This window comes from Macrosteles quadrilineatus, unplaced genomic scaffold, assembly GCF_028750875.1.
Source record: "Macrosteles quadrilineatus isolate MER2022 unplaced genomic scaffold, UCM_ALF_1.0 Scaffold_3__2_contigs__length_128488019, whole genome shotgun sequence".
In the NCBI taxonomy this organism is placed as follows: domain Eukaryota; kingdom Metazoa; phylum Arthropoda; class Insecta; order Hemiptera; family Cicadellidae; genus Macrosteles; species Macrosteles quadrilineatus.
Window position 1 is genome coordinate 86,802,104 of NW_026542596.1, and position 105,944 is coordinate 86,908,047.

Consider the following 105,944-nt stretch of genomic DNA (forward strand, 5'->3'; position numbering starts at 1 on the left):
TTTGACGTATCAAACAAATGTCTGAATTATTAATGTCTTTTATCTTTTTCAAGGAAGTCAAGTAAGGTCCGACAGAAAAATAAAATACGCCGTTCATGTATCAGTATCTGACCGATTTTGTTTTTACGCAATGCCCAGCTTGCTCATTCTAATTTCGATGATAGAATCAATGAGTGATTAGGTACACAATAGTAAAATCTACCACAAAACCTAAAAATAATAAAAGAACGCAATGATACCGAGAAGTTATTGTTAATATCAACTAAACTCTGACGCTAACCAATGAAAAACAACATTGACTAGTACACACTATAATAACGCTTGTTACAATGGTGTTACATATTTCGTCACCTGAATGGCGATTCAATGAGTGACTCGGGAAACAATTATTCTGTTCATTAATCAATTCTAATAAATGGGACGAAAGAGCACACTTTTACGCTTGTGCGTGTGTTTCTCTCGCAACACGCACGATGGTTCACGGTCAATTGTTGAAGGCGCCGTAGTTTTTTTAGTTTTTCTCGACAATGTCATATGGACGGTGTCTAGACTCTAATGGTTACAGAAGTCATTTAATATTTTGAGAGAAGCCCGATCATTTGGGTCCTGAGAAATATTAGTCCTTTAATACGCCTTAGTCAGTAAAAAAGCTATTCAGTGCATGACAATTGCATGTTACTTTATTCTACACTCATCCTTCACACTGGATTAAATACGCACCTAGTGGCGTCCCCATCTGAATTTATAATCGTAATTTTGTTATAGTAAACCGGCCAGCTACACTTATAAGGCGTTTAATCATTGACCATGGCCAATGAAACAACTGATCTTAAGACTGGAATGCCTTATTCAAAACTCTTAAAAGTTGTGTCACTGTCTTGATAACATGATTAGTGATCAATTACTGATAATGTTCAATGGATGATTCGCATCCTTATGTAGCTAAAGAAAGGCATAGACTTCAATCCTCGGTGGAGAATAACAATTGACTACCGATACACAACTGTGAAGAATATCTCCACTTCTACAATATCCATAATCAACGGTCTCCGAAAACTGTATAATCTGAGATAATCCGAAAAATTCTCGATTTCGAATAAATAGCAACTGGCTTTCCAGTGGAATTTGTTTGTTTGCAATTCCACGTTTCAGACTGGACGGACGGTGTAGTATGAGTCATCGGGTGGTGCCTCTCTGTCGACCGACGTTTGTAAGGATCGATACTGCATCTCTCTCACTCTTTCCCCTTTTAAACCCCCGTAGTCACTCTCTTTCTCTTGTCACTTACTACCTGATACCTGACACCAGGAATGGCAACAGATGGCCAATAAGCAAACATCTCCTTTCACTACAGTTTCTATATTCAACGTCTGGTTGACAGACGATTAGCCACTTGTAGTAGATTGCAAAGCAAAAGTGCATTCTAATGATCTGATCTTTGCGTCGTTTACGTTAGATGGAAGGTAATACAATAACCAATGGAATCATAAGGAACCTCTAATGATAAATGAGGAAAATACAGAAATGAGCAAGCAATGAGTTAATAGTTCCCATATTACGACAACAAAGTTTAAAGTTTGTATGCATGACTTTTTAATCCCTAATAATCAACATTCAAACTACAACCATCTTGAAATGTTAACATGACACAAATACAGCAACTGACCTATAGAGTTAGAAAAATAAGTAATAATTTAACATTTACACTATTATGTAGTGCCTCTGCCCACTGTCATATATAGATTAGCAGGCGGTATGCTGCGATGGGTTACAGAGAAAGTATAATAATCTATATATATAAAAGGCAAAGCCCTCACTGACTGACTGACTGACTGACTGACTGACTGACTCACTCACTCACTCATCACTAATTCTCCCACTTCCCACTTACCTAAGAGGCTGAAATTTGGTACACTGATTCTTTAGGCATTAAATAGGAAAACTAAGTGGTTTTTATTCTGATCGGACTCTCGGGCTCCGCCCCAGTGGCTCTGGAGTTTCCCATGGTAACCTAATGAGTACTCATATTTAAATGGAATTAATGAATCATAACAGCTGTTTCAATTAAACAAGTTGGTTGTGTTCTATTATGTTCAATAGCATTAAAGTTACAAGGATTACCAACAGAGTGCAGCACTATTATTTTTTTAATATTTGACAACAGCTAATTTGAAACCAAAAGGTGAGTGAGCGTAGCGAACGAACTAACCTGAAAGCAATTGAGCGCAGCGAACGAGCTCCAACCGTAAAGGTGAGTGAGCGTAGCGAACGAACTGCAACAAGACGTGTGAGCGCAGCGAACGAGCTTCAACCTAAAGGTGAGTGAGCGTAGCGAACGAACTTCAACCAGGACGTGATTGAGCCATGCGAACGAGCTCACATATGAAGTTAAACGGGGCAAAGCCCGCGGGTACAGCTAGTAGAAAATAAAGTAAGCCTAGTCTCCTCCCAAATCGGCATATCTATATTTGCCAAGCCAACCTTGGTTCTCTTCTCTGTTGATAGATTGCCTGAATAAAGCTGAGCTACCCCTGCGGTTACTATCACTACTAAACTGGATAACGTGCAGTAAGGCAGTTGCGACTTGCAAGGCACCTCTACGCAGGGCTCGGGAGAGACGGTCTTGATATTGCTTCTCCAGGACGCGGACCAAAACATGGCAGTTATGTCGTCGGCATAGCTTAAGAGGAGGCTCTCCAGTATGTCGGCTGTCATGGGACACATTCAAGATATTGGAGAATCAAACCCTGTGCAGTCCTAGAAGTGATGGGAACTTGCTACTGACGTTCAGTTGTATAGTGCAATATAATATAAAGTAGTTTGTTAGATATGCCTCGATCATTGACAGGGGGAGAGGGGGTAGACAGGCATGTGGGGCATATCTCTATGCGCCCACAGCATATCGCTCCACTTGGTGGAGTTGAAGTCAAGTAAAACAAACAGGACCCCGTTGCTAGGCCAGTGGTTGTAATCTTTTGCCTTCCCACTACCTCGACCTCTCCTAAATGGCTTCCATTTAGTATAATGACCTGATTGCTTGTAGTGCAGCGGGGATAGGTCACATGCAGAGACAATTGCCTCGATCAGTCTTGTGCGTAGGAGTTTCTCCAGAATGTTGCCCAATGTATTGAGCATGAATTACGTATGATGAAATAAGGAGCACCCAGTGTGCATTTTGCCTTCACGATCAAGATGAGACAAGCCACCATCCAAGCAGAGAAAAACATGCCTACTGCTTGACATGCATGCAACATCTCTAATGAAAGCTTTGTATTAGTCCCTGCCCTGTGGGTACCTTTAACACCTTCCACGGTGTGCTATCAGGTCTAGGTGCCCTTCTACTTTTTAGAAATTGAATGTCCCGTTTCCTGAAACCCCATGATGGGAGCCAATGGCTCCAAGTTACTTGACTGGCCACACATGGTGGGTCGGGAATCGGGGTCGAAGTAACATCTCTAAAAAGTCTGCAATAAATTGCAATTTTGCAGATTAATTACTTTCTAAATCATGTACATATTTCTTCATAAAAATTATTAAAAAAATAATCTAGTTGCTGTAAACCACTATTAATTTAAGAAAATATGGACACTGCTCATATGGGCAACGTGCCCTTCTGCACTTGTATTATTTTGTATTGTATTACACAATCAAAATCTTTTTCAATAATTGAAAACACGTATGAAAACATGTAAAGTTTCCAGATTCTCCATGTTAATCTCATGGGAGAAAACCCAACTTTGATGGAAGATCCTGCCCAAACTAATAAAGATAAAAAAAAATGAAAAACTCTTTAATTGCAAAACCCTATTTTGATGATCAGGCCCATTTTTTTTACACTTTAATCATCAAAATCGGTCCAAAAATGAGGGAGGAGTTCTATTCACAAAAATCGGCTTAGCGTATTATACTAGCGGAATACCCGTGCTTCGCTACGGAAACTTTCGAATTGGTGGAAATGTTTAATAAATTAGTGTTTAAGTGCCTAATTTGGTGATTGTCATAAAAATACCAAAATCACATTAAACAAATAATAAATTATTTAAGTTTTAATTTTTTATTTACAATAAAGGTTCAAATCACAGTTAAAAGTTTGTTTATTTTTGATTATTTACAGAATTTCTTTGTATAAAACATTTTTTGTTTTCCCATTAAGTGCTAGCTATTACCAGCATCACCAGACTTGTGGCTGAGCTGACCCGTGAACATCTATATATCTAACAAAAAACCACTAAGTGGTAACACTTTCCCCGCCAAGTCAGCAATCCAAAAAAGATAATAAATCATTACTTTTTCCGCCAAGAAAAACAATGTAATGTATGTAAGTTTGGCAGCTTGGCGGCAGACTTTTGCTTGGTTTTTTTCATTGAAGTTACGTTCGTGGATAATTTCACAAATCAACTTCTCTAATTAATTAGTCCAACTAAGTATAATAATTTCGAGGTAATCAGTAAATATAAAACCATCACTATTACGAGTTTATGAAATGTGGCACAAATAAGGTCAAATTTTGTAAAATAAGCTCTCACCTAGCAATGTACTAATGGGAGAGATACTTGCTCAATGAAACTAGTTTTATGGTATTTTTTAAAGTGATCGAGCAAAAGTCTGCCTCCAAGTTGCCAAACTTTTACATACATTACATTGTTTTTCTTGGCGGAAAAAGTAATGATTTATTATCTTTTTTGGATTGCTGACTTGGCGGGGAAAGTGTTACCACTTAGTGGTTTTTTGTTAGATTTTAGCGAATTTCCCTATAGGGAAGTAGCTATTACCGTAGGTCTCATGGTAAGACTTAGGCCCGGGACCGATTTACTTTTTCATTTTGATATCCCCAGAGGCCAAAAACACCATTCGTTCAAATTTTTATATATGTATATATATATATATATAGATATATATATATATAGATTTATAATAAGTATGATTGTGATTAGGGCTACTACTATATAAATAATTGAAAACATTATAAAAACATTAGTACCCTTTTTAAATTCATTTTTAATTAATAAACGACATGTTTTGACACTTAGGTCATAGTCATGAACATAAATAAAACAAATCCGATATTTGAAAAAATCCTACAATTTTGCAATAAAACTGAAACATTATATAATATACACAAAATTAAACAAAGATTAAATCAAGATCCTCTAAATTCTAAGTTAACTTAACATATGACTATTTATTCCTTTCATTATTTTTGTTATTGTATTTGTAAATGTAAACATGACTATGACCTAAGTGTCGAAACATGTCGTTTATTAATTAAAAATGAATTTAAAAAGGGTACTAATGTTTTTATAATGTTTTCAATTATTTATATAGATTTATATATATATGTGTCCGTGAACACGATAACTTGAGTAATTTTTATCCGATTTTGATGAAATTTGGTTTGAAGGTGTAAGGCGGGATAAACTTGAATGAGTTCGCGATCCAGCATGATCGGACCATGGGAACAGGGTTTTATGGGGTAAAAATTGGTTTTTCTCACTTTTGACCCTCAAAACACAAAATTTCCCAATTTTTCTCTAAACCTTCTTAAAGAGCTTAAAAAAAACAAACAATTCAGTAAATCAAAGTGTTTTTGTACGGTTATTGGTTACGGAGAAAACTAAAAAAATTGTAAATTTAAAATTCCCATGTTATTCTTATGGAGAATATTGTAAAATGTTGTAGTTTGCTTGTTTATGGATATCTTTTGATCAAAATTGGCAAATATATTCATTTTCTACTAAGCAATAATTATTTTACTTTAAACACACACTTTATTAGTTTCCTTGTAGCAGCAAACCTAGGTACTCGCTAAACCTAATGTTATTTAAATAGATCGATTGAAAATCAATTCAGCCAAATGGAAATTCGCTTAGACGGCAGGTTTGCTGCGGCGGGGGTATTATTTATTTTTGTAGAAAATTAACAGTTAAAATAAAAATCCTCCTTTCTCTGATATATAGACCACGGCACAACTCATCTAACATCTCATTTAATTTCAATAATATTGTTTGTGTAGAACCAAATTCTACATTTTTGGTCTTATCTGCTTTAAACCGATTAAAAACTTTTTGACACACGTACCAAAATTACTATTTAACAAGCCCCCTGGGCTTAAACTCAGTTTCAAATTTCATCAATGGTCATCTTTAACAACATGAAATGCGTTGGTGTTACATAAGTGTTCTGATAATTAAACCCGTACATCTAAAGACTAGTGTAAATTGAGCCCTTGTTAGAGAAGTAAAAATGTAATCAAACAGATTAAGTTTGTTAGAAATAGCATAAATAAAACAAATATTGAAAAACTCATCTATCCTAAATTTACATATCACTTTTTAATTGCTTGTTTAACATACGTAGAGTGATTTTCCCGATTGTTTTATTTGTTTTGGTGTATCAAAACATAAAACAAACCTTAGTACTAGTACTAAGTTTCAAGTTCCTAGGTTTCATATGTTTAAATAAGTAGTATTAAACTGTTAAAAATTACGAGCTGCTGTACCAGTGTACCATCGGTACACTGCATTTTTCAATGGAAAGTATCGGGGAATATCACTGCTCTAAGTAATTTTATATAGTAAGTATTTCAAATCATTCGGTATACCTGAAAAAAATCTATATATATAAAATCCAATGTATGTTTGTATGTTTGTATATTTGTATGTTTGTATATTTGTATGTTTGTCCTTTATGGACTCCAAAACCGCTCGACAGATTGTAATGAAACTTTCAGGCATTATTAAGCATTATTCAAGGATGGTTTGTGTGAAGTTTGGTGCAGATCCGTCAATAGGGCTCCGCCCCAGTGGCTCTGGAGTTTCCCATGTTAACCTTATGAGTACTCATATTTAAATGGAATTAAAGAATCTTAACAGCTGGTGCAACTAAACAATTTGACTCTGTGATGTTCAATAACATTAAACAAGTTAATAGGTTTACCAACAGGGTGCAGCACTATATTTATTTTTAATTTATGAGAACAGCTAATTTGCAACCAAAAGGTGAGTGAGCGTAGCGAACGAACTTCAACCTGGAGGCGAGTTAGCGTAGCGAACGAGCTAACCTGAAGGCAAGTGAGCGCAGCGAACGAGCTCCGACCTAAAGGTGAGTGAGCGTAGCGAACGAACTTCAACCAGGACGTGATTGAGCCATGCGAACGAGCTCATCTTGAAAATAAACGAGCATGTGACATAAAACCACAATAGGACAGGACGACGTCTGTCGGGCCAGCTAGTACTTTATAAAAGTTTTAAAATAATTTTCAGCTGTTCCTATGAATTTCTCTAACATTTAAATTAAATGAGATTTAATCGCAGCTGGTCCTTCTTTTGTTTTTATTTTAATCCCATGTTATTTAAATTGGCCAAAATCGTACTTTGTGGGCTTGCCAAGGGTTTATGGGTCAACGCACCGACTTGAGACCCTCAAAAGGCACATCTACACGTTAAGGGCTTTCAAACAACATAAAAAACATAAAAATTGAGCCAGTGGTTTGGGCTGTAGGTCCGTCAACATTCAAGGAGAAGAAGGAGAACACGGAAAATTTGTGAATTTTCAAACTAGTTTTTCTGGCTCAAACACAACTGTTTTTTAAATTCCTTTTTTACATTTTGTTGAGAATGAGTGCCCCTATCCAGTAGATGAATAACTATTTTAATAGCTTTTGTTTCTTCAGAGCTATAGACGAGTAAAAAAGCCACTTTGTCACGTCATGTATATATACACTGCAGCAGCTTTGTACCGCTGGGGGACTTGGCGGGGCGGAACGCTGCCGCGTTCCTTAATATAAAATCCAATGTATGTTTGTTTGTTTGTTTGTCCTTTATGGACTCCGAAACCACTTAACAGATTGTAATGAAACTTTCAGGCATTATTAAGCATTATTCAAGGATGGTTTGTGTGAAGTTTGGTGCAGATCCGTCAAAAGGGCTTTGCCCCAGTGGCTCTGGAGTTTCCCATGTTAACCTTATGAGAACTCATATTTAAATGGAATTGAAGAATGGAAAATGGAATTGAAACAGCTGGTTCAACTAAACAATTAGATTCTGTGACGTTCAATAGCATTAAAAAGTCAACAGGTTTACCAACAGGGTGCAGCACTATTGTTTTTTTTAAATTTATGATAACAGCTAATTTGCAACCTAAAGGTGAGTGAGCGTAGCGAACAAACTTCAACCTGGAGGCGAGTTAAGTTAGCGTAGCGAACGAACTTCAATCATGACGTGATTGAGCCTGCGAACGAGTTCATCTTAAAAATGAACGAGCATTTGACATAAAACCACATTAGGACAGGACGACGTCTGTCGGGGGAGCTAGTACAACATAAAATTGTCCATGAAAAAACAATCTTCTCTTAGGCCTAAGTTTAGTCCTGCGATCTTATGTGACTGTCCCTGTGCTTTTTTTATTGTGAGGGTGAAGCACACTTTCAAAGGGAATTGCAACCTTTTAAAACCAAACGGGGATAGTGCGTAGGAATCAGGGGAAGGGGTATGGGAAGTGCCTTCAAGAAAGGGATTGTGCAAATCTGAGTCTTTTCACGTGATTACGTTCATCACCAAACTTGACATATAATTCACCATTCCGATAAACTCGAAAACAAATGTGAATAATTGTGAAGCCGCGACCAGCTCAACAACCCACCAAAGGTAAACGGCTTAGGCATTTCATAGACGTATTCCCTGGAAGTAAGGTAATTATTCCCGTCACTGTCGTGGGATAAGATTGAGAAGTAATCCTAGTTCCTCACAACATGTTCAACTATTGCTTCGCGCACTGTTAGTGTGTGTATGTGTGTAAGGTTAATTATGAATGAGAGTTAAGTAAAAATACCCCCGCCGCAGCAAACCTGCCGTCTAAGCGAATTTCCATTTGGCCGAATTGATTTTCAATTGATCTATTTTAAATAACATTAGGTTTAACGAGTACCTAGGTTTGCTGCTACAAGGAAACTAATAAAGTAGTGTGTTTTTAGTAAAATATTGATAGCTTACTATAAAATAAATAAATTTGCCAAGTTTGATCAAAATATATCCATAAACAAGCAAACTACAACATTTTACAATATTCTCCATAAGAATAACATGGGAATTTTAAATTTACCATTTTTTTAGTTTTCTCCGTAACCAATAACCGCACAAAAACACTTTGATATACTGAATTGTTTGTTTTTTTAAGCTCTTTAAGAAGGTTTAGTGAAAAATTGGGAAATTTTGTGTATTGAGGGTAAAAAGTGAGAAAAACCAATTTTTACCCCATAAAACCCCCCCTAAAACCCTGTTCCCATGGTCCGATCATGCTGGATCGCGAACTCATTCAAGTTTATCCCGCCTTACACCTTCAAACCAAATTTCATCAAAATCGGATAAAAATTACTCAAGTTATCGTGTTCACGGACACATATATATATATATAAATCTATATATATATATATATATATACATATATAAAAATTTGAACGAATGGTGTTTTTGGCCTCTGGGGACATTAAAATGAAAAAGTAAATCGGTCCCGGGCCTAAGTCTTACCATGAGACCTACGGTAATAGCTACTTCCCTATAGGGAAATTCGCTAAAACACACACATCCACTCTGATGTGAATGATATTGTGTGGAACGAACTGGCCATTAACATTTAAAACCCTAGTGTCCATACTATGAAACGGTTTAAACAACTACAAAAATATTAACAGAACTACCTATATCATAAGTTCTTAAAAATTAAAATGCAATAAAAAACTAAGTTCAATTCTACTTTCTTCAACACTAATCTAAAATATAAGAAGTTGATAAAACTAAAATGCCACAAAATAAATTAGGTTAATTTCACTGACACATGAATTTGATGTTTATATGGTTCAAAACAACTTTAGTAAAATTAATTTTTATTCTGACAGCTGATGATCAAATAAATTGCGGAAAATTTTAAACAAAAACCCAACAAATTATTCTTCCTATACAAACACCATGTAAACTTTGATCTTCTGTGGGGCGGGGCCCATTGGGAATTTTGTAATATATTTTGCTCTATTCGAGTCCCACCTCAGATATGGCATTGCGACTTGGGGTGGAACATCAAAAGGCAACCTGGAAAGAGTACTCATAAAGCAAAAAAGAGCAATTAGATGCCTTGCCGACCTGAACTACAGAGACAGTTGCCGAGAAGCCTTCAAGAACCTTAAAATTCTCACATCAATTTCACTCTACATAAGAGAAGTCATTATCCACACCACTAAAACAGCCCAGCCAAGACACAGAGACATACACCAGCACAACACACGACATGCCGTCAATTTTTCCCTCCCACAACACCATCTGAGTCTGTACGAGAAGAAACCATCCTACAAAGGTGCTCTGTACTTTAACAACCTACCAGAGCACCTCAAGAGAGAACAACCCAATCTGCTCAAGAAGCACCTGACAACATGGCTTATGGACCGGCCGTTCTACTCTGAGGATGAATTCTTAAACAATAAGCTACCATGAAAAAAAGAAGAAAAAGAAGAAAAAAATTCTAATTGTAATTGCAAATTACTGTAATAGTTTACGTACATACTGTACATTTTATGTACCTGACGCATGAATGTTCTCTAGGAATATTTCAATAAAGATTTTGTCTATTGTCTATTGTCTATTGTAAGACATAAGACATAAGACATATTTTAAACACAAAACGTTCTTTATAAAGTACATTTCATACATAAGAACAGGTGTTTTGTCATAGTGATGTATTTTATAATAAAATTAATAGTTAAAATAATTAAAATAAACTCATGTAGGATATCAGAGAATTTTTATCTACATTATAGGGTTCTCCAAAAATTGGTCAAGTGAATAGTAGGCTTTCTCAATTATTTTATCTTTTATTTTATCTTTGAATTGAGTAGCATTTAAATTTTTAAGATACAGGGGTAATTCATTGTACAATCTAAGTCCCATATATTGAGGGCTGTTCCTAAAAGTCGTCAAAAAATGATTTTAATGGCCAATGTAAAATCACTTCTTATTGTCTGTCTATGCTATGAGAGGAATATCCGAATATGTATACAAAATATCATGCTTCTAGGTGCTATGGTTTGGCCTGCGTGTTGATCGGAATTTCGAATTTATATATAGAGATAGATAACGGCCTATAGCAAACAAAATCAACAACATTGGTGACACACGGAACTATTGTCGGGACCACGTAAGTTTGCAGTTGGTAGCAGCCAATCACAAGACGAGGATAGGGCGACGTTGCCACATCGCCCATTGACAACACTAATTAATATATACAAAGCAATATTTTCAAATCAGCTGGTATTATTAGATTTGGCAACACCGCTCCGTTCTCATTGGTTCATTCAAAACCATATGGTAAATAAGCTCCTCCCTCAACTGCAAACTTATGTGGTCCCGACTCTAGGCCTACACTCTGGGAATCCACCGCGTTAGCTAGAGTGATGGGCTCCGTGCCACGTGCCACGCGACTCTTCAGGGTTCAACTGATAAATAGGGGTTGTGCGGGGGAGATATAGCAACAAAATAATATTTGATCGGTTCCTAGAAAGAAGATTGTTACTGTTAAAACTGCCGGCTGGCAATAACACATGTTTTTCCATAGAAACAAATGCGCCTGTGGACGGGGAAGAAAACCCTATGGTGTCAGCTATAAGGATCAAAAATCACCATTTTTCACCTTCTCTCATTGAAAGGGTATTCCATAGACCTCAAACTACTAGGTCAGGACCCGCGTGGACAGATGGAGCCTATGGCTCTGTATTTTCAAAATACGGTCCTGGTTGTACTCAAATATGCTAAGTAGGTGGTTGTAAGTGGAAATTTAATATGTTAGATATGCATGTGATATATGGAATTATAAAGGTCAAAGGGTAAAGTAAATCATGGAAGCATTCTTTTTAAAGGGTAGCCAAAACCAGGCCTAACATTGGCCAAATGAAAGTGAGGCTTTTATGTTGGAGCGACCTGACAAGGATTATGATCTATAACGGTATGTTTAGTCTTCTAATTCTTTTAACTAGGTATAAGGCACTTTCAACGAGTATTTCACTAGAAACATGAATAAACAACTTGCGGTACTTTGGTATTATCCAGAGGCCACCCTTATACAGCGCGCTGCGGCGGTTATGTTAGGTTGGGTTATCATAAATATGCCTGTAGGACTTTCCTCGTTTTGTTATGAATGGAACGATAACAGATGATTCATACTTTCACACACCAAATCCCCTCCAAGTAGGCCAAGGTCAGTTCGTTGACCGGAGCGCGCGCATCACCTGTCACCGCCAATATCTGGGGTATCTGGTGGTCGAAAGTATGACTCATCTAGTATCGTTCGATTCATAACAAAACGAGGAAAATCCTAAACGTATTTAGGTCTATGATAACCCAACCTAACATAACCGCCGCAGCGCGCTGTATACCTACTTGGCGGAGTATAGCGGCGGCGACGCATTCAACTAAATCCTCGATGACATCGCTGCCTTCTGGGTGGCAGAACTCAAATGCCGCTAAACGTAATCATGCCAAATTTGAACAGTAAGTCAATTAAAGTATGTTCTTTCCAATTATTTAGTTATTTTTGGTCTCCAGTAAAAAATCCCTTTAAAACAAGCGGCCTCCGTATAATACCAAAGTACCCAGCTTGCATACAAATGCTGCATAAAATGAGCTAGGAATCAATTTCATAACTTAAGCTATGACACTTAGAAACTGAAATGGGATGTTTAAGGTATGATAGTAATTGACAAAAATCAAGGCAAGGGGTTTTAATATTACTGGAAATACTACCAAATACGGAATTTGAAAAATTACTGCTTTTAAATGGGCTAAATTAACTTATAAGTACATCCACAATCTGTGGAGCAAATTTAACTTACACAAGGAAACTCATATCAATGCTTAGGCCTACTTACCAAAGGACTTTTTGTGGGTTACGGTACGGTATTGACGAGTCTAAACAGTATTTCCAAACGATAAATATTGCATTTTCAATCAATTGCACAGTAAAGTTAACACATCAGTTGCAGATCAACAAATTCACGACATTGTCATCATTGATTTTCTTGCTTGCTTTGCTTTTTGACACGGCAGACGTCTATTTTGTTTATAGTAAACAAAGTCAGCTGTTTGTTTCTGGAAATAAATACGCAGGTACAGTAAAAAGTGAATAGAAAAATGATCATTGGCAAGTTCAAGGGAATTGATATGATGTATTTAAAATTTCGTTTAGAAATCATTTGATATTAAAGCGTTAAAAATATAGCACCCCATTTATAATGATTTATAATTTATTTAGTTCCGTTGTATTTACGACTAACATCGGTGTCCTTTCTCAACCAGTGGATTTTGATTACAATAGTTGCAATAAATTAGCAGTTTAGTAAGTTATATATGTTACTATTTTGTAATTAATTAAGCTAATAGCTGAGCCTAGAGAAAAGCAAATACTGCACGTAAAAATTGTATTACTATAAACTAATGGTATTTATTTTTCGCGAATATGAGTGAAGGTTGGTCACCCTGATAATTTCTATTTGTTATGATGATTTTTTTATTTGTTATCAAAATCATATGAAAGAGATCACTGTTCATTCTCATTGTTTTTGTTCGCATTAAAAATATAAATTCGGGAAATTCTGTTTCTTCTGATAAAAAATTGCAATGTAATATCTAATTCAACACAAATATTTTAGGGGTACCACATTAACTTTAGTGGTACTACAGGTACCCCCAAAACAACCAGCTTTTAAAAAATTGGTGAGTGTTTATAACCTATATTGGCATCTAGTTTTAACCATCAAAGCTATGGCCTACTAATTTTTATATTCTAAAATTGAACTTACAGAATTTGCAATGACATTGATAAAAACATTGTATGACTAGCAATCATATCATCTTAAGTTATTTTATTTGAACTCTTTCACTTTACCCGGTACATAGGTACCTAATTCATATTTCTTGGTTGTAGCATTGACTATATTGGAACTGAGTGCAGTAGAACAGCTTGTTCCTCATTTATTGTATAGTACAAGTTATGTAGGTCCAATGAGCCTTCCTCACAGAACAGGGGTGAGCATCGATAAGTTAGGCTAGGTCAACCATTGAAGTTCACCATCGATGCTAACCATCAATGAAAACATCGCCGCAAAAACATCAATGTTTTTTCCCCATTATTTTCTGCTTTCTGTACTGCCTCAGCTAACAAACCTATTACCATAGGTACTCAAATAGCATTGATTAAACACTCCCTTGCGTTGGTTAGTCTATACTAAGAGCTAACTTATACGTTCTAGATTGGCAGTTTCTCTTTAACATTAGCAAGATGAAATAAATATTGTTATTAATTTATTATGCTAGAGAGCAGGAGTGCTGCTAACAAGCACCTCACAAAAGTAACTTAGATAGTTATCTCACTCGCTCTACACTTGTATACTTCTAGTCTAGTTTGCGATATTTGTGATTCATATTCTGTGCTTGTTCAACAACCCCTGCCATTCTGTGCATATGTTTTTATTTTAATTTTAAAGAATTTCAATAATTTGTACTAACTTAGCTATTGTCTTGACTTGGCCTACTGCCTTAAGTAAGTTATTGTGTTTAATGGTTGAATTATTTGACTTCACCTTTTTGATTTGACCTTTCTATTGAACAAATAACTTAGGCTACACATATGCCTACTAAAATTAAATTTCTTGTTAAGACCAACATTTACATTTTCATCAAAACTACCTAATACAATTCTGTTACGGGAAACATCAATATTTCAATGACCAAATATATACTTGGCCAAAAACATTGATGTTCGACAAAAACATCGATTTAACAAAAACATCAGTAAACCTACCATCGATGTAATACATTGAACACCGATAGAAAAAAATTGATGTTACGAAAACATTGACTATCGATGCTCATCCCTATTAAGGAATCAAAAATAAAAACCATCCCTACTGCAGGAAAATCCTTAGGCATAACTGTCTAAAAGGTAGGTAAAAAGTTTAGGCTACCAATGTAATATCCATGTGCATAAGTTAATTACAGCAATCAATATATCGATTTGGACAAGACTTACCAACCAATGAATTATATTCTTTATCTTTATAGTAGATAGTTTGACATCCTAGTTAATAAAACTTTTAAGTTATCGCTACCAGAAATTTTCAAGTCAAAAACTCAAATGTTTCTGGACTTTAAATCCTTAGGTAGGCACTTAGTGTTTTTTGTTTTTTTTTATGGGGGGGACTTACAATCTTATGATTTATTGCATTAACTATTTCTCTATGAAACGTTTTATTCCTACATCTTTTTGCTATTTTTACAGATGAACTTGTAGAAGAACATTTGCAAAAATGTCTAACACACTAACTCAAGCTTTTGTTCGGGACTTGAAGTCCCGCAATGCTGAAGTTCGTAGCAAAGCAGCCCAAGACCTATATCGATATGTAAGTAAAATTTCTTTACAATCAAGCTATTCTTGTAAGTTTTCAAATTATCCTTTTATTTTTTTTACTGTTAGGCTTGCTTGCTGGTTGCACTTTGTACATAACATTTTCCAAGTGAAAAAGAATGACCTAAATCAGGTTGCAGACACACTTGGTCAAGCTCTGATCAAGTGCGACAAATGTTATCAGGCTGGTGTCCAAAGAGTAGAAAAGGTTTTTAACTTAGTGGGTAGACTTTGGGTACTAAACTCAGGGGAGTCCCACACTACAGGCTTTCCACCTGGGTGAACATATTCACGCCTCTTCCTAAACAAAAGGCCTGCTGGTAAATTTTTATCTTATGTAGACATAGGCTTATATTTTATTTTTAGATCTGATAGACAATGTTTCTTTTGGGGTTTCCTTTCACTCTCATAGGCTACCTAGAGCTGTTGTTCATGAACGCAGAAGAGGGTAGGGGCCTACTAGTCACAGATGCAGCCTCATGACAAAAGTCACAACAAACATATGAAGGAAATCTTCAGAATAATTTTAAAACATGTTACCTGACAGTTTGCAAAACAAAACAAAAAATAGTGTCCACTCTATAAACATTAAATTGATCCTAGTCGTGGAGAGAATGATTTGTAGTTTCAGTATTTTATCTGCATATGTGTAAACAATTGATGTTTATCTTGATAAAGCAGTTCTGATTTTTTTGTTCCGCAAAACATTAAGTTTTACATTTCAGAAACTTTTTGTTTGAGTAACTGTTAGTTTAGTCTCATGAGTGCAATGTGGGAAATTTTTCTTTGTGAACAGCTGAGACAAATGCAGGGTATGAAGTGAGTGAAGTTCAAAGATCAGAGTTAAGCCAGTTATATGCCTAGATTGTTGATTTAATTTATTAACAAAAAATTATTTCTCGATATGAAACCATTTTTAACTCTTACTTAAATAACATATTTTGAGAAATGTGACATAGCAGAGTAACTCTTTATTTGAGACAAATGAACTCTCATAATTTAATGCGAATCAGGTAACTTGATTGGATTTTTTTCCAGGTTAAAACCGAACTTCGGGAAGTTTCTGCTGAGGATTTGACATCTTTTATGGACGATTTCAATCATCACATTTTTGAAATGGTGTCTGGATCAGATGTCAATGAGAAAAAAGGCGGTATCCTTGCCATTGGTAAGCAGATACAAAATGTATGAATAAACATTTAAATTGAGTTGTTTGTTACTTGGAAAAATAATCCTGATACGGCTCAATCTTGGTGGGTTACTTTGAACAATAATCAAATGTGGCAATTATTTGTTTGTTTTTTTTTTTAGTCGTAGGTTATAATAAAAATTGTTTTGAACTGCAACAATTAACATAAAAAATGAATGGGCATAAGTCTTTACTACAAACAATATTTGCTTTAACTAAACTCTACTTTTTTCATTGTAGGCTATTACAACCATATCAGGTAATAGACTTTTAACAATAGGCCCTATATACAACAATAGTTTTTGATCAATAGTGGGTTTTAGCAACATGTTATCAGCATAAGCTATACACCCTTTACACATACAAACTGTAAACATATTTTTTGTTTTTAGTGTGTCTGATCGATGCAGATGTGGGAAATATAAACAATAGAATATCAAGATTTGCCAACTACTTACGTAACCTTCTTCCATCCAATGACATCGGAGTGATGGAGTTGGCTGCTAAAACTGTGGGAAAGTTGGCTTTGGTGTCAGGCACATATTCAGCGCAGTACGTAGAGTTTGAGGTGAAACGAGCCTTTGAGTGGCTCGGAGGAGACAGGCATGAAGGCAAACGTCACGCCGCGGTAAGTTTGATTTGCACTAGATGAGTTAAACATTCCCTTACACCCAGATACCACTTCAGTTTAAGTCAATGTGATTCGGAATTTTAAACCAGATATCTTCATATTCATTTTGTTTAATTTTTTATGTAGACCATAGGCCTATGTTAAATCTGAAATAAATTCTAAACTAATATTTGATAACCAACAGGTGCTAGTACTGAGGGAGCTAGCGGTAGGTGTACCAACCTACTTTTTCCAGCAAGTTCAGGTGTTTTTCGACCTCATCTTCAATGCCATCCGAGATCCAAAAGCTATTATCAGGGAGGCTGCAGTCGAAGCTTTGAGAGCCGCGTTAGTAGTGACAGCTCAGAGAGAAACAGCTCGTCAGACTCAGAAACCTCAGTGGTAGGCCTTTTTGTGATTTTATTTACTAATAAGTTTGTACTTTTAATGTTTTTCATCACCATCATGTCACATTACCATTGATGTCAATATTTTTTTTGTTCTTGCTTACCAGAATGGTAGAGTTGTTTTGGACCAAGAAACAAAAAACTTAACACTGCACACAAAAATGGTAATATTTCTTTTTTACCGAAAGCATTAAACTTCCTGACCACTATTCAACCCAAAGCCACCTCTCTCTCAAACCCAAACAATTCTTGTTTGAAAATACTATCAGTGATAGTAAAGTACTATACAAATGATGAGTATAGTGTAAACATTTGTATTTTATGTGCCAGAGTGAACTCTTTCCCATTCCAGTAAGCCTGCTATACACAACAAAATCCTTAAAACCAAAGGCCTTCGTGCCCTATGTTACATCCATTACCAGAAAATTGTTGGCTGGATGAAAGTAGTATAGTGTCAAAGAAAATGTAATAAGTAACCAAGAACTTGATTTTGGTTGCAATGTGTTTAGTTTATTGAGATACTTTTTCTGTACAAACATACTGTCAACAGGTACAAACAGTGCTATGACGAGGCCAAGAACGGTTTCGACGACACTCTGATCAGAGAGAAGGGTGTGAACAGAGATGATCGAGTGCACGGCTCGCTGCTCGTCCTCAATGAGCTGATGAGATGCAGTAATGCCCAATGGGAACGCTCGTACGAGGATCTGATGCAGCGGTTGCAGTATCCAATCACCCCACCACCTTCTGTAAGTGATGGTCTCTTTTTGGAACTGAAGTTGACCCTACATAAAAAATCGCCATGTTTCTTGGATTGACATAAGACGAGAGACTTAGTTTTTAAAGCCATATACATTAAAATAACCTAGTTCTAGTATTTTTGTTTTGCGTGATTTCAGGAACAATGAAAATCTGGAAGTACTACTAACTGCATACTATGGTGTCATTTATCCCCATTTAGCATACGCTCTTCTTTTTGGGGATGTGAGTACAGACAACAACTTCCCCGTCTTGTAGAGCAATGTACTATTTCCTTATATATTTTTTTTCTTATTTACTGCCTACATCTTTATTTAGCACCTTTTAGTGTTCTAGGGAATCCTTATTTTGTAAGAGTTAATCAAACATCTGTTACCTTGCAGGACTCTGTGAGTCTACTGCCGAGACTGAAGGCTCCGCTCATCTCAGGGAAGACGCGGCAGAACAGCGCGTCACACACCAACATCAGCTCCATCATGTTGGCCAACAACAAGAGCAACCCGGAGCACATGTTGTTTGAGAGTTCAGTCTGCCGCAGTCTGATGATTGAACACTTTGACGATATCTGCAAGGAGACGTTGGCGCAGCGAATATCTCGTACGTCCCACATCCTACAGACCCTGCTGGCCATACTGCCTCGCCTCGCTGCCTTCAACAAGGAGAAGTTTGTTAAAACGTGAGTTTGTTTGTATTTGAACTTGTTTTATTGAGTTAATTGTTGCAGGATTGATATAATGATTATTATATCTAGATAAAGTTGCATGTCCCATTCGTAGTTGTTTCACTATTCATCAACAAAATGACTTGTCTGAGAGTATTTTGTTTGGCTGGCTAGGTGAATCTTGTTGACTAATTGTAATTTATTGTTTTATGTTCCTCTAAGCACTGTTTTGTTTATTTGAAATATTTGTTAAAATGTATTGTGTTTTTTTGGCTATCAGATTAGAAGTGAAAATGGGGTAACAATTCTCCAAACCTCCGACTTTATTGTGATCTAAGATTATGTCTTTATCTGTTGGATTGTTGGATTCCATTAGAAAACAGATTTACAAAGATAAATTGGGCTCTACTAACAACTTGTGTTTTATTTTTGTTATTGTAAAACATTAATTATTTATGAATTTTTCAAATTAATAATTTTTTGCTGCATGACACCTCTACATCCATATATTACAACGCCGACATAGCACGCTGTGTAGTTTGTAATTTTTAATTGTTTTTTGTTGTAATTTTGATGACTAATTGTAGATGGACAAAATGAAGAAGGAATTAACTTATGAAGTTATGTAAACCATTACTTAAAACAGAGTGAATTAATTTATTTTCATAGTTATTAATACATTTTGTATCTGTACAATTTATTCAGGATACGATATGTTATGTTTTACTATAAATCTTTGTACCGCTATAATCAAATATTTCTTGACAGACATCTAAACCCGACCATGGTGTACCTGTTGGCGACACTGCGAGGACGGGATCGTGACAGAGCGACGGCTTTTACGACCATCGGATTGATCGCTGTTGCGGTTGAGAAGAACATCAAACCTTACCTGCCCAAGATAATGGAGATTATCAGGGCTTCTCTTCCTACCAAGGTTAATGGAATACTAATTTACGGTCTGGGTTACAGCTGGATTTGATTATTGTAGGAGTGTCATTAATTAAAGCTGAGAAAACAGTGTTACTGATGAGAGGGTAGTTGCGACTATCCAAATTTTCAAAGGATATGATGATTTTTGGCAAAGATGGCTTTAGGACAGGGTTTTTAAGGATTTTGTAGTGGATAGGCTTAACAGCAGGCTTACCTTACTGACAAAAATATATGAAACTAGCTGTGTACCCGTTCTACGCACGGGGATCTTATAGTAATCAGTTGAAACCTTCTTATATAAAGAACAGCAGTTGGTTTGCATATTTTCAGATATGCTGGCCAAACTATTTATTATACATAACTTCATTTTATGTCGTTTGTTGTTGTTCCGGATCGGTATGACAATCAATAAAAGGCTAAATTATCTGTGTCCACTGGTCGATCCTAATGTATCCTATTACAGGAGATGCATTTCGGCGAAATTAAATCGCCATCATCAGTCCTAAAGGTCTTGAGCTTCCCCATTAGGTGCGTCTTGGAGTTTTTGAAACACATACACGAACTGTACACTTATACACATGACGAATAAAACATAAATACACAGTAGGCCTACTTTTATTTTTACTATAGACAAGTAGACGCACGTCGGTCGTGTGCCGAGTCTCGACTGAAAACGCTCATTTAAAAAATGTAAGTTTCCCAGCAATATACAACACTGATTCAAGGTCTATTTCCCGGTTATCAAAACTCAAGAACAATTTTATACACAAAGAATCTCTATTTTCATTTACTGTTACCCTACATATTATTGCACTTGCGATTAATTAAATCCGTTATGTAAGGAAAAACGTTTTTAATCCTAATTGGTTTGGATTTGCTTTCAAAACGTGATCGGAAATGGTTGCGGTATTTGTAAACAACATTCAATGTAAACATATCAGTGACAGCTAGAAGAAATAATCTTGATTTGAACAGCTGTTCGTTATTTCATAGAAGAATATGTGCTAAACACTGGGAGAAAACTTTACAAAAAATCGCACAAAATTGGGTTTTTAAACGTCCGTTATTTAATTTACAAAGTGGTGACGCCATATTTTAATGGCTAAAGACAATTTCGCCAATCCAGTGAATACATTAAAATGATTTGGAACTTGATAGGTACTCTCGTTTTTCAGGAGTAGGCCGCGTAAAATGGCTCTTGGGTCGTAACAGACATGAAGACAGACAGAAATTTAGATGAGACTTGTTTCGGTTTCTCTAATGTATAAAACGTAAAAATAACCTAAAAGTTTATGGTTCTGAGCAATGTACAGACAAAACTCTAATTTTATTTATATAGATGCAGAAATAAACACATACACATTGAATTTTACTAGCTCCTTCAACAATTGTCGGGGGTTTCTTTATTCTTGTAGGTTGAGGTCAGGATGAAGAAAATATGCTCTCTTTCCATCATTAAATCACTACTGAACTTTACTAATAAAAATTAATCAATATTTACAAAAGCCTGCTGTTTTGGGATAGGATTTTATTTGAGGTTTAGGTTGGCGGGTTCTCTGGATTTGGTTATCCACTGGTGGGAAAGTTCCCATCTTATCAATTCTGAGGAGTTGCAAGTTGCTCATTCTAAGTGCACGCAACACCTGTATTTATTATAAAGTATACTTGCTCTTAACTGACCCTAACAGGACCTAACCTAGGTTGGACAACTCAAAAGTTCAGTTAAAACAGCAATCCTTAAAAATAAAAAAATATAACGGGAATTTCTATTTATTTGGAATCATAATATATTATCATCATTATTATGACGTCGTGACAGCATTATTTAGCCTATATAAACTACACTTATCTCCTTTTTTTTATAAGTGTTGACAGTAGAAAAGTCACAAATAAACCCAAAACACGGTAAAGTCAAATACTCTCAGTCATAAAAAATTCATAGTCATAGGCAAGAGTCAATCAAAATTCTTATTTAATACCTTTAGTAATAGGTATTGAAGCTTTTCAAATCTATCGTAATACAGCACAACACTGCCGTACAGATGACAAATCAGATGTACTCATGTTACGAATGATGATGACAAACTGGTAGTATGCAATATTTTGTAGGATAAATATAAAAAACTTATTCTTAGTAACATCCTGTAGAGTTAAGCGTAATGTTCCCATCACCTGAAATTCAATCTTTATCTAAAAAGCTAATCAATGGTTCACACAGGACACGCCCAGCAAGAAGCGCATGTCAGGCCTGGAGCCGTCAGTGTTTGTGTGTATCACTCTGCTGGGCCACGCCGTCAAGACCCTGATCAAGTCCGATGTGAGAGACTTGTTGGAGCCGATGTTGGCGACGGGACTGTCTCCCGCACTGACCACGTCTCTACGAGAACTGGCCACCAGCATACCACAGCTCAAACCAGACATCAGCGAGGGTGAGTTGTCAGCATGACTGATAGAATCTTTGTTGACGTTTTATCTATTTACAAGGGGGGTAGATTAAGGTCTCATTCAAGCTCTTGTCACAGATTAGTTCACATCAGCACTGTCGTATTCCTTACTTCATCCACTATTATTCTCATAAATTCACAGAGTTAATAAATTAATAGAGAATAAATTTGACTATTTTAATTCGCTTAGTCTGTAGTTTTGCTGCGTTATTTTTATCAATCCATTAAGGACCATTAAGTACCTAGAGTTGTGTATTCTTTAGAGATTGTGCCAAAGTTAGCAAAACAATTAATCATTTACTTAATAATCTTGTTATTATTAAGCTTTTGGTGTATCTATTAAAGTACTTGTCTTGATGTACCGGTTTTAAGGATTCTAATGTTGGTTAAGTTTTGTGATGTTATTTATTGCTGCATATCATGAATCCTAATGTAGATTATGTTATATGTAATTTACCTTGTAAAAAGTTTTTAAGCCTAATCCAACTGCAAAACTGGTTTTATTTTGGTTGTCACTTTGCACACTGTTGATGTTTTCGTTTGTATTTTTGCTTGTTTTACTGTGTTTTTAGGTTAGAAGGTGGAACTAATTTCTAATTTGCAACCGATTTTCCATTGTGAATGTGAGCTTGAGGTTGGTAAATATATTGAATTGCATGCCATCTTATCCTGCTACCCTGCTTATTTTCCCTTAATTTTAAACATTTTGGAATTACATTTTTTGTTGTGGTGTTTCTGGACCAATTGATTGACAATAAATAAAAGGGTCAAAATACTCAAACAAAATACCTGATTGTCACCTTGTGGTTCAAGGTTTGTCCTACTGGATGGTGCAAACACCATCGTGCTATAACTAATCTTCCATGAAGAGGTGCGTTGAAAGTTCACAACACAAAAACAATGGTCGATCGTTATTTATCATGGTTTTTTGTTTTTGTGACGCGTGCTCGGGCAGGATATGGAGGCGTATATGATGATGGCGTTCGCGCCGAAATGCGCATAAGACAGTAGGACAAACTTTGGACCACAAGGCAACAATCAGGTATTTTATCCTTTTTATTTATTTTGGAATTGGGTTGTTTGAAACCATAATAGACTACTGTGTAAGAACTAAAATAAAAAGAAGACATTCCTTTTACATTGAGTTAGCTTTGTTTATATTGTGAACTTTGAGCTTTCCTTTTTTATTTTTGAACTTCTCATTAATTGCACCTTTGTAAAAATGAATTGAATTTGCTTTTGGTCTTTGATACTGTAAAACAAAATGTATTAAACAAAGTCTTAGGTTATTTCCTATTCCTTAGAGGTTTTCTTATTTTCCTTGCTTTGCTTGATTTTTATTTTGCTGCATCCCTTCAAGGCGGGCGTTTTTTAAAGCCCACGGAACCCTGCTACGGTAGTTTTTGCCGTGATCGCGCCCATTATTTACAATACTTCACCAAAACTTAGTTTTCTCTGGTAGGATACATCATATCAATCTATTTTATTTATAAAATTGTATGTGAATAAGTAATCTACAAAATAATACCAAAAAATATAACATTAACATTAAAATTTTATTTAACATACCTTCAGAAGTTGAGTTTTGTGTGGTAGTCCTTGAAGCAATTGACAAGACACAGCGCTGCCTTACAATCTGGGCACCAGAAGGCTGTTTCTTTTCTTAACCCAGCTTTGTAGCAGACCACACACCTCCTTGTAGGTTTTTCCTTCTTCTCTGTTGGTGGAATGTGATCGATGAAATGTCTTTCAACGAGTCTAGCGGGCTTCGGTTCAATGCTTGGCCTGCCATGCACTGGTCTGGCTACCTCTGCCTGATAAGTATGGATTAGCTCCTTTATCAACTGTAGTCTGAATTGTAAATGGTCACATTTTGGGTTTGTAAACTTCCAAATAATATATGAGTTCAGAACTGAAATATTCATCAGCCGCTTGAATAGTTTTATATACCATTTTACTCCACGCTTTCTTTCTAGGAGGAAATTATGGAGCATTTGATCCCTAAGGTCTACTCCCCCCATCTGTTGATTATAATCATAAACAAGAACAGGCTTCATGTGTTCTTTACCTGACTTGTTCCTTCTTTGCTCTATTTCATGATTATGAAATGTAGAAATAAGTGTGACAAGGCGTTTGTCTTTCCACTTCATTACCATAACGTTTTCGCTATGAAGAGCACATATTTCCCCCTTTCCTAGCTTGGCATTCTTTATTTCATCAGGAACATTTTTTCTGGAGAGTTTCAGCGTTCCACAAGTATCAGTCTTTTTGGATTTCAAAAAGCTTGATAGGTCTGGGGAGTTATACCATCCATACGGTGTGTCCTTTATTCAATAACGGTTCTAACAGCTTTATGACGATTGTTGTGGACTTGTTGCTCTCAGGCGGGACTATGGGACATTCAATTGGTGAGTTCTTCCCAGTATACACAAGTAAGGTCCAAGTAAACCCTGAGGAGGATTCACACACTTCAAAAGATTTTATTCCGAATTGTGCTGATTTCAGAGGCAAGTACTGTCGAAACGAAAGCCGACCTTTCCACAGAGTTAGTGATTCATCAATTGAAATGTTTTGGGACAACTCATAAGACTCCATAAACTTCTCGTTCAAATGTTCAATAATAGGATATATTTTGAAAAGTTTTTTTGGACCTTGGAATTGCGATAGTCGCATTGAAGCGCTGAAATGTAAATATTTGCTAATCATCTGGAAACGCTCGAAAGGCATGGTACTAGAAAAGATTGGGGTTTCGAGCAGAGGATTTTTACAGTAATATGTTCGAAGGCTTGGTTTTTGATCAATACCCATAAGCATGACAATACTAAAATAGATATAAAGCTCATTTTTTGTAACAGGCTGCCAAGCCCAGTCTCTGGATCGTCGTGCAAAAACCATTCCTTTCTTAGCCCTTTGCTGTTCCGCATAAAGATTTGTACTTGTTACAATGAGATTCATAATATCATCATCAAAATAAAATTGAAAAATACTTAGGGGACTATTAGCGGGTATTTTAGGCCCAGATTCCCTGTTAGGCCTAAAGGGTTCTCTGCTAGGTTCGTAGCCTTCCATAGTTTCCCAAACCATTTGGGGCTTGGCTTGAGGTCTTGGTAATGGGCAGTCACCAGCCCCTAGTACAACACCTTCAATTATATTTTCAATGTTCCTATTTCCCTGTACAACCGGATCATCAATTTCCATTTCATCATCAACATCAAAATTGTTTCCAATGTCAATTTCAATCTCATCGCCATCATCAAAATCAACGTTACCCTCTAGGCCTACCTCCTGTTGAGCGAAGTCTATTTCCTCCTCCTCACTTTCATCTGACGACAATAGGTGTTCATCTTCATCTATCCAACGGTCTATTTCACTAGATCTTGCCATTTCACTTTTGTAAAAATAACATTAAAATTAAAACTTATATATTTTTGTCAGAATAACCTAGCACAAACCTAACCTTGCACAACAACACGCACGCAACTTTCCCAAACACACGTCATAAATTACATTTTCAAACAAAAACTAAGAATCAACAATCACCTAGTTAACTTTTTTATAACTTGAAATATAATTTAACACCACTTTATGCTATATAATTACGATTATACCGTAAAAAACGATTGAGAACGTCAGTACGTATCAACAGTTGACGCCGAGACGAACAAACATAACCACACTCAAGTTTGCAAACAATACATCTGTCTCTGTCGCACTTACTGCGATCGATAACAGCTGAAAAATGTCGAACAACTAATGGACAACATGCTCCATAGAGTCCGGGTTCCAAATAGTTCACTAAATCGTCGTCAGAGACCACCACTTATCGGGTCATGTCATGACGAGCGGCACTCGTCAAACCGTAGCAGTGTCTTTTTACGCGTGACGAGTAAGGCTCGTCAAACCGTCTTGAAGGGTTAACACTGTTTTATGCATGTTTACTTCGCTTATTGTTTGGTCTGTGCCTTGCTTTAAACTAAAGGTTATGCTTTACTTCACAATTTAATAAATCCACAGTTTATTATATTGCATGTCCTATCTTACATAGATACATATTTCTATTTTCTATCTTACTTCAGTTTGATATTGACGAGATTCTACCGTTTCTAATGTTTAAAATCCTGTAAAAGATATCTGTGAGTAATTAAAATATGCATGGTGATAATTTTCAGTAGAACATTCGAGGACTCTTAAAAAACCTGGATTAAATTATTGATTGATCTTTACTATATGATTTAATTTATAATGTTCTTCATTACTCTTTATGTGCAGATAAACCTTGTATATCACCTTATGAAGCATGAAGCATGTGCATGTACCTTGTTGTTGTCCAATTAACATAAATTGATTGATTGATAAAAGTTTGTCATATGCCTATCTGCTTTTTCAATACACTTAAATTATGCAATTTGTACATTACATATATTTTTGTTGTCTGTTGCGGACATTTCCATCACAAAGGAAAGTATTCACTATAGTCTTTTAGATAAAGGAAACTCGTTATAAAAAAAATGGACTTCAAACAAAGGATTTGTGTTAAGTATAGTCATTGACTTTTGGATGCTGCTGAAGTAGACGTCACATATGTTCACACCAGTTGTAGCCAATCTTTCACTCAAGTAGAATGTAGTTGAATAGACTACTCTCAGATGCTGTTACCATCAAAATTCAAATTTCTCCCTTAGTTTTTGATACTATTGTAATTGATGTAATGTCAAATATGATGTAGTTTACAAAATGTTGTCCTTTAAGTATGGCTTGGTTTAAAAGTTGTATTCAACAATCAGTAATTTAAATCAGCGCAATCTGTCGATGGCTCAGTTCAACTATATTCTGAAACACCTTTAAAGCTGGGATTTCCGAGGTGCAGAAGCGGAGGCTGGAGAAGTGATTTCAGTGGCAGTCTGCTTGTAGCAAAACAGGGTACTTTGGTATCATACCGACCACACCAATAAATCAACTTCCAAATAAGATTTTAACCCTAACCTAAAACATAGTACACCTTGAGGTTAGGTTATAATTATTAGGTGTGGTAGGTATAATACCAACGTACCCAAAACAGTACCATTAAATTAAATTAAACTTTTCTTCCGCGCCAAGAAAACCCAGCTTAACATGGAAATGGAATGTGTAGTTCTCGCAATAGTCGAAGGTATGGTTGTGAGAAAATTCAGGGAAGATTGTATATTAAAAATTATTCTACCTGTTAGGCTTGCTGAGGATGCTGTCGCAGGTGCTGATGAACAAGCACACAAGATCGTCCCACACTGTCACTGTGTCCAGCAGTCTGAGCGCAGAGCCGCAGGAGATTGCATCTATTGTGCTGGCCCTGCGTACTCTGGGCAGCTTCAACTTTGATGGTAACCTCTAAAGTTGTGTCTAATTTTGCAACCAATTGTCTAGAGTTTTAATTAAGAGGGTAGGTTAGCATTACAGTACACTTTGGATAATATGTTGTTGCAATAAATTAATATTTTGTTAAAGTAAATTTAAGTCGATCCATGTGTTTTAGCAGTGGCGGTCCCAAGAGGGAGTGCTAAAGCATCCCATTGGACCCTGGGAAAATAAATTTAAACACACATTGTCTTAAAAACTGTAAAGAAAAATAAAAAGACTCTTCTATTCCTTTATATTCAAAATACACTCTTTACTTAGTTGATCATTCCATCAAATAAAATCACCTCTCACCTTTATGTAATACAATTTAGGTATTCCATACAGGTGTGAGTACAACAAAAAGTTGCCCCCTGGTGGGGTTTGAAAATGAAATTTAATTTAATTTAATTGAACTACTGAGGACATACAATCACAGAGCAGTGCACAGTGGAATTAAAGATGTTAAGTGGGCCCTGGTAATTGTGTATCCCAGAAGTCCGATTTATGGACCGTGAGAGGTCTGATATGTCCTCCTGAAAGTACCTTCAATGATCTTAAATATAACACTTCTTAAGATGTAATAAAAAGCATACCAAACACTCTGAATGCAAAATATACTCTTTGTTGAGATTCTGTTAAAATATGAAATGATTCTGTATTATTGAAATGATAGTGCCAAACACTGATTGAACCAATATGTAATAAATTATATATTGATTGACAATTTACTGATATTGTATTTTATTGCAATTGTTCGGTTAAGCCGATTACCTTGACAAGATTAACACAGGAGAGTTAATAACATTGTTGAAAGAATAAGCTTTGTGTATTGTCACTTTAAATATTTACAAATGTTACAAATAATCAACAATAATTTCAAGTTCCTGTTCTACTAACACTTCAATTGAATAGGGGAGAGTATTGATTGTGGTTTTTTGACTTTCTTTCCTGAGATACTGACAGCAGAGCCTCGGGAACCTAGGTTTGATTTATTTAATCTATTTTTTTAGGCTATTAGGCTTCCCAAATTAGTGTATTTATTAACAACTGGCCAGTTGATCTTATTATGCAAAGGGGCTATTCGTAGTTCTGTGTACAGCACACTTTGTTGCTCAGTGGCAAACTGTGCCAAATCGACTACTGAGTCGATTGTTTAATTTAGGTTAATAAAATGACTTTTTATGGCGTTAATGGAAGCCTATCCTTATAGCCTGTATTGAAACCTACCCTTCAACCGGGACAATGCTCTAATTCAAAACTGAATTTGTACACAATCAAATACTCTCAGAGATCTCTTTATGTAGTTTAGAAGTGTTTTAAAACCAAATATTAAGTAAGAACAATTGTAACAGTATTGCGTGACAGACAGATGATAATGATATAATTGAAGTTAAATACAAAATTTACAATATGAAATTTAATTAATATAAAAATTTACCCAAATTATTAATCTAATAACACCTACAAATGTATCACAGTATATATTTAAAATAAGTAAATGGCACTAACTTTAAAGCAATGTGACTGAATTACATACTAGGACATAAAACCTGCAAGAAACATGATCTAACAAATATGAATGTGGACAGATTGGCTCATTCTAATGATATAAATACAAATTACACAAAACATTTACTTACGTACACAGAAGACAATTTTGACGACACATAAACATATAATTACGACACTGTACTTGGGGTTGACTCCACGAAAATGGTCAAAATTTGACAAATTTTGCCTGTCGACGTCGAACTTAAAGACTCGATTTCTTAAATCAATTCGTAATTTAGCAAACGCTGTTTCACGGTTCAAATACCAATGCACTCCGGAAATCGAACAATTGATTTCGTTGACGAAATACACGTTACGACTACCAAAAGTGAGTTTTGCGAATTGAAAAGGAGAATTAAAAAATTTCCGAACATCACGGCTCAGAGCCTGGTCCCCAAGTGACCGTTAGAAAGACGTCCACACAAGTCAACAAGTTGATATCACTCCGCGCTCACGTGATTGGCCGTTGTTGGGTCCTTGCCTTCGCGCGTTTTCTGTTTGATTTGAATTTTAATCGGTACAAAACGTAACGGAGGTTATGGGCACAGTTCTTAACATACTAAATCACTTTGAAAAGTCACCTAACTGCTTTAAATATAAAAATTGCAGGTTAAGTGTAAGAAAGGGCCATGTAGCCCTAACTTTTCCTGTTCAAATACAAAAATTTCATTTAATTGAAAAATATCAAATTTTTTAGGGGAACCCTTAAACCCCTCCTTTTTCTTGGGAGGGTGAGGGAACACCCCCAGCTGCCCCCCTCCCCTTGACAAGATTCTAGAACCGCCACTGTGTTTGAGTTTGCAGTCCTATCAGACTGTTTTAAAATATAAATTGTTTTTATGCTCCTGTGATGTGTCTGTATCTCATGGAAAATAGTCAAAATGTGCTTTATTAATACTACATAAACAATGTTAAAATTACAACAATTAGAAAATAGGTTATCTTGTTCAAAATATGATGTTGGAAAATTTAGATTAAACTAGTCTGTCACTATTATTTCAAAGGGAAAACAATAAATATCCGTGAAAATAAATCATTGTGACAACAGATTGCTTTACAGCCCTAAAGTAAAATCTACTCATATTAAAGAATAAATAAAAAATATAAGATAATTTTTTCACTTGCTCCCCAAATTTTTATTCCTTAACTAGGGGTGCCCTGTGTAAGGATAGCTATTTTTAAATTTTTTAGAGGCTTAACTGTGTGATCATTGGGTCAAAATATACATGTAACATCGATTAGACATCATCGAGGTGTTACGATGGGATGAGAAATGTACTTTCGCAGGATAAAATGTAAATGTAATTTCAATTTCCTAGTTTATCTTGTTGTCTTTAGGTCACTCGCTGCTACAGTTTGTCAGACGCTGTGCTGAACACTTCCTCAACTGTGAACAGCAGGAGGTGAGACTAGAGGCAGTGAGGACGTGTAGTCGTCTGCTGAGACTGGCTGTGGAGAGTTCTAGCAGTAGACACAGTCAGACTGTCACATCTACTGTCAGTGACGTGCTGGCTAAACTGTTGGTCGTGGGAATCACTGATACTGGTAAATGTCTACATTTATTTATTTTCATTTTTATGGTCAAAATTTGTTTGTGTCTTCTGTTTAGAAAAAAATAAGCTTTTTAGAATTTATATTATGATAGTAGGCTTACCAAAATGGGATAGAGTACCCTCTGGTACAAGAAACCCAATAACCTTTACACTACAGTAAAAGCCCGCTAATCCTGTATTTAATGGTCCAGCACTTATGATAATCCGGCATTGGGGAGTTATCACATTGGGAGCGATCGCAGACGATGGTAGTGATTTGCAGACATCGCAACTGACTAGCAGACATCAGGAGCAATTGGTAGCCGTTAGAAATGATCGGCAAGACATTAGTGGCATTCAATTAAATTCAGGGGCGATTTATTTTTTTTTTCAACATTTTAAATATTTTATTTTTGTAATACAATAAAATAAAACATAGACTAGTTGAGCGCTGAGCAATAATTTCCTTAGTCTCCCAAAAACATCTGATTTTAGAAGACGTTCAGTAATCCATGTTTCATTAATCATTACTTAAAGTTAGCGGTGGGGCACACCCAGGTGTGTATTTTAAGCTAAAAATGAATGCAATGTGAATTTAGAATGGAGTTAGATGACCTGTTTAGCTCAAGGACATCTGTGCCCAGTTTCAAACAATCAAAAAGCTATGGTACCGACTTTCCTCAGAATCGAACCGGAAACCTTTTGATCATCAGTAATTTGAAATTGAAAAAATCCTTCTAGATTAGTGAGTATCTCCTCCATACACAAAAATGTTATAAGCTTTCTCTGTCACTAACAGAATTTTTACCAAGTAAGGAAGATTTGAGTTTGAAATAGAGATGTCTTCAGGTTCAATGGTGGCCAGGAAGTTGTTAATCTTTTTAAATAATCTTTCAGCCCTTCTGCTCTTTGTTACCTCGTTTTCCAAACCTCTTCTTATGTTGCAGATCTAGAGGTTCGCTACTGGGTGATGGCGTCTCTAGATGACAGTTTTGACAACCACCTGGCTCAGGCAGAGAATCTCAGTGCACTGTTTGTAGCCATGAACGACGAGGTGTTTGAGATCAGAGAGCTTGCGCTGTGCACGATCGGCAGACTGAGCTCTTTGAATCCTGCCTACGTCATGCCTTCTCTGCGAAAAACACTGATACAGGTTTGTTTTAGGTTCTAAACATACGTGTTCAGAGTTTGATGGTTTTTAAAATTGTATTTTCTTAATGTAGATGGTTAATATGTATGTATGATGTTCACTTTATCTCAGATGTTGTTATTTTATTGAAAAGATATATCATTTGTTGGGAACTTCATATCCTTTGTAGTAGCCTTTAATTAATTCTCTTATTGCAAAATGGGCTACCATTTTCTGTTATGGCTCTAAACTTGAAAGTTGATACTGAAAACCTTAACTTTGTTTGAAATATATTAATTGTGTACACTATTCTGAGTTATAACATGTTTCCTGAACCTCCTTCCTGTTTTGGTAATATTATCTGAAAAAGTTAAACATTCTGTCCATTAGAAACATATGAATTGCTTTGAATTGTTTTGTTTAGAAAACGGTTGGGTTAAATAAAAATGTCTAGGGAGCAAATGATTCTAAATAATAAGTATGCACCATCTATTTTACTTTTGAAAATATCGCGCACACATTTAAAACTTCATTGTTTGGGTTTTAAAATTTTGAAGTTGACAAGTAGGCTATGCTTGAAAAATGGTGACCAAGTTTCAAAAACAGATTTGATGTTTCCAATGTTGACTAGTAGACGAGTTTATCTACTTAAAATGTATACTTTTTGTTTTTATTTTTATTTTAAGTGATTTTGGTCCAGATGAAATGTCCTTCAAATTTATATCTGATTTCTTCTCACATAATTTAATAATACTCATCCCTTGAACGATAACGCTCTCCTTTAAGCCAATATGAACTCATAAAGCTTACACATTACAAATTTCTTTCTCTTTGTAAAAAATCTGCTAACTTAACCTTAAACGGAACCACTAAGTTCACTTTGATTCACAGACAATTAGGAAAATCTAAACTAATATTGTAATCGACATTGTCCGCAGTTCCTGACGGAGTTGGAACACAGTGGGATGGGCCGCAACAAGGAGCAGAGCGCTCGTATGCTTGACCACCTGGTAGTCAACGCTCCACGGCTCATCAGGAACTACATGGAGCCCATACTGAAGGTGTTGGTGCCCAAACTGAAGGAGGCTGAGCCCAACCCTGGTGTGGTCATTAGTGTGCTCACTGCCATCGGAGATTTGGCCGAGGTGACTGTAAAATAAGCTCACTATATAATGTAGCATGGGTAGTAGGCATTGTGAATGTTTTTTTTCACATTTGAGTTATCATGTGAATGGAGAGACAAGAACGCTATTTCTCTAGATTTCGGTTCAGTCTATTCGCTTAAGAAATTTAAAAAAAAAGTTATTCAAACTGCCTCAGAAAAAAAAAAAAAAAAAAAATGTGGAGTACCTCAAGGGTCTATTATAGGGCCATTGCTATTTTTGTGATATTTAAAGAACATAAGCAGTGCTTTAGTATGTAAACCTAGAAGTGAATTGTGCCTATATGCTGATGATGCTAGTTTAATCATTTCCTCTCCTACACTGGAACAAGCAGAAATATTTGCTTTCCTATAAATTGGAAATTTGGGCAGTTATCTGGTGAGCCAGAATCTAATATTAAATTACAAAAAAACAAATGTTATCACATTTACAACACCACAAAATAAAAATTCTAATCACCCAATAATAATGTATAACTCACAACTTATCGAGCAAAAGACCAGTACAAACCTTTTGGGTCTAAATATAGATCAGAATTTGAAAGTACTGGAGTGAGCATATAAATAAAATGGTTTCATAAATCAACTCTGGAATTTTTGCCCTTTCAATAATGTATCTGTACTGTGATGTAAAATCTTTGAAAAACATTTACTTTACATAAAATATTCATTCACGTATTTACTTAGGTAGACAATAGACAATACTCTTTAAATTTATTGACATGTTCGTTGATATGAGAAGTTGAGAATTTGAGAGTTGAGATTGAGGAGTTGAGATGAGAAGGATGAGAAGTTTACTTGCACTGTTTACTCTTTTAACCAGTACAATAGTACAATACAGGAAGTATTTATGTTGTAGGTGAACGGTGTGAAGATCCAGCCGTGGATGGGAGAGCTGCTAGCCATCCTGCTGGAGATGCTGGGAGACGCCAGTTCCCCTGAGAAGCGTGGTGTAGCGTTGTGGGCTCTTGGACAGCTGGTGGGGGCTACAGGGTTCGTGGTGAGACCCTACAACCAGTACCCTGCGCTGCTGGACACTCTTATTAACTTCCTCAAGACTGAGCAGCAGCCAATCATCAGGTGGATTACTTTTACTTTGATTTGTGTTGACTCAAAATAGGTAGAACAACAGCTCCTTGCATAACGCTCCCTTTAGAAACTTTTGAAAACTTTAGAAAAATTGGATAAAGTCAAAATAGATTTCTTTGTAAAATGAAACGTCACTGCCTGTCGCTATGCTGGACTGTTCTGAACATCTAAAAACAATGAAGTAACAGTAACATTGTGGTACTAGTCATATGGGATAGCGAGTGACTGCGATGAATACTCATGAATCACCAAGGTCAGTATTGCGGTAACTTTGACTTCATAGTTACTTTTTGACTGTCATTAACTATCCCTAAGATTAGTTTTACTCTTTGCTAGGTTCTTTTTGTGTAATTATTTGACAATCAAATGTCTTTGTTCATTTTCTTACACACTGTTTCTGCATGACTAATTGACCATCAATCAATAATTATCTAACGCTAGAAGTTAAAACTTTCTAACTTTAACAATAGCCTACAATTCAGGTCTAAAGTCATCACCATGACTTTAGTCTTTAAAAGTATTAAAGCCTTTCCTAACTTCTCAGTCAAGAGGGTAAGATATTGATTAAGTAAAACTATGAATAGAATGAATAGGGTTTAAAATTAAATAAAATTAACTGTTGTAAGGAAAATTTTAATTTTAATTTCTTGTAAAACTCAGTAGTTTTATCGATGTAGTACTCAGAGCTCTTTAATCAAAGATAACCATTGTTACGTGGGGCACTCCAATATGATTGTTTGATTTGTACCCTACAGCTTGGTAATCTCCTTTGTTTGTCTAGACGTGAGACCATAAGAGTGCTGGGCTTACTGGGGGCGCTGGACCCGTACAAACATAAGATGAACCTTGGACAGATAGACACCCAGGTGGACTCTACGGCTCTGCTGTCCATGACGGACCTCAAGTCTGAGGCAGAGGCTAGTCACGGTGAGAATAAAACTTTACTGGTCAATAGTTAACAAAAGGATTGCTTTGTATTAGAGACTGGCATCCTCTTTTTGATTGGTGGAGGGTTTGGGTATAGGTTCCCCCTAGTTGTACCGACATTTTTGCCTTTTTAGCACCCCTCAATTCAGTCTATCAGCCTTAGCGTCTCGGTGAATCCTAAAATTTGTAAAACTTGCATTCCCCTTGGCCTTTTAGTTGACTTCCTAGCAATTTCCTTTTCGGTGCTAAAGTTGGACAGTTAAAATAAGAGTGTTTTAACGAGTACTATTCGCTTATACACTTAGGTACCGATGGTGCTGGTACCGGTACTGAGAATTGAGAATTGATTTTGGCCAAGATCTGGTACCAGCAACAACTTAGAAAAAGTGGTATTGTCACATCACTGGTTGATATCAATTAATATATTCCTTGTGTTTGCCACTTATCTCAGAATTGACGACGAGTGAAATGTTGGTCAACATGAGTTCGTCTACGCTGGAGGAGTATTACCCGGCTATAGCCATCGCCATGCTGATGCGGATCATACGAGACCCAACTCTATCTCAGCATCACACCATGGTGGTCCAGGTAGGTCCTACTTTAGATTTGATTAGCTAGTCTAATACCGAATTGTGCAAACTTTAGATAAGATGAGTTGAAGGTAAAGTAGATTGAAGGAAGTAGACTTGTCAAACTTGCTGGTCTAGTTGTAAACAAGTTACATGTGTTTCAAGAAAATGAAATGTGTTATAAAAAGAGATTGTTTCTTTAGCATCCTCTTAAGCTGATATTAGACCTACTGCATTTTACAGTAAATGCAAATAACGATTTCATGTAATTTTCTATGTAAAATAATGATAATTTTTTATGAGTTACAATTTTTTTTTAAAACAACAGGCAGTCAACTGTAGCGAATGTAACCAAAATCTCTGCAAATTCCAATACTCAAAACTTTTATGCTTTGTTTTATTCCAGGCTATAACTTTCATATTCAAATCGCTGGGTATCAAGTGTGTTCCGTACATCTCCCAAGTGATGCCGAGTTTCCTCAATGTTATCCGGACAGCTGATGTCAACTTCAGGGAATTTCTGTTCCAACAGCTGGCGTTCCTCATTGCCATCGTCAAGCAGCACATCAGGAACTATCTGGATGACATATTTGTACTTATTAAGGTAAGGAAATTGTAATGTTTGTTGAGGCTAGTGGCTTTATTTGACATTTTGAAAGAGCGATCAAATCCGTTAGTCCTTGGAGCCTAGACGCTATAACTCATAAAACAATAAAAAACTACAATCACAACTTCTAATATCATAGTGCCTTACTTACTTACTACTTACTGGAGTGGCCACTGGTACCCTAAGAGGTACTTGGCCTCGCCCACACACTGCCTCCATATGTCTCTGTCTTTGCTGTCATTTTCACTCCTTCCCAGTCTTCTTACATCTTTTTGTACTTGATCCTTCCATCTAAGTTTGGGCGGCCTCGTGGTCTCCTGCCTTCGGGGTTTCTATCAAGTACATTTCTCGTAGTGGAGTCTTCCTCTCTTCTTGAAATATGACCAAACCATCTCAATCTTCTGCTCTTGACTTCCGCTATGATGTCAGGGTCTTTATAGCGCTCTCTAATCTCGATGTTGTGTCTCATTCTCCATATTCCATCTTCGAGCGTCGGGCCATATATTTTCCTTAGAACCTTGTTTTCAAATGTTATAATTTTCTTTTCTATTTTTTTGCTCATTGCCCATGTTTCTGAGCCATACAGTAAAACCGGTCTTATTATTGTTTTATAAGTACGTAATTTGGTGTTGTGGGATAATAATTTTGAGCTTAACAATCTATTGCATGCATGGAGGGACCTGTTAGCCGAATTTAACCTGTTTAAATCATAGTGCCTTAGATATTTAAATTACAATAACTTTGGTATTAAAAAAAATCTTTTGAGATGGTAAATAACTCTTCAGCGGCTGTTTGAAATTAACATTGTTTTTATGGCGGGCAAATCAAAGGTGGCCGTTAGCATAGACAAATAGAATAAATATATAGACTGTCAAAGGAAGGTTCCGCGATGTGCCCCTAGGAGTGCCGTGTAGCTCTGCTGTCGGTCTATATTTATTCTATTTGTCTATGCCGTTAGCCTTCATTGACTCCCTTGGAAAACAATAATTACTAAACTACAAAGGAAATTTCTAATCTCACAGTGTCCTAGATATGAAATTATAATCACTTTGGTATTTGAACAAATATTTTGGTCTGCATGGTTCTCCAAGGCCTATGCTTGGAACGTATCGAGGAATGCAAGGGGTGAGCCGATACAGTACAAGAATGATCTGTAATGAACAATTTTAGTGGCAACATGAAGATGTGGTGCCTTTTTTTGAGCCACCGTCAAATATTTTGTTAAAAATAAAAGTTTGTTTTCTTGGAAATTTGACTTACAATGCTGCTAGCTCTTCTATATAGTATGTAAGTTAGCCATTTGAAACACTTAATTTTTAACACAAACGTTTTAAATCTTTCAGTAATTAATAATTTGGACATTACTCCTGAACTGTATTATAAACTTGTGTGCATTTGGCGAGTTGGCATTCCGACTCAGTCTCAATCAGGGTTGCCACCTTTGGTTAGGGAAAAATCGGGACATGGCCCCCCCTCCCCCTCGGATTTACATAGGCTTAAATGCATAAGGAACCAAAATAGGGACTGTCCCCACAAACTTGGGATAGGTAACAACCCTGGTCCCAACTTGTGCAGATTAATTCAAGCAACAGATGTAACAGTTAGGAACATTATGTAACTTTTGAATGTTCTTGTAGGAGTTCTGGACTACCAACAGCACTATCCAGAGCACTCTGATTCTGCTGGTAGAACACATCGCGGTGGCGCTTGGCGCTGAGTTCAAGATATATCTGCCTCAGTTGATGCCCCAGATTCTGCGGGTGCTCATCCATGACACTAGCAAAGAACGCACGGTTACTGTCAAGGTAAAGCTAACATTTCAACACTTGACTTAGTTCCTTTATTCCTGAGGAAGGCTGCCTTTTACTGTAACTTACCAGATTCTGGGCTATCCCTTTTACTTTGCCCTTGCTCTTGCCTTTTTCCTTAGTATGTCTTTGTAATTTGTATGAACATCCTCAAAGTCATCTTTGATATTCCCCTCTTTATTACTAACTATGGTGCTACATTGTTTTAGTAGTTAATCTTCTACATCATTCATTAAGTTTCCCACTCAAAACAAATTATAGTTCGCCAGTATCTCACAATTTGTTATGCCTGTAAAAAAAGAGTAAGTGTGATTATTAAGTGATAATATTTTAAGACACACAGAAGAAAAAGCAAGACATATATGATTTGTAGATTTCATAACTGAAAAGAATGGTAAAAGAGAGAATTTCTAGGAAAATGGAATTGATAGGGGTCTAGCGAAGGAAACGGAAAAAGAGCTAGGAGAAGGTATGTTATAGGAGGTGAAGATATGAAGAAGAGAGAAGTTAGATGACAGATAATAAATGAAGTGGCACTGTGGAGGTAAGATGAAGAGGTTTAGTAAACGCTCTAAAATAACGGAAATCAACTTAAATTAGTTCCACTTTTACAACCCTATCTTAATTTTTTTTAGCTAACCAACTTCATTGTTTCAGCTGCTGATGGCGCTACAGAAGTTTGGCAGCAACCTAGACGAGTACCTCCACCTTGTGCTGCCTCCAGTGGTCAAACTGTTTGACGCCACGGACTGTCCGCTAGCTGTGTGTCGAGTTGCTATGGAGACTATAGACCAACTCTCCGATACACTTGACTTTACTGACTTTGCTTCTCGGATCATCCATCCTCTGGTATGTGATAGTTTTTAATAACCGCCAAAACATATATAGCAAGTTTACAATAAGCTTACATGTGAAAAATTCAGTGGTGGTTAGTGATTTAGAGTAGTGGGAGGACCCATAAAAGGTCTTTGGTTTAGGCCACTTTTTTTTATATAAACCGTTTTATTTATACTGAAATTGTCTTCATTGCCTCTTTGTTCATAATAAATTGCCCTTACCACTCGCATACTTTGCAGAAATATTTTTAACATAATTCATAATTTATCAGCATCACTGAACAACACTTCTAGAGAAACAATTGTATATTAATTAATCAACACCTCAAATACTGGCAGCACGATGATCATAACCTCTACGAATTACTAAATACTGCATTCACCTATTTGACAGACAATATTGTGTTGACAGTTATGAGTTTGGACTCATATCTACTGAGTCCCCTTGTACTACCTGTTGCAAAAGCATATTGCGTCCATAATCACCCATCCTAAAAACATTGACCCTGTTAACATTTATGTACATTCAAATGCAGGAATAAAAATCATATCATTGTTAATTATTATTATTTTTACTATTGCTTTGGAAATGGGAGTACTCCATCCCAGAGTCCTTATGGGCCAGTCGCCACTGCAAAAATTATTTGCTGAGGTATGTTCTAGCCATTCTTGTTTGTTAACCTAATACATTACGGAAGAAGTAATAGATAGATCTACAGAACTAACTTACTCAAAAGTATGAAGAAGCCCCCTTTTAGGGGTGAAATATCAAATTAATTGTGCCATGATTTTTTTATGTACTGTCAACTGCTTGAAATTATTTTCTGGGGTAAGTTAGCTGTGTACCCATTACTTCTTCAATAATGTATATCTAAGCCAAATGCATTTCTTTCAAAACTGACCTTGTTAACATAATGGTAACACTTAAATATCAAAAGTGTATAGAAATCTCAAGAATGCAAAAGACCTGTAGTAAAAGCTATGTTTGGTATATCACACATTGCAGGTTCGTAGCCTAGACCAATGTCCGGAGTTGAGAAGCACAGCTATGGAGACACTGTGTGCGTTGGTTCTTCAGCTGGGCCGCAAGTATAAGATATTCGTACCTCTAGTCAGCAAAGTCATCACTAAACACCGCATCGTCTGCGCCAGATACGAACAGCTCACCACTAAAATTTTAACTGTGAGTGACTATTGTTGTTCTTACTTTTCTCAACGTTTGAGGAAAAATTAATTGTATACTTTGTGGTTTGATGCTCTGGGAGTTTCTATCTTTTATATAAGTTCAAATTAGAATATTTTTATATCTGGTTATATTTGTAAAAACTTGATTTTAAGTGTATTTCCTCAAATTTGACTGACGTAAATCCTAAACAAAATATTGACACTGACACTCTCTGTAGGTTAGTAATAGCTAAACCATGCAAGGAAGGCAACAAACCCCTTGTCAGATTAATGAAAGCAAATTTACAAATTGAGTACTAGTTTCTTTGAATTATTTTTCTAAGGTGCCTTTACAATAAAACAAACTTAAAAAAAGAAAATTATCCTAAAAGTAAGTGAAGTTTTATTATTTCAATGATCACCTTTATACCCCTACCATGTAGCCAATTAGGTAGTATACTTCAATTTAGGATGAATCTAATTCAAGCTGGTAGTAGAAGTGAGATAAATTAAAAGACAAGGTAGGCCAAATACATATATATTTTACGGTTCTCAAATTACACCAAATACACTTTCCAAATAAAATCCATTATGGTCTTATTACTCCCAAATCTTGTACTAAATAATAAAATAGTGGAAAGATCTTACTTTAATCAGAGACACTGGTTTAATGGTCAGAACTGGCACTAGCAGATACCATGCAAAGCAACTAGAAGTGGTGCAAAAGCTACTGGACCAATCATAAGAAGGTGAACAAGAAGTCAATCTCAATATCAATGTGGTTGATTTCTGTCTGAAAACATCACACAAACCCAATAAAAACTATTCTCTACAAATTCTAATAATTAAAAGTGGATTTAAGATCCTTACAACTCCTTGTGAAAATGTGCTTCTCCTAGAACAAAACTCGACAGGTCTGTATAAACTTTACTTGTTATCTTTTCTTGTAAAATGCATTACAAATTGATTTGAAAACTTTTCTTTACTTTACATCTTTTCCCAAAAATGATTTCTACAAATGCAGTATACAATAAATCTCCTAAAATCTTATTACTAAACAATATTAAAACTACTTACAATTTCTACAGCAACCACATATTTGTAGACCATATTTCCAGTGAACTTAACTGACAAAACTTGAAATGGGTTATCAATCACCACTACCAACCCTACAAACTAAATCTTTTAAACTGCTGGACACTCTTTCTTAATCTTAGTCTAGCCAATGGTTAAATAATATGATTTTGTTTTTTGTTAATTTCAATTTAAACTAACTACCAACGGTACACCTTGCTGTTGGTAATATAATGTAATTTTTTAAAATTGACGGCAAAATCCATTTATTAGCAAGGTTTTGTTCATGCTTGGGTTTCCACATAGACCTAATACATAACTTCTGAAAAATACTGCATGCTAAGATTATGAGTAAATTTAATTTAATTTAGGGATGGACGAGATTGGATTTTTAGTTCGAGACGAGACGAGACGAGATTTTTTATTTCTCATAAAATTTCGAGACGAGATCGAGACGGGATTTCCCTTCTCATACACAACGGGAAATGCACGTTCAAAATTTTTACCTGATTTTGTAACATTGTTAGATGACTGTTTAAATACAAAAATAATGATAATAGGCAAGAATATTTACAATCTTTTATTAAAAAACATCAGCATAAGATTTTTTTATTAATCACGCCTAACTTATTAAAAATGCCTACGATTAGAAAACATAGTGATATCAGTTAGGATAGAGTTCAACTTATCCTAAAATAAAATAAATCATAAAATAAAAGCAATATTAATTTTTATAAAATAGTTACTTGTTTTGACTTTTTATAGTAATAAAACATTCCTCACACTGCTTACACTTAACAAAACTTCTCAAATGTTATTAAAGTAATATTATTTAAATAATTAAAGTAATATTTACATTTAAAGAATTAATTAAATAAGAACGCCTTCGCAAAGGAAACGCAACTACAACACGCTCCTGTATTGCGGGTATTGCATTGACTTTCTGCAGGCGTTTTTAATTTTTTTTTTTTTATTTATTTTTTATTTTTTTTTATTCTCGTCTCGATAAAAATCTCGGCCAAAAAGAAATCTTGTCTCGTGTAACGAGATTTAAAATTTCCCGAAAATTTCCCGAAATTTCGAGACTTGACCATCCCTAATTTAATTTATCAACCAAATTTTGACGTTTTATTCCACAGGACTCAACAATAGTAGCAGAAGAAGATTTTCTACTGACAAGACATAGAATTGCAAGAAACAAGATAAGAGATGCTGCTATGAACACATCAGACACAACGACTATAAAGCGAGTGAGTTGTTTAAACTGAATTGAACAATTACAACACAATTTAGATGCTTAAGGTAGGCCTAAAACATGATGGTTAGTTAGGTAATTAACATGCTGTTGTTTCTATAACAAGGTATTACCCGTGACTTCAAAATTAATTTCTTTCACTTAGTCTAGGTTTATGAATACAACTTGAGTAAACAATATAGGCCTACTGTACTGTAAAAAAAATAAATAAATAAAAATTTTCAACAGAAGAAATTGTCTGTGACATGAATAATATTTAAGTTAGTTAAGAACTTCCTAAACCAATACACCAATCCAACACCAATTTAATGTAACATGCAACATTCCTAACTGAAGCAACAAACCAAACCCACAAAACTGACCTCATACAATACTTATGTGAATGAGACCTTGCCAAAACAACCGTGGATCTAGTAATGGTCAAAACCAGAATTTTTTATCACAAAACCAAAACTTAATAAATTGAACTCTGGATCTCAGAATTTGGATCTCAAGTTGGTTTTTAATTTTGACACATCACTGGTGGATGCAATTTTATATCAAGCCCTACTGAGTTTTAATTTAATACCGAGTATAATTGCCATAATATGTTTGGCTTCAGATGCACACGTCAGCTCAGAACCTGCAGAAAGCTTGGACAGCCACCAGAAGGGTGTCTAAGGACGACTGGCTGGAGTGGCTGCGGAGATTAAGCATCGACTTCCTGAAGGAATCTCCGTCTCCAGCCCTCAGGCAAGTGGATCGCTGGGGAGATTAGTGTGATTTCACTGAGGCACTAGAGAAAAAATATGTCTTGAAAACTCTGATGTCAAGGAGATGATCCTAATTTGGTTATTTTAAAGGACCTATTATTGGCCTATATTTTGTCCAGGTCCATAATCTACCTTTGCTTTAAATTTCAATTACAGCCCAGAAGAATTAGAAATTTTTGCCTTCACAAACAGACAGATATAACCTAGGTTTAACCAACCCAACCCAAACTAACCTAGATTAGGTGTTTTAGAACCTACCTATAAATCAACCTTACAGTCAAACCTCTAAAAGACTCTATAATTTCAAGTGGTAGGCGACGAATTCGTATTCTTAATAAAGATGTTTCTTTTATCGAGGTTTAGTACTGCCGTTATTCGTCTTATAGACTTTAACTACTGGACACTGCTCAGGCACGTGCCAAATAATGACTGGGGAAGGAAGAGGGATGGGTGGGGGTTTCATGTTGAGACAAGCTTCTGTTTGTTTTGAAAACTACGTACTATGGTGGTTAAAATCATGAGACATTCGTCTTAAAGAAGTTGCATTCGTTTTGTAGAGGTTTTGTGCTAAGAATATTCATTGTATAGAGGTTAATCAGTCCTAGCATATTATATTAATATATAACAGACATATTCGTCTCATGGAGGTTTTTAACCTAATGACTAGGTTGTATGAGGTGCTTTTAGCATTGACCTTTATGAAAGTTTGAATTGGATTTCGTTTTACTGAGGTTCGTACTAACGAGGTTCGACTGTACTTAATTTTATTATGGATAATCACTGACACCTCATTCTTTATGTAACAATGTTCCACTCAGGTCTTGCTGGGCTCTCGCGCAGACCTACTCACAGCTGCCGAGAGACTTGTTCAACGCAGCGTTTGTGTCGTGCTGGACGGAGCTGACGGAAGCTCTGCAGCAAGAACTGATCAGAACACTGGAGCAAGCCCTCATGGTGCCCGACCTTCCGGAGATCACTCAGACAATCCTCAACTTGGCGGAGTTCATGGATCATTGCGACAAGGTGATGAGAGGATATATTATGTTCCTCTTTTGCTTCCTAGAAGAAAGAGAGAATCTGGCTCAGGCCTTGCCTGAAGGGGACAGCGACTACGTGTCACCTTGACAACCAGTCACCCCGACCAACCGTCACCTTTTAAGACAGGTTTTGAGGTGACACGTTGTCGCGCATCGTTCCCGACTACCCGTCACCGTTTGAATGAGGTGACAGGTAGTCGGAGTGACAACTAGGCGCAAGCGTGCGAGGTGACAGGTTGTCACCTACGAAGGCGTCTAGTCGTCACCTCCAAAGAGAGGAGGTGACACCTTGTCTGGGTGACACCTAGACGCGAGCGTGAGAGGTGGCGGTTTAGCGTCGATGCAGCCGACAACTTGACACCGCCTCAAACCGTCACTCCGATAGTATCATCACTTTTAACTAAAATTACATATATGAACAAACTAGCAGAGTACCCGTCCTTCGTACGGGGCTGGCGTATACGAATACAATGCTTATTGCAGTTATACTCATGCTTTGCGTTTATTATAACAAATCTAAAATAGACATAATGTTCTACCTAAATAATAGAAGAAAGTAAATTTTCAAACATTCGCACAATACCGCAAATTATTAATTAAAAGAAAAATGCATACGTAAATGTAAACAATACTACTTTGCAATTTTCATTGTGTATCACAGCTTTTTGTTGCTGCTTAATTCAAATTAACTGTTGTCATAAAATAAAAAAAAATAAATAATAATAGTGCTGCACTCTGTTGGTAAATCTTTTAATTTTTAATGGTATTGAATATCATAGAACCAACCAGTTTAGTTGAAACAGCTAACTAAATTCTGTAATTCCTTTTAAATATGAATACTATTCTTTTCTTTAATCATACTAAATATTATAAATGTGAAAGTTTGTGTGTTTGTTTGTTCGTTTGAAGCTCAATCACGCACTAACTACTTGTCGGATCAGGCTGAAATTTGGCAGGATGATAGCTCACATCCTCGATTAACGTATAGACATATTCTTACCTCAAAAATCTTTTCGGGTTCCGCTCCAGCTAACCCGAAATATGTTTTTCATATAAAATATGTTTTATATGTTTTTCAACTTTACATCACTCGTGATGAAGTTGTATACATCACGCTTGGGATAGGGAAGTTTAACATGGCGGGTTAGGTAAAAAATATACCTCGACGTTCAACGCTAGAAATCAGCTGTGTGCTTGAATTTTATTGTGTTGATTTCAGAATTTTCCTAACCTAGCTTTTGTTTGTAAAAGAACCTTACTGTTAGAAGATGAGTGAAATGGATAATACAAAATATTGAACGTAACCCCCTGTATATTTTCGGGTCAGGTAAAATCTTGTACGTTACACGTTACGCAAGAGCGTGTTTACATCACTTAGGTGAATTATGCAACTCGCATTCGCTCGTTGCACAACATTCACCTGCGTGATGTAAAAACGCTCTTACTACACTTGTAATGTAAATAGCTATAAATGGGTTTCATTACATCACCGAGTGAGTTTTTTTCAACTTTACATCACTCGAGAAGTAACGAAGTTATATACATCACGCTTGGGATAGGGAAGTTTAACATGGCGGGTTAGGTAAAATATATTTCAAGCTTCTATATCAGATTAAGACAGAGACATTCACCTGCATGATGTAAAAACGCTCTTACTACACTTGTAATGTAAATAGCTATTGTAATATTCAGTAGATTAAGACGAAGTTAAAAGGTTAGTAAAAGGTTAGTCAGTTTTGTTGGAAGAACAGAAATGCCTCAAGTTCAAATAAGAAATATTTATAACGGTAGGAGGAGACAATTAATAATAAAATATCTTATCTGTATGAGGAGAGTACAATAGGCCTGCTCTAACAGATACTCATCCAGATACACATTTACTTGGTAAGATATATGCCAGTTCTGCTATGCAACTTACTTTAGAAGTGAAAAACATACGAAGCACATAGTGTTGTCTTGGTGGTAAAGTTAACTTGCTTAATGTCAGATCAAATTAATGCATACAAGAAATGTTTTACTTCTGACACTAACAGATCGAGATATTTCAAACATTTACGAAACCATAATAATGCCTTGACTGTGATAAATTCAAGTTAGATTATACCAAATCTTGGCGGACCTTATGTCTTTATTGTAAACTTTAGAACTACTCACTCTACCTCAATTGAAAAAAAAAAAAAAAAAAAAAAAAAAAAAAAAACGCAAATGGGTCGTTTAAGCAACTTTCAATGGTGTTGTTACTTTAGCCTATTCAAAACAGATTATGGCTGTCCAGTTGGTAACCCAGAGTTTGTGGGTAAAAAATGGAGCACATGAAAGGGTTAATATCACCATCACCCCACTTTTCAGGATTCTCTACGGAGAAAATTCGTTTGATCAAGGGGATGCCTCAATTCAAAGAAATAAAATGGCCCAACTTAAATTACTTAACACAGGTTATCAGTGAGGCAACAGTTTTTTTAAAATTTTTATTCTCAATGCTGTGATAACTTTGTTGCGACATGTTAACTCGAACTGAAGCAGATCGTTTAGCATTTATTAGAAGTTATCAGTTAAAACTGAGAGCAGAAATAATGTAGGCGAACCTTGACGACGCAAATACAGATATTTATAATTAGTTTCTAACAAGTGTAACTCTAAGATGTAACTAGAATTACTCTAATATGAGCTTAACGCTTTGTTCGGCGCTATGTTCCATACTATGCGGCTCATTGAGCCGCGCGGGTTCTCTAGTATTAAATAAACTAGGTAGCATTCGCAGAGGCATCCACAACATTGAGCGGAGTCATCAGGGTTTATTTTATACTAGGTGAAACCCGTCGAAATCGACGGTTAGGGGCCTCCTCGTTTATATGGTCGTGTAGCTTCATTGGCAACAAATAATGTAAATGAAATAGCAATGTGGCATATCCTAAGCGAAAAACATACTGTAAATTGGCTGTTACGTAAATATTGACATTTACATGCATTGTTAATCAACGTATCTTATAAAGGATTTAAAAGGAATATGACCTTTCTGTCATGACAGTAGCTGCTTAAATAGTATTTACTCTTACAGCCAAAATATCGTGTTACTTTCAATAATGTTACCAACCCAGTGAGCCACGGTCCGTAATATAGACCAAACTGCAAATAATTTGTCAAAATAGGTACCATTTTAGGCAAGGTTTGTGTGTTTGGATGTTATTAGACACGTTAAGAGCACACTGAACTTCTTCTGCAGATGAATAACTGTTGGAGAAATATAAGCCGAATCATAAATGTCACAATGTGAGTTTGAGTTTTAGGCTGCTGCTCAGTGCACTTTAAGAATATATTTTTTTGAGATAAATTAAATTGTTTTTGTTGCTGAGTAGCGCCAGTAAACATGCACAACACTTTTTTCGTTAAGCTAGTAACATTCAAAGGACCTCGAAGAGTTCAAGAAAATAACATTGCAAAAAATACTTCCTTTGGACAATTCAGTAACTCTCAATAAGTGTTTGTTGTTTAAAATACAATTTAAAAATTAACAGTTGTTTCATAAAAAACAAAAATTATTATCCACATGGCCAAAATGTAAACAAATCTGTGGAGGGATCTTTAAAGGCTTCTGGGGCAGAGCCCTAAGGGAATTTACTTCGTTTTTCTTTTGATAACTCATCTACAGACCAAGACCGTTCTTTGGACACCTCTACCAAGTTTCTACGCCCAGTCGTTCTCTTAAATTAGCGGAGGAAAAGTTTCTAATTAAATATTTAGATTCCCCCATGTTAATATTATGGGAGAAAACCCAACTTTGATGGAAAATCCAGTCCAAACTAATAAAGATTTCAAACAAATAAAAACACTTTGCAAAACTACAGATCAGGGCCATTCTTTTGACACTTTAATCATCAAAATCGGTCCAAAAATGAGGGAGGAGTTCTGTTTACAAAAATCGGCTTAGCGTATTATATATATGGATGGATGGATTGTGTTGACCTGGTCCATCGAGCTTTATAATTATTCAACCTACCATTTTAAGTAAAGACTTAATTTTCGTAGAGATAAATATGTAGAGGCAGTTGTATATAATAAGTGGGATTAAAAAGGTGTTGTAATCTAAGAAATATTCAGGTAGACTTGGTCAGACTTAATCCGCTGTTGTCAAAACATAGGTATTGTTGTAAGACGAGAGGGTGCGCTACCCTTTCCCGGCGGTCATTGCCACTGTTTCTGAGAATTAAAGGGAGGCAGTAGCAATGACCGCTGAGACGCAACCCCTCGGCTTCCCAGAGAAGAACAACAGCTACTGTATGCTTTGGCAACAGCGGATTAGGCCTGTCCGGTATCTGCGCGATGATGGACGCAAACATTGTGTGACGTAGCTAGAATTGGAACACCCTAAAGAAAAAATAAAACATGAACACAATTTTTAAAGATGTTTTGTTAACAAGCACAAAAAAAACTTCTCAAAATTGTTTTCAATTCACAAAACTTAAATGACATACAGTACCAGTAAAATCAGTTCAGATTATATTTTGGCACTTTATTTTGTCATTTTTCGATCTCTGAAGATATTGAGGACTTATATACTATTATGAAATTTATAATTTATTACGAAATAAAAGTTTAATTCATTGTTCAGGACTTAAAAGACTCCATTTAAAACAGATGATTTACACAATTGGCAGTACATGTGTGTGATTGCGCCAGTGAATAACCGTGCGTATGATATAAAAAAATCATATCAGGCTTCCGGTCTTCCTATTCTATGACAAACAATTTTAAAAGTAACTTTCGGTCCTTACATGGTATATACTTTGTGGCTGATTAAAATACCCCCTCCGCACATTTATTCCTTGGTTTTTTATATTTTTTTGTTAATAGTTTAATATGAATTAAAACCATATTCCAAATATATTATATGTACTTATTTTTTCTCCAACCTTCAATAATTATATAATCCTATAGATATATTTTGGTCTAAGACGAACCTTCAGTGCAATATCGGTTTTCATTTAAGCTATTAGTCATTCCAATCGGACGAGTTTCAAGCAAAGGCAAGGTGAACAACCTACATAAAAATTATTTTCTATAAAGTTTGTCTATGATTTAAAATCAATTGCTCCAGTATTGTTTATGTTTTTGACTCAAAATAACCGTTGAATTACAGTTTTTAATTTGATTGTTGAACTATTGATTGTTAGAATCAGCTAAGTTCAAAACTCTACTATATCAAGAAACAATATTAATAAATCAAAAATCATAAATTTGATCATTTCTAGGATATGATAATTATTTCGACACTGCCGAGCAGAATGGGTCTTTTAGTAAATTCATATTTTATTTCCCGTGCATCGCAGAGAAAATCTACACAAACCTTTTAGAAATATATTTTCCTGTATATGTGCGGAATCCCTATATAAATAAAACAGGCTCAAAAATAAGTACAAAAAATCTGTAAAAAAAAATAATACCTCCGCTGCAGCAAGCCTGCAGTCTATTAATAAGCAAATTCCCATTTACTTGAACTGATTTTCAATTAGGCCTAAAAATGCATTTTTAGCATTCAGTTTAGCGAGTAACTAAGTTTGCTGCTACAGGGAAACTAATAAAGTGTGTATTTTTAGAAAAATAATAATATCTCAGTATATAATAAATAAATTTGCCAAGTGTGATCAAAATATTTCCATAAACAAGCAACTACAACATTTTACAATATTCTTCATAAGAATAACATAGGAAATTTCAGATAATATTTTTATAAATTTTCTCTGTACAATAACTAATAATTGTACAAAAATACTTAGATATACTGAATTTTTTGTGTTTTAAGCTCTCTAAAGAGGTCTATAGGCAATTTGGGAAATTTTGTGTCTTGAGGGACAAAAATTAGAAAACCCAGATTTTTAGCGGAGCGGAGCTCTTATACGTCGACTCTTATAACAGTTAATAGTAAACAGTGATTAACAGTTAAATAACAGTCAACAGTTAACAGTTATATTAATTTTTTTAATCAACCCGTTTTATTAGCAATATGGATTGGTTTGTTAGTTCGGGGTTTAAAAGAACAGAACGACGTGTTTTAATGCGAACAAATTTGAAGTGTTTACATGGTAAGACATACAGCTTTTTAAATAATAGTATCTTAGTCGGTATTGTGTTTTTTATGCGATAGGCTTACTTGAAAAATATTGAATTTATAATATTAGAGTTCATTAAATAACTAAGTACTATGTACCTGTTGCTCCAAATCTAGCAATTGTCAAGTACCGTTGTTATAAAGGCGTTATTTAAAACTGCAGTAACTACAGTAAAAATTTTCGATTTTGATAAGTTAAAAAAACTCAAAGTTTGTATATTTGTATTAACAAGAATACCTTTTACTTAACTCAGGTAAATGCATCCTTTAACATTTAAAAGTCTATTCTTGAACTTCCCAAGAGTTATGTGTTCAATATGTAAGATAGTTTTTTTCAGTGCTGTTTGAAAGCTTATATTTTGGAATATCAGGTTTAATTTTTAATTGAATAATAGTTTTAATCTGTTGAATTACATGGATTATAAAAATTAAATATATATTTGAATTTAATGATTGTAGTAAGCTAAAGTAAAGGAACTTAATTTTAATTTAGCATGAAACATATTTTTTTCTGACATATCTTGTAGTTTTTTTTTTTATATTTAACTAGTTCATTTTTGTGTTTGAATGCAAGAAACAAATTTCTCTCGTGGCCATAGAAGGCCTAGTGGATAATAATTATTAATTCATCCAAATACACTATGAGCTATTTCAATGTATGTTCAATTAATTGGTCAAATGTCTAACGGCGTCTTAAAAATTTAGTCTCAAATGTAACATCTGTTATGATCTGGAACTAAGTTTATATTTGGCACTAACATGAAAAATTGTAATCGCAAAAGGTCGTTTTTATTTCCTCAGGCACAATGACTGACTTCTATTTAAGCTGAGAGCATGCAATGTTGGCTTAAACTAAAATTTATGTAACAGTGTCACTGAACTTTTTATAAAATCTCCTACATTGGAAAATGTCCTAACTGCATTTAGATTGCAAATATTTTTTTTCTTCTACCTGTTGCAGTATACAGAACCAACCTAATGTTATTTGGTTCAAACTACCTATATTTTAGTATTATTTTATTAATTTGTTAGATTTTTTAGTTTTATTACCCGGGTGGAGCCTGCGTGTATCATCTAGTTAGTGAAGATTAAACATGCATAATTTATAATGTATTTTATTATTTGCTTATTATTTATTGTAACATATACAATTATTTGTTTTCAAGCATGGTAGCGCCGATAAACCAAGTGGAGAAATCCTATTATGCGTTATAAGAAAACGTAAACAGATGGAGCGGGGTGGCAGGTAGTCGGGGTGACACGTTGTCGCGAGTGTACGAGGTGACTGTTTGTCGTAAACGGCAACGACAGATCGTCACCTGGGCCTAGAGTAGGTGACGGGTAGTCGGGGTGACACGTTGACGCAAGCGTGCGAGGTGACAGGCAGTCGTCTCTACACACGACAAACAATCACCTCCAGAGAAGAGGTGACAACTAGACGAGGTGACACCTAGACGGCATCGTTATATTTTTACGAGGTGACACGTTGTCGTCTGTGCCCAAAATACCGAGGTGATGGGTTGTCGGGGTGACACATAGACGGCGACCCGCCTGAAGTAATGAGTAAAACTGTTTTGGGCTAGAGCCTAACATCACAGGATATAAGAACATGTTTGTCAGGTTGTTGCTAAGGTTTGCTTTGCCGTAGGGCCCGCTACCTCTGGACCCCCAGCTGCTGGGAGAGAGAGCCATGCATTGTAGAGCCTACGCCAAGGCTCTGCACTACAAAGAGGAGGAGTTCCACAAGGCTCGCACCTCTCAGGTCCTGGAGGCTCTTATATCCATCAACAACAAGCTGCAACAGAAGGAGGCTGCTGAAGGTAGCTAATGCTAAGTTTAAACCCAATTTGTTCTGGATGAAGCCTCTCCTCACTACAAATCTCTTATCTCTAATCCATCAAATCTCAAGTAAATATTTAAATATAAAATTCAATATTCTAGATTCCAATTGAATCTTGAATCGTATACTTGTATTTCACTGTTGTCCTTTCTAAAATTATCTCCATAGTTTGTTTAAGGCAGTTGGTAGAAATGTCCAAGTCCTTTTAAAGATTGCAGAAAATAATCTTTAATGTGGCCGTGATTGAAAGAATTGAGATACAGTAAAATCTCACTAACTCGACAGTCAAAAGCTGATAGGGCGCATGTCTAGCTGGCTTTTGCGTTTCACTTTTCAAGTTTTAATTGTTGAATATTCTTCATTTCTTTGAAGATTTTACTCGATACCAAAAAGTACTCATGTAAGTAAAAAATTTATTTGTAAAAATTAATTTGTTATATTTATTAAAGCCCATTAAAAATTTCCTCTGGATAACTCGACAACCTCTGGGACCACAAATTGTCAAGTAAGTGAGGTTCTACTGTATTAATCAAGTTGATAATATGGCTTAATCTTATATCAAATCACAGACTTGAAATATGTATTTTAAGCATTGCATTTTCTTAAAAGGCAGAGAAAACACACTGTCCTTCCTTCATGCTTAGTTCCAGACAGAAACAAAAGTACGCATCCTAAATTACTATTAAAATCTTTCCCAGAAAAAGTCCTCCTTAGTCAAGATGGCAAATTTTATTTTCCTGCCAGGTCTGGTCGAGTATGTGATGTCCCACCAAGACGAGCACCTGAAGGTCCAGGAGAGGTGGTATGAGAAGCTGCACAACTGGGAGAAGGCTCTGCATGCGTATGAGGAGCGACTCACTGACAACCCCAATGACATAGAGCTGGTGCTGGGCCAGATGCGGTGTATGGAGGCTCTGGGAGATTGGTGAGGAAACGACATTATGTGTATGTTTGTTTGAATGACAATGACAAATCTTTAATCGTATGGAGCACTCTTGGACAGTATATCGTGTGCCTGGATAGGCGAAACATGTTGCGAGTCTAACTACCATGTTTACTTGTTGATGTGAAGGTATGTATTTTGAATATTAAAAAAATATCAACTAGTTTATCATTAGCAGTATTTTATGTCAGAGTCAAAAAGTCCCCAATATTTTAGTAATTCACAGATGTCCTCGAAATTTTTATAATCTCTGGTAAATAATTGAATTTTCACCGAGTAAATTATTGGACGCTAGGAAGACGAAGGAACGTAACTACATATGATAAGCCTATGTACTTATGCCCATTCGTCTTGCATGCCACAAATTGTCTAAACCACAAGATATTTAAAATATATTTTGCAGATTTTTTAAAGGGTACACATTTTTTTAGAATTGAACATAAATTCTTGTGCTGCTACTGATTTTATTTGACTCTTTGTTTTTGTGCAAAGTCTAAGAAATCACACCTTTTATCAGCTGATGATAGGGGTCTGCGGTGCACTGAAAAAGTCGGTACGGTACGGTTCTGGCTTAATTTCCGTCATCGTTTTGGAACAGCATTTTACGGGGTACAAATTCGGTTCGGTACAGCTTATTATAATAATAAATTACTTTCAATTTACCATAACTTTTATTCCTTTATGACTTTCCCCAATTCTATATCATCATTAAAATAATAGTTTTATGATAACTGTTAAAGTTTATTTAAATAAAAAAAAAAAAAATTTTTAATAATAAATAATAAATTTGTAATTTTTAAATTTATAATGAAAAAACCTTAATTTGTAAAACACCTACTGCCCACTCTGAAAGTTTGATTTGTGTTGAATGCATATACAAAATAAATTAATATCATTTCGGTCTTATTATGGAGCCATTCTAACATTATCTCTTAAAACCGAGAAACTGCCAAAGAATCCTTTTGTAAAGAGATTGAACGGTCGGTTTAGAAAGAGGCATCTCATGCAAGGCCAATGACCTTTGTTGTAGGGGTCAACTCCACAGTGTAGCCAGTGGTCACTGGACAGAGCTGACTGACACAGGTAGAGAGCGCATGTCTCGCATGGCCGCTGCAGCCAGCTGGGGTCTGTCCCAGTGGGACTCCATGGACCAGTACGTATCGTGTATCCCACGGGACACCACAGACGGAGCCTTCTACCGTGCAGTGCTGGCTGTACATCGGGAGCAGTACGCTACAGCTCAGCAGGTGCAATAATACATTTGTCAAATTTTTGATGGTTGATTATTCATTAGGTTTCCTTTTGTGTATCAACAGGCAATATTGTTACTTGCCATAAACATTTAAATCGATACAGCACAGCAGGGTAAACCGGCAAAAATAGTCAATCCAAACGATTTCCGAACAATGCAAGTATGTTGGAAATTGTGTCGATACCTAGTTAAGTAGTTTGTGTTTTTAGGTTTACTATATCCCAAAATGTACATGAGTTTAAAGGTCGATTAACACATATCAGTTCAGTCACAGTTCTGTTACAGTCCAGTCACAGTTTCGTCTCAGTTGCATCCACAATTCTTCAGTCAACTTTCCGTCAGTCTTCCGTCTCTAATATTTAAAGTGATGTTACAGTAAAAATTTTTAAATTAAAATCCTAAATTATATCATATTTTCATCGTCCATCTTGTTGATTGTTACAAACAGTACTCAAAATATAAACACAATCATTTAAATAACAAAAACACTATTTTCTAACCTCAAACACGTCCCTCAGGCGTCCGAACAATCCAAAAATATCTGTGGAAAGAAATCTGAAATTGACTGACAGATGCCGACAGAGCGACTGACCAACCTGCGACGGATGAGTGTAGATAACGCAATAGAAAATCCATTAAAGAATGTTTTGGTTGAGTGTGACGTGACACATGACTGATATGTTTGAACCAACCTTAAGGGATAAACTATGTTCAAGGCAAAACGAGAATCTATACTAAGGTTAGAAATGTTCTTTATCCCAATACAGGTAAGTACTGTCGTAGACTAACAGTCCTATCTTAGACGCATCCTCGCATGAGTTACAAGGTAAGAGACCAATATGACAGTGTAAAATTTATCACAATCTCACTATAAAATTTACTTGAAAAAGTTAGTTCTTTTTTATATGTGGTTCATAAAAAAAAAAAAAAAAAAAAAACTGCACTGGCACAAATCTATTTTATTATTGTGAATCCAAAGGAAAGTGTCAAAATTCATTGAAAAATTTGGTTAAACCAATCAATTATAAAATTTATGAAAGATGTGCTAACTTTTAGTTTTGCCTAAGCAAATGCATTAAAGTCAGTAAAAGAGGTAATAATATTGTTGCAGCTGATAGACTCAGCCAGGGACTTGTTGGACACAGAGCTGACAGCCATGGCCGGGGAGAGCTACCAGAGAGCGTACGGTGCCATGGTGTCAGTGCAGATGTTGGCAGAACTGGAGGAGGTGGTGCAGTACAAGCTGGTTCCAGAGAGACAACCAACTATCCGCAAGATGTGGTGGGACAGGCTTCAGGTATGTCAAACTTAGAAAAATGTTTGTGTAGCAGTATTTTTTTATCTAAATCTTTTTAGTAATCATGACATATGAAAAAAACAACTTTCTGAAATGAATCTTTCTGGTTCGTGGGCTTACCTGAACGGTAACAAGTCCACTCCGGCTCAAGAAACACTCTCAAGAAGATTTTTCACCGTACACAAAATTAGAATATTTCACTGTCATGGACATCAATTTCAACAAGGAAGGTTTGAGTTGGGGATAGTAATCTGAAGACTGTCAGAGCCACTCTGAAGACTTCATTTCAATTCAAACCTTCTTGGGTTGAAAATTATGTCAGTGGCAGTGAAATAGTCCAAATTTGTGAACGATACTACGTTTTTTTGTGCTCTTGTGCAAGAGTGGACTCTTTTCCTTCCAGGCAAGCCTGTTACCTTTAAATATCCCTAAAATATTTATACCATTGTACTTATGTCCTTATCCTGTTCAAACAATAGCTAAGATGACGTATTATATAGTCATACAAGTTTTAAGCCCTTTTGTTTTATTGCTTGGATTTTTAACACTCACTGTGAAAACAGATTTTCATTGAAGACAGTTCAGACAAGATTAGGTACTTTGATTCATTTAGTTTGTCTGTTTGCTTTTAATACATGTCCCCAATGATTTTATTTATGTCTATGTAAAATTATCAAAATTGTTGTACATTTTATTACAGGATGAAAAGTAATCAGCCTTAGACAAAGTATGGCTGTGAAGAATTTGATCCAGTGTATAATTTTCCAGTGTTATTACCTTTTTGTTTAGTTTGAGTGAATTCCTCATTGTTTGTTTGCTGCAGGGATGCCAAAGAGTGGTGGAAGATTGGCAGAGAATCATCCAAGTTCACACTCTTGTAGTCAGTCCTGAAGAAGACATGTTCACATGGCTCAAGTATGCGTCCTTGTGTCGCAAGGCGTCTCGGCTGGTATGTGATAGATAAGGAAGAAACTAATAGATTGCTCTACGAGTTTACACACATTTATTGGAGTGATAAGATCTTAGCTCTGTAAATTGTTACTGACTGTCAATCGAGATAATGTAAAGTTGTCAAATTTAATACATAATTCAGTATTTAATTTTTTTTACATCAAGAAACAATTATGTTGCATGAAAATGAATCTGGTAACCATGTAAAATTTCTAGAAAAAAAAAACATAAGGCATAGGACCTATAATAAATACATTAGGAGGTCATGTTTGGAAAACCTATTACTTCTGCATCTTGTGCACTTCCTAGCACTCATGCAACATTCGCTAATTTAAAAGAAAACTGTTGCTTTTTGTTTTAGTGCTAAAATTTTAAAAGGCTATTTGACTTTAGACAGGAAAAGGTGGTGGTGGAAACAAACTTATTGTGTAACTGTTGTTGGGTTCGTAAAAATCCGCCAACTACAAATTTACAAATTTATTTATTTAGTCAACATCAAATTTTACCAGTATGAACTTCAGACACTTAAAGATTCTTTTAAAAAGATTTAGTGCTGTTACATTTTCAAGCCAAAGTTCACACCGTAGGCAGTATAAATACTATTGCCCTAGTGTATGAAAATGTATTAAATAATTCATAAAAGGTAAGAAACGTAATATATGTTAAAATTGAATCAACTATTCTTTAATAACACTCACACAATAATAACTTTTATTTACTTTTTTATCATAACAAAACTAGATATATAACATATGATTTTATAAAACAGGTAATAAGTAAATTGGATGATGTTGTAACTCCAACACACCCTCTCAACATCATGCCTAGTAAAGTCCTAGGTAAAAGAGTGATCTTTTAAACACTTGCCCTAGAAGTGGCTTTGTTAAAAGGTCCGCTTGATTATTTTCACTTGGACAGTATTCCAGAAATACTTCGTTCTTACTTATCATTTCTCGGACGTAATGTTTTCGAATATCTAAATGTTTTATTCTAGCACTCATCTTTTCATTTTCAATAAACTTGATACAGCTCTGATTGTCTTCAAATATTACTGTAGGATTTTCATGGGGGAAGCCCATATCTTTCAACAATAGTCTTAACCATACTACTTCTTGAGTGGCTAAGCTTGCGGCCATGAATTCAGCTTCTGTTGAAGAAAGAGTGACATTGGTCTGTTTTTTGCTAATCCAGTTTATAGTGCTGTTTCCTAACTTGTACATCATTCCGCTGATTGATTTTCTATCTGCTAAATCACCCCCCCAATCAGCATCTACATAGCATGACAATTTCAATTCTTTTTCCACCCCTAATTTTAATTTCTTGTCAATGGTACTTTTCAGATATCTTATTATTCTCTTTACAGCATTCCAATCACTTTGGGTGGGTTTTTCAACTCTTCTAGCTAGAATTCCAACAGCTGACAAAATATCCGGTCTTGATGTCACTGCAAGATAAAGAAGTGATCCTATTGCCTTCCTGTACATTTTGTTATCTGGCAGATCTGGTGACATAGCTGTTGAGTTGATAAATCCAACTTCCATTGGTGTTCTTGCTGGTTTACTGTTTTCTAGTCCATGTTCAATTATGACTTTATTTATTTTTCTTCTTTGGTGAATGTAAAAGTCTCCATCCATCTTATCAATTTCAACTCCTAAGTAGTTGTGAACAATTCCTAAGTCTTTCATTTCAAAGCATTGTGTCAGTTTTTGAAATGTTTTCTTGACATTTTCAATTGATCCAACACACAAAATGTCATCAACATGAACCACTACATATGTATAATTTCCATCAGTATTACTCGTATATAAACAAGGGTCAGAATTGCTTTTTTCAAATCCCATGCTCATCATTATTGTATTCAGTGTTTCATTCCAGGCCCGAGCTGCTTGTTTTAGCCTATAAATTGATTTCTTCAATTTATAAACTTTATCTTCATTATCAGATTTCACAAAACCTTCGGCCTGTTGCATATATATTTCTTCTTCTAACTTTCCATTTAAAAAGGCTGTTTTTACATCAAAATGATGCACAGTCAGATCTTTTGTCGCTGCTATGGTTAGTAAAATTCTTACTGTTGTTGAATTAACAACAGGAGCAAATATTTCATCATAGTCTTCTCCATATTTCTGTGAGTAACCTTTGGCTACTAAACGTGCCTTATAGCGCTCAACCATACCGTCATCTCCATACTTTGCTTTAAATATCCATTTACATCCAACTGCTGTTTTCTGTGGAGGTAAATCTACAAGTTCCCATGTATCATTTTTTAATAAGGCTTCCATTTCTTCTTGAGCTGCTACAACCCATTGTTTTTTCTCAGGTTCAGACAATTTCTCCAATTGTTTCCAAGATTTTGGTTCAATCACATTTCCTTGAGCTATTAATGATAGTCTGTTAGGAGGAACACCTTTTGTTTTTCTTTCAGATTTTCTTACTTTCAAGTTAATATCATTGTTCTGATGATCATCTCCATTATTATCCTCATTAATCATATATGGCTCGTCATGTTCAATCTCTTCCATTTCATTTGACATATGTTCTTTAGTTTCATTTGTTGATGTTTGCCTATCATTAAGTACATTTTTCTCATCAGTACCTTTTGGTTGATCAACTTGAACACTTCTTTGATTTTCTTCGACCTTTTCATGTCTTTGGAGTAAACTGTCTACAGGCAATACCCTAAAGCTCGAATTAGTATGATTTGCATCGACATGTGGAAAGGAAGATGTGTCAAAAACTACATCTCGAGTTGTAATGATTTTCCTATCTTCGGGTAACCACATCCTCCAGCCCTTTGATACATCTGAGTAACCAACAAATATCCCTTCTTTTGCTCTTGATTGAAACTTGTCATTTGTCTTGTCTAGGATAAAACCTTTACAACCAAACTTTTTTAGATATGAAACATTTGGAATTTTCCTATACCATCTATGATATGGTAATACACCATCAATTGCATCTGATGGGCATCTATTCCTAACATGAGCTGCTGTTGCAACTGCTTCTGCCCAAAACGTTTGAGGAAGATTTGCTTCAATGAGCAAACATCTTGCCATGTCGTTTAATGTACGATTCATCCGTTCAGCCACTCCGTTTTGTTGAGGCGTTCCGCTACATGTTAATCTTCTCTGAATACCATTACAATTCAAAAATCCATCGAACTCTCTGTTAACATACTCTCCTCCATTGTCTGTTTGAAGATATTTAATTTTTCTTCCAGTAAAATTTTCTACTTTGTTCTTGTACTTTTTGAAAGAATCTAATGCATCACTTTTCTTCTTCAAAAAGTAAACTTCAACCCATCTTGAGCTATCATCAATAAAAGTAATGAAATATTGAGATTTTCCATGTGACTCAGTTTTCATTGGTCCACAGATGTCAGAGTGAATAATGTCCAACACTTCAGATGTTCTTTCACTTTTAGGAAAGGGTCTTTTTGTAAATTTTCCTTGAATACACACCTCACATTGTGGAATAAGCTCTTTTGTGTTCACTTTAATACCTTTAACCATATTTAAATTGATTATTCTTTTCAAGTCTCCAAAGTTCAAGTGTCCAAAATGTTGGTGCCAAGACAATAGACTTGATTTTTCACAGCTTATATTCATTTCTTCATTACTCTCTTGTACGTAATAAAGTCCATTTAACCTATTCGCATGGATCTTTGTCTGTCCATTCTGATCTATTATCAAAGCAGCATCTTTTTTAAACAAAACTTGATACCCATGGTCAGTAATTTTAGCTACAGACATTAGGTTTGTTCGAAGTTCTGGTACATACAAAGTGTCATACAAATTAACGCTTAGATTTGTACTCCCATTTAAAATGTTCATATTAACTGTTCCAACCCCTCTTGCATCAGTTGATGAATTGTTGGCAAGAGATATACTTCTTCCATTTGCAGGCTTGTACTTGGTAAATTTACTGTTCACATGAGTCATATGTGAAGTGCATCCACTGTCCAAACACCACTGTATATCTTTCATTGACAAGTTTCCAAAATAACTGTCATCTTGTACAGAAGAATTAAGTCCGACTTCTTCTAGTTTAGCAATCGCTACGTTTTGTTGATCTTTATTTGCTTTGGGACAAAATTTTGCTTTATGCCCGATCGCTTTACAAATAAAGCATCGAAACGGAAAATCAACTGATTCCGTTCTATTTCTATAAGAGTCTTTTGAAAATCTTCCTGGTTGAAATCTAACTTTGTTCTGAAATTTTCCTAGCAGAGCTTCACTACTCTCTTTCTTACCATGTTCTTTTCTCGCTTCCCACTCTTCTACAATTTTTATTTTTAAAGTTTCAGGAGAAGGTAGTGCATCTCTAGTTTCAATAGCAATTCTAAAGTTTTCAAATTCATCTGACAGGGAATACAAAAGAATAATTGTCAAAAGATCCTCATTAATATCGATTTCCATTCCTTTTAATTTGTCCACTACATCAAAAAACATATTCATGTAATCTCTGACATCATAATCAGGTGTCAGTTTTGCCAAAATTAGCTTCTTTAACAAAAAGGCTTTCCTTGCTGGTCCACTGGAATCATAAATGCCTTTTAATTTTTCCCATATCTCTGCTGAAGTGTTACATCCTTTCACTTGCTTTAATTCGCTTGGGCTGATAGAGAGGATTATATCTGCCTTTGCCTTTGCATCAGTGATTAGCCAAGCAGTCATTCTTTCACCTTCTTCTAGAGGCATTTTAATGGTTCCTAACACATACCCAAGTAAATCATTTTTAACTAAAATTGCTTCCATCTGCATTTTCCATGTGTCATAATTATTTCTGTTCAAAAGTTCAATGTGATTACTCATATTTCTTTCCATATTCCTCCCTTAATTAAGTCTCATAATCTGTTAAAATTGAATCAACTATTCTTTAATAACACTCACACAATAATAACTTTTATTTACTTTTTTATCATAACAAAACTAGATATATAACATATGATTTTATAAAACAGGTAATAAGTAAATTGGATGATGTTGTAACTCCAACAATATATTCTAGATGCTGTCGCACAAAACGCTTGTGATGCTGCTGGGTGTGGATCCCTCTCTAAACCCAGACGAGCCTCTGCCAGTACATCATCCTCAGGTCACCTTCGCCTACACCAAGCACATGTGGATGGCCGGCCAGAAGGAGAAGGCCTACAAGTATGTTGATCTTTGAAATCATTTGACAGTTCGCTGGCTGAATAAGAGACAGCCAAAAATAGTGAAATTGCTAACAATAATATATTATGTTACTAGTCTGGAAAGTAGGATTGCCAGACGATACCTTTAACATATTTGGACAAAAATTACATTTATTTGCTATTCTACCCCTAATTCCAACAATAAAAAACCTCCTAAATAATTACACACCGACTTAAGGATTTAACTACCACTATGCACAACTTCTCTAAGATGTTATGTTTTTGTTTATTACTACTCAATGCCAATATAATCAGACCCCTATGGTAATCCCACACTCAACTTCATTTAACGACCACACTTGTCCGATGAACACCTATTTTCTGGACTAGGAAGGTAATATACTATTACCAGACACCAGCTGATTATAGATTAAGCAGACGACAAACTGCTGCTTTTTGGAAGTAAATACATGCGTGGAAAGTTAATTAAAACAGTGTAGTGTGGCAAAAGGATATTATAGAAGAGTAGTTGGATGACAGCATTGGTTTCAATCTATATAAATAAAATTAGAGTTTTGTCTGAACATTGCTCAGAATTATGTATTTTTAGGTTATTTTTACGTCTTATACATTAAATAAGCGGAAACGAGTCTTATCTCAATTTCTGTCTGTCTGTCTTTCCCTTTGTCTGTAACACTCAAGATGGCATTTTACGCTATCTTCTCCTGGAAAACGAGAGTACCTATCAAGATCCAAGTAATTTTAATGTATTCACTGGATTGGCGAGATTGTCTTTAGCCATTAAAATATGGCCTCACTACTTTGTAAATAATATTACGAACGTTCAAAAATGTAGTTTTGTGAGATTTATGTCAAGTTTTCGTCCAATTTTTATTGCATAATCATCTATGAAATAACGAACAGCTGTTCGGATTAAGATTATTTTTCCTAGCTGTCACTGATATGTTTACAAATGTTGTTTACAAATACCGCAACCTTTTTCAATCACGTTTTGAATGCAAATCCCAACCAAGTGGGATTAAAAACGTTTTTCTTACATAACGGATTTAATTAATCGAAAGTGCAATAATATAGTTTAATAGTGTAACCGTAAATGAAATTAAATAACTAGGCATCATCCAGTTCAGGAACCAGAGATTCTTTGTGTATAAATTATTGTTCTTGAGTTTTGATAACCAGAAAGACGACATTGAATCAGTGTTGTATACGGCTGGGAAACTTAAATGTAATAATGATTGTCGCCAATAGCTTAGAAACATGATTTCCACTCATTGACGGCACTTCAATGGCGGTTGTGTAAAGTGTAAAGTAAAAATTCACAACTGCAGTGGGTGATTGTAACAGAGGTTTACGGATGATGCTAAACTCGCTTTTCTAATGTGTTATTTTCTGTTCCTACCATTGACTATATATATATATAGTGAATAGTACCTACTCACCGTGTGATGCAATCGCTGGACCATACAGCCAATAGGCCCATAGCCCATCTCTTGGGTACGTACGCCTACTTAATTATTCATAACAACCTTTTCGACGACGATCCTTGATACCGGTACTTTTCCCTAGAATACACGGCCTACCTACTTAAGAAATAAAATTACAAACGTCCAAAAACCCAACGTTGTGTGATTTTTGTCACATTTCCTTCTAATGTTAATAGATAGCCTATACCAATAATTGTTTAGAGAATACGTAATCTATTAAATAACAATTTTTTTTTTCAAACTGACACCGATAAGTTTACATTAAGAGTTGTTTACAAATAAAGCAATTAATGGGAAATAACTTTGATTGCTGTTTTAAAACGTTTTACGAGAAAATCCAAAACCAAGAGATCAATAAACTCGGGACTTGATTAACTCATATAATTGGTCAGCTGTGCTATAGTTCTCAACTATGAACGTTGGTTTTTGGTACCGGTTCTATTCCTTAGAACCGTTGGTACTGTTGGTAGCAGCAAGAATCATTTTTAAGTACCAACACATCACTGTACTTTACAAATTAGTTATCGTTGGTGTTGCACCTTATTTATTATTACAGGCGTATTCAATTTAATTGATGTCTTAACTGTACAGTTTTTGCTTTTTCTTTCTTGATTCCAAAATGTTTGTTTATGCTAAGAAAACGATAACGCATTTTAGTAAAACATTTATTCAGCAAACCATCATTAATTGTTTAAACGCTTTACGTTGTTTATGTATCAATAGTTCGTGGCCTATTTTGGTATTTTTTTTTATAAATTACCAATCTAAATCGTCTATAGTATTCATTTCATATAGTAAGCCGTCATTTCGGGTCATCATCGGTCCAAGCAAATATAAATTGTTAAGATGAAATTTGATGACATTAACAAAGATTTCAGATACTAATTTTATAAGTACTTTGTTATGCTTAAAGCGTAGCAAATTCCCTAATTAAGTTCTGTATTTTTGTGTGTATGTCGGTAACGCATTAATGTCCTTATTTCTCAGTGTTTCACGGAAAGGACAAAAGCACCTTTATAATGAAAATGTCAACCCGAATAAAGTGTTAAATTGTGAGGTTGAGGTAGTACCTTAAATACTTTTAACCATTGTGGAAGGTAACTTTCAATTATAGGCCTACATTAGGGCTATGTCTCATAGATCTATAAAGCATTTTTTAGTTTAATCATTGGATTTAACATATGGACCAACACGACCCAGGTTACATTTAATTTCGAAGCATTTGTTATGGCTTGAAACTGTCAGATACTGTATTTGCGAAGGTTTATATATAATAGTTTTACCAGCATATCTGAAAATATGCAAACCAACTTCTGTTCTTAATAAGAAGGTTTCAACTGACTACAATAAGATCCCCGTGCGTAGAACGGGCACACAGCTAGTAAAGTTATATAAGCCTACCAGTTCACTACAGCATGGTTGACAAAATATGAAACGGTGTTTCAGTTGATCTAAGATATTTTGTGGTTATTGCAGCCAGTTGCATGAGTTTGTCCAAAAGTACTTGGAACTTCCAGTCAAGACGACGTCAGGATCAGCCGATGACGGAAAGCAACTGGAAATGCGACGGAGATTACTTGCCAGGTATGGTATTCAAACTTTTCACTGTATAGTGTATGATCTCTTGTTTTGTCTCAGGATGGAATCATTTAAAAAAGTTATGAAGGTAAAAATTGTAGTTCCAATTCAAATACTTTTTAGATTTCCCCTTGAGTTTGTACCCTCAGGAGTCATGTTGGTTGCTGGGATAAAAAATTCTGCTAATTCTACTTCCATTCCATTTATATTAATTAATACTCTTGTTTAATCCAAGAATAGGGGATGAAGTTTGATGTGGTATTTAAAGCATATCTAAAAAAAATTGTCAACTTGATTGGTTGTAGCTTGCCTGGATATTGTGTTATCGTTCCTCACACTTCCTCTGTGTGCCTATGAGTATGTTTACTTGCCGTAGATGCTACCTCAAGCTAGGCCAATGGCAGGAGAGTCTGCAGGGTCTCAATGAGAAGTCTGTCCGCGCCGTGCTGCAGTATTACGAGGCGGCCACGGAGCACGACCCCGACTGGTACAAGGCTTGGCACTCGTGGGCGTACATGAACTTTGAGACGGTTCTCTTCTACAAGTGTCCACCCACTAATCAAGCCCAAGGTGGGGACGCCAGGACAAACGCGGTAAGATTGCCATTATGGTGCCTAATGGTCAATAAAATAACTTTTCTTATATCTGTATGAAATATAATGTCAAAAATAGCACAGTAAAAGCCCGCTAATCTGGCGTCTGATGGTTTGGCAATTTTAATAATCCAGTATTGAGCTATGGGTCTAGAAGAACTTTTTGAATACTGTTTTATGCTATATTGGCGTGTTCGGTGAATTCAGGAGCGGAGTTGTCGTTAAAATAATGTAGCACTCAATACTGTAAAATTGTAGAGCGTTTTATTTTAATATATTTTATTTTTCACATTTTATAGTACGGTCGTACTGCTAAATTAAGAGACATTACAATAAAACAGAGTTAATGAACCTCCGACTCTAAAATTAGAGGTATTTACGCTAGTCTCGCTTTACTGGCTGTCCAGAATGGATTAGCGAAAGGCTACTGTAAAATCTCAGTTTTCCTGTGCTAAACAGCTTGTTTAGCCTCTAAACAACAGTCTTTGTAAAATAATATGCCTAATCAAAAGACCAATTTAAAGCCTATCATATACAATTCAAAATTAAACAGGTGAAATTGTTTTCCCTACAGGTCAACACCCAGTACATCACCCAGTTCACAGTTCCGGCTGTGGAAGGTTTTTTCCGCTCTATCTCTCTGTCTCACGGCAGTTCTCTACAAGACACCTTGCGACTGTTAACCCTCTGGTTTGACTACGGACAGTGGCTGGAGGTGTACGAAGCCATAGTTGAGGGCCTTCGCACTATTGAGATAGACACTTGGCTTCAGGTATGAATAAACAGTCTGTTGGAATTTAGAAGCATTTGCGTATGAGTCAATTCAATTTATTTATTTACGGCAAAAATCATTATACAACAAATACTTCAAGGTAAATAAACATGTCTCAAGCAGCACATTAAAATGGTTTAATCACAATGCTTTCAAGACATTAACAGGTACACTAAAACAGGGTGGTAAAACATGTTTTTGTCTCAATAAAGTACAGACAAATAAAACAATAAAACATATATAGGTAAATAAAACATATGTTTACTGTTTAGTAACACTTAAAAAATATATTTACTCCTATACTGTTAACTCACAAGACGGTATATATATAAACAAGCTGTTATACCCGTGCTTCGCCACAGTGGGATTACGTGAAAGATAATAGTACTGTTCTTTAGATCTGCTGTATGAAATAGTTACATGTCAATTATTTACTTTTGAAGCAAAACACTTATTTTATATCCTAAAAAAGTGAATTTATTTGTAAGAAAGTGCAGTAACATTCATTCCTTTAGACTCTTTTACTGCTCGGCTTTAGCTTATTATATCAATTACAAAGAGAACTATGAGAAAAATTCTACCAAACTTGTACAACCTTTCTTTAATCAAACATAACTCTCTAACCAAATAACTCACACATTTCCACAATGAAAATAAAGGACCACCAAAACCCCATTGAAGTAAAATTTACCCTTTACAAAATGTATGGACAGCACCAGGACACAAACTTAGGACATCACTGCCCAAGATTCCTAGTCTGTCTCGCTACTGACTGGGCAACCATGATTGGAGGTTTTCTGATATAAAGTTAATATGCAACTTGTGTGACTGTACAGGTTATTCCCCAGCTGATAGCCAGGATAGATACTCCGCGTACATTAGTGAGTCGGCTGATCCACCACCTGCTGATGGACATTGGTAAGCACCACCCTCAGGCGCTGGTCTATCCCCTGACTGTGGCGAGCAAGTCAGCTAGCCTGGCCAGGCGCAACGCTGCCAACAAGATACTCAAGAGTATGTGCGAACATAGCCAAGCCCTGGTACAACAGGCTGTTATGGTGAGTACAGTAAAAAGTGAACGCTCAGAATAGTTTTTAAAAATTGTACGGTGACTCAGACGAGGGCGTAGAAGACAATTAGACCAGTTAAGCTTTGGATGTTGCTAAAGCTCTTCCTACCTCAAGTTCCTAGAACTTTAAACACTTAATTTCCTTCCCTGCAATGACTAGATAAAATTGTTTGCATCAATGTTGGCTATGTTTGTTAACACATGGCTTTTTAGGTTAGCTAAGAAAGCAAATAGACCAGTAAAGGTAGCTATTTGTGGTTTAGCTGTGGCTAAGGCTTGTCTTATCCCGAATTTCTAGACTTAATGACACTTTATCACTTAATTATCTTCCCTGCATTGACTTAATAAAAATATCAGCACTGATGGTAAGGTATGGTAATTTGATGTGTGATTTATCTTGATAATAACATTTCCTTTAGTTGGTGGCCAAGATTTTTTTCTTTAAAGTTGTAGCTACATTGATATAACTTCTTACAAAAAAAGTGTGAGTTCCATACTGCTGAAATTGAAAGTCATTATAATATTGAAGACCTGCATTAACTTGTGTTGTGTTTTTTATTAACATATGTACAATTGTTACTAATTTATTGGTTATACCATGTAACAATTGAACGAGCTCAGTGCTATCGTTGTGATAAGCTGATCAGAGTAGCCATCTTATGGATAGAGCTATGGCATGAAGGTCTAGAGGGATGTCAAGGGAATGTTTGACAAACTGTACATTGTGTTGTAGGTTAGTGAGGAGCTGACCGAAGTGGCTATCACGTGGCCCAAGCCATGGCATGTAGTGGCAGAGGAAGTATTCCTGATCCCTTTCCTGTCTACCGTGGAATCCATCAAGGTTCTGTTCTGGGTCCTCTCCTTTTCCTCATCCTCATAAACTACTTTACCTTCTTCCACTTCATGTCTACTGCTGATGACCTATCATTATTTTCGCTGATGACACTATCTGGTTGTTAGTGGTGGGAATCTCAACAATGCTAAAAAAAGGATAGAGTTGGGATTTTATGAGGCAGCCAAGTGGTCTTCCACGCAAGTGGGTTATCACTGAATGTTAATAACATCCAAGAAATGTTTTTTTTTCTTGATTAAATATAGATTTAAGTAATGACAGTAGCACTAAGGTAGATTTGCTGGGCTTAACCCTTGACCCTATGTTGCCTTGGGATGATCTTGTCAATAAGGTTTTTAAGAAATTAGCCAGGACCTTCCGTCTACTTAGAAAATTAAAACTAAATTCTGACTGTATGTTAAAGGCGTTTTATTTTGTCATTTTTCAACAGCCACATTGCTAATGGGATATACTGTGGGGCCATTCACATTATGTTAAGAGAGTCCTAATTCAATATTAAAAGCTCTCAGGATTCTAGCTGGCGTAGGTCCCTTGGAGCACTGTAAGTTTTTGTTCAATGAATTCCAGATCCTCACAGTTACAATTTGTATATTCTGAAATGCCTCTGTAGTATTAAGGCAAATATAAGTGGTGAACAAACTGTATGCCCAAGGAATCAATCCATTTTCATGATACTAGAAATATTTCAAATCTAGATGTCCCTAGAAGAAGGGTATCAAAGTCTCTAAACTGCTGCCCAGTAACTGGTTTAAATATGTTTAACAGCCTACCAGCAGCCTGAGAACGCTTTCAGAAAAACCTTTCCAGCAGGGAATCAAGTATTGCTTGTTGAACAACCCTGCTATTCTGTGCAGAAGTTTTAAAACATTGTAAAAGCTTTCATTAACTTGTACTATTGTCTTGGACTAATGTCTGGTTGTGTTTAACTGCCATATAAATGATTTTGATTTCTGTTTTAAAGGTCTAGAGGAAGCCAGCAGACTGTACTTTGGTGAGAGGAACGTTAAGGGAATGTTTGACAAACTGTACATTGTGTTGTGGGTTAGTGAGAAGCTGATCAGAGTGGCCATCTTGTGGCACGAGCTGTGGCATTTAGGTCTAGAGGAGGCCAGCAGACTGTACTTTGGTGAGAGGAACGTTAAGGGAATGTTTGACAAACTGTACATTGTGTTGTAGGTTAGTGACAAGCTGATCAGAGTGGCCATCTTGTGGCACGAGCTGTGGCATTTAGGTCTAGAGGAGGCCAGCAGACTGTACTTTGGTGAGAGGAACGTTAAGGGAATGTTTGACAAACTGTACATTGTGTTGTGGGTTAGTGACAAGCTGATCAGAGTGGCCATCTTGTGGCACGAGCTGTGGCATTTAGGTCTAGAGGAGGCCAGCAGACTGTACTTTGGTGAGAGGAACGTTAAGGGAATGTTTGACAAACTGTACATTGTGTTGTAGGTTAGTGACGAGCTGATCAGAGTGGCCATCTTGTGGCACGAGCTGTGGCATTTAGGTCTAGAGGAGGCCAGCAGACTGTACTTTGGTGAGAGGAACGTTAAGGGAATGTTTGACAAACTGTACATTGTGTTGTAGGTTAGTGACGAGCTGATCAGAGTGGCCATCTTGTGGCACGAGCTGTGGCATGAAGGTCTAGAGGAGGCCAGCAGACTGTACTTTGGTGAGAGGAACGTTAAGGGAATGTTTGACAAACTGTACATTGTGTTGTAGGTTAGTGACGAGCTGATCAGAGTGGCCATCTTGTGGCACGAGCTGTGGCATGAAGGTCTAGAGGAGGCCAGCAGACTGTACTTTGGTGAGAGGAACGTTAAGGGAATGTTTGACAAACTGTACATTGTGTTGTGGGTTAGTGACAAGCTGATCAGAGTGGCCATCTTGTGGCACGAGCTGTGGCGTTTAGGTCTAGAGGAGGCCAGCAGACTGTACTTTGGTTAGAGGAATGTCAAGGGAATGTTTGACAAACTGTACATTGTGTTGTAGGTTAGTGACAAGCTAATCAGAGTGGCCATCTTGTGGCACGAGCTGTGGCGTTTAGGTCTAGAGGAGGCCAGCAGACTGTACTTTGGTTAGAGGAATGTCAAGGGAATGTTTGACAAACTGTACATTGTGTTGTAGGTTAGTGACGAGCTGATCAGAGTGGCCATCTTGTGGCATGAGCTGTGGCATGAAGGTCTAGAGGAGGCCAGCAGACTGTACTTTGGTTAGAGGAATGTCAAGGGAATGTTTGACAAACTGTACATTGTGTTGTAGGTTAGTGACGAGCTGATCAGAGTGGCCATCTTGTGGCACGAACTGTGGCATGAAGATCTAGAGGAGGCCAGCAGACTGTACTTTGGTGAGAGGAATGTCAAGGGAATGTTTGACAAACTGTACATTGTGTTGTAGGTTAGTGACGAGCTGATCAGAGTGGCCATCTTGTGGCATGAGCTGTGGCATGAAGGTCTAGAGGAGGCTAGCAGACTGTACTTTGGTGAGAGGAATGTCAAGGGAATGTTTGACAAACTGTACATTGTGTTGTAGGTTAGTGACGAGCTGATCAGAGTGGCCATCTTGTGGCACGAGCTGTGTCGTTTAGGTCTAGAGGAGGCCAGCAGACTGTACTTTGGTTAGAGGAACGTTAAGGGAATGTTTGACAAACTGTACATTGTGTTGTAGGTTAGTGACGAGCTGATCAGAGTGGCCATCTTGTGGCATGAGCTGTGGCATGAAGGTCTAGAGGAGGCCAGCAGACTGTACTTTGGTTAGAGGAATGTCAAGGGAATGTTTGACAAACTGTACATTGTGTTGTAGGTTAGTGACGAGCTGATCAGAGTGGCCATATTGTGGCACGAACTGTGGCATGAAGATCTAGAGGAGGCAAGCAGACTGTACTTTGGTGAGAGGAATGTCAAGGGAATGTTTGACAAACTGTACATTGTGTTGTAGGTTAGTGACGAGCTGATCAGAGTGGCCATCTTGTGGCACGAACTGTGGCATGAAGGTCTAGAGGAGGCTAGCAGACTGTACTTTGGTGAGAGGAATGTCAAGGGAATGTTTGACAAACTGTACATTGTGTTGTAGGTTAGTGACGAGCTGATCAGAGTGGCCATCTTGTGGCACGAGCTGTGGCATGAAGGTCTAGAGGAGGCCAGCAGAATGTACTTTGGTTAGAGGAATGTCAAGGGAATGTTTGACAAACTGTACATTGTGTTGTAGGTTAGTGACAAGCTAATCAGAGTGGCCATCTTGTGGCACGAGCTGTGGCATGAAGGTCTAGAGGAGGCCAGCAGACTGTACTTTGGTTAGAGGAATGTCAAGGGAATGTTTGGCAAACTGTACATTGTGTTGTAGGTTAGTGACAAGCTAATCAGAGTGGCCATCTTGTGGCACGAGCTGTGGCGTTTAGGTCTAGAGGAGGCCAGCAGACTGTACTTTGGTGAGAGGAATGTCAAGACAATGTTTGACAAACTGTACATTGTGTTGTAGGTTAGTGACGAGCTGATCAGAGTGGCCATCTTGTGGCATGAGCTGTGGCGTTTAGGTCTAGAGGAGGCCAGCAGACTGTACTTTGGTGAGAGGAATGTCAAGGGAATGTTTGACAAACTGTACATTGTGTTGTAGGTTAGTGACAAGCTAATCAGAGTGGCCATCTTGTGGCACGAGCTGTGGTGTTTAGGTCTAGAGGAGGCCAGCAGACTGTACTTTGGTGAGAGGAATGTCAAGACAATGTTTGACAAACTGTACATTGTGTTGGTTAGTGACGAGCTGATCAGAGTGGCCATCTTGTGGCACGAGCTGTGGCATGAAGGTCTAGAGGAGGCCAGCAGACTGTACTTTGGTGAGAGGAATATCAAGGGAATGTTTGACAAACTGTACATTGTGTTGTAGGTTAGTGACGAGCTGATCAGAGTGGCCATCTTGTGGCACGAGCTGTGGCATGAAGGTCTAGAGGAGGCCAGCAGACTGTACTTTGGTGAGAGGAATGTCAAGGGAATGTTTGACACTCTGGAGCCACTTCATGTCATGCTGGATCGTGGACCACAGACTCTGAAAGAAACGTCTTTCAATCAGGTTTGTAATTTGTGTTGGTGTACTGTATTTTATAAAGTTACTAGCTGTACCTGCGGGCTTTGCCCCGTTTAACTTAATAAGTATTTGCATGGCTCAATCACGTCCTGGTTGAAGTTTGTTCGCTACGCTCGCTTGCCTTCAGGCTCAGAAAACATATTACTATAACCCAGAATGCCAACTGCATGGTAAAAAGCATTAAGTGTTTTGAGAAAGCTTTGCCTGTCAATTCGTAGGCAGCGCCACCAGCGTTGCCATGCTGAGTGCTACGCTAACTCGCCTCCAGGTTGAAGTTCGTTCGCTACGCTCACTCACCTTTTGGTTGCAAATTAGCTGTTGTCATAAATTTAAAAAATAACAGTGCTGCACCCTGTTGGTAATCCTTGTAACTTTAATGCTATTGAACATCATAGAATAGAACCAACTTGTTTAATTGAAACAGCTGTTAAGATTCATTAATTCCTTTTAAATATGAAAAATCATAAGGTTAACATTGGAAACTCCAGAGCCACTGGGGCGGAGCCCGAGAGTCCGATCAGAATAAAAACTACTTAGTTTTCCTATTTAATGCCTAAAGAATCAGTGTACCAAATTTCAGCCTCCTAGGTAAATGGGAAGTGGGAGAATTAGTGATGAGTGAGTGAGTGAGTGAGTGAGTGAGTGAGTCAGTCAGTGAGGGCTTTGCCTTATATATATATTTCTAGCTGTACCCGCGGGCTTTGCCCCGTTTAACTTCATAAGTGAGCTCGTTCGCATGGCTCAATCACGTCCTGGTTGAAGTTCGTTCGCTACGCTCACTCACCTTTAGGTTGGAGCTCGTTCGCTGCGCACACTTGCCTTCGGGTTAGCTCGTTCGCTACGCTAACTCGCCTCCAGGTTGAAGTTCGTTCGCTACGCTCACTCACCTTTTGGTTGCAGATTAGGTGTTGTCATAAATTTAAAAAAAATAGTGCTGCACCCTGTTGGTAATCCTTGTAACTTAAATGCTATTGAACATCATAGAACAGAACCAACTTGTTTAATTGAAACAGCTGTTAAGATTCATTAATTCCATTTAAATATGAGTACTCATTAGGTTAACATGGGAAACTCCAGAGCCACTGGGGCGGAGCCCGAGAGTCCGATCAGAATAAAAACAACTTATTTTTCCTATTTAATGCCTAACGAATCAGTGTACCAAATTTCAGCCTCCTAGGTAAATGGGAAGTGGGAGAATTAGTGATGAGTGAGTGAGTGAGTGTGTCAGTGAGGGCTTTGCCTTTTATATATATAGATAGATTCTTTTGATTGCGAAGATTGATTTAATTCTTGTTTCTGTGATTATAGTAGTTATGATTCTAAAGTAGTGATCACATAATGTTACCTAACATGTAATCGTGGGGTGTAAGAAGGGGTTACAATTAAGTTGAAATCCCAAAACTTAATTTAATCTTTTCCAAAGTTTTGGTGGTTTTGAAATTTGGTTTAGACACATCACTAACACAAAGCAGTGAATGTATCAGTAAATTAATTGAGAATAGATACTGATTTTGTTAAACAATTCTTCATAACTTACACTTCAGGTACCTTTTTTTCACATACCAATATTTAGGTATTATAACACTGTACAGGCGTACGGCCGAGACCTGATGGAGGCAATGGACTGGTGCAAGCGTTACAAGGTGTCTGGCAATGTGAGAGATCTGAACCAGGCGTGGGACTTGTACTACCACGTGTTCCGCCGCATCTCCCGCCAACTGCCACAACTGACCAGTCTAGAGCTACAGTACGTCAGCCCCAAGCTGTTGTTGTGCCGGGACCTGGAGCTGGCAGTGCCGGGCAGCTACATACCCAACCAGCCCATCGTCAGGATAGCTCACATACAGAGCTCACTGCAGGTCATCACCAGCAAGCAGAGGCCTAGGAAACTGTGTATTAGAGGTGGGCATTAGTAGCATCAGTAGCTAACAAAAACTTAAGAGGTACAGTAGAGAGTCAACCATGCAAAACAATCAGGAATTGGAGGTAATCGGTTAATTGATTTTTTTTTTTTTTTTGATAATCAGACAAACTTGAAAAATTAGATACATAACTCAACTGTGATTGACAATTTTAAATTTATTTTTACTTGGATTTTTCTGGTTTTCACCATTTTTATGTAAAAAAAATTAAACTCTCATCTTCACTGTCAAGCACACACACTCATTTTGTGTTAGATTTATGGGTTTTTTATGGCTTGAAACTTGATCTTGATCCTTAACGGAGTACGGCCATCCCAATTTGGTTAACTGAAAAGATGAAAGTAACCAAATTCATTTGCCAAACACAAGTCGAGTGAGCAAACACTGTCCTGCTATTGCCTGCCATGCCACTTCTACTCATTTCCTTGAGGGTGTTCGTCAATAACAGTTTGTTCACTATTCTATCAAGTTGTCTGGTTCTTTCCGACAATGTTGTCCAAAACGTAAACGTAAATGACACTTGTAGCAGTTATAAAGGGTGAAGATCAAGTTTAACTCCAATTATCCAAACTCCAACTATCCAAATCGCAGATGATCCAAATGTTGACTCCATCATCATCTCCCGCGGTCACGGAAAATCATAATTGTACTCCCCAATCACGGCAAAAGCATACATTTTCCTGTCACAAAATTGTCGCAAATGTGTTCTGCAATTGTAAAAGCTTGACATGACTCTGCCTCTTTTCCTTAAAAAACACTGAATTTTTGGTAAAATCCAATTCTCCGAATTTTTGTTTATCCGAATGGGGTACGATCCCAATAGGATGATTTGAGTTCTACTGTACTTCAAAACCTTCACCCTACCCATGTTTTTACCTACTTCCTGGCCTGTAAATTCTGAAGAAGACCACTAGGACAAAACAGTAGTGTAGAATGGTTGGTCATAGTTGTCAAAGATAAGCCAACAAAACAATATCACTTTAAATAACCTCTAATTACCCATATTTTATCCAATTATTTCCTTTTTTCCTAATAAAAAAAAAAAAATGAAATTGCCCAATATTTTGAAAACAAGTGTTACTTTTCTTGATTTTCAGTGTCTTGTATAAACTGTTCCTGCCAATGTATCTTTGCTTTTTTTACTTTTGATTAAAACGTCTAAATGTTGCAGGGAGCAATGGCAACGACTACATGTTCCTGCTGAAAGGACATGAAGACCTTCGCCAGGACGAGAGAGTAATGCAACTGTTTGGACTAGTCAACACTTTGCTGCTAAACGATCCCGACACCTTCAGAAGGAATCTTACCATACAGGTACTTTCCTATATCCTAAAACTTCCAAAAGAAACCTAACTCTATGAGTAATAGGTTTCTTACATATTGATACCCTACATCCCGCAATATCCTTATTTTACTAACAGGTCAATACAAAAATCCTTAAGGGAAACATTTTTATATTTTAAAATAGCAATAGTACATTTTATCTGTCTCAACTTTTCTTTGTTATCACTTATTCATGTGCGATGCAGAATTTTGTAAATTTTAACAATTGTTTGTGTTTATAAATTAGATACTTGTTGTTTGATGCAGAGGTATGCAGTCATCCCGTTGTCTACAAACTCAGGTCTGATCGGCTGGGTACCACACTGTGACACACTACACACTCTCATCCGAGACTACAGAGAGAAGAAGAAAATACTTCTCAACATTGAACATCGTATCATGCTTAGGGTAAGTTGATTCTGGTAACATGAGGTGCATTAAGAGGTATCAAGCCTCTACATTTACCCTCTAGTATATAGAGCAGGCTGGTCTAGCAAAGGGGCTTTGGTCACCAAGATCCTGGGTTCAAATCCCGTCAATCACCAATGACTTAACAATGGGACCATAAAATGCAGCAAGAGCTAGGCTCACACTAAAGAACGCATAAGGGCGACTCCAGCCAGAACCGTCCGCCAGGGGCACTAGTGGCAGGAGCCGAAATCAGATGCAACTGAAATTAAGTACATGGTACCGGCACAACAAGCTGACATAGTTCAGTTGATCTCCGATAAACGCAGAGCTCACAGTAAACAATCTTTATAAATCTGTACTGTGACTTCCATTGGCTTCGCACCCTGTATGGCATGACTCCAATGGGAGTCGTCAGCAACGAATGCGTTAAATAATTTTAACTTTGCTTGTTGACAAGTTATAATGATGATTGCTTGTTGTCCAACAGATGGCCCCGGATTACGACCACCTGACACTGATGCAGAAGGTGGAGGTGTTTGAGCACGCCCTGGAGCACACGCAGGGTGACGACCTTGCTCGACTGTTGTGGCTCAAGTCGCCCAGCTCCGAGGTGTGGTTCGACCGCAGGACCAACTACACTCGCTCCCTGGCCGTCATGTCCATGGTGGGCTACATACTTGGACTCGGCGACAGGTAATGTCATCACTTGGACGAAGACAGAAAGTAGAGTTTTAAAATATAGAGATGGGCCGATACCAAAAATTGTCGATACCGATACCGATACCAATACCACCAAAGTACTCTCGATACCTATCGATACCGATACTTCTGATACCTATCTTTTTTGCACAGTTTCTTCCACTAATAATATTATAAACTGTTATACCATAAAAAAACACAATCATCAAACTTATATTTTGGTGTTAAAGGTTTATTATTAATTGCAAAAATATGGAACTAAGTGTTTATTTTAAAATAGGCCTACTGTAAATGTTTGAATTTGACTAAAGCATGAGATCTAATAAAGTTTTCTCTAATTTATAAATAGGCTTATATAAGTATTTATTTAAGTCATTTGTCAGTTTTTGTATTTATTTGAAATTGCATCAATTGTCTTAGTTAACTCATTAAGCTATAAATAAAAATAAAAAATTACGTACATCTTGGCCTAAAAATACTCTTTGTAAAGGTAAGTTTTTTCCCCTAAGAGAGTAAAAACGAACTTCCTATATAATGACATTTTCTCACTAGTTGTATGAAAAACAGTTATATATCTTCAAAATTTGTTTAACTATGAAAAAGTCACCAAGTCTAGCTGAAAACACATTCATAAATGAGGATATTTTTGAAATACAGAATAACTAATCAAACAACATTTTTATTTTTAACACTTTTATTTCTTAACTTTTTTTCCTTGAAAATGTCAACAGTTTTTCACTTATTTTTAATAAAGATTATCACTTATAATTTCTCGAAAGAAATCTCCGTGTGAGCTATAAAGAGCAGACAAGAGACATACATCACTGCCACAAAAACTATTCTCTACTGTGAATGAATGAACTGAGTGTTTATTTAGTGTGAAGCTCCGCCCACCGTCTAACGGGACATGGGGTATGAAAAGAGAAAGTTTGCTCTAAAGCCTGGTTCACATGCCCTCCCTTACTCTCGGCGTCAGTCGCTTGCAGATTTGCATTACACAAACGTTTCTGAGTGTTAATTATTTTAAAACACTGTAAATGTTTGAATTTGACTATGATGAGATCTAATAAAGTTTCCTCTAATTTATAAATAGGCTTAGGCCTTAAAGTACCGGTATTAATCTAAGTCATTTGACAGTTTTTGTATTTATTTTTAAAAGCAATTGCAGTTATTCTTTTAAAAAAACTACATACATCTTGACCTATAAATACTTTTTGTAAGGAGAGTCTTTTCTCTATAGTGAGTAAAAACGATCGTGGTCAAGGAATGACTGTGTTAAAACAGCACACTGTCAATTTTTACAAAAGTATTTTGACTGAAACCTGGTATTTTTTAAAGAGATTGTAGAATAAGTCGACGTCTGTGGAGAAAAGTATGGCAATAGATAAGTTTTACTTTTAGCCTACAATAAAGAGTATGTTTTGGGACTAGAATCTCCAAAACAGTGCTTTTATAAAACACTAGCTGTACCCGCGGGCTTTGCCCCGTTTAACTTCATATGTGAGCTCGTTCGCATGGCTCAATCACGTCCTGGTTGAAGTTCGTTCGCTACGCTCACTCACCTTTGGGTTGGAGCTCGTTCGCTGCGCTCACTTGCCTTCAGGTTAGCTCGTTCGCTACGCTAACTCGCCTCCGGGTTGAAGTTCGTTCGCTACGCTCACTCACTTTTGGTTTAAAATTAGCTGTTGTAAAATATTTAAAAAAATAATAGTGCTGCACTCTGTTGGTAATCCTTGTAACTTTAATGCTATTTAACATCATAGAACAGATCCAACTTGTTTAATTGAAACAGCTGTTAAGATTCATTAATTCCATTTAAATATGAGTACTCATTAGGTTAACATGGGAAACTCCAGAGCCACTGGGGCGGAGCCCGAGAGTCCGATCAGAATAAAAACCACTTAGTTTTCCTACTTAATGCCTAAAGAATCATTGTACCAAATTTCAGCCTTCTAGGTAAGTGGGAAGTGGGAGAATTAGTGATGAGTCAGTCAGTCAGTCAGTGAGGGCTTTGCCTTTTATATATATATATATATAGATGCCATAGTTTTATTTAGTAACAAAAGTGTTTGACTATGTTCCCGATGATACCAAGAGTATAGGGTCGGCAGAGTGGATTCACTGTGAACCGGCCTGCCTGGCCCTTATGCACGACGTCACTATAACTTCCGTGTAGGGGTGTCAAAAATGGATCGGAACAATCGATGATTTGAACCTGTCTGTAACTAACCTAGTTTTTTTATACTTTAATACTCATTATGCATAAACGAACACGTATTACATATCGGACCTCGAATTACGATAAATTATCGATACCCTTCAACCCTTCCCAACCACAATAAGTAGTAAGCACATAAAACGATGTCTAAGCAATCGTCATTTGCTCTATTGCTTCATTGAAACACGAAAGTCGATTGGCTCTTGGCTGACATGGTAGTGCATTGTCGCCTCCTGACCAATGAGAACTGTTGTTACATACTTTTATTGTCAACATTCACTATTCGTTATAACATTACAAAATCGACATGGACTAAGGCTTATGATATCACTAAACTCTTTAATCAGTTAAATAGTACAGATAAATATGGACCTACTTTTTGGCGCAATATAAAGCAAGCCTAACCATACGACGATGACGATGTTAAAGTTTAATGGTTGGTTGAATATTGCAGGGAGGAAACTGAACATTTCGACGTGTTTAGGTTATTTATTTTGTACTAAAAATAAAAATAATACATCTAAATGTCTGACTTATTGATACAGACATTGTTTAGTATAATTAATTTCGTGTTGGCAGGACATTCGCGCGCCGGTTGTCTCATGAGTTGAGTCTGACATCTTGAAATGTAGATTGTGTTGTGCAATGAGCTGAAGCTAAATAATGTCACTGGCACCGTCGCTGTTTTAAACTAGATAGTTTCTAAGTTTGGCTATGACAATTGTTAACCGTGATTACAAAACTAATACTGTAGCTATAAAGTTAATAAATGTTAAAATAAAATATTTATCCCTGTCGGGTGTCGGTGTTATCGGAATCGACTTTTGACAATCGAGTCTTGGTACCGAACCGATACCAATGTCCAAGTGGTAACCAATGGATGGTGGTATCGATGACGATAATCGACACATCCCTTTTTAGAATTGAATTGAAATTTCAATGCATCGCACTCGCCGCACGCCACTACCTATCACTATCACCCAGTGTCAGCTGTCGCTGTCAGTGAAATGGATGACGCAAGCGATGTCTAGGTTGCCGATTATTATTAGGTATGTCAATATTGAAAGGGGTTAAGGGATTAAATAAAACTCAAACATTTTCCTTTCTTATTATTTACTTGTCAAATATCAACGAAATCGGCTTAACCTCTACTACTCGACTCGAGTTGCGAGTATATTTAACTAAGTAGGCAAACAGCTAGGATTCGTAACGGCAACGGCAATTTACCCGCTCGGCGCTCTGACTGAACTGACTTAATCTGCACCGATTCGTAGCATTCAGTGGTTCAGTGTCAGTATCGGTATCGAACCCAAAACAGGCAAGTATCGAGTATCGACGATACCTCGATACCGCTGGTATCGAGAGTATTTTGGTATCGAGTATCGGTATCGGCCCACCCCTAAAAATAATTCACCACCACAATGATAGTTTTGGACACGGCTGGTATTATTTCTTGGAATTCATGAGGTTAAGGTGGTAATGAGGTACAAATAACTTAAAAAGCAAGCCTGAGAGGGACCAACTTGACCAAGCCTGAAGAGTGTATTAAACCATTCACTATTGGTTCCTGAAGTAGGCATCCCATCTATATGGACCAGGTTGTACCAATTTGTTATTAAAAAAGAACCACAAAATGTACCAGTGTCTAAAATTATGTTTCTACCTTATTTTTTTGGTAAAAAAGCCTGTGTGTTCGACAGAAATTACTAATTTACTTCAGCACAATCTGTTGGTGGCTCGCATCAACTACGACAATTTTGATTAAAAACTGGCGACAACTTTAACTTAAAGTTGGAATGTCTAAAAACTCTAAACTGTTCCTCGTTAGTGTCCTAGAAGACGAGGAAATTGCCATATTACTTTTATTTTTTTGTAACTCGTTTTAAATGGTTTTTTGGTGTATTCAATCTTGTCAATAAAACTTAACTTCCTCAAGTGAAGTAATGAGAAGTTAACGTTAATTTTTATAGCTATGTTTTAAAGTTTCATCATTTCAGCTGTCTATGTGTAATCTATGCACATCACATATTTGAAAGTAAATGTTGGATCAAGTCAAATACTTGAGCTGAAAATAATGTTGAAGGCGAACAGAAATAGTTCAATCTACAAAGAGGTGTTTAAACATTATTCTATATTAATAACATTGAGAAGCAACCATGCATAGTACAACTGGTAACTTGTTAATGGGATGATTAGGCGTTGTTAACAGATTCGCTGCGGCTACGTGATGGCCGGACTAATGCACTGTGTGAATGAGTGAGTGAAAATGTTTGAATTTAGTTTCATCCAATAGGTGAGGCATATACTGCGTCCCAGTCGTTGTGGACGTAGTTTTACAAAAACCCAATAGATAGCAGCACTTAAGGTTACCCGGAAGTACCCGGAAACACCATCAAAACATAATGCAAAAAAGGATCAAGCTAAATTTTGAATTTAGGTTCCTTCCACAATGATACAGTACATTCAGTATCGTTATTCTGATCCATATCATCAAATGTGTAACATGCTACAACAGACACGATGATGAACAACGTCAACAAACGCGAAAATGAAGCCCTGTATATTAATATTGGCGGTAACCTTGACCAACACAAAATTAAAAAAAACCAATAACCTAACATGCACGCTAAGACACAATATGCGTTTCCTTCTCAATATACAGACGAAATATAATCGCATTACAATGTCCATGGCAAATGTCTCCGATCGGGAACATGCCGCAGTAAACGTGTTAATCAATAGTCAGGTAATAATAATAATAATAATATCTTTATTGCCGTGAAACAAATATAAAATTGCATGGCATCCGTTAACATTTAATACAGGCATAACAAGCGACAGCAAAACAAATAAATACAACAGCATAAAACAATTAATAATACGAATTTTTAAAAAATTACACAGAACTTGTCATTTGATTGATTTAGAACCTCAGAGCAGCCGAACACCATCTACTCATTTGTGTCAAAAAACTCACCCACAGTGTAATATTCTTTATTAATCAGATATCTTTTTAAAATCCGTTTGAACCGTTTTTTGTTCTTTTCTTTCCTTATTTGTTCAGGAAGACTATTCAAAAATCTCACCCCCGTCTGAGAGGGCAAGCTTGAGGCTGCACGGGACCTGTTTTGGGCCAACCTATATTGTTCTCTGCCTCTAGTTGAATACGAGTGAATGTCCTGGCCTTGTGTTAGGCTGCATTTAAATTTGGAAAACGTTTATCAAGGTTGTTGGGTTGTTCTTAAGCAGTACCAACAGGTTTACCTGTATCACGTAGAAGGATTGATATTGATAATTTGAATTGTTTATGATATGACCATGACTTATGCCTATTAAAAATATGTTGTGACTGGTTTCAAAATGATTTTTTCAGGCATCCTTCCAACCTCATGCTAGACAGACTGAGTGGAAAGATCCTCCATATTGATTTTGGTGACTGTTTTGAAGTTGCCATGACTAGAGAAAAGTTCCCTGAGAAGATACCTTTCCGCCTCACTAGGATGCTGATCAATGCAATGGAGGTCAGAAGCTCTATCTATTTTCATAATACCATTGACATAGGTTAGTTTTAGCAAATTTATATCCATGAATCCAGATGGTAATGCAGCTAGCCTAGTGGTTTGTGTCTCGGACTTTGGTGCAAAAGAGACGGGTTCAATCCATGGCGTATCCACAAACATTTTCATGATTTTGACAACCCTCCCTTCAAGTTTTTAATTATTGTCCTCATTTGAAAAATTTCACTGGTGTTGAAGCTAAAAACTATGTAGGAAACACAAAAAGAAAACCCAGGATAGTTAGGTTGTGGTCTTGGGTTTATTTAAGTATACCATTTTATGTGTTGCAGGTGACTGGCATCGAGGGTACATACCGCCGCACCTGCGAGAGCGTCATGTCAGTGCTGCATAGGAACAAGGACAGTTTGATGGCAGTGTTGGAGGCGTTTGTTTACGACCCGTTGCTCAACTGGAGACTCATGGACCAGGGCGGAGCTGCAGTGAAGGCCAAGCGAACAAAGTCCCAGCCGGAGTCCAGCATCCCATCATCCTCGTCGCAGGCAGACCACGGTGATATCCTGGACAGTGTTGCCAACAGTCTCAGTGCCAACGTTGGGAAGAAGCCAGCTGGTCCCAGCAGCACGGAGAACACAGGTGTGTCTTACGTCTATTCTCAACAAACTTTTCCTACCTGCACCTGTTGTCATAAACTACAGTATGAAACTGTGAAATAGAAGTCTCATTATGATTGCCAGTTTGTTGCTACAATAAATGAGATACAGTAAAAGTCCGCTATAGTTCGGCCGCTTAGAAAGCGACCTCCTCCAGCATTGGTTTAGCATTAGCGCGCAGGTCGTTTTCTAAGCGGCCGAACTATAATCTGTCATCTAGTGGTCTAGAACTTTCATTAATGGCTTTAGTCTTAAGGTTTAAAAATACTTTTTTTAATTCTAAGCCATATTAGCACTTTATGCAGAAACGGGAGCTATCGGTAGACATTTGGAATGACTGGTAGATGTCATAAGAAACCGGTAGACGTTGATTGCGCTCAATAAAATTCAGACGCACTTTATTGTTAAATTATTATTTTTTTTTAATTCTTATTATTGTATATCACTTCTGTTCAATAAGAGAGAGTTCAATAAAACTTGGCCTGCTGACCACCGATTTTATTTTTACTCCTTAAAATTAAAGGGATTTTTGCTACTCTTGTAATAACAGCTGTTTTTAGAAGATTTTCAATCACCAGGAAATTTCAGTTATCCAGCATTTTCGATAATATGGTACTGCCAACGGCCCGGATTACCGAGGCGTAAGTTTTGACAGCAGGGTGTTCTGCTTATTATTAATTTTCTCATATTCCCTTCTGACTTGATAGAAACTTACACCAACTGGCATATATAATTGAAATTGTTCTTCTTTTTTTATAAACAATTGGGTCACTTGTGCAAAATCTTGACAACCTTTGCAATATAATTGATGTAGCCACCTGCAGTCGTAACTTTGACCATCTTCTCTAGGTGACAACAGCCAACCTGAAGCGATGAACGCAAAAGCGGTAAATATCATCTGTAGAGTGAAGGATAAACTGACTGGTCGAGATTTTTCACAAGAAGAAGAACTGACTGTGGAGAGACAAGTGCAGCTGCTTATTCTCCAGGCAACAGCAAACGAGAATCTGTGCCAGTGTTATATCGGATGGTAAGTGTAGTTAGTGTTATATTATATAAGTTTAGCAACGATCTATTTTAGTTTTGATCAAGGAAAGGCTCTAGGCCAGGATTTTAAATTGTAGAAAATAGGGAGATAGCAGCTAGCCTACCTTAGAAGAAATACAGGTAAGCCTTAGAACACTAACAAGACACATAAAACAAACAATATTTCATCCTCAGGTGGGGCTTTGTCAAGTGTAAGGAAAAAGAGTTCACAAAATCTTCACATAACACAAAATATCTTAGATTTTTAAAACTTTCTTTCTCTACACTTGACAAAGGCCTCTTAATGACAAAATATTAAATGTTTATGAGTCTTCTTTGATTTCTATGGCCTACAAGTAAATTTATTTCTTCTAAGGTAAGCTAGCTGATATCCCCCTTTATTCTACAATTAAAAAACTATTTATATTTCTATACTATAATATGAGTAACGTTTGCGCACAATGATTTCGAAAACGGCTCCTATGATTTTCTCCAAATTGTTAGAAATATCTTAGTTTTAGGCTAAAAATTATGTCCATGCTAGGTTCTGTTCTGAGAACATTTGTTTTTCGTTAAAAACCTAAAATGAAATTTTAATATTTTTAACATTAGTCTTATGGACTACAAGTAGCTATGGCAGTTTTACTCAAATGAATTGTAACATATGCTTGTAAACAAATCATTTACAGTACAGTAGCAAATTACAAAATACTGTACAAAGGAAAAGGACATTCCTATGAATGCTATTGAGCATTGATTATATAATCCTTTTTAACCGACTTCCCCACTACCAACAAAAGGAGGAGGTTCTCAATTTGTTTGTGGCGATGTTTTTTTTTTTTTTCTATGTATGTTCACCAATTTCTCTGTGATTCTTTTACCAGTTAGTGTGGTTCCACCACCAAAATAACCAGGAGAGTTTCTATTTGGTACCTTATATATTATGTTTAAGTATAGTATTTGTTTCAGTGAAAAATTCTGAAAACCTTAAATATTCAACATTTATTTTGTTTACATTTGTGCAGATTGTTTACATTTGTGCAGAGAAGGCAATAAATAATAATAACATTCCTACAGCTGTTAGTTGAAACCATTTAAATGAAGCTACAGACAATTCTTCATGAAACAGTTGCTTCATATTGATCAATAAACTATTTCTTGCCATGGAGCCTAAATGAATTACATTGAGAAAAATGCATTTTGTTTTGGTTACTATAAAAAATGTATTTTAACGTTTGATTTGTGTATACAGTAATTCTGTTTTTATTATTGAATATTCTGACTTACAAAAACATATATGTTTCAGTGAATAGCTGTATGATTTTGAAAAATAAAGGTGTATTGTGAAAACCAAAGCATTCGTAAAGCAGGTCTAAATATAAATTAAATGCAATTATTCCTTACACGACCTAAGAAGTGTGACAGTGCATAATCGTCAATTGTAAAATTGTTAAATATTTTAATTACTAAACATGCATTTGCAGATGTGGAATGTTTATTGATATTCTCTACCCAGTTGTGGCCTTGCTATATCATAGCAATACTATTATGCCTGCTTCGGAAAGTCCTAGAGGAAGATGATTTGCAATTTCGACTAGGCTATATCTTGATCAAACAAAACCACCTACATGGCTTGCACCACTTTTAGCTGAACCAATCTTTCATATACATATTTCATTTGCAGATGTGGAATGTTTATTAATTGAGCGGAGCGAGCGAAGCTCTTTGAGATCGGACCTTATGCAAACTATGTAATCAATTAACTCAATAACGGCTGAACATATTGAATCCAAACTTACCAGGGGTATTTCGACAAATATTTTTGATGTTTCGAAACAAACAAATTTCAATTTGATAATACCTGTTCAATTTAAGACTTACATAAAATTTGCAATGTTTAACATGAGTCTCATGAGTTGCCATGATGGTTACGAGATAACAACGTAGATGTAAACAAAGAATCGTAACGTATGCGACTCGACATTCTGTACCCACGGGCACCTCAGCTTGCACATGCACATATGGCCTATTTACAAAAGACAGTACAAAAGAAAAGGAGTCCGATGAATACCATTAAGCGTTGATTAACAATACACCGATTCGCATAATTTCTGGCGGCCTTACTGAATTATTCCAAGGAGATTATTTCTTTTAATTGTTGTCATTGCTATTAGTTTTGTGGTAAATATTAGTCCGGAGTGTGGTAACTTTTTATGACGATTAGATAAAGGTATCTGTTATCCTAATATGCTATGGGAAGGGAGGGAAACAGGTCCGCGACGTAGGAAGTCGTGAAGGAAGCAGTAAAGATGAGCGGTCCGGAGTGTGGGAACTGTTTATGACGATTGGATTAAGGTATCTACAATCCTAAAATGCTATGGGAAGGGAGGGAAACAGGTCCGCGACGTAGGAAATGGTGAAGGAAGTAGTAAAGGTGAGTAGTCCGGAGTGTGGGAAATGTTTATGACGATTTTAAGGTATTAATTATCCTAAAATGCTATGGGAAGGGAGGAAAACAGGTCCGCGACGTAGGAAGTGGTGAAGGAAGTAGTAAAGTCGAGTAGTCCGGACTGTGGGAACTGTTTATGACGATTAGATTAAGGTATCTGTTATCCTAAAATGCTATGGGAAGGGAGGGAAACAGGTCCGCGACGTAGGAAGTGCTGAAGGAAGTAGTAAAGGTGAGCGGTCCGGAGTGTGGGAACTGTTTATGACGATTAGATTAAGGTATCTACAATCTTAAAATGCTATGGGAAGGGAGGGAAACAGGTCCGCGACGCAGGAAGTGGTGAAGGAAGTAGTAAAGGTGAGCGGTCCGGAGTGTGGGAACTGTTTATGACGATTAGATTAAGGTATCTACAATCTTAAAATGCTATGGGAAGGGAGGGAAACAGGTCCGCGACGTAGGAAGTGGTGAAGGAAGTAGTAGAGGTGAGTAGTCCGGAGTGTGGGAACTGTTTATGACGATTAGATTAAGGTATCTACAATCTTAAAATGCTATGGGAAGGGAGGGAAAAAGGTCCGCGACGTAGGAAGTGGTGAAGGGAAGGAAGTAGTAGAGGTGAGTAGTCCGGAGTGTGGGAACTGTTTATGACGATTAGATTAAGGTATCTACAATCCTAAAATGTTTATATTTAATATAGTTAACTATACTTGTTAACTTGTGTTGTGCAATTTATAACTTATAAGTGTGGAAATAATTTTCTCTGTGCAGATATACAGACACAGTTACAATTACACATGCCAATGTTGTAAATATATGTTCAGTAATTTATGTCTGTTTATTTAAATGTATATATTTTTTATTTGAAAGTCTGACGCCATCAATCCCTTTTGGGTAAAAGATGAAGATAATAAGGTAATAATTACAAAAAGTAGAGCCTAGACTGCTTGGCCTGGGGAGTCCAGTTATAAAATAAGCGTGATATAATATTCCTATTTTTTTCCGTAATACTATAAGATGAATTATTACAGCTAACAGAACAGCATGTTGGCATTTTTATGTCAGGTTGGTAAATTTAGTACAACCCAATAAATAGGCTTTAGGGTACATAAACACAGTGCAGGTTCTCAAATTAAATTGCCATAGCCTAATATAATAACGTCTTTTATATTTGATTTTAATAATTTTGTTGTACAGTAGTTTATTAGCGAATTTCCCTATAGGGAAGTAGCTATTACTGTAGGTGGCACGGTAAGACCTAGACCCGAGACCGATTTATTTTTTCATTTTGATGTCCCCAGAGGCCAAAAACACCATTCGTTCAAATTTTTATATATGTATATATATATATATATAGACATATATATATATATAGACATATATATATATATATATATATATATATATACGTCCGTGAACGCGATAACTTGAGTACTTTTTGTCCGATTTTGATGAAATTTGGTTTAAAGGTGTAAAGCGGGATAAACTTGAATGAGTTCGCGAACCAGCATGATCGGACCCTGGGAACGGGGCTTTACGGGGGGTTTTATGGGGTAAAAATTGGTTTTTCTCACTTTTGACCCTCAAAACACAAAATTTCCCAATTTCTCTTTAGACCTTTTTAAAGAGCTTAAAAAAACAATTAATTTAGTATGTAAAAGTATTTTTGTTCGGTTAATAGTACCGGAGAAAATTTAAAAAATTGTAAATTTAAAATTCCTATGTTATTCTTATGGAGAATATTGTCAAATGTTGTAGTTTGCTTGTTTATGGATATATTTTGTATTTTGATCAAATTTATTTATTTTGTACTAAGCTATCAATATTTTACAAAAAAAACACACTTTATTAGTTTCCTTGTAGCAGCAAACCTAGGTACTCATTAAACCTAATGTTATTAAAATATATTTAATTGAAAATCAATTAAGACAAATGGAAATTCGCTTAGTCGGCAGGTTTGCTGCGGCGGGGGTATTATGCATATACAGTATTTTACTTAATCATGCTGTAATTTAGCATGAGGAATAAATATATTCTTGTTTAATTCATCAATTCTCTATCCAGTGCCGTATTTAAAATCTAATCTATTTATTGAGTACAGTATGCCTATATTTTGGCAATGGGGCGGAGCTAGCGCAAACGTCACCAATTCAATGCCACAAGCGTTGCGGCAACCACCATCTTTTTCAGGGTATCATCAGCTCGTGAAATTAGCCACGCCTTATTTCCTGTGGTGACCATTGACTATGGTATTGCTATATATAGTCACCTTCTTCTGTCATTCTGTTCGCTGAGCAAAGTTTACTAATTGGCTAAATGTTTTAGTTGGAGAAAATGAGAAGGAAGCCTATAGGCCTATTACATAAATGGGTGAAGAAACATTAGGATATTGACAAAATAATACTTATCTTTATGCTATTACAAACACACAGTTTTACTATTACTCATATATACAATTAAAAAACAATGACCTAATAGAAACAGCTGACTGGATTACTGGATTCATATTTCCTTCAACTCTTCCAACCAACCACGAGAATTCAATTGGATTGTTGCTATAATGGTGACGTCATCATGTATTCAATTTGAATCATGAAAACAAATTAAAGTTATTTGTTTATATCAAAGCTTGCTTACTCCGCTCAATTGGCGGACCTGAGGCCGCATGCCTAGTATTCTCTACCCAGTTACTATAACATATCCATACTATTATGCCTGCTTCGGAAAGTCCTAGAGGAAGATGATTTGCAATTTCGACTAGGCTATATCTTGAGCAAACAAAACCCCCTACATGACTTACACCACTTTTAGCTAAACCAAACTTTCATATAATATTTTCCAAAGGTACTATACGTGTTAACGACCAATTTTCCACTTTTGAGAGATTTTTTAGTGCTGGTGGCTGAGGAATAACTTTCATATATTGTTCCAAAAGGCTTGAGACGTTACTGTATTTCTTTTTATAATGTAGAAGTACACCGATTGCAGGAAACGATGATGTCTGACATTTCAATGTATCTAGAACAGACAATTAGTTTTTCATTAGGCCTAATGTAATGGACAACTCTTTCTTTCTTAAGGAATATCTAAAAATGTTTATTTTCATACCCATTGATTATGTAACCTGAACAGGTGACTCAAGCAGTTTTAAAATAATGATTGTTCTGTGGAACTTTTGATTGTTTCAAACAGTTTTGCTTATCAAAAAACCTCAAGTAATTAATATATAAAAAATTATACAGTCACTAAAAATCATAAAATAATTTATTTTTGTAAAAAATACAACCGACTTCAAAACGCTCTAAAAAGAATGAAATAATTTTATTAAAGTAAACTTTTGTATTAGGCAAGCTCACGTATTTCAAGTCGGCGCGGCTCAAACTGCAAATATGATTGAAATTAAATATTGTGTGTGTATTTTGAAAATCAATAAATTTGTAGCTGGATAACATAAATATATAAAAAAACATACTGAACTGTTTTGTTTATATATTAAAGGAAATATTTTCTTGTATTTTATGTTTACTTCAGAATAAATGCATTATGAAAATAACACACACAAATGTTCTATATGAATAGGAAAATAATTTAGTTTGATATTATGAGAGGGAAAAAAAGCTAGTTTAGTATTAAAACGTTACTTTTCCAAGTTAGAAACATTTAAATGCGTTATAATCTTTTTAAAGATACTCGTTAATACCACTATAATGCCGATCTCTGATTACGGTAATAAAATAACACTTAACGCATAACTATGAAAAAGACATGCAGATTAACACCTTTAGATATAGATAGTCACCTGCAATATGGACACCCTATTTCAATTTTGTATCAAAAATCATCATAGAGCCGCGCCGACTTAAAATACGTGAGCTTGCCTAATACAAAAGTTTACTTTATTGAAATTATTTCATTCTTTTTAGAGCGTTTGAAGTCGGTTGTATTTTTTACAAACGAGAAAATTTGTTTTTCGTTAAAAACCTAAAATGAAATTTTAATATTTTTAACATTAGTCTTATGGACTGCAAGTAGCTCTTTCAGTTTTACTAAAATGAATTGTAACATATGCTTGTAAACAAATCATTTACAGTACAGTAGCAAATTACAAAATACTGTACAAAGGAAAAGGACATTCCTATGAATGCTATTGAGCATTGATTATATAATCCTTTTGGAGTGTATGATGTACTAACCAAAGGGATAATTACGACTGTTCAATAACGTAGTCAATTACCGGATAACAATATACACTAATATTGAACTAAAAGTCTAGAGGAAAGGCCAAGGACATTTTGTACTTTTCGACGATGCGTTGCCGTAATTGATGCATTGTTTCACGATCTCGTAATTAGTTGCGTTGTTCCACAATCCTGTAATTAGTTGTGATGTTCCGCAATCCCAGTGACTAACGCAATAACGGTCAACATATTTATGTACTATGAGTTTTTATATTGAAGTTTATTGTAGAAATTATCAATATCGATTGCTCCTCCACATGAAAAAGTCATTAGGAAAATTAAGAATGAGTGAATGTCTACCGAAAACGAATTGACTTTACAACTTAATTAATCGTAGCAAAACTGAAAATTTGTAGGCTTATAGGTTTTGTTTTTTAACCTCTTGAACAAATCAAACACCTCATGTAATGTTCGGTCCCCCTGGTACTTCTATTTGATATATTCAAGGTCTTTGAGCTAACAGAGTCAAAATTCATCAAACACTCCTACCAATGTTCATTTGATAGTAGCGCCATCTTAATGTTGACTTGACTTTCGCACATTTGACGTATCAATGACACAGTTCATTGAAAAGATCAACTGTGCGGAAGTCGAGTCATCTTGTAATAGATGGCATTCTAAATTAAGGCTGAAACATTCGTGAATAGAAGTTTCTTTCCTATTGTGATACAGTTTTATTTGTAATTGTAAATTATATGGAAACTTGAATACTACTCCATTTACAGCATGACATTATAAACCATGTTTTTAAATATTGTTACACAACAAAAACTTTTTCTGTTTCAGGTGTCCATTTTGGTAAATTGATGCGGAAAATGTGAAACTCTCTTTAGGATAGTGGTTATTGATACATATTAGTGTAAAAAGTAAGTTTAGTTTTAGTCACTATCATAGCTAGAATTCTATAAGGAAAAATCAAATTTAGATCATGTTGAAAAATGAATACACTAGTTTTTCATTTGTTTAGTTTTAGTTATTAAAGTGTACCTTGGTGAGTTTAAATTGACTTCTGGTCCTCTTAAAGGATTTGCAGAGAGAATATTTTTGATCATCAGTAAGTGAGACTGTTATGTTAGTTGTACAGCTAAACAATTTTGTCTGAGGGTTATCTTTTGATTATTTTTTCGCTTTTATTGTTATAATCATAGTATAGTTTTTTTTTAGATACATTTGTTAGTTTTGTTGTTATTTGTTACTTTTATTGTGGATTTACATTATTCCATAATTTGCGGGAGTCTTAATTTATCTTAAGCCACAAATGTGAAGGATTTAATTTAACAGAAACATATGTCAGCTATGTATTTTTGTTACATGCAAAAACTATTTACTCCTAAAAGTAATGCCATACTAGTTTCCAAGTGTTGTTATTTGCATTTTAATTAGTTTAGCTAAGTTTGATTTGAAAATAATTTGCATTAGTAAGCTAAAAACATATTAAATTTCTTCTAATTTAGACAGTGAGTGAGGAAACTTTATTTAATGTTAATGTGTTTATAGAGGGTGGGGCAATGAGAACCATACAATTTATTTTAGCTACCAGCTGATAAATATTGCAACAATGAGTGAACAGCTGTGCTCATAAACAAAATTGAACGATACCATTTTAGTAAACATGGCGTTTTGGAATCCTGAACACCGTGTTTTTGCTGTGGAAACTTTTTTTTAAGAATAATTATTTTTTTTATTAAAACACAGAGAATGTTTAGGGACCATTTCAATATTGATCGAAACAGGGGTGCTCCGAGTCGGTTAACAATAGAGAACTGGGTATCACTATTTAGAAGAACGGCATAATCCCAAAAAAATATTGGTGGAAGCTATAACACTGTTAGCACATCAGCCAATGTGGAGAGAGTACGAGCCGCAGTCACTCAAAGTCCAAAGTGGTCCATCAGGAAGTAATCCTTGATACTTCAAATTTCTAGGAGATCACTTGGAAGGATCTTGCATCAATATATCCATTTCCACCTCTACAAGATGCAAGATGCTTGCTCGAACTCAGGCAGATAATCACCAAAGGGGTTCAAGCGATTTCTCAAAAAATGCTTGAAAGCGTATTCGACGGGTTTTTACTCAAAGAATGTCAACATTTTCAAGGATGTCATTTGAAGGAAGTTGTTTTGAATATATGAAATAATGGTTTATCCAGGACAAAATGGTATAAGATTGCCTTTTTTTGGTGTTTTTTTGTATATCTGTAATATAAAAATTATAGATTTTGTGTTATTTATAAATTGTATAGTTCTCATTGCCCCACCCTGTATAATGTCTTAATCTAGTTTTATTACAAAATAATCGTTTTGACCATCATTGTTCCATCAACAAAATGAATATTTTTATGTTTAAGATTATTTGTAAATATATTATTAATGTATGTAAAATATAAATTATATTGTTATTTCTCATTATGCCCTAATAATTATTTTTAACCCCTTCCAGTACACTTAAGACAGATTTTTTAAATTATTAATCAGTCCCCAAGAAGTTAGATTTATGTAATTAAGAATCCATTAAAATAAGCCATTAACAGTTGTATTATGGTGAAAAAACTTCTAGGAAAAGTAGTCAGAGGGCTTTTTATTTACCTTTCAGAGTTGAAAAAGAAAACGAAACTGCTTAAAATTACCACCCAGGGTTAATTGAGTCATAAAGTAAGCTCCCTTTCTAAAAATATTTTAGAATTTATCATGAGACACTTCACCAAAAACATTTCAAAGGAAGCTTCTTAATCCACATTTCCAAATAATTCCTACCAAAGTTGAGTCACTTTATCCTTACCTTCTGCAAAATGTTTCAATTTTCACAAGAAAACATGCCATTTTTCAGTACCTAATAAATGACAGAACTTTATTTGGAAGCTAATGCAAACCTGTGACAGCAAAGTGTTTTTAAAGTGGGCGATCAAAAAGTTCCTGCTAAACTGAAACTTCATCATATTTATTTTCTATCCTGCCACAAAAATATCCATGTTTTGTACTCACACAGGTCCAAAGTAACTAATTGTACTCCCTAGAAATAAAAGTCAACTGTTGTAACTGTTGTAAGTTTCGATTATGTACCAACATTATTAAAATTAAGTTATGAATGATTGATTTGATTTGTTGTAGCTTATTGTTTCATTAATGTCAATAATTGTAGAATTTCGGTAGCGTGTGGAGTGGACTGTATTTATAAGTTAAGCGGAGTTTGATTCTTCAAATTAGAACACTGAGATACAATTAACAAATAGTTTTAATATTAACAAATAAACTTTCAACAATTTCACAGAGCTTTACATTTACATTACAAAAGAGAGAGAGGGATCTTGAGTCTTGATGTGTTTGTTTTTCAACTAACAAAATTACTAATAAATTATTTCATTGTTAAATCACATATGTTGTTTTAAACATTAAAACAAATTAAAAACCAATGCCATCTGTATTTATTTTTAGTTGATAGAAAGCATTATTATAACAAAGTTAATTATATACTGAATATTACTGAACATACCCCCGCCCGTGAACCACTTAGTGGGGTTCACCTAATAATCAAGTATTGAGAAGAAAAAAAATGTATTTAGAAATGAACATATTATTTACAATAAACTCTTGGTTAACAGTCTTAACTTCTTTTATTACTCATTGATTGGGAGGGGTGAGACTTTAGTTATAGATCTGGAGAGTGTTCCTGTTGAAGTTTTTAATCTTACAACTCGTACAAGACCATCTTGCCCTGGGGAGGTTGAAATGACACGTTCCATTTTCCATGAAAGGGGAGGTTGGTTTGGTTCATGCAATAGGACAAGATCTCCAATTTTGATGTTAGGTTGAGGACTTCTCCATTTCCCTCGTTGTTGCAACGTGTAGAGGTATTCCTTTTGCCATCTTTTCCAAAAACTTTGGGTTAATGCTTGAACAAACTTCCACCTTGACAATCTGTTTGTTGAGACATCATTCCAGTCAGCTTCGGGAAGAGATAAAAGAGGTCCTCCAATCAGAAAATGACCTGGAGTTAAGCAATTTTTGAAGCGCATAATGTAAGCGATGACTCGCTGGAGGGTTGACCACGATGAAAAGCTGTTGAATAAGTCTGGTTTTTGAGTTGTAACCATTATTGGTAAAGGTTCGGCCTTACGTTCTGGAAATTGTTCGTCTTGAAGAGGGGTGAAGCGAGGAATAGGCCATGATTCCTGATCCATAGATAACCAATCGGGACCGTTCCACCATAAACTGTTGTCTTTTATAGAAATGGGAAGGGTTCCTCTACTGGCAATGTCAGCTGGATTACAATGAGTTGAGACATGTTTCCATATGTAAGTAGGAGTAAGTTCTTGAATTTCTGAGACTCGATTTGCAACATAAACTTTTAAGCGGTAGGGTACAGTTTTTATCCATGACAAGACTACAGATGAATCACACCAAGCATGTAATTCGTTGACAAGATAATCTTGAGAGAGTAGACAGTTGCAATAGTTCAGGAGTTTGGACAAAAGATGGGCACCACACAATTCTAGTCTAGGGATGGAGATCTTCTTAAGAGGAGCTACTCGAGCTTTGGCAATTAACAGATGTACGTTGATTTCTCCGGAAGAACTTACACATCGCAAGTAGACACAAGCTCCGTAACCTGTTTCAGACCCATCACAAAATCCATGTAAACTGATATGAACAGCATCAGCTACGGAAACATATCGAGGTAAGCTAAGTTCGCTTAAGAAAGGAAGTTGTTGGAGGAACTTAGACCATTTTTGAGTTAGATCCGGAGGTACAGGCGCATCCCATGATAAACCTAGTGCCCATAAAACTTGTATCAACGCTTTTACCCAAAGAGTGACTGGAGTCAACCAACCGTTTGGATCAAATATTCTGCTAACTGTTCCAAGTATACCTCGTTTAGTGGGAGGTGTATCTGGGATATTCAACTGATAAGAGAAAGTGTCTGAGTTAGGTGACCATTTTATACCTAGTACCTTAAAATAAGGTTGATCTGAGGAGTTGAAATATAGAGGAGTTTCTTTGTAAGAGTCGGGAAGAGTTTCCATGATTTGAGGGCAGTTGCTAGTCCATTTCCTCAGTTCGAAACATCCTTTTAAGAGAAGTTGTTCCACCTCATTTCTTAGTACCAAAGCTTGTTCTATGCTGTTGGCACCTAAAATTAAATCATCTACATATACTTGTTTCTTTAAAGCCTCAGCTGCCAGAGGGAAGTTTGCACCTTCATCGGTGATAAGTTGGTGAAGTGTCCTTAGTGCCAAGTAGGGTGAACAGTTGAATCCAAACACAACTGTAGTTAAGCGGTAAACTGAAAGGGGTTCGTCTTTGTCATCTCTCCAATACAACATTTGATAGTTTCTATCATTTGGGTGGATCATTATTTGACGAAACATTTGTTTGATGTCACATGAGAAAACAATAGGGGATAGTCTAAATTTTAACAGAATATCATTAAGATCATTATGTAGTTTTGGCCCGGTATGTAGAATATCGTTAAGGCTGACACCTGAGGAGCTGCGTGCGCTTGCATCGTATACTACACGAAGCTTGGTAGTTGAGGAATCTACTTTGACAATAGCATGGTGAGGTAAGTAAAATTGTTTGTCATCGCTGTTTGGGGGAGGGTTAGCAGGTTCCATGTGACTAGATGACAATAAATCATGTATGGCTTTACTATACTCTGCTTTGACTTCAGGCTGACTTTCTAATTTTCTTTCAAGTGATAGGAATCTATTACGAGCGCAAAATGATGAGTCACCAAGAGGGGGATGATTTTCTTTTATGGGTAGCCTAACAAAGTAGCGTCCATCTGAATCCCTAGAAACCGTGTTTAGAAAGTGATGTTCACAAATTTCTTGTTCAGATGTTACATGAAGTTTGATGGGAGGTTCTTCTAGAGTCCAAAATTTCTGCAGAGAATTGTGCAAATCAATATCTTGAGTACTTAATAAAGAAGAAACATTACCCTTGCATTGAGGGGCTGTTTTGTGAGGGACTACAGCAGGAAGAGTTGGGGCAGATCCTATGATATCCAAATACAGAATTCATGGCAGCAGGAAGATATTTGTTAATGATGATGCGTTCACCAGTGATAACTTTAGCGAATAGATCAGCACCTATGAGCACATCTATCTTACTAGGCAGATAAAAAGTTGGATCAGCCAGGACCAAATGTTTGAAGTATTCTTTAACATTAACTGGAACTTCTGAGTGTGGGAGGTTTGAGGTTATTCTGTCTAGAATAAGGACTGGGTTGTTATCAGCAATCATTTCTCCGCTAAGAGACATATGTTAACTTTTGACACACCTTTAGATTTAACTTCTACTGATGATAGGCCATCTATCTTGGAATTACTGGAAAATGTCCGTTTAAGCATAAGCAGGTTAGCAATATTTTCTGTAACGCAGCTTACCATAGATGCGGAGTCAATAACGGCTCGGGCTACAACTGTGTTACCGTTATTAGCTTTCAAGTGGACCAATGCAGTGGCTAGCAATATAGTGGTATTAGGGTTTGAGGAGACAGCTACAAAAGGAGGTTCAGGGTGATCAAATGTTTTATTCATTTCCTTGGGCATCGGAGCATTATCTTTAGGCTTTTGGTTAAGCTTATCATTAGGCCTATTATTAGTTTGATGTAAGAGGGAGTGATGTTTCAGTTTACAGTGAAAACATGTTTTATTTGACTTACAGTCTTTGACAGAATGAGCGGTACCTAAGCAGTTTAAACAGAGGTGGTTTTTCCTCACAAAATTGTATCTTTCCTGTACGGACAAATCTTTAAACTCTGAGCATTGGTAAATGTTGTGATCACTTTTACTACAAAATGTGCATGTGGCGTTTGAGTCTCTGAAAGCTAGTAAAGTAGTGCGGTTTGGTGTAGACTTATGTAGGACTATGTGAGAGGAGTGAGGGCTGGACCTCTTACTATTTTGAGCGAAACGTACATTGCTTGAAGTAGTTCTGGGGAACTGCGAGTTAGAGAGGTTAGCAGCTTCTAAGTAAGCACATTCATTTTCTAAAAATGTTATTACTTCACCTACGGTTGGTAGGTCTTGAGAACTAACCCGTAAGCTTTCAAACTTTTTTCGAATGTCTGCGGGTAATTTCCTTAGTAACATGGCTGAGAGCAAGATATTATCTTTGGCTATGTCATGATTTAGTGCAATAAGTGCTTGGGCATTTTCGTTATACTGAGAAATGAACGAGCGAATGTTCTTGAGGGAGGAGTCACTTAGGTTAGGTAAGTCTATTATGTTGTTGAGGTGTATACTTATGATTTTCCTACTGTTTTGATACCGTTTTTGGAGAAGATCCCGGGTAATTATATCGACCTCCGGACCTCACGCGAAATTAAAAATTTCCTTTTTCAAAATGGTCGAAATTTCACGCTGATTTCAAAAATGATTGTCGTTTTTTTCGGAAACGTCCCGTTTTCCCGGAAAGTGGGAAAAGCGGGGAAAATATTTTTTGCTCAAAACCCATGGTGTGGGTACTCAAATTATGCGGAATTTCGTCCTGAACAAGAATATGTAAATTTTATTACGATCGGACCACTATTAAGTAAAATATCACCGAAAAACGGGAAAACGGGGAATTTTTTTTTGCTCAAAACCCATGTTTTGGGTACTCAAATTGTGCTGAATTTAATCCTGAACAAGAATATGTAGTTTTTATTACGATCGCTTTTAAGTAAAACATCACCGGACAGGTTAACTAACCTAACATAACATAACTTAGGTTTAGATTAGGTTAGGTTAATTTAGGTTAGGTTAGGTTAGGTTAGGTTAAGTTAGGTTAGGCTAAGTTAGGTTAGGTTAGGTTGGTTTAGGTTAGGTTGAGTTTTGTTAGGTTAGGTTAAGTTTGGTTAGGTTTGGTTGGGTTAGGTTAGTTTACTTGGATAGGTTAGCTTAGGTTAGGTTAGGTTAAGTTAGGTTAGGTTAGTTTAGGTTAGGTTGAGTTTTGTTAGGTTAGGTTAGGTTAAGTTTGGTTAGGTTAGGTTTAGTTGGGTTAGGTTAGTTTACTTACAATACTCATGTTATTTGATAAACTAACCCAACCTAACCTAACTTACGAACTAAGGTTAAGAGACCATTAGTAGTAGTAAACTAACCTAACCAAACTTAACCTAAGCTAACCTATCCTAACCTAACCTAAGTTCGTAAGTTAGGTTAGGTTAGTTTATCAATAACATGAGTATTGTAAGTAAACTAACCTAACCCAACCAAACCTAACCTAACCAAACTTAACCTAACCTAACAAAACTCAACCTAACCTAAACCAACCTAACTTAACCTAACCTAACCTAAACTTACCTATCCTAGTAAACTAACCTAACCCAACCAAACCTAACCTAACCTAACCAAACTTAACCTAACCTAACAAAACTCAACCTAACCTAAACCAACCTAACCTAACTTAACCTAACCTAACCTAAACTAACCTATCCTAACCTAACCTAATCTAAACCTAAGTTAGGTTAGTTAACCTGTCCGGTGATGTTTTACTTAAAAGCGATCGTAATAAAAACTACATATTCTTGTTCAGGATTAAATTCCGCACAATTTGAGTACCCACAACATGGGTTTTGAGCAAAAAAAAATTCCCCGTTTTCCCGTTTTTCGGTGATATTTTACTTAATAGTTGTCCGATCGTAATAAAATTTACATATTCTTGTTCAGGAGGAAATTCCGCATAATTTGAGTACCCACACCATGGGTTTTGAGCAAACAAATATTTTTCCGTTTTTCCCATTTTCCGGGAAAACGGGACGTTTCCGAAAAAAACGACAATCGTTTTTGAAATCAGAGTGAAATTTCGACCATTTTGAAAAAAGAAATTTTTAATTTCGCGTGAGGTCCGGAGGTCGATATAATTACCAGATCCCATGCTACATCATAGTTTTCAGCAGTGATTGGTAAATTCTTTATAAGATTGAAAGGTTCTCCCTGAAGCGTAGAAAGCAGATATTGAAATCGCTCAACTTAAGATATGTTTTCATTATCATGAACAGATACTTGAAACAGGCTAACATAAGATAACCATTGTTCCGGTGAACCATCGAAAGTTTTGAGAGATAGAGGAGGGAGTTTTAGAGAGTGGCTATCTTGGTTTGAGGAAGAGCTACTAGGCCTATGGGGTAGGCTACTTGATTGAGTATTTGTTATTGAGTCAGTGTTTAGAACAGGCATATGACTTGTAGGATCTTGAGAAAGGTGTTTGAATTCCTACATATAAGTCAGATATAGTATCTTGTAATTGAAAGAGTGTATCTTCATCATAATCATCGGGAAGCGTGTCACTATTGAATAGTTTCTCAAGGGAGGTTTCAAATTCTGAGTATTTTCTAAGTGTTTCTGAATCTAAAAGTTTTAACTTTTTTATTTGTTCTTGGGACAAATCAGGTAATAAATCTAAAGCTTGGATGTTAGTTTGGATTTTTGCTAAACGATTCGCAATTGAGTTTAATTGCCTAGACAGGGTGATGAATTTCATTTTTGTTGTACAAAAAAAAACAATTATTCTGAGTATTCAGAGAGAGAGAGAGAGAGATTAGAGATTGTCATTATTGTCTGCAATATGAGACACAGATAACAGATGGCATTGTTACATTAGTGCTATTAGTGGTTGCTATGAGCATTACAAAATACCAAATTGTATAGTTTGATACAACATTTAAATGGCAAATAATCAATTACAAGAAAAACAATATGCGTAAAATATAGAGGAATCAAAGTTTGAATCAAAGTCCTTTAGATTGACCTTTTAGATCTACAGTAGTCTTGGTAGTCTTCTTACTTCTTAATGATGAGAAAGGAGTGAAGAGTCTATTTTAGGTTTGCAAGTTGGAGTTGGAGTAGAACTAATTAATTGTGACTTATAGCATAGACTAACCAACACAAGTAGACTTCTCATCCCATTGTAAATTTTGAAGCACGTTTTTCGTGTCTAGTTCATGTACGTGACACAAAGGCGCTAGTGTCGATGAAACTTTGTTTAAATTATTTTAGGGTTAATTTCTTGATATCTGCTTTACTGTTTGGTTATATAACTAGGGGACAAGTTATTGTTTATGATTAGATCGTATTATTTGGCTAAGCGAGGTTTTAAATGGGTTTAATAACGGGAAACAAATTGTAAACAAAACACGACCTCTACATAAACCGTACATGAACTAACAATAAAATTCTCTTCAGCTGTTCCATAAGGATGAGAAATATACTAAGGGGTATGTTTTATCTATGCTTATAGTTACCAAAAGAGCTGAGTTTCAGATGATCCGCGGCCGAAGGACCATGTAGAATTTCGGTAGCGTGTGGAGTGGACTGTATTTATAAGTTAAGCGGAGTTTGATTCTTCAAATTAGAACACTGAGATACAATTAACAAATAGTTTTAATATTAACAAATAAACTTTCAACCATTTCACAGAGCTTTACATTTACATTACAAAAGAGAGAGAGGGATCTTGAGTCTTGATGTGTTTGTTTTTCAACTAACAAAATTACTAATAAATTATTTCATTGTTAAATCACAAAACAAATTAAAAACCAATGCCATCTGTATTTATTTTTAGTTGATAGAAAGCATTATTATAACAAAGTTAATTATACTGAATATTACTGAACAATAATAGTTAGACATATCATGGTAAAATGTACCAGTTACTTTAAAGCTGTACTGGTCATTACAAAGTCTTCAAAAAGTAAGATAATAGGCTACTCATTTTATGTACCGTACTGGTAGCTAATATAAATAGGAACATGAGATAAAAAACTTAGCACAAGTGGAAGTGTTAGAGCAAAGGGAAAACGTACTACTTAATAATTTCTATAGTTAGAGCTAGGCAGGCTTATTAAACTGAATAATACAATATACTAGTAGTACGCTTATTCTGCGCGTAACGGGATGAGTGAACATGAGCGCAATAATGAAAGAGTCCACCCACACCTAGCATACTTACCGGTGTCCCTGGAGAACACAAAAATGTTATTTGTATCGGCAAATCAACCCATGAGTCGGGGCAAATAATGGTGAGTCGGTGGCTCAGTCGGTAGCGTCACGCGGACTTCGGGCCCAAGGCAGCGATGTCGTGGGTTCGGATCCTGGTCACAGCCCCTAAATTTCAGTTCGCCTTTGTCCTGTACCGGCTCACCCCTTGCTTTGCTGTAAACCATCCACGCACAATTTAATAATAGTAAGTCATTACCTATTAGCACCTATAAGTACATATTATGAAATAAAAATAAAAATAGAGATCTAAATTGGTACAGTTGCATATTTATAATCATAAAATCTATAAGTATAAAAGAGGATGTTTGTATATATATATATTAAATATATATTTGTTTGGCAGTGATAAATTCAGACACCGCTGAACCGATTGCCACGAAACTTGGTACAGACGTGTAGAATTTCATGGAATAGGTTTATACACCATCAATTTCGTGATCCGTCCAATCGGCTCCGCCCCAGTGGCTCTGGAGTTTCCCATGTTAACCTTATGAGAAATGGAATTAATGAATCTTAACAGCTGTTTCAATTAAACAAGTTGGTTCTGTTCTATGATGTTCAATAGCATTTAAGTTAGAAGGATTACCGTATCAACAGGGTGCAGCACTATTATTTCTTTTACATTTATGACAACAGCTAATTTGCAACCAAAAGGTGAGTGAGCATAGCGAACGAACTTCAACCTGGAGGCGAGTTAGCGTAGGGAACGAGCTAACCTGAAGGCAAGTGAGCATAGCGAACGAGCTAACCTGAAGGCAAGTGAGCGCAGCGAACGAGCTCCAACCTAAAGGTGAGTGAGCGTAGCGAACTAGCTCCAACCTAAAGGTGAGTGAGCGTAGCGAACGAGCTCCAACCTAAAGGTGAGTGAGCGTAGCGAACGAACTTCAACCAGGACGTGATTGAGCCATGCGAACGAGATCATCTTGAAAATTAAGAAGTTAAACGGGGCAAAGCCCGCGGGTTACAGCTGGTAAAATATATAAAGGTAAGGCAAACAAACAACGATATCACAAAATTACACACGGTAACAGCATTAAGTTAACTCTTTCAAGCACAGTGTTTAGTGTTACATTTATGTAACGGACTTTTTGACTTCTTTGCTGCAGCTGCACGGTGTTACATCTTTGTAACGCGAGACATTTTATTTTTTGTAAACGAGACTACTAGCGCTATGCATCTGGAAACTTTAAATGTTAGTACTATGGACCTTTGCTAGGTGGCAGCACCATACGTTTGTTTACATTCTGACAAATAACTCCTCAATAGACATGTTTTAGCCCCTGAGCTGAATAGATGACTATAATATAATTGTACAATTACCTCGTCACAGCTCCATAGTTTCCGTATATATTACGGCCGTTTCGGCATCAAAATGCCATCCTCAGATACATACATCCACCGGATTTGGCGTCGTCAAACTTGATACACACACGTAACACATTCCCGATTAACATTAAAGCATATTCTTATCCCAAAAATCCTTTCGGGCTCCGCCCCAGTGGCTCTGTAGTTCCCCATGTTAACCTTATGATTTTTCATATTTAAAAGGAATTATTGAATCTTAACAGCTGTTTCAATTAAACAAGTTGGTTCTGTTCTATGATGTTCAATAGCATAAAAGTTACAAGGATTACCAACAGGGTGCAGCACTATTATTTTTTTTTAATTTATGACAACAGCTAATTTCCAACCAAAAGGTGAGTGAGCGTAGCGAACGAACTTCAACCACGACGTGAATGAGCCATGCGAATACTTATGAAGTTAAACGGGGCAAAGCCCGCGGGTACAGCTAGTAACCTTATAAACTTAGTATGGTTCTAAACACAAATTATAAAGTATTTACAAACATTTCAACAACAAAAAAATTCCGTGCAGGTTATGGGGTCACCTGACACCTGTATTTTCTGTGCTGGAAAGAGTTAATACCACAAATTTTTATTTTAAGCATGGGCCTACAGTTTATTTATGTAAAAACTAGTGGCCTATAGGAGCCATTGCCCCTAATTTAGACTACAATAAAAAAAACCATATATAAAATGCCAAATATTCGAAATAGGCCTATGTTTTTAAAATTATCAATTTTATGTTACTTAAAATTAACAGTGTTTTTTGTTTTATATCTCAGTTTTCCTTCCGTTGGAGTCGTTAGTTGCTACTGATGTGTCAATGAAATACAATTGTAAAATAATGATTAAATCAATAACACAATAATGGAAACGTGCACACGGTTTGGCCTGAGCCCGGAGAGCTACGAATCAGAGCTGAAATCATACAGCAAAACATTGCACATCTTGTCTAGTTTAAAATTGAAGATTTGTTTTGTAATCTTACGAATTCTGTTATAGTTTCCATTTTGAGAACCACATGTAAAGGTCAAAATTATTGTTAATTATTATGAAGGCAACTCCCCATTTTGCGGTAGTAAGTCAGAAATATATCTATGCATTTGTCCCTGAATTTTAAGACAGTAAGGCCCATTTCCCGGAATCTCTTTTTGTGTAGCGGAAAGCGACGCAAAAGCCATTGCACTGTTGTATTGCCTTATGTTTTTTATGAAGTTCGAATGATCGTCATTTACTTGTGGTTGTGGCATGTCCATAGTTGCAACATGCGTTGAAATGTCCATTTGTGGCCTCCTCTGCTATAAGTGAAATGCGCCACAATGCATGCAAGTGCTTTAAGAGGACCTAGATTGTGAGAAACAACACTCAACTCATTTTCCAGTGTTCTTCTAAAGACAGGTTGTAAAACAGCTTCTGGATTTCTTTCACAGTTAGGCCCTACATGACGTTCTTTTTTGCATTTTTTAAGTCTGTTGAATTCCTGGACACTCTTCCACGTCTTGCAGGTCTTACTTCTAGTTACTTCACTCATGATAAAAACGGAAAACAAAAAAAATTAAACTCAATTCATTTTGAAACATTATTTACCAACATTGAATTTCGGAATAAATGTAAACATTGAAAATAAATAAGTAACAGCTGATAGAATGCAGACAATTTTCAGTCCCCATGCATTTCTTATGGTGGATATTTTACGTTATATCTCGTTTTCTGGCAACTTTACGGGAATTCTGCTATTTTTCCCGAGTCCCTGGGGTCAAGACCTTTAATTTAAGACCCCTCCCACTTTGCTGTGACTTACCAGACGTCCACAATTTTCTGGTAAAAATTTTGTCTTACAGAATTATATATATAGAATAGATGTAAATAAATAAATACAATTATAAATGTCAGTCTTCATTCATCGGTATGCAAGGAGGGATATTGATTAATACTTAAATCAGTAAGTAAGTTAAACAGTAACATAATAAATACTGCAAATGTTTAAAAAATGAAAGAAAAATACAAATATACTTGGACCATAACTCCAAAAGCCACACAAATACTAATTATAACCCTAAATAATTGTAAAACTGTTAAATAAAAAAATGGGTGAGGTGAGACATAAGAGAATAATTCCTCCGGTATTGACCTTGGACGGGGTGCCACTACTGCCACTTGAGGACCTGTAGTGAAACCAAATACTTGGGCACGGCCTACACGAAGAGAACCACCACATAATTACCACTACACCACATTAAATTAACACAAATTAATTGGGGAACACAATGTCGCAACTAGTATGTTATTATACTAGTTAATCCTAAGAAGGATGTAATTATTAAGGATTTTTAGGCTATAATAATTGCGGATTTTAATAATAGAATATAGGCGTTTAGCAGTTTTTACTAATGTTGAGTTATTGTGAAATCTACAATTGCAAAACTTTTTCAACCAACGTCTGAGATCTTAATGATAAGATAAGTTAAGTCTGTTAAAATTGTATAAGCCAATCATCGGTCTCAGGTCAGAAACACGACTCTCGGCTTCTCAAACAATCGCAAAATGTAAAAGGAAAAGAGAATAGCAGCACAGCCACCTCTAAGAGGTGGCTGTGATAGCAGCCAATGCGCATCAAGTGAGGTGTTGTTTTCAGTCGGCAAAATCACTGCGAGAGTCAACTGATAAAAGTATTTCTTTGTCAAATATTGTGGTATATTTTGAGGAGGGTCATTATAAATGTATAGCTTATCTTTATATTCTCAACCAAAGCCAATTTTGTCTCTAACTTTAATACACCTAAAATCTTCTAAATATATAAAAGGCAATGCCCTCACTGACTGACTGACTCACTCACTCATCACTAATTCTCCCACTTCCCATTTACCTAGGAGGCTGAAATTCGGTACACCGA

At 36.1% G+C, this 105,944-nt stretch overlaps 2 protein-coding genes across 2 annotated transcripts; one reads left to right on the plus strand and one right to left on the minus strand.

Annotated features, from left to right (window-relative positions):
• Positions 1 to 13,591: 13,591 nt before the first annotated feature.
• LOC128991174 (serine/threonine-protein kinase mTOR-like) lies at positions 13,592 to 93,039 on the plus strand. Its single transcript, XM_054413954.1, has 42 exons — positions 13,592 to 13,751; positions 15,316 to 15,436; positions 16,480 to 16,609; positions 17,023 to 17,258; positions 17,446 to 17,642; positions 18,198 to 18,396; positions 18,790 to 19,082; positions 19,836 to 20,004; positions 22,219 to 22,429; positions 27,652 to 27,801; positions 30,707 to 30,913; positions 31,848 to 32,053; positions 32,968 to 33,174; positions 34,051 to 34,271; positions 35,062 to 35,207; positions 35,659 to 35,795; positions 36,183 to 36,380; positions 38,021 to 38,188; positions 38,849 to 39,040; positions 40,034 to 40,210; positions 42,405 to 42,515; positions 43,122 to 43,252; positions 44,091 to 44,295; positions 52,064 to 52,235; positions 53,000 to 53,180; positions 54,229 to 54,445; positions 55,562 to 55,747; positions 56,571 to 56,696; positions 61,709 to 61,854; positions 64,817 to 64,924; positions 65,295 to 65,511; positions 66,086 to 66,283; positions 67,120 to 67,341; positions 72,079 to 72,261; positions 73,869 to 74,178; positions 75,370 to 75,512; positions 75,789 to 75,929; positions 76,420 to 76,625; positions 82,223 to 82,370; positions 82,697 to 83,000; positions 83,867 to 84,047; positions 91,511 to 93,039. Exons 2-42 carry the CDS (start codon positions 15,344 to 15,346, stop codon positions 91,524 to 91,526), a joined length of 7,389 nt encoding a protein of 2,462 aa, XP_054269929.1. The 5' UTR covers positions 13,592 to 13,751; positions 15,316 to 15,343; the 3' UTR covers positions 91,527 to 93,039.
• Positions 93,040 to 94,337: 1,298 nt separating this feature from the next.
• LOC128989345 (uncharacterized) lies at positions 94,338 to 97,274 on the minus strand. Its single transcript, XM_054411228.1, has 2 exons — positions 97,110 to 97,274; positions 94,338 to 96,605 (listed from the first exon to the last, which is right to left on the minus strand). Exons 1-2 carry the CDS (start codon positions 97,272 to 97,274, stop codon positions 94,338 to 94,340), a joined length of 2,433 nt encoding a protein of 810 aa, XP_054267203.1.
• Positions 97,275 to 105,944: the final 8,670 nt, after the last annotated feature.

Excerpts from the sequence above, each read along its gene's own strand:
- LOC128989345 (XM_054411228.1), bottom strand. The coding sequence starts at position 97,274 with ATGCCCAAGGAAATGAATAAAACATTTGATCACCCTGAACCTCCTTTT. Across the intron at positions 96,606-97,109 it reads TTATTGACTCCGCATCTATG|AAATTTTGGACTCTAGAAGA; the intron begins GTAAGCTGCGTT and ends AATTCTCTGCAG.
- LOC128991174 (XM_054413954.1), top strand. The coding sequence starts at position 15,344 with ATGTCTAACACACTAACTCAAGCTTTTGTTCGGGACTTGAAGTCCCGC. Across the intron at positions 52,236-52,999 it reads ACAGAAGGAGGCTGCTGAAG|GTCTGGTCGAGTATGTGATG; the intron begins GTAGCTAATGCT and ends TTTTCCTGCCAG. Across the intron at positions 72,262-73,868 it reads AAGAAACGTCTTTCAATCAG|GCGTACGGCCGAGACCTGAT; the intron begins GTTTGTAATTTG and ends AACACTGTACAG.